The sequence below is a fragment of the Styela clava genome, chromosome 6 (genome assembly GCF_964204865.1).
Source record: "Styela clava chromosome 6, kaStyClav1.hap1.2, whole genome shotgun sequence".
Taxonomy (NCBI): Eukaryota; Metazoa; Chordata; class Ascidiacea; order Stolidobranchia; family Styelidae; genus Styela; species Styela clava.
In genome coordinates this window covers 2818041-2961908 of record NC_135255.1, presented here as the reverse complement: position 1 = coordinate 2961908, position 143868 = coordinate 2818041, and the positions used below count along the sequence as shown (strand labels likewise).

Genomic DNA, 143868 nt, shown 5'->3' with positions numbered 1-143868 from the left:
CAAAAGCTTGAAAGCAGCGATCTTGAAACGCAAAGCATCCAAAATTAATTAAAAAACCAATACATTTTTTCCCGCCTATCAGCGTTTACATACATAAAATACAATTACAGATCAAGGCTAGAGGTAGAAAAATATCTTCGAGCTGCCGTCTGCCAAATTAAACCTCGATAAGATATGTTGTGTATTATGCACAAAGCTTATAATTTGCATTCGTCATAATAAACGCTATTATTCACAATTTTATGTGCTAAGTTCCATATAATTTTGTGCAAGAAAAGTGCTAGCGTCGACAATAGTCTTAAAATCAATAACTAATTACATGTTTACCGAATGCTTGGGTCGCGAGAAGTTGAAAACAAATATTTTGGGTCGCGCTAAAAAGTAGTTGCGGACCCCTGGTCTATACTGTGACAGATTGCATACCAGTACTAATTCGTTCTCGCCTTGATATATTTGATTATCGCTCACTTGTTTACATTTATTATTGAAGAGCGATCGGTCTGCATTCCGACGCGCTGCATTACTACGTTTTTAATCATATTTTACACTACAGGGTTAGGTGACATTCCATGCCAGGGGTGGGGAATTTACGTTCCGCGGGCCGGATCCTGCCCACTGGAATGTTTCATCCCACCCACTTGTTCCTGCTGGAATTTTGACTATAGTTTTCGTGGATATAAATTTCCGTTGAAAATATCGAAAAAATAACAAATCGTATACCGTAATTCCCCTCGTATTATCAGCACCTGAATATAACCATCCGAATTATTTATGTCATCCAAAAACCCTAGGGCCTGATATATCAGCGTTTAGACCTGCCCATTTTTTTTTTATTTCCGCAACACATGTTCTTTACTTTTACCCGGTACATCAATTTCAGTACTTAAATCCAATTTTCTGCCTCCCATCACTTGCTAATCTTTCAATGTTATTACTGCACCCCCTGCTGCAAATACATACCTATTGCAGCGTGGTCCAAGGTTATCGGCCTCGAGGGCCACACTATTATTTTTGTATTATTCGCGGGCCACAATATTGCCAAGAATAGGTAAACAGTGCAATACAAAACAAACACACAGCAGATAATAATTTAGACTAGCCAAGCACATTATTCAACTACGCTAGTCTCGGATAGCCATAAAACTAGTCAATTCAGTGATGTAGCAATATGTCAAAAGATTTTTCTGGCTATTTTTATGACGAAACGACACCAAATGAGATTTTTTTGTTTACCCTGCCGGAAATGCGACGCGGAACACAGATAATGAAGCGACGGGTCTGGGTCTGGACCACCCTGACCTATTGCTTTACATCAGTGGACTTGAATTTATCAAAAAACGTCTTAATGACTCTTGTTGTTACATTGTACTGCACTCACTTTTGCTTAATGGTTAAATCGGCGCTGACTACAGCATCCTTGATTTATTTATTATACGCCTACAACTAAATAGAGTTAGTCACTGTATTAACCCAAACTGATGCTTTCAGTAAAATCGGGTATTAATGGTATTGAAGTTACGGTGAAATGCTATTTAAACGTTTTAGGACTGGCGATTTTTAACAGTATCACTGTTAAAAACGACCAGTCATTGAATATTTTAACTAGTATTTCACCGTAACTTTAAAGAGTAACAGATAAATGCCATTTAAACGTTGAACGACTGTTTTTTTCAACAGTATTACTGTTGAAAACGGCCAGTCATTAAATATTTTAACTAGTATTTCACAGTAACTTTAAAGAGTAACGGATAAATGCCATTTAAACGTTGAACGACTGTTTTTTTTAACAGTATTACTGTTAAAAACGGTCAGTCATCACTTATTTTACATAGCATTTCACCGTAACTTCAAAGAGCTACGGTGAAATGCCATTTAAACGTTGAACAGCTGGCTTTTTTTTAACAACATTACTGTTAAAAACGGTCATTGGTTTAACGATTGAATGGCATTTTTCTGTAAGTTTAATACTTGAAAAATGTCAGTTGTCAGTAATTCGGAGATTTGTTTTTTTATACATACCAGTATTCAAAATTGTAGTAGTGCACCGTTACTTCAATATTCCTAATGGCTAAATGCCTGAATACCGATTCCGGGATATCGGTACGGTAGTTGCACCACACTCAGCCACTCTAAGCAGAACAGTAGTAGCTTCTTACTAACACACCGACTGTACTTAGGTCTCTTCTATGTTCTCACGTCATAATGTTATGAACTTACTAGTATCCTGAAGCAGCGGCAATGAAGGTTCCTATAATTCAAAAGCTCAGTATAACCTGTCCAGAGCCGGATCATGCCTTTTCCAGTTTTAGAGGCCCTAAGTAGTCGAGCTGGGAAAATCGGAACAACCGGAACGCAGCTAACTTGTGAAAATGTAATATATATTTACAACATGACGCGGACGCTACCACAAATTTTTATCTGTCCTGAGATAGAGCCGAAGGACTACAATGAAATATGAAGAAATTATCTGGTATATGTCTGTTGAAAATTACAAGAATATTTATACCAATTCAATACGAATGTGTTTATTAGAAAGGTATAGAATGAAATTTCACGGGGTCAGAGGTCGGCGAAACATCCATTACACGTTATTGCTGTGCACTAAATATTTGTCTGCTGTAATGTAAAAAAAGTTATGGCGTAACAAGACGTAAGTTAATAAGTAAGTTTACAAGATGTACTAGAACTAGACTTTCTATGACATAATTTTATTTCAACAACCGGAACGCAAATGCAATTAAAGTCCAACAACCGGAACGCCGTTCCGGTGCGTTCCGGCTACAGCTCATCACTGCCTATGTGTTTACACAATAGAAGTGCTAGTTTTGTATTGCACTGTTTACCTATTCTTGATACTATTGTGGCCCGCGACCAATGCCAAAATAATTTGGTGGCCCGCGGAGCCCACAACCTTGGACCACCCTGACGTAGATGTTTGCATTGTTAATTGGTATTATCCTACTATACGTAGGTAGACAATTGTATTGTTTCGTAGCAATGCGAGGTTAGCAGTAGTCGTGTGGAATTGCTTGATAAAGACAGATGATGAGATTTGTCCATTCTAAATTAAATAGTTGGGATGCTGTTACATTTGTTATTGTAAGATATTTTTGGTTAAATTCAAAATTTAGCGGGGTTAAAAATTTTAAAGGTAGTTTTAGTCACAAATAATGTTGACAAACTGAAGAATACTCGAAAAAAGCCGCGAGCGGAAGATACAAAGGAGAAATTAAGTGAGAACAGAACACCGCATGCACCTTCAGACATTTTTGCGTCTTCAATCAGTGGGGATCAACGCCCGACAAAAGACCCATCTCCTCACCCTCATCGGATAGAAATACATCACTCAAACCATCCTTATAAGCGGAAGTACAGCGAAAAAATTATAAAACTTGGTTTCAGAAAAGGAATTGTTAGGCGAAAAGAAAACAATGACAAAGTATCTCACAATCTTAGAAAAATCTCAAAAGGCATTGTATGAAGTGGCATATTTAATCGCAAAAGATAAAAACCACACACCATCGGAGAAACACTAATCAAAACTATTGCAATTAGTCAAATTATGAATGGAGACAAGGTAACTAAGGAAATGAAAGAAATATCAATGGCTGTATTTACCATTCGCCGACGTATCAGCGAAATGGGTCAAGATATTAGGTGCCAACTGATTGATAGAGTCAAAGGAGGAAATTACGCTTTGCAACTGGATGAATCCACGGATACGTCTGGTTTAGCGCAGTTGATTGTGTTCGTTAGGTATATAAGTTACTCAATTGTGACAATATGATGCTGATCCGAAATAAGCAATAGTGCTCTGGTACGTATAAAGTATTTTTATTCAACATTTTATAGTAAAAGTGATGCCAAAGATTACGTACGAACTGCGTCCTTTGCAACTTCATTAAGTTGCAGATAAGATAAGTTCAATTTTGGGAGTATACGCTGAATTAAAGGGCAGTTGGCAACGCTACATTTCATGGCTTAAAAATAGTTTGGAAGGGATTACACTCACTGGGCGACTTATATTTTTGACTTTTCAGCCTTCTCAGCCATGCAAAAGAAATTTGTATATACATCTGTCTGAGTTGGATTAAAAAAATGCAGGATATGGCAGAACATTCGTTGAAAAAGACCAAGCGTGCCAAGACCATCGTTTTGCCTTGCACGGAAATACAGGCGACATTGAATGTGTTTATGAAAAGGAACTCAGATATGTCGATATCGAATAACCTGTTAAAATTTTGAAAACAGTGACTCCAAACCCGATGCTATCAGTAGCCTAATTAGTAGCACATTTTAAGCCACTAATTATGGTTATTGATAACCAATTGGGATTCCAGCCTACATTTACGAATGCCGTCAATCATGTTTTGTCGACGTACGATTGAATCATCTCAATGGCATTTTCCACCAGTATAACACATGGAAGTTAGTCGCAAGATGGTAAAGTTTATTTTAGCACCGTTAGGTTAGGTACTGAGTGGTATAGCGCCGTGGGTTGAAGGTGAGTAAGTTGAGGGGGGTCGGACAGTGGGTTGAGGGTGGGAAGTTTGAGGCAGATACTGCATTGGATCGAGGATAGAAAAGTTGAAGGAGATAGGGCAATGAGTCGAGGATAAAAAGGTTGAAGTGGATAGGAAGGTTGGGAGAAATAGGACAGTGAGTCGTGGATAGGAATGTTGAGGGAGATCGGACGGTGGGTCGAGGATAGGGAGGTGAAGCAGATGTGCGAGGGAGACAGACTAGCGGATCGAGAATAGGAAAGTGGAGTGAGTGGAAATCGTATTTTTAAGTTGCTCTTCCAGCACCTAGGATTATCGCAGTGTTTCGTTGTTAAAGGGAGAGTTTGCAGTTATGAAGCCAATTATATTTGATGGTTCCATTACATTTGAACCCACGTACATTTGAACCCATGACAATTGCACCTGTATGCTATTGCACCTATGGAATTTTTTTTGTTTCACGGATAGTTAAACCCATACTAACCCTAACCCATGGGTTTTAGCACCCGCATATAGATTGAACCCGTGGATATACGCATGGGTTCAAATGTACATGGGTTCAAATGTACGGTCACCATATTTGATACCTTGATATATTTGATCGAATTCAGTCTAAGCATGAATGTATCAGTGATTTCAAGATGCAGTAATGGACAAATATCGGCCGACACAGTAAAATGATCAAACTTTCATTGAAGGGTTTAGATCAGGCAGTGGGTAGAGGATTTGAATTGGGATGACTGTAGAACTTCACTGACTCTAAAGTCTAAACCAGAAGTCGGCAAACTTTTGTCGTTCGCGGGCCACAATTAAAGGTTGCAAGTTATTGGCATGCCGCATGTATTTTTAGAAAGTTTAAAACCAAAGGAATGGCCAATGAATCAAATTTTTTCACCAAGATTTCAGTTAAATTTCAAGCATTGCTTGAAGACTGATCATTTAAATATTTTCAGCGTCATTAAACCATTTGCGCTCAGCATCAACTTTTTTACGTTCTTTTGCCATTTCTCTAATTATATTCAATAATGGGCTCATTAAACGAGTGATTGTGAATTATATACTTGTTAGGGTATAATATAATTTAGTTTCTCGAAACAAATTCTGTCACGTAAAGAATATAATCGTCAATAAAGCTGTTTTGTAAATATAATTCAGTGAAGCGTCGCGGGCCGGATCCGAATATATCAAGGTATCAAATATAATTGGCTTCATAACTGCAAACTCTGCAAACAACGAAACACTGCGACAATCCTAGGTGCTGGAAGAGCAACTCAAAAATACGATTTCAATCCATTCATTGCTAGTAGACGGTTTAACAAGTATTTCATGGTTGCCGTAGTATATTAGTCAACTCAAAGACGAGCAACGATGAACACAATTGAATTGATATGAAAAGACAATTTAAATTCTCGGGTCGGCCATGGATTGAATATTTTACGCAACAGAAATCTCGTTATCCGATGAAAAAGACGTTTTTTATAAAGTGGTCTAATCGCGATGTGTTGTTCGGGAATTTTCTATTCTGAACCCTCTCCCTTTTAGAAAACCATGGCTGCTGCGCCCTTAGTTATAGATAATGTTATATTTGAAATATAGTGTGTAATATAGTGACCTTTGACCCATGTCCGTTCATGTCTGAAGGTGACTTCTAAGTACTGTACTTATCACGTGTACTGTGATACATTAGCTGTTATGAGTTGGTACTGTGTGCATTAACGGTTTTAAGTTTATCTATCTGGAATGTGTTCTGTTTCGAATGTGAATAAAGTCTACAAATGCAATATAGTTGTGCGTGTATACACACCACCTTACATTGGCGACGAGGATAAAGCAACGGTAACAGATAACGTTAACCTAAGTGGTAAAGGAAGCTAAGTGCAACCTCGAATACGGGAAAGACCTACGGAACTTGGTATGAAGTAGTGGTCAACGGAAGTCAAGAGTCAACTAAGTGTTGTACAGTTTCAAAAGCCAAGAAACATTCCAGAATTGTATATTGCATTCCTAAGTGGTCTGTGCTGTTTACAAGTTCTTAACCCACATATAGAAGATGGCAAATCTACCAGATTTCAGATCATTTGATTGTGAAGACTTATCAAATGCTGGTCCCCGGTGGAAGAAATGGTTATCGCGTTTTGAAGTTTTAATGTTAGCCATGAACCTCAAAGATACCGAAGATGACAGAGAAAAGAAGAAGAATCTTTTACTGCACTATATGGGTGATGAGTGCTATGATATATATGAAACATTAAAAGAAGAATCTGACAAATTCTCAGACGTAAAAGATAAACTGACATCGTATTTTGTTCCCAAGTCAAACAGTAAATATGAAAAATATATATTCCGAAATTCAAAACAAGAGGAAGGTGAAAGTTTAGATCAGTTTTGTACGAGATTGAAGAAGATTTCTTTAAACTGTGAATTTGGAGAAAATCGTGATTCTGAGAATAAAAGTCAAATTATACAAGGTTGCCTATCTTCAGAACTAAGAAAGAAAGCTCTCACAAAGTCAATGAATCTCACAACATTGCTTGAGACGGGAAAAGCAATGGAGTTGGCTAAAGATTAACTGTGTGCAATGGAGAGTGAGTCAAGTATCCAAGGAATATGTGGAGTTAGTTCCTACAAAAGAAAGTGGAAAAAGAACATTTCATCCAACAATTCTAGTCATTCAAGAGATCAGACAAAGAAGCATCAAAGTAATAAAGGTAAAACCTTTCATACAAAACTAAAATCATGTTTCAGTTGCGGTGGAGTGTATCCACATGCAGAAAAGAGTCCTGCATATGGTTGCAGATGTTATAACTGTTCCAAGTATGGTCATTTTGCTAGATTCTGTAAAGAAGCGAATAGTAAATTCAACAAGCCCAAGTTGAACAGTGAGCCTAAACATGATTACAGAGATCATGAACTGAGTGAAATGAGCTCTGAGAATCATGAATATATTCTCTCAGTGAATGGATCAATGTGTAATTGCTCCAATAACAATAATCCTGCAAAAGTACAGTTGAAAATTAACAATGTGCCCTGTTCTATGCTTATAGATAGTGGTGCTAGTGTCAATGTACTCGATTACAAAACTTTTCAAAATTTAAAAAGTAGATCCAGTAAACCATGCAACTTGGAAACTGCAAATATTAAGCTTTATGCTTATGGAAGTAGAAAACCCTTGTCTGTGAAGGGGAAATTTCATGCAGTTGTAACTTCTAAGTGTGGCAAATGCATCAACATTGTATTCTATGTTGTTAGATATGCAATTGGTTGTTTGCTCTCTTTCAAGACTGCTAGTGATCTTGGTATTTTGAAAATTATTAACTCTGTGTCAAATGATCGAGTGGATCTCACTGAAAATATTTTAAGGGATTATAATTCAATTTTTCAAGGGTTGGGGAAATTGAAAAACTTCCAATTGAAGTTAAATATTGATGATTCTGTAAACCCTGTTCATCAAAAGCACAGACGAGTTCCTTTTAAAATGCGTCAAAAAGTCGAAAGTGCTGTTGCTAAACTGTGTGATGAAGACATTTGTGAAAGTGTGGGAAATTGTCCTACTCCATGGGTCTCTCCTATTGTATGTGTTCCTAAACCTTGTGACCCAGAAAACATTCGACTATGTGTCGATATGCGAGCTGCGAATAAGGCAATAAAGAGGATAAAACACCCTATGCCTACTGTTGATGAACTTATACATGATTTAAATGGATATAAAGTATTTCCCAAGTTGGATTTGAACCAGGGTTATCACCAAATTGAATTACACCCTGACAGTAGACATATTACTACCTTTAGTACCCATATTGGATTAAACAGATATAAAAGATTGAATTATGGAGTTAATGCTGCTAGTGAAAAATTTCAATATTTGATTGAACAAGCATTGCACGGCTTAAGAGGTGTCAAAAACATCTCAGATGATATTTACATCAGTAGTGTAAATGAGGCTGAGCATGAGAAAGATTTAAGAGCCTGTTTGCAACGTATAAGAGTCTGTGGTCTTACTTTGAATAGGAAAAAGTGTTCATTTTTTCAATCGTCTATAAAGTTTTTTGGAAATATTTTTGGGGATAAAGGTGTGTCACCTGATCCAAATAAGGTTGAAGCTATAAACAAGGCTGATAGACCTTCTGATAAGCAACAAGTTAAATCCTTTCTTGGTATGTCGAACTATGTGTCTCGTTTTATACCTAATTACTCAACTATTGTTAAACCTATACAAGAGCTTACTAAACAAAATGTTGATTTTATATGGAGTGAAAATTGTGAAAAAGCTTTTTGTGAATTGAAAAATAGTCTCACAAGTGATACTGTTATGTCTTATTTTGATCCTAAGCTTTGTACTGAAATTATTGTAGATGCATCCCCAGTTGGACTTGGTTGTGTTTTAGTCCAGAAAGAATCAGACACTGATAATGAATATGTCCGTGTGATTGCGTATGCATCTAGATTGTTGAGTGATGTGGAAAGTCGTTATTCCCAGATAGAGAGAGAAGCTCTTGCTGTGTGCTGGGCTATAGAACATTTCCATCTCTATCTGTATGGTGTAAAATTTACTGTTGTTACTGATCACAAACCCTTAGTGAGTGTGTTTTCTAGTGTGACTGCTAAACCTTCTGCCAGGATTGAGCGTTGGTGTTTGCGTTTACAACAGTACACCTTTAATATTGTACATCGTCCAGGGAAAACTAACCCTGCTGACTACATGTCAAGGCATCCCATTGAAATGCAAAATGTACATTCTGATAAAGTCACAGAAGAATGTGTGAATTATGTATGCGAGAATACATGTCTCAAAGCTATCAAACTGTGTGAAATAAAAAGTGCTTCTGAAAATGATAGTGTGATACAGAATGTGATAAAATGTTTGCAAATTAACTTATGGTATAAGTATAAAGATTGTGAAGAAATGTCTATTTTTGCCAAAATTGCCAGTGAACTTTGTGTGACTGAGCAAGGTATTTTATTACGAAGTAATCGAATTGTTATTCCAGTATGTTTGAGACGTAAAATCGTTGACATTGCTCATGAGGGACATATGGGTATGAGTAAAACAAAATCTTTGTTGAGAGAAAAGATATGGTTTCCTGGTATGGATGCTATGGTAGAAAATGTGGTGAAAAGCTGTGCTGCTTGTGCTTCTGTTGTGAAAGATGAGAGAATGCTCCCTTTAAGCATGAGTGAGTTGCCACAAAAAGCTTGGCAAGCTGTTAGTTGTGATTTTTCTGGTCCATATCCCAGTGGAGACTATTGTCTTGTTTTTATTGATGAATACTCTCGTTTTCCTGTTGTTGAAATTGTTAAAGCTACGTCTAATTTTTATGTCATTCCTGTTCTTGATAAAATATTTTCAATGCTAGGTTTTCCCGAAGTTGTGAAAACTGATAATGGTCCTCCTTGGCAAAGTTATCAATTCAGACGTTTTATGGAACTGTGTGGCATACGTCATAGAAAGATAACTCCCTTGTGGCCTAGAGCAATGCCCAGTCCGAAAATTTTATGAAACCTTTGGGTAAGGCTATCAAGACTGCTACGGTTGAAGGCAAGTCTTGGAAGCAGGAAATGTATAAATTTTTGAGAAATTATAGAGCATGCCCCCATGTTACAACAGGTAGACCACCTGCTGAATTATTGTATGGTACTAATATCAAAGTCCTATTGCCTGAAATTATCGTTCCTACTGTCGATAATGATTTACGTGATCGTGATTGTTTTTATAAGGCTAAACAGAAAATGTATGCTGACGCAAGAAATTGTTCAAAACCGACTGAACAAATTCATGTTGGTGATTCTGTGATCCTGAGACAAACTAGAAACAATAAGCTTTCTTCAGCATATAGACCTGAGCCTATGGATGTTATAAATGTAAAAGGTTCTATGATTACTGCACAAAGTCCCAATATTGGCAGTAAAACTAGAAATGCTTCTCTATTTAAAAAAGTGAATGATTGTACCTTTTGCAAGTGTTTTACAAATATCACTGATTCTGATGTTTTACATGATAATGATATTTCTGACGATACTGTTAATTTGAATGTTGATAATGAAACAGCAGATCCTATTGCTGAAAGTCCACCTTCTGTTCCCCCTGTTCCAAGTGTTAGAGATCGTCGTAGAAGATGTCCAAGAGTGCCAAGTAGATTTAAAGATTTTCATATGGGACGAATTACAGTATTGGCTGCTTAACTGTATTTTGAAACTAATGTGTACTGTGTTTTGCATTGTATTTCATGAAGTTGATATCGATATTTATCTGTGTGAAGACGTGAACTAAAAGTTTGTAAAAAGAACCTAAAATTTTGATATCAAGTCTTCATATGGTTTGTCGTCCATCGATGTCAATTTTTTTTTTAAGGTTTGGAGGGATGTAATATAGTGACCTTTGACCCATGTCCGTTCATGTCTGAAGGTGACTTCTAAGTACTGTACTTATCACGTGTACTGTGATACATTAGCTGTTATGAGTTGGTACTGTGTGCATTAACGGTTTTAAGTTTATCTATCTGGAATTTGTTCTGTTTCGAATGTGAATAAAGTCTACAAATGCAATATAGTTGTGCGTGTATACACACCACCTTACACTACCACATTTCGACACCACCGTCGTCAAATTTTATTAGTGACGTTAATGCTTCTTCACAGATACAAAATTAACCAAGTCAGTTTTTTAAATGAACAAATAGCTCGCGGAGACCTTAGGCTCCGTACGGAGCACTTATAGCAGTGGGGATCAACGCCCGACAAAAGACTCATCTTTTCACCCTCATCGGATAGAAATACTTCACTCAAACCATACATATAAGCGGAATAACAGCGAACTAATGTATAAAGATTGGTTTCACGTTTATTCTTATAAATGATGATTCACGTCCTCAATGTGTTGTTTGTTCCAACGAACAAACGTTCCTCGTGTTCTTACCAACAAAAGCTTGAAAGCAGCGATCTTGAAACGCAAAGCATCCAAAATTAATTAAAAAACCAATACATTTTTTTCCCGCCTATCAGCGTTTACATACATAAAATACAATTACAGATCAAGGCTAGAGGTAGAAAAATATCTTCGAGCTGCCGTCTGCCAAATTAAACCTCGATAAGATATGTTGTGTATTATGCACAAAGCTTATAATTTGCATTCGTCATAATAAACGCTATTATTCACAATTTTATGTGCTAAGTTCCATATAATTTTGTGCAAGAAAAGTGCTAGCGTCGACAATAGTCTTAAAATCAATAACTAATTACATGTTTACCAAATGCTTGGGTCGCGAGAAGTTGAAAAAAAATATTTTGGGTCGCGCTAAAAAGTAGTTGCGGACCCCTGGTCTATACTGTGACAGATTGCATACCAGTACTAATTCGTTTTCGTCTTGATATATTTGATTATCGCTCACTTGTTTACATTTATTATTGAAGAGCGATCGGTCTGCATTCCGACGCGCTGCGTTACAGGGTTAGGTGACATTCCATGACAGGGGTGGACAATTTACGGTCCGCGGGCCGGATGCTGCCCACTGGAATGTTTCATCCCACCCACTTGTTCCTGCTGGAATTATGAGTATAGTTTTCGTGGATATAAATTTCCGTTGAAAATATCGAAAAAATAACAAATCGTATACCTTAATTCCCCTCGTATTATCAGCACCTGAATATAACCATCCGAATTATTTATGTCATCCAAAAACCCTAGGGCCTGATATATCAGCGTTTAGACTTGCCCATTTTTTTTTTATTTCCGCAACACATGTTCTTTACTTTTACCCGGTACATCAATTTCAGTACTTAAATCCAATTATTCTGCCTCCCATCACTTGCTAATCTTTCAATGTTATTACCGCACCCCCTGCTGCAAATACATACCTATTGCAGCGTGGTCCAAGGTTATCGGCCTCGAGGGCCACACTATTATTTTTGTATTATTCGCGGGCCACAATATTGCCAAGAATAGGTAAACAGTGCAATACAAAACAAACACACAGCAGTTAATAATTTAGATTAGCCAAGCACATTATTCAACTACGCTAGTCTCGGATAGCCATAAAACTAGTTAATTCAGTGATGTAGCAATATGTCAAAAGATTTTTCTGGCTATTTTTATGACGAAACGACACCAAATGAGATTTTTTTGTTTACCCTGCCGGAAATGCAACGCGGAACACAGATAATGAAGCGACGGGTCTGGGTCTGGACCACCCTGACCTATTGCTTTACATCAGTGGACTTGAATTTATCAAAAAACATCTTAATGACTCTTGTTGTTACATTGTACTGCACTCACTTTTGCTTAATGGTTAAATCGGCGCCGACTACAGCATCCTTGATTTATTTATTATACGCCTACAACTAAATAGAGTTAGTCACTGTATTAACCCAAACTGATGCTTTCAGTAAAATCGGGTATTAATGGTATTGAAGTTACGGTGAAATGCTATTTAAACGTTTTAGGACTGGCGATTTTTAACAGTATCACTGTTAAAAACGACCAGTCATTAAATATTTTAACTAGTATTTCACCGTAACTTTAAAGAGTAACAGATAAATGCCATTTAGACGTTGAACGACTGTTTTTTTCAAGAGTATTACTATTAAAAACGGCCAGTCATTAAATATTTTAACTAGTATTTCACAGTAACTTTAAAGAGTAACGGATAAATGCCATTTAAACGTTGAACGACTGTTTTTTTTTTACAGTATTACTGTTAAAAACGGTCAGTCATGACTTATTTTACATAGCATTTCACCGTAACTTCAATTCAGTAACGGTGAAATGCCATTTAAACGTTGAACAGCTGGCTTTTTTTAACAACATTACTGTTAAAAACGGTCAGTCGTTTAGCGATTGAATGGCATTTTTCTTTAAGTTTAATACTTGAAAAATGTCAGTTGTCAGTAATTCGGAGATTTGTTTTTTTATACATACCAGTATTTAAAATTGTAGTAGTGCACCGTTACTTCAATATTCCTAATGGCTAAATGCCTGAATACCGATTCCGGGATATCGGTACGGTAGTTGCACCACACTCAGCCACTCTAAGCAGAACAGTAGTAGCTTCTTACTAACACACCGACTGTACTTAGGTCTCTTCTATGTTCTCACGTCATAATGTTATGAACTTACTAGTATCCTGAAGCAGCGGCAATGAAGGTTCCTATAATTCAAAAGCTCAGTATAACCTGTCCAGAGCCGGATCATGCCTTTTCCAGTTTTAGAGGCCCTAAGTAGTCGAGCTGGGAAAATCGGAACAACCGGAACGCAGCTAACTTGTGAAAATGTAATATATATTTACAACATGACGCGGACGCTACCACAAATTTTTGTCTGTCCTGAGATAGAGCCGAAGGACTACAATGAAATATGAAGAAATTATCTGGTATATGTCTGTTCAAAATTACAAGAATATTTATACCAATTCAATACGAATGGGTTTATTAGAAAGGTATAGAATGAAATTTCACGGGGTCAGAGGTCGGCGAAACATCCATTACACGTTATTGCTGTGCACTAAATATTTGTCTGCTGTAATGTGAAAAAAGTTATGGCGTAACAAGACGTAAGTTAATAAGTAAGTTTACAAGATATACTAGAACTAGACTTTCTATGACATAATTTTATTTCAACAACCGGAACGCAAATGCAATTAAAGTCCAACAACCGGAACGCCGTTCCGGTGCGTTCCGGCTACAGCTCATCACTGCCTATGTGTTTACTCAATAGAAGTGCTAGTTTTGTATTGCACTGTTTACCTATTCTTGATACTATTGTGGCCCGCGACCAATGCCAAAATAATTTGGTGGCCCGCGGAGCCCACAACCTTGGACCACCCTGACGTAGATGTTTGCATTGTTAATTGGTATTATCCTACTATACGTAGGTAGACAATTGTATTGTTTCGTAGCAATGCGAGGTTAGCAGTAGTCGTGTGGAATTGCTTGATAAAGACAGATGATGAGATTTGTCCATTCTAAATTAAATAGTTGGAATGCTGTTACATTTGTTATTGTAAGATATTTTTGGTTAGATTCAAAATTTAGCGGGGTTAAAAATTTTAAAGGTAGTTTTAGTCACAAATAATGTTGACAAACTGAAGAATACTCGAAAAAAGCCGCGAGCGGAAGATACAAAGGATAAATTAAGTGAGAACAGAACACCGCATGCACCTTCAGACATCTTTGCGTCTTCGATCAGTGGGGATCAACGCCCGACAAAAGACCCATCTCCTCACCCTCATCGGATAGAAATACATCACTCAAACCATCCTTATAAGCGGAAGTACAGCGAAAAAATTATAAAACTTGGTTTCAGAAAAGGAATTGTTAGGCGAAAAGAAAACAATGACAAAGTATCTCACAATCTTAGAAAAATCTCAAAAGGCATTGTATGAAGTGGCATATTTAATCGCAAAAGATAAAAACCACACACCATCGGAGAAACACTAATCAAAACTATTGCAATTAGTCAAATTATGAATGGAGACAAGGTAACTAAGGAAATGAAAGAAATATCAATGACTGTATTTACCACTCGCCGACGTATCAGCGAAATGGGTCAAGATATTAGGTGCCAACTGATTGATAGAGTCAAAGGAGGAAATTACGCTTTGCAATTGGATGAATCCACGGATACGTCTGGTTTAGCGCAGTTGATTGTGTTCGTTAGGTTAATAAGTTACTCAATTGTGACAATATGATGCTGATCCGAAATAAGCAATAGTGCTCTGGTACGTATAAAGTATTTTTATTCAACATTTTATAGTAAAAGTGATGCCAAAGATTACGTACGAACTGCGTCCTTTGCAACTTCATTAAGTTGCAGATAAGATAAGTTCAATTTTGGGAGTATACGCTGAATTAAAGGGCAGTTGGCAACGCTACATTTCATGGCTTAAAAATAGTTTGGAAGGGATTACACTCACTGGGCGACTTATATTTTTGACTTTTCAGCCTTCTCAGCCATGCAAAAGAAATTTGTATATACACCTATCTGAGTTGGATTAAAAAAATGCAGGATATGGCAGAACATTCGTTGAAAAAGACCAAGCGTGCCAAGACCATCGTTTTGCCTTGCACGGAAATACAGGCGACATTGAATGTGTTTATGAAAAGGAACTCAGATATGTCGATATCGAATGACCTGTTAAAATTTTGAAAACAGTGACTCCAAACCCGATGCTATCAGTAGCCTAATTAGAAGCACATTTTAAGCCACTAATTATGGTTATTGATAACCAATTGAGATTCCAGCCTACATTTACGAATGCCGTCAATCATGTTTTGTCGACGTACGATTGAATCATCTCAATGGCATTCTCGACCAGTATAACACATGGAAGTTAGTCGCAAGATGGTAAAGTTTATTTTAGCGCCGTTAGGTTAGGTACTGAGTGGTATAGCGCCGTGGGTTGAAGGTGAGTAAGTTGAGGGGGGTCGGACAGTGGGTTGAGGGTGGGGAGTTTGAGGCAGATACTGCATTGGATCGAGGATAGAAAAGTTGAAGGAGATAGGGCAATGAGTCGAGGATAAAAAGGTTGAAGGGGATAGGAAGGTTGGGAGAAATAGGACAGTGAGTCGAGGATAGGAATGTTGAAGGAGATCGGACGGTGGTTCGAGGATAGGGAGGTGAAGCAGATGTGCGAGGGAGACAGACTAGCGGATCGAGTATAGGAAAGTGGAGGGAGTGGAAATCGTATTTTTGAGTTGCTCTTCCAGCACCTAGGATTATCGCAGTGTTTCGTTATTAAAGAGAGAGTTTGCAGTTATGAAGCCAATTATATTTGATGGTTCCATTACATTTGAACCCACGTACATTTGAACCCATGACAATTGCACCTGTATGCTATTGCACGTATGGAATTTTTTCTGTTTCACGGATAGTTAAACCCATACTAACCCTAACCCATGGGTTTTAGCACCCGCATATAGATTGAACCCGTGGATATACGCATGGGTTCAAATGTACATGGGTTCAAATGTACGGTCACCATATTTGATACCTTGATATATTTGATCGAATTCAGTCTAAGCATGAATGTATCAGTGATTTCTAGATGCAGTAATGGGACAAATATCGGCCGACACAGTAAAATGATCAAACTTTCATTGAAGGGTTTAGATCAGGCAGTTGGTAGAGGATTTGAATTGGGATGACTGTAGAACTTCACTGACTCTAAAGTCTAAACCAGAAGTCGGCAAACTTTTGTCGTTCGCGGGCCACAATTAAAGGTTGCAAGTTATTGGCATGCCGCATGTATTTTTAGAAAGTTTAAAACCAAAGGAATGGCCAATGAATCAAATTTTTTCACCAAGATTTCAGTTAAATTTCAAGCAGTGCGTGAAGACTGATCATTTAAATATTTTCAGCGTCATTAAACCATTTGCGCTCAGCATCAACTTTTTTACGTTCTTTTGCCATTTCTCTAATTATATTCAATTATGGGCTCATTAAACGAGTGATTGTGAATTATATACTTGTTAGGTTATAATATAATTTAGTTTCTCGAAACAAATTCTGTCACGTAAAGAATATAATCGTCAATAAAGCTGTTTTGTAAATATAATTCAGTGAAGCGTCGCGGGCCGTATCCGGCCCGCGGGTCGTAGTGTGCCGAACCCTGATCTAAACCCTTCAATGAAAGTTTGATCATTTTACTGTGTCGGCCGATATTTGTCCCATTACTGTATCTAGAAATCATTGATCCATTCATGCATAGACTGAATTCGATCAAATATATCAAGGTATCAAATATAATTGGCTTCATAACTGCAAACTCTGCAAACAACGAAACACTGCGACAATCCTAGGTGCTGGAAGAGCAACTCAAAAATACGATTTCAAACCATTCATTGCTAGTAGACGGTTTAACAAGTATTTCATGGTTGCCGTAGTATATTAGTCAACTCAAAGACGAGAAACGATGAACGCAATTGAATTGATATGAAAAGACAATTTAAATTCCCGGGTCGGCCATGGATTGAATAATTTTACGCAACAGAAATCTCGTTATCCGATGAAAAAGACGTTTTTTATAAAGTGGTCTAATCGCGATGTGTTGTTCGGGAATTTTCTATTCTGAACCCTCTCCCTTTTAGAAAACCATGGCTGCTGCGCCCTTAGTTATAGATAATGTTATATTTGAATCACTACCACATTTCGACACCACCGTCGTCAAATTTTATTAGTGACGTTAATGCTTTTTCACAGATACAAAATTAACCAAGTCAGTTTTTTAAGTGAACAAATAGCTCGCGGAGACCTTAGGCTCCGTACGGAGCACTTATAGCAGTGGGGATCAACGCCCGACAAAAGACTCACCTTTTCACCCTCATCGGATAGAAATACTTCACTCAAACCATACATATAAGCGGAATAACAGCGAACTAATGTATAAAGATTGGTTTCACGTTTATTCTTATAAATGATGATTCACGTCCTCAATGTGTTGTTTGTTCCAACGAACAAACGTTCCTCATGTTCTTACCAACAAAAGCTTGAAAGCAGCGATCTTGAAACGCAAAGCATCCAAAATTAATTAAAAAACCAATACATTTTTTCCCGCCTATCAGCGTTTACATACATAAAATACAATTACAGATCAAGGCTAGAGGTAGAAAAATATCTTCGAGCTGCCGTCTGCCAAATTAAACCTCGATAAGATATGTCGTGTATTATGCACAAAGCTTATAATTTGCATTCGTCATAATAAACGCTATTATTCACAATTTTATGTGCTAAGTTCCATATAATTTTGTGCAAGAAAAGTGCTAGCGTCGACAATAGTCTTAAAATCAATAACTAATTACATGTTTACCAAATGCTTGGGTCGCGAGAAGTTGAAAAAAAATATTTTGGGTCGCGCTAAAAAGTAGCTGCGGACCCCTGGTCTATACTGTGACAGATTGCATACCAGTACTAATTCGTTTTCGCCTTGATATATTTGATTATCGCTCACTTGTTTACATTTATTATTGAAGAGCGATCGGTCTGCATTCCGACGCGCTGCATTACTACGTTTTTAATCATATTTTACACTACAGGGTTAGGTGACATTCCATGCCAGGGGTGGACAATTTACGGTCCGCGGGCCGGATCCTGCCCACTGGAATGTTTCATCCCACCCACTTGTTCCTGCTGGAATTATGACTATAGTTTTCGTGGATATAAATTTCCGTTGAAAATATCGAAAAAATAACAAATCGTATACCGTAATTCCCCTCGTATTATCAGCACCTGAATATAACCATCCGAATTATTTATGTCATCCAAAAACCCTAGGGCCTGATATATCAGCGTTTAGACCTGCCCATTTTTTTTTATTTCCGCAACACATGTTCTTTACTTTTACCCGGTACATCAATTTCAGTACTTAAATCCAATTTTCTGCCTCCCATCACTTGCTAATCTTTCAATGTTATTACTGCACCCCCTGCTGCAAATACATACCTATTGCAGCGTGGTCCAAGGTTATCGGCCTCGAGGGCCACACTATTATTTTTGTATTATTCGCGGGCCACAATATTGCCAAGAATAGGTAAACAGTGCAATACAAAACAAACACACAGCAGTTAAAAATTTAGACTAGCCAAGCACATTATTCAACTACGCTAGTCTCGGATAGCCATAAAACTAGTCAATTCAGTGATGTAGCAATATGTCAAAAGATTTTTCTGGCTATTTTTATGACGAAACGACACCAAATGAGATTTTTTTGTTTACCCTGCCGGAAATGCGACGCGGAACACAGATAATGAAGCGACGGGTCTGGGTCTGGACCACCCTGACCTATTGCTTTACATCAGTGGACTTGAATTTATCAAAAAACGTCTTTATCCGACACAGTCATTATCTTGTTGTTACATTGTACTGCACTCACTTTTGCTTAATGGTTAAATCGACGCTGACTACAGCATCCTTGATTTATTTATTATACGCCTACAACTAAATAGAGTTTGTCACTGTATTAACCCAAACTGATGCTTTCAGTAAAATCGGGTATTAATGGTATTGAAGTTACGGTGAAATGCTATTTAAACGTTTTAGGACTGGCGATTTTTAACAGTATCACTGTTAAAAACGACCAGTAATTAAATATTTTAACTAGTATTTCACCGTAACTTTAAAGAGTAACAGATAAATGCCATTTAAACGTTGAACGACTGTTTTTTTCAACAGTATTACTGTTAAAAACGGCCAGTCATTGAATATTTTAACTAGTATTTCACAGTAACTTTAAAGAGTAACGGATAAATGCCATTTAAACGTTGAACAACTGGTTTTTTTAACAGTATTACTGTTAAAAACGGTCAGTCATCACTTATTTTACATAGCATTTCACCGTAACTTCAAAGAGCTACGGTGAAATGCCATTTAAACGTTGAACAGCTGGCTTTTTTTTAACAACATTACTGTTAAAAACGGTCATTGGTTTAACGATTGAATGGCATTTTTCTGTAAGTTTAATACTTGAAAAATGTCAATTGTCAGTAATTCGGAGATTTGTTTTTTTATACATACCAGTATTCAAAATTGTAGTAGTGCACCGTTACTTCAATATTCCTAATGGCTAAATGCCTGAATACCGATTCCGGGATATCGGTACGGTAGTTGCACCACACTCAGCCACTCTAAGCAGAACAGTAGTAGCTTCTTACTAACACACCGACTGTACTTAGGTCTCTTCTATGTTCTCACGTCATAATGTTATGAACTTACTAGTATCCTGAAGCAGCGGCAATGAAGGTTCCTATAATTCAAAAGCTCAGTATAACCTGTCCAGAGCCGGATCATGCCTTTTCCAGTTTTAGAGGCCCTAAGTAGTCGAGCTGGGAAAATCGGAACAACCGGAACGCAGCTAACTTGTGAAAATGTAATATATATTTACAACATGACGCGGACGCTACCACAAATTTTTATCTGTCCTGAGATAGAGCCGAAGGACTACAATGAAATATGAAGAAATTATCTGGTATATGTCTGTTGAAAATTACAAGAATATTTATACCAATTCAATACGAATGTGTTTATTAGAAAGGTATAGAATGAAATTTCACGGGGTCAGAGGTCGGCGAAACATCCATTACACGTTATTGCTGTGCACTAAATATTTGTCTGCTGTAATGTGAAAAAAGTTATGGCGTAACAAGACGTAAGTTAATAAGTAAGTTTACAAGATATACTAGAACTAGACTTTCTATGACATAATTTTATTTCAACAACCGGAACGCAAATACAATTAAAGTCCAACAACCGGAACGCCGTTCCGGTGCGTTCCGGCTACAGCTCATCACTGCCTATGTGTTTACACAATAGAAGTGCTAGTTTTGTATTGCACTGTTTACCTATTCTTGATACTATTGTGGCCCGCGACCAATGCCAAAATAATTTGGTGGCCCGCGGAGCCCACAACCTTGGACCACCTTGACGTAGATGTTTGCATTGTTAATTGGTATTATCCTACTATACGTAGGTAGACAATTGTATTGTTTCGTAGCAATGCGAGGTTAGCAGTAGTCGTGTGGAATTGCTTGATAAAGACAGATGATGAGATTTGTCCATTCTAAATTAAATAGTTGGGATGCTGTTACATTTGTTATTGTAAGATATTTTTGGTTAAATTCAAAATTTAGCGGGGTTAAAAATTTTAAAGGTAGTTTTAGTCACAAATAATGTTGACAAACTGAAGAATACTCGAAAAAAGCCGCGAGCGGAAGATACAAAGGAGAAATTAAGTGAGAACAGAACACCGCATGCACCTTCAGACATCTTTGCGTCTTCAATCAGTGGGGATCAACGCCCGACAAAAGACCCATCTCCTCACCCTCATCGGATAGAAATACATCACTCAAACCATCCTTATAAGCGGAAGTACAGCGAAAAAATTATAAAACTTGGTTTCAGAAGAGGAATTGTTAGGCGAAAAGAAAACAATGACAAAGTATCTCACAATCTTAGAAAAATCTCAAAAGGCATTGTATGGAGTGGCATATTTAATCGCAAAAGATAAAAACCACACACCATCGGAGAAACACTAATCAAAACTATTGCAATTAGTCAAATTATGAATGGAGACAAGGTAACTAAGGAAATGAAAGAAATATCAATGACTGTATTTACCATTCGCCGACGTATCAGCGAAATGGGTCAAGATATTAGGTGCCAACTGATTGATAGAGTCAAAGGAGGAAATTACGCTTTGCAATTGGATGAATCCACGGATACGTCTGGTTTAGCGCAGTTGATTGTGTTCGTTAGGTATATAAGTTACTCAATTGTGACAATATGATGCTGATCCGAAATAAGCAATAGTGCTCTGGTACGTATAAAGTATTTTTATTCAACATTTTATAGTAAAAGTGATGCCAAAGATTACGTACGAACTGCGTCCTTTGCAACTTCGTTAAGTTGCAGATAAGATAAGTTCAATTTTGGGAGTATACGCTGAATTAAAGGGCAGTTGGCAACGCTACATTTCATGGCTTAAAAATAGTTTGGAAGGGATTACACTCACTGGGCGACTCAGTAGCCTAATTAGTAGCACATTTTAAGCCATTAATTATGGTTATTGATAACCAATTGAGATTCCAGCCTACATTTACGAATGCCGTCAATCATGTTTTGTCGACGTACGATTGAATCATCTCAATGGCATTCTCGACCAGTATAACACATGGAAGTTAGTCGCGAGATGGTAAAGTTTATTTTAGCGCCGTTAGGTTAGGTACTGAGTGGTATAGCGCCGTGGGTTGAAGGTGAGTAAGTTGAGGGGGGTCGGACAGTGGGTTGAGGGTGGGAATTTTGAGGCAGATACTGCATTGGATCGAGGATAGAAAAGTTGAAGGAGATAGGGCAATGAGTCGAGGATAAAAAGGTTGAAGGGGATAGGAAGGTTGGGAGAAATAGGACAGTGAGTCGAGGATAGGAATGTTGAGGGAGATCGGACGGTGGGTCGAGGATAGGGAGGTGAAGCAGATGTGCGAGGGAGACAGACTAGCGGATCGAGAATAGGAAAGTGGAGGGAGTGGAAATCGTATTTTTGAGTTGCTCTTCCAGCACCTAGGATTATCGCAGTGTTTCGTTGTTAAAGAGAGAGTTTGCAGTTATGAAGCCAATTATATTTGATGGTTCCATTACATTTGAACCCACGTACATTTGAACCCATGACAATTGCACCTGTATGTTATTGCACCTATGGAATTTTTTCTGTTTCACGGATAGTTAAACCCATACTAACCCTAACCCATGGGTTTTAGCACCCGCATATAGATTGAACCCGTGGATATACGCATGGGTTCAAATGTACATGGGTTCAAATGTACGGTCACCATATTTGATACCTTGATATATTTGATCGAATTCAGTCTAAGCATGAATGTATCAGTGATTTCTAGATGCAGTAATGGGACAAATATCGGCCGACACAGTAAAATGATCAAACTTTCATTGAAGGGTTTAGATCAGGCAGTGGGTAGAGGATTTGAATTGGGATGACTGTAGAACTTCACTGACTCTAAAGTCTAAACCAGAAGTCGGCAAACTTTTGTCGTTCGCGGGCCACAATTAAAGGTTGCAAGTTATTGGCATGCCGCATGTATTTTTAGAAAGTTTAAAACCAAAGGAATGGCCAATGAATCAAATTTTTTCACCAAGATTTCAGTTAAATTTCAAGCAGTGCGTGAAGACTGATCATTTAAATATTTTCAGCGTCATTAAACCAATTGCGCTCAGCATCAACTTTTTTACGTTCTTTTGCCATTTCTCTAATTATATTCAATTATGGGCTCATTAAACGAGTGATTGTGAATTATATACTTGTTAGGTTATAATATAATTTAGTTTCTCGAAACAAATTCTGTCACGTAAAGAATATAATCGACAATAAAGCTGTTTTGTAAATATAATTCAGTGAACCGTCGCGGGCCGAATCCGGCCCGCGGGTCGTAGTGTGCCGAACCCTGATCTAAACCCTTCAATGAAAGTTTGATCATTTTACTGTAAGTTACGGTGAAATGCTATTTAAACGTTTTAGGACTGGCGATTTTTAACAGTATCACTGTTAAAAACGGCCAGTCATTAAATATTTTTCCTAGTATTTCACCGTAACTTTAAAAACTAACGGATAAATGCCATTTAAACGTTGAACGACTGTTTTCTTTAACAGTATTACTGTTAAAAACGGCCAGTCATTAAATATTTTAACTAGTATTTCACAGTAACTTTAAAGAGTAACGGATAAATGCCATTTAAACGTTGAACGATTGGTTTTTTTAATAGTATTACTGTTAAAAACGGTCAGTCATCACTTATTTTACATAGCATTTCATCGTAACTCCAAAGAGCGTTCCGGCTACAGCTCATCACTGTATACAGAGACACTTTTGTATGTTCCACTATCTCGTCACCCATACATTCTAGCATATACATATTTTATCCATGGAAATTAGTCGCACGAACATTCGTATCCACGAACTTTTGCAACCGCATACATTTGCACCCTCATTCGATTTGCAGTAATGGATGTTTGCACCCACGGCCATTTTCAGACCGGCACGGATAATTACCTCTCAAACATTCATAAGGGTTTCTATCGTTGCCAGATGTCACCCATCGGTTTTCAGTTTTGAATGAACAAAGTTTGAGAATTAAAATTTGAATCAATAGCGTGCAGGCCTGCAATGAGTTTGTATTAATTACTAGGTATAACATTGAGGTTCTTTGCTTTATCATTTCATGCTCTCAAACTAGTTTCAAGAGACCCTTTTTGTGAATTTAGAAATTTTAGACATTTTTAGAAATGTCCTATATTATACATGAAATTTGTAAGTAATGGTGGCGTGTTTTATTGTTGACAAATTTGTGTTTCGATTTAATTTAGTTTTAAAGACAAAATTTCTTTTCGATTTCGAAACACTAATGTTACAAAGATTCCCAGCTCTACTCGTGGTTGAACATTACCGTGGATGCAAATCTGCATGGGCGCAAATGTATGTGGGTGAAACTTTACGTGCACAGACTGCTGAATTTTGACAATAATTTTACTTTAATTTAATGGCTATAAAAAGGAATATATTGCTCAAATGACCATTCGCGATGAAGACCATCTATGGATGAGATTTGATAGATGGAAGAAACCTATGGATCGGTTTGTTTTCTAATATTCACGCTTTCTTTGCTCGCCCCAAGTCTAGACTCTAGTCTAGACGATAGAGCAGATTTTAGATTCGAAATATTCCGTTGAATGGTTTTTTTTACGCTTGTGTCGGTGGAAGAGAACTCAACTCTTTAGTTATTCGGTTAAGTGAAAATATTTACTTTAACTAATTTATTCTGCCAAGTATATTCTGAAACGTTCAAACTCTGTTTTTGTAATTATTATTGGCAAACAAGAGAGTAATCTACATGTAGTACAAGGGAATAATTGATGCTATTTTAAACCTAAAAGGTGGTATGTACGTAATGATCGCGATCCCAATGTTGAAAGATTGGTCAAACATTTATATTTTTTAGTTTCGAAACAATAGTAGCGTGTTCAGTTCCCATCAATTTTTATTATTATTCAAAACAAGATAAGTCAAATTTTGAGGTTCCAGTCTTTACGCAGTATTTACCAATTTGAAATATGTGGGATTGGATGCTGGTGCGCGTGTTATTTCGGCGATGTTACTTTTCTCGCTTTCAATAAAAAATGATTGACTTTACTATTTTTTTGAAGAATTATCTAATCACCACTCAATTGAAGCGGTATTTTCTTTTAATTGGTGGAGAGAAAAAAGGTATTAATTTTTAGTTTTGTCAGCATTAAGGCAACAACGCTAAGATTTAATTTTGTTTGCTGACGTCTAAATCCCCGCCGTGACGAAGTAGTGCAATAAAATGCAAAAACGTAACGACTTTTACAAATATTTCAGTACGGTATACTGAAATCGTCTTTGATAGCGAAATCCGAGGTGTTCAAATTTTACAAATGACTTTAAACTCAAGAAGGGTTCCAAGAATAACATAAATAAACTCTACATATATATTTCACCAACGACCAAAATCAGTCAAGGTTTTTTATTGAACTCGTATCATGTTGCAAAACAAGTAAGCTATACTAATATCGTTAAATTTACATATAGTCGATTCTATACCAATGCAAATACGTAGGAAAATAAATGCATTCTGACCGTTTCAAAGTAAGCTTATATATTGGTAAAACGTGATCATGAACATGAATGCTTTTTTTTCAATAAGCTTAACTTTTCCAAAGTCCTACATCCTTATTCAGGTTGAGATGGAATATGAAAACAATCAATTTATGAATCGCTGAAGACTTTGACTACGCCATAACTTGCTATCGCATTTATGAAATAAACGTTTGGACATAATTTAATACAATGTTCTAAAAGTGGACGTAAGCATGTTTTGCCTGTCACAAACCCATTTTAGTGAACAAATATTATATGTTTGAACTTGAATAAAATACAATATTCTGCCTCATGACGTGTTGAATAAACATTTTCCTATGATCGACGTCCACGAGGCCGTCTTGTTCTACGTCTTGTTGTCTGAAAAGGCAAGACAAAATGTATTTTAGCAGAGAACTTTTTATCGAAATTGATAAGTCCGAGTACTTGGTGCAGGGGTAGGCAAGGTTTTTCAACAAGGTGCCAAAAAGGTTTGCCCACCCATACTGGCAATTCGAGTGTGACGTAAGAGGGTTACGAACGAAAAAGTTGTGAAAAGCACGTCATAGAATCAAGAGAGCGAACAAACGTGGAAGCTTTGTTAACGTCCCCATAACATGGAAGTATATTGCACCCTAAAATACATCATACACAGACTACAGTCCTAACGAGCCTATTGCGGCATACCTATTTCAATAACAACAACTATGTAGTACATTAGGAAATAAAAGCAGGAATTTATTGCAGCATCAGGCGGGCCAGATTAAATCTCTTAACGGGCCGGATTTGGCACGCGGGTCGTAGTTTCCCCAATTCAGACTTGGTCTCAGAGGGGCACAAACCTTATCGGCTCAAGATGAGAAAGGGCAGAAAATTAAAAATAACGATGTACATCTCTATGACGCATACTTAATGTAATGATACGTGTTTATAAGATTTTAAACCATTTAATTTAGGAGTAATTTATGTCAAATACTTGAACGACAAGTTTCAGCGAAATAAAGAGGCAATGTCTCACCGTCGTTTCAGGAGCAGTGGTTGTTGGAGCAACAGTAACCGTTTGAGAGCATAAGATTTCCAATGCAGAATCCACGGCTCTCTTCTGTATTTGCCTTTTCTTCCTGTCGCCCTATAAAACGTATTTACGACAGGTATATTTATGACACATTCTACGTTTGTAGTCCAACAATAACCGTGTATTCTGGTGTATAATAAAATTAGGCGTATTCATATCCGATACACTCATTATCGAGATATTAATCACAATAAAAAATAATTAGAAATTTATCTCCAATAATTATTTCATCTTAAAAATCGCTTAGGCTTCTTCAAGTAATCATTCTTAAAATTTTGTTATTAATTTTATGTGGAAAAAATTACTAATGTTATATGTTTATAAATTAGCTTTCGAATAATTTTGAAGCTCAAAATATTTTTTTGCTCGTTTTTCAATCAAAATATATCATTGTAATGCTTCATAAATAAATTTTACTTACAAATTGTGTACATGGTTCCTTCACTTCAGTACAAGTACAAACTCCTTGCATTCGTCTTAGTACGTTTTCATCAATCACATCTCCTTTGAAACATCCGATAATGTATGGAAATTCGTCAGTAACATGATATCTGAATAATATTAACGTACGGAGCATGTAAAAGATACGTTACAGAAAACAATAATGAATTTTAAAAACAACACAAAAATCAAGCCACCTGTATTCTCCATTGCGTGTCTCCATTCCGCCACATTCGTCCAGTTCAGCCCTTGTCAAAAAATTGCCATCTTCGTCGAAAGGCCCATATATGGGAAAACCGTCAAAAGCCACACCTGCAAGCAAAATACCTTACTTTTCAGCAATTTAATTGATCAATAGGAATATTATTAGTTCACCAAATATATTTTTTCCGATTGAATGCAAGATGTAATGGACACTATATCGACTATAGATGAACAAATACTAGATATGAGAAATAAATATTCAGTATTATGTATTTGGTCAATACGTAATATAAATAATTATAACCATATATTGGTTTACTCTCGGCAAATACCCCAGAAAGCTTACCAAGTATAAATTTCGATATTGGAGTAAAAAAACTTTGAATTACCTAAAATTTGTGATGGATTCGCACAAATGTTTCCTAAGCATATTGGTGCAATGTGATAGTGATAAGCATTTCTTGGTGAAGGATGTCCGTGGCACTGATCAAGCAGGTCAAATTCTTCCATTCCTGAAGTAAATATTTTTGAAAACACCGGATAAAATATACATAGCTTTTCTTATTTATGATTACATTTTTGATGCGTCAAAGTTAACAATATGTCTTAACCTCATTATGGTAATTTAAAAACAAACGGGAATATGATATGACCCGATTCGCATACCCAACGCGGTGTGAATGCCATCACATATATATTAGCAGTTATTGATTGTCGTCTTTGGCAACAAGCTATTTCGAATATGCTGGTATCTATTCTATTCATATTAATAAATTGCTAATTTTACACCACTTGTACAGCAGGGAGCTAGTCAGTGGAAGTCACTTGACTTCTGAGATCTTGCTAAAACTGTGTTTGCTAAGATGTCGGGTGATGAAGAATTGATTAATGTTTCAAATCAACATGCAAATTTCTAACAGGCGATGCGATGCTGAAGCAGTTGAAGTTTCTGCTTTCAATTTTTATGAAACTGCAGTCTGTATACAATAGTAATATTATCATGGGAATACAGTGGGATGAGATAAAACAGGTAGAGATTTTCTTATGATGAGATAATGTGGGGCGGAAAATATATCCCATGGACAAGCCTTACATTTTCAGTCAAAATACAAATACAATATACATGAATAAAGTCCGCTTACGACTTTTAAAACTATGCGAATACAACGCGATACATTATATTTGTGCTAGTGACATTGTGACATGGTAAAAATATGAAGCCTGTCAACATTTTTGAGAAGGGTAATACACCAATTCATAATACCTGCATCACAGCATTCAGAAGTGTATGGATTGAATATAGCGACTCCATTAACAGCCATTCCAATTGGTCCCATCGGCGTACAACTTGAGCTTGTGGCATGAGTTGGATCTTTCTTTACTGTAAACTCATATGTCTGGGCGTCGATAGAATTAGGATTTCCATCAAATAAACCTGATAAGCACAAAATATTATTATATCCAACTCTGTAAAGTCAGATTTAGTTTCCCGTGCTTAAGTATAAGCGAACGATTAACAGGGAAAGTTAGTGAATAGCCTACTTTATTAAATAATAAATAAACTGTCCCATAGCGATAGTTTTAGCAGGAAACATAAGCATGCACATGAAAAAAAATGAAATTAATAACCTTCTCTATGAAATGAAGCGCAATTAGTATTTAAAATCTCGTAATGTTAGCAGTAACTGTCATAACACAATATGAATCGTCTATCGAAATATTCTATCATTTGGTATTTTGATTACCTCTTTGATTTTTATGCATTGAAAACAAAATACTCACCAGTGTCATGATCCGGAATGCCATTGCTTTTAAGGACGAGGGTCTCGGAAAATGTTTCAACCGACACTGTTCCCTGAAGCCCACTATTACCTTCTTCGTGAGTACGTGATTTGAAAAAAGATATTTCGTCAGCTGTCAATGCACTAGCATAATTAATTGATATCACAGAGATTAAACAAAATACCACAAATGATGCCATTATTTTACACCTTGAAAATAAAAAGGGAAGTTTAAAAATTATTGTGAAATTCGTTGGCCTCTCAAATTTGTTTCTGCGTTTTTGGTAATGAATGATATAAAAATATGCGAAAGTTGGTATCGTCGAAACAACTTAACGAGATTTTTGTGATACACCCAGTTTCAAAATCAGAAACGAACAATGAATGTGATAACTAACAAAATGCATCCATAAATATATATATATATCATAATATATATATCATAATTGTCGGATATGGCGCGGATATTGAACGCATAAATCGGATACGTTTAATCATCTGCGCGTACATAACCAAACACAAATGAGGTGATATTGCCAATACAAACGCACGTAGAAATAAGAATGCAATATGTAGGAGAGGATACAAATGAGACACGCACGCCGGATTGTTATGAAACTATTTCCAATAGGTTGAATGGGCAACAAAAATGTTGTTTTTGATTACATAATATTTATATAAATGATCTATTGTACGCAAGATCAGTAGTTGCATTTACATTATATAAGGGTTTCCGTACCAAAAAATAATTTTATTTTTGCACTGCTGTAAATATGCAACTTGATAACTGAGCTATTGCTATGTCACCATATTGTGATAAGAGCTCGTGTCAATATTAACATATTATCGCTTGAACAACTGGGTAATGCAGTCTGATTAAATTTATTCATAGTTTCACTTGTCTACTGCGACGTTGCGTCTCTGTACATTTTTTACCTCAATAGTTGCGCTCTTAGCAGTTTGATTGGCTTGAATTTTTATAACAAAACATGATACAAATCGATAAAGCTTGAGACATACGAGACTAAATTTTCTTCTTGTGAAAATTAGGCATTGCTCATCCCTATTGTAAATATATATATATAGAACTCCAAGCTTTCACGTTTGTTGATTACCAATCTTAAACGCTTCCGTCGCCACGCATATAGTTATATAGTATCACATGATAGAGAGGAATGTAAAACAGGGAAGAATCCGGTGCTGGAGAAAGTTGATGTCAGATCAGCCGACACTGTGAGAAGGTCCACACCGGGCCTGCACGGTGCAGTTATGGAAGACAGCCGTAGCAGCCGCAGCCGGTCACAACCAAATCGCAAAAGCAGTCTGAATCCAAAGAACTAACCACAAGTGCGTGGGGCTTTGCCATTTCGACATTGTCGTGGGTGATGGAGCGAAATAAAACTTTATATTTCAGTGCTTCCGACGGACCACATTCATTATGACTGTCGGTTTGCTTTCAATGAACTACGTTTGCTGGCTTGGGACAGGCGAGTCATATACTCTTTCTGCACCAAATCAGACCGCCCCTTTTACCCTCATTGTAAAATTAGAAAACTATGTTCAAACACAAATGATAAACGATACGTATATGCTCACAACTCAATACACTATCACCCAGAATATAATTGCATACACCCAATTTAAGGATATATTTTCACCAATAAAATTACTTTATATAGTCAAATCCAAGTTAAATCTTTCCAGTAACCCGTTCTACTCACGCTTGCCCTGAAAATTATACAAATACATAATATGATTGTAGTTTCATTAATATTACCAAGTATTTACTAGGTAATTTCTAAATATACCATCATTAGACTAACTATAGGTTTTTGTATAAAACGGATTATTAGAGGATCGATTCATATTGAAAATTGCCGAATTGACAGACTATCACACACGAATCCAGCAAAAATACCAAATTATTAATCATCTGTGAATAGTCAGAAATCCTTTACATTAGTTTCATTGACAGGGCATTCGTAGGGAGAGATACGAGATAACTCACAAGTTCAGTGTATGTTCCTTTTACCCCAAAATTACTTATTCCCTGTAACACCACAAAATGTACAGAAAGACCGACCTCACGTGATACCTGAAACGTTAAAAAAATGAATTGGAGAATGCTGTCATAAATAAAACAGAGTGAGGGGTAAGCAATCGAGTTTTACCTGTATTCTCTCTTACTTATATCATTTGCTTAGTAAAACTCCATTCTCATCTCTTGGGTCGTATGTAGGGAATCCGCCAACAGCGACGCCTAATATATCATGAAAATATAATACCGTCTAAGCTATTTTAACTTTTTTATCTTGAACTTTTTTGATGCACTCCGAGGATTACCTAAAATAAATGGAAGCAATTAAGTTATTTATTGCAATGTAGATTCAGATTAACCAATTAATAAAAAGGGTATCACTCAAATAAATGTAACTGACTCACCCTTCAGATACCAATATAATATGTATAAGCTTGGTATATTCAAGTGCACCCAGTAGACGTTGCTAGATAACTAACCCGGTTTATTCAGTGTCGACATATTTATGCCATGATATTGTGTCGATGATTATGAAATTATTTGTAGTTGAATTATTCTATAAATCAATGCACAATCTATAACACTTTTTTTAATTCACTACCGATAATACTGGATGGAACCATCTTGATATCAATAATAACAATTTGCTGCAATATTACAGCGATACGCACCCATCGGTGATGGATGACCAGGGAAGGAGTTCACAGTGTTCATCGAATAAGTGATATACATTTACCTTTATTACAAATGCACTTGAATGACACAATTCAAGCGTTTGAAAGCTTAGTATCTTAACAAAATATGATACGACCTGAAGAGTTATTTGTTCAATATAAACCTTTTAATCGTGTTTTCTTTGCCATACCAGCATCACATCACCAACATTTAAATGCGTTGAATAATACAACTCCGCTAATTGCCATCTTTGGTCCCATGGACACACACGTTGTTTTTGTCCTTTGTTCGTTTTTTTTTATATATCTTCCATTGTATCCATTCCATTCCATCTGGTTCCACTGTAGTCTTGTTCTTAATTAAAATCAATAAGTTATAGTTTAGGCTGACATTAGGTTATAGTTTTGTGTAAGTGATTTTGGGGATGGTGAGTCAACAATGGATGTTTCCCCGACCCTTATCACCAGAAAAAGTCTTCCTATATTTTATAATTGCATCACTTGGGGCTCATTTTGAGAGTGGTTTTGCGATTTAGCGCTTTGAACTAGTTAATATCTTCCGAACAACATTTCAATTAAAAATATTCTTCAACCCCGTTGTTTAAAAGTATTGGTGGAAGAGTTTGACTTAGTCTATCACAGCTATTTCTAGACTAATTTTTAATGACTGCGATTAAACTATATAAGAAAACAGGATAATCAGGAGTTATTTGATTCGTACTGAAGTTTCAAATCATAATAAAAAACTTACAAATAGCATACAAAAACGCAAAACGAGCTAATGTTTATCACCATGTAAGTCTGTCTGAGCGGCTGCTAAAACGTCTAGACTGATTTTTTGCCAGCCATGACGACAGTTTCGCTCACGCGCGTTACTTGCATGCAAGCGAAGCTGCAAAGTTTATGTTTGATTCCAGTACGACGACTACTTCCGAAAACTACGGTTGGCTTCACTTATTCCTCTTATTCAACCACACAGCGAAAGAGCCTCTCAAGACATTATCTTCTCTTTTCTTGCGACGATATTGATCCCCTCTTGGTTGTATTCGCTTCATTCGTAGGATCAAATTTGGATATATCAAATTACACAAGAAGAAGACCGAGCATAATGGCAAATCAAATTTGAACCCACGACAATTGTACCTGCATAATATTGAACCTATGGAATTTTTTTTGTTTTACGGATATTTGAACCCATACCAACCCTAACCCATGTGTTTTAGCACCCTCATATAGATTGAACCCGCGGATATACACATGGGTTCAAATGTACGTGGGTTCAAATGTACGGTCACCGCAAAGTACAATAAATCAAAGAGTCCTAAAAGACTGTTACGTCTCCTTGTTGCTCTGAAATATGAAAACGATTGTTGAGCATGTGGTAAAGTCCTTTTTCCAAAGCAGACGCCTACAACTAAATAAATTCCACAGTAAAGACTCCTACGAAAAATGTCTAAATTCGAAATTCATATGATTTAATATAAATTGTGATATTACCTTGTGATATTACAAAGGCATCAGAGTTAATAAAAGTATGCCAAATGGATTGTTAAAACTGTCAAGGTCAAGTTTCTGTTAATAAAGGTTGCTAATAAAATTGCAAATCTTACAATAATTGTATTCAAAGTGACGTATTTCATTATTTTTATGTAAGATAACGCCTACTTGCAGAATTGTAGTACGGTTTAAAAACAAACATTGAGATTAGGTTAAAACCATGTGCCACTAAGATGCAGCCTTTCGCTCATGAGTTTAAACTTAGGACTTTCGGAACACTAAATTTCGGAAAACAGTGAAAAACTTCCAAAAAAAGTTTTCTATTCAGTATTACATTTGCATGCACTCTTTTTCATGTTTCACTCTAATACCTTTTGTGTTCTGCCGTAGGACAATTCATTTGTGCCTGATATTTTTAAAGATTTAAATGCTTCGCTTGAATCGCAAGATGAGCTCAAGTACCCATTTGTTTGTGTAGAATCGATTTGTTTATCGAGATTTGCGCAGTCGCTCCAACAATACCGCGATCCGCCTCGGTAAATATATACTCAAAAATCGAAGAGAGATAGGAGCAAAAAAGGAGCTAGTCTTAAATGTACCATAACCAAAATCTAATTATAACAAATTTTAAATAATCCTTTTTGTAGGCCTATTCCCGATCCTAACCCAATTTGATGAGGTAAAGATGCAAACTAAAACGTCTCTTGGAGAACGCAATCGTTATGAAAAAGAGGGGAACAGTCGCGATTGTTATCTACGATCACCCAGCCCGTAATGTAAAGATGTATACATAGTGAATTCTACAATCTTCGATTTCACTGATTTTTGCGGTCCTTGGATTTGTAGCTGTGTGGTTTTATGCTGTACAATAAACCGCAATTTTTTCACAACCAAAAATAATAAATTACCAAAAGTATAAATGACGACAACTGTTTTCAGGAACTTTCCCCGCACCATCAAACCCCAATTCAATCGAGGTTCAATCGTTCAATTGGAGAATACCGAAGAATCCAACAATACAACTTGAAACATCTTGTTTACCTATGGGACCAATAGCGATGGCAACGAATGGTGTGGCAATTTACAATCCATTCACTATCGGATGTTGTGATGCAGGTAAAAAAAAATTCTAGTATTACTTTTCATTTTTTTTATTTAATTATGAAGAGATTCATTTTTTTAAGTGTTGTTTATATATATGTATCTTTTTGGCTTTTTCGCTTATTATTTGCTAGAGGTATCCAGGAGTTGGGATGGCATATTGAAAATATGTAGTCTTTAATTCTACATTATCCATAAATTAGAGATTGTCTTCTCTAAAATTAATAATGAAAATTGAAAAAGGGTCTAAAAGAAAATTCATATATCGGAATGCAGGTTTTCTAGGCTACTCTAGACTACATGCCTAAAGCAATACAATTCAGACACACAATTTAAGAATTTCTGTTTACTCGACAGGAACTGAGGAACTCGACTTATTCGACATGTGCACTGGCCACCCATCGCCATCTGGGCAATATCACTACCACATATTTCCGAAGTGCTTAAAGGACTTCGGTGATTTTAATTCGACTATTTTCGGTACGTCGTCTGTATTTTAATATTTTCAATCTAGTATTCCAGCAGATATTAATATTATGAAGTACGGCTTCAGTTTCAAGCGAATCCGCGTTAGCGATCAGTATTCAGAATATAGAATTCACAGTTTCACTACCATCGGAAACTTTATATGATGGCACAACTATAGATGGAATTTGAATCGTCTATCGAAATATTCTATCCTTTGGGATTTTGATTACCTCTTTGATTTTTATGCATTGAAAACAAAATACTCACCAGTGTCATGATCCGGAATACCATTGCTTTTAAGGACGAGGGTCTCGGAAAATGTTTCAACCGACACTGTTCCCTGAAGCCCACTATTACCTTCTTCGTGAGTACGTGATTTGAAAAAAGATATTTCGTCAGCTGTCAATGCACTAGCATAATTAATTGATATCACAGAGATTAAACAAAATACCACAAATGATGCCATTATTTTTACACCTTGAAAATAAAAAGGGAAGTTTAAAAATTATTGTGAAATTCGTTGGCCTCTCAAATTTGTTTCTGCGTTTTTGGTAATGAATGATATAAAAATATGCGAAAGTTGGTATCGTCGAAACAACTTAACGAGATTTTTTTTGTTTTACGGATATTTGAACCCATACCAACCCTAACCCATGTGTTTTAGCACCCTCATATAGATTGAACCCGCGGATATACACATGGGTTCAAATGTACGTGGGTTCAAATGTACGGTCACCGCAAAGTACAATAAATCAAAGAGTCCTAAAAGACTGTTACGTCTCCTTGTTGCTCTGAAATATGAAAACGATTGTTGAGCATGTGGTAAAGTCCTTTTTCCAAAGCAGACGCCTACAACTAAATAAATTCCACAGTAAAGACTCCTACGAAAAATGTCTAAATTCGAAATTCATATGATTTAATATAAATTGTGATATTACCTTGTGATATTACAAAGGCATCAGAGTTAATAAAAGTATGCCAAATGGATTGTTAAAACTGTCAAGGTCAAGTTTCTGTTAATAAAGGTTGCTAATAAAATTGCAAATCTTACAATAATTGTATTCAAAGTGACGTATTTCATTATTTTTATGTAAGATAACGCCTACTTGCAGAATTGTAGTACGGTTTAAAAACAAACATTGAGATTAGGTTAAAACCATGTGCCACTAAGATGCAGCCTTTCGCTCATGAGAAATATAATACCGAATATCAGAAAACAATGTTTGTTCAACAAACAGGGTAAAGGTCGATTCTATGCAATACCTGGCACTGAACAACCCCTACGAGTGCCGCGCTAAGAGTTAAGGGAATGTGTAACTTCGGGAATTGCATACTGATATTATAGGCGATCTCTCAGTAGTGAAAAATTTTCTAACTGGCATGGACCACATAGGTTTCCTTTTTTATCCATATTCTCACTAAATAAAACGGTATTTATTTATTTAGATATCATCGATTTTATATTTTACATCAGTATACCGAAATAGAAGTTAATTATGCATTTTGACATATCGCACAAAAGATCTCGATTCTCGCAAAAAAATTTGAAACACTAAAATGTATGCAAGCACCAATTCTGAATAAAGCAAAATGGACGAGCCCAATCAACCACAACATCACCATAACGTTAGCGCATTTGCAAATGTGTTTTAGTTTATTCGCTTGGAGACGTTAATCGCCTTGAAAGTTGCAAGTTACCAACATTCAATTACAACATAATTTGCTGATGTTGCTTATGCGGTCATAAGTTTTGCTACGACATCTTAAATTAATCGAATGAATAGTGAATGCAGTGATTTATTAACTTTTACACCAACGTTTTGCAAACTCCTTGCATCGAGATAAGCAATGCAAGCAAATTATCGGCAGCAAATATACATTATATATACTTGTTATCAGAGTCGCTAAACTCAAAGAAACATTAATATTATTTGGGCTTATGATATAAATAGTATTTTATGAGAAATCCAAAACAATTAAAACATGTAGGAGATCCTTTTATTACCAAGAAATTAATTTCCCTAGCCATATAATACATATTAGACTACAGAGGTTTAGATAAAAACATCAGTATTTATATTGTATCGTCATAAAAAATAGATTTTAAGCGTATTTTTTATGCGATTTACACCTTGTGATAGCGTGGGGCATAGCGTGGTTTCAGATCTCAACTGCATGATAACGGATAATGCAGAGTGGCATATTTGCTAAACATAAACAATGAACAAAAGGTATACAAATGCCTGATTAGACTCCGTTATATAAAGAAATTCTTTTGGATAAATAACATTCTCAAGCGACTGCATACCGTTAAAGCGATCTTTCGCAGAGTAAAATTCAAAATGTTCAAACTTTTGGTCCTAGCATTAGTCTTTGCAATAACACAGGGGACTTTAGGGCTAACCACTGATGAACGAAAGTATTTTAAAGCAAGACCTTACCCGGAACAAAATACCGGAATACAAGGAACAGTGAGTGTCGATGACGACCCCAGGGATGCAAAAGTATTGATCCTGCAGAGCAATGGAATTCCTGATCACGATACAGGTATGATACAGATCGCTACAGAAATTTAAACTTGTTTTCATTTTGTAGCAACCTAACCGAGTTTAAACTTAGGACTTTCGGAACACTAAATTTCGGAAAACAGTGAAAAACTTCCAAAAAAAGTTTTCTATTCAGTATTACATTTGCATGCACGCTTTTTCACTCTAATACCTTTTGTGTTCTGCCGTAGGACAATTCATTTGTGCCTGATATTTTTAAAGATTTAAATGCTTCGCTTGAATCGCAAGATAAGCTCAAGTACCCATTTGTTTGTGTAGAATCGATTTGTTTATCGAGATTTGCGCAGTCGCTCCAACAATACCGCGATCCGCCTCGGTAAATATATACTCAAAAATCGAAGAGAGATAGGAGCAAAAAAGGAGCTAGTCTTAAATGTACCATAACCAAAATCTAATTATAACAAATTTTAAATAATCCTTTTTGTAGGCCTATTCCCGATCCTAACCCAATTTGATGAGGTAAAGATGCAAACTAAAACGTCTCTTGGAGAACGCAATCGTTATGAAAAAGAGGGGAACAGTCGCGATTGTTATCTACGATCACCCAGCCCGTAATGTAAAGATGTATACATAGTGAATTCTACAATCTTCGATTTCACTGATTTTTGGATTTGTAGCTGTGTGGTTTTATGTTGTACAATAAACCGCAATTTTTTCACAACCAAAAATAATAAATTACCAAAAGTATAAATGACGACAACTGTTTTCAGGAACTTTCCCCGCACCATCAAACCCCAATTCAATCGAGGTTCAATCGTTCAATTGGAGAATACCGAAGAATCCAACAATACAACTTGAAACATCTTGTTTACCTATGGGACCAATAGCGATGGCAACGAATGGTGTGGCAATTTACAATCCATTCACTATCGGATGTTGTGATGCAGGTAAAAAAAAATTCTAGTATTACTTTTCATTTTTTTTATTTAATTATGAAGAGATTCATTTTTTTAAGTGTTGTTTATATATATGTATCTTTTTGGCTTTTTCGCTTATTATTTGCTAGAGGTATCCAGGAGTTGGGATGGCATATTGAAAATATGTAGTCTTTAATTCTACATTATCTATAAATTAGAGATTGTCTTCTCTAAAATTAATAATGAAAATTGAAAAAGGGTCTAAAAGAAAATTCATATATCGGAATGCAGGTTTTCTAGGCTATTCTAGACTACATGCCTAAAGCAATACAATTCAGACACACAATTTAAGAATTTCTGTTTACTCGACAGGAACTGAGGAACTCGACTTATTCGACATGTGCACTGGCCACCCATCGCCATCTGGGCAATATCACTACCACATATTTCCGAAGTGCTTAAAGGACTTCGGTGATTTTAATTCAACTATTTTCGGTACGTCGTCTGTATTTTAATATTTTCAATCTAGTATTCCAGCAGATATTAATATTATGAAGTACGGCTTCAGTTTCAAGCGAATCCGCGTTAGCGATCAGTATTCAGAATATAGAATTCACAGTTTCACTACCATCGGAAACTTTATATGATGGCACAACTATAGATGGAATTTGTTGAGATTTTTTGTTCGTGATAGATTTTTAATTTTTATGATATTGGTTAGAGATTTAGGTAAAGACAACTTCACAAATATTTTATCGTTAATGAACTAATTTTAATAACTATGCTTGTGACATATTGCTTTATAATCAGGTGTTGCATTCGATGGATTTCCAATTTACGGACCCGAAGATGAATTTGGTAACGAACTCACAAATGCTGACCTGGATGCTTGTAATGGTAGAACTGACACTTATGGCAATTACAGGTATGTATTTGCATTCATTTTTTGTTGTGCGTTCTATTATTTTGTATAATAATTTCAATTTTATATTTTTAATTTGTACGCGAATAAACAGATATCACATCACAAACGAATACCCATATTTCATGGGATGCTACAGTGGACGAGTGAGAAAGGACGTTGGCAATAATGTTGGATCAACAACGGATTGCCAGTGTCTCGAGCCCGTTGATGTTTGTACAGAGTTTGTAAGTAATAAATATATCACCTAACATACCAAAGCACTGAGTTTATTTAATAGAAAACAAAAGAAAACATAGTTATAAACAAACAATTGTAAAACGTCAGTATAGTTCGCTAAGTGAGACATAAACTCACGGAAACAATTGATGAAACTTTTTTCAAAATTGTTGCAAATATCAATTCGATATCGATAAACAAAAATTTAATACAAAACTTTCAATATGATAACAATCAAATTGAGTACGTAAATATGTGGAAAAAGTATTTGATATCCGTTTACTGAGTACTATTTTCATGCAGGGCGGTGGTGGAGGTGGCGGACCACCTCCTCATCCTGGACAAATAATCATAGATGATCCTGGCGATGGGGCTGGGGCAATATCTGCAAATATTGCAGTACTGGTTATGGCGGCATCTACTGCAATTTTCAGAATACTCTATGAATGAATAAAAAAAATATTGGTAACAGACAGTTTGATTAAAATGTGTGAACAATTTTTTGTGATCGCGTGTGAATAACATATATTTAAAACCGGAATTAAGCTGTATATATGGGATGATTTATAATGGTTCTATCACAGCTTTTAAATAAACTATGAAATTGAATATCATGTAACTGATAATGAGTTCTGCCCCAAGAATTTAAATATAATATTGAGATAGATTACACGTACGCTCCTAATTCATTCTTCACGAGAGATATGAGCTATAGTTAACGTTGGTCATGGGGGTTTTCTGAAACGTTTGAAGTTTCATTTGTAGAAGAAATTTTGCACACTTCCATGAAGCCACCCGTTTACCCCTGGCTTGTTTGTCCCGACGTCATTGATGAAACATCCAGAAGACGTCAATTTAATAACGAGAATATCGGTCAGAGACTGAAGACTTATCGATCGAAAGTTAGGGGATCCCCAAAAACAGCGCTCCTACTCCGTAGTGACACCTTGTGTCCCGTCACTAATTAATCAATACCTCTCTAAGTATACGACATAATTCATCCAAAATCAATAGGCTTCTGGTCCGACATATGATGAATGCACATGCAAAATCTGGAGCAGATTCAATTTTGCTTCCGTGAGATATCGCGTGCATCTAACATACAGACAGATAGACAGACAAACAGACAAATACCTATCAACATACTTAAAACACACCGACAACATACACCGAATAAAATCGATAAGTAATTAATTGGCTAGTCGTGCAAAAGCCTTGTTACCGTGGATGCGCCGAAAATAGGTATACTAAGACTAATGAAATCAATCATAAAAAGCTTGGGCCACATATTATCCCCACTACAGAATCACTAGTTTTCTAAGCCATATTCGTAAAAATCTGACCCATTTTACCACAATCAAATATCGTATCCCATTATGGAATCTACCTTCATGAAAAATCAGTTATCAAAGCAAGTTGACAATCGAATTCAAATTAGATATTTTCGTATAATTTGTCGAACCTATTAGTAATGTATTAGCAAGGTTCTGCACAATGTTCATAAACGCAGTCGACGATCTGCGGGTTGGACTCTTCAAATAATACTCTCGCATGGCGTAAACAAACTACAAGCTTTTTTTTCACAATTGATTGAACCTAATCTCAAATAGAAGAAGCGTTAAGGTATTGTATTCGCCGACGTTAATTGGTGACCATGAAACATGCTAGCAGAAGAAGTGACAAAAAATGGAAGCATTAGAAAGGACAGCTGTGCCAAACGCAAGCGACAAATTCTCCATTTGGTTTGTTAAACTAAGATTTAAAAATCCGACAAACCAACATACAATCGAATTTTATATGATGTGAAATATATATCCGAGCACTGATGTCCGGGTGTTTATTTGTGAAATTTTTGAATAGCAAACAAGTTACGAAATTATTCTTTCGTGGATCTGGTAGATGAAATATAAAATGTATATTCCTCACAATAAATCCATTATAGCTTGTGATACTGAACAGTATTTGCAAGATTTTGATATACATCATCTGTTAAGGACAAGGTACAGCCATCGACTAATTCGGTCACACGCTATTTCTGTTGTATAGGCAAATATATCCTCAACATTCGTAATCACTATTATCCAACTCGAATCATTTAACATATCATCTAGTTTTTTTGTATTGAATAGGTTAAAACTAAAACAAGAAAAATAATTGTAAAAACTAGCCGATTGCTTCTTTTTCACTATAAACTCTTCGAAACAAACAAACATCGATTACTTGCCCTTATACGCCTTCCTTGTAAAGCTGTAACGCAATGCGTCCGCACACGTGGTTGGCGGAGGAAGAAGCAACCGATAAGCCATTCCGCTAAACACCCAGTAATCCTTTAGCACATTGTCACATTCTTCCTGGAATTCGAACCAGCCTCCAACCCCTTTTCAGAAACAAAATAAAAATAGTAATGACATTTTTCTTAAGTTTTGAGGTGTACCCAATCAGAAAATAATTATTAGAATCGAGGAACAAAATGTGTGTCACAGTCTAATTTATGCAGCATATCGCGAATACGTCTGTAAACAATGTATGAAGAGACTAATTTAAGTTTTCTACGTGGTATTATATGACATTTCTGAGCATATATTGTGCAATAAATCACTTTACATTATAGAATATGGCTATTACTATTTCGTTACGCGATGTACAAGGCAAGGCGAAATTCTCTAGGATTTTCAAGAGCCGTTCATAGCACATATAGTAAGTAATACAGAATCAAGGTTTGCCGATGAGCGGCAACGAAGAAAAATGCATTAAACAGCAGATCTTATCACTCTAAAGCATTTTGTAATAAAATACTTTAACTGTTACGTCACGAAATTCTATAGATATAACAGACTTCATTTTAACAATATGCTTGTATAATTAAATATCCAAAAATAATTTTCAAATAGCCAAATAATACTATACATTTATATTTTGAACAGTAAACGAAAAAATTATTCCAATTATCGCTTTTGGAAATTTGCAAATTATCATCATATTAATTGATTCAATAACGTCACAGTATTCCCGCAATTCCTTTCATAACTTTTCAACGTAAGGAAATATTTATTAAAACTTTTTCGAATGTTTTGTTTACCCATTAGAGAGTTTAGTGCCTTTCAAAGTCAGTAAAGATAAAGGTGGTATTTATTCAAAATATTAAGATAGGCAAAATACTTTCGGTGATTTTAATCATAATAACGTAAACCACGTGATATATATTATTAGCAGGGATCCATTTCAAATCACAAGCATATCATCATGTACCGCCAAAATTAATATTGAAGCTGAATTTAGCAACAGCAACAACAACAACAACAATTTTTCCAGAACATTTTCTTTTTTACTGTTTTTGAAACTTTCTCGAAATCTTTTGATGAATTCAGAAGACTTGTTGAAGCTTGAAGTAACTGATCAAGATTTTCGTCGCGTTCCAATAATGCTTCACAGTTACTTGCCATTAAGTTTTGCACATCTTGAACCTGATCCGAAAAAAGATTTTTGCTGTTATGGGATGAGCGATTGTCAGTTGCACCATACTTTATGTTTGAATGATTTTTTACTAGCAATGAATCAGATTGCAAATGATCAGATTTTTCAAAATCATGCTTATTTTGGAGATTTTCAACAGTACGCATTGATTGATGTGGCTCAGTATTGGTTTTGAAGTCAGGTGTTGTAAAATTCAATGCGTTTTTAACTAATACAACTGGGACATCATTGACATTAAGATCCTCATTCAACCATGAGCAATTTTTTTCTACTTTCGAATAAGAAGTTTGTTCATTTTGATTTGGAAAATGAAGGTCACTTTTTGTATCACCTCTCTGAGAAGTTATATCACTATTTGACTCTAATAGTGTAGTTGAACGATTTTTAGAGTCGATCCTAAGTCTTTGATTGTTTTCCACTTTTTGTTTTGCGTTAAAGTTTGTATATTCTTTTTTCAGTTTATTTCCCTGTGACGACGATTCTCCACGAGTTGATTCAGTATTTTTGATGTCTTCACTATCATTAAGAAAACGGGGTTTACCTCCTCCTTTAGATGCATTTGGGTCGTTCTTTTTTTTCTTTTCCTTCTTTAGCCAATTAAATATTTTCCTTTTTTTCTTCGTCGTCGAACTTATATTATTTTCTGAAGGCTCATCATTCTTTTTGTTCATAGCGTTAACTGTCTAACATACTATTTGCCAACTCCGATCAACTCTTTTTATCTTATAAGTACGTTTAATGAAAACTAAAACTAAATAATTTTAGTTATAGTACAACGTTTAAATAACAAAAATAATAATACATCAGCAAATATACCACATATATTTAATTCAATAGTCTTGCTGTAAACTAGCGCAAATGTATTTCTGTAACGTTTCGTCTGACCGGAATCAGACTCTTTCAGACAAGCATAGAGCAAGAAAAGGTAAGTTAGTTTTGCGCAACCCCATCTGATAGTTAAATATAACACGCAAGCAATTCGACCAATAACCACATAGGCATCAGAGATAAATGTCAAACAGTTAAATAAGTGAGGACAAAGGCGCATGTTAAATTTATACCGAGTTTTTAAAATCACGAACACGCGAGACCGCAAGTATCATAGCAATTAGTTGCAACGAACACCCTACTTCCTCTGTTCGCTACAAATTGATTAGGCCATCGAAAACAAGACAATTCCGATAATTTGATATATTTTCTGTTACTGGACAAACCTATGAGCTGCCTAAAAAGTTTTTTTTTTCTTCTTCTAGTAATATTGCATTGGCGAACGCAATGATGTTTTCTAATTAGCCTACGTCATCCGCCTAGTCATTCATCATATATATAAATTTCTTGTTACGCCGCAGCAGATCAATACTAATAGTTGAACACCTAATTATTGATTCACAAAATAAGTATATTAATGATTTATGGCATATAATTTATATAACATTAGTCTATAACGTATCGCTACAAGAAATAATTATATCTTGACCCGTCTTGTTATCACTCGACTTATTGATATTTTGGCACGATCAACTAGGGGGAATATTTTTTTAAGAATGCTTATCCGTGTCATTAATAGGTTACTCCACCATTTTCTTTCCCCAATCCGGCTATATGGTAGAGACCTCTGGCATTGAACCGTTGTCGCTGAACAGCTGTTTGGTCGCGCGTCTGCGATTGTGGAATCTGGCTTCGGTAAGATAAAAAAAATTACGTCAAACAAAGACGGCTTCGTTTTGCGCGTTATCTCTTATTTAGGTTTTGATATGTTAATTTCAGTGTATTTTAAGGGGGTTTCAGCATTTCTAAAAACAACTTTTATTAACGTTTGTCTACTTTTTTGGATTGATCGGCTAAATATTATTCATTTGTACGTTTTCGGGATGACTGGGCCCTTTAAAATCTATGTTTTAGGTTTGAGTGGGATGATTTCCTATTTTTTCATGCCATCTGAAATTTGTGTTGTCATGGTAAACAATTACTAAATTTTGGTAAATATTACTGAAAATGTATAATGACACATCCGACGACGATCAAACCCCGTTGATAAAACGAAATGTCGTTATGTTTTCCATCAAATCCCTGCTTCTGAAAACAAATAACTGATTATCTAATTCCATACCTGACATGGGCTGGTAACCGGACGAGAGACAGTGGCTCGCCGTATGATTAAGCCTTATCACCTTTCCTCTCCTTTATTCGCTATTTGATTAAGATTCCAGCTATATCTAATTAATTTAATTACTATAAAATACTCAACATCTAAAAATGACAAGAACGAAGAAAAAATCTCAAGAACCAGCTGCTCCCAAACCAACAAGCGAGTCTATTCTATCAGACCCTGGGCTGTCACCAATCATGCCGCTGCCGCCTCAACCAGATTCCGCAACTACATCCTCCTCGAGTCATAAAGGAACGAAGCCTTCATCACCAACTGTATCTCCTCTATGCTTATCTAAGATTCAAAATACCATTCAGAAAAATATAGAAATACAACTTCCGAGCATCATTGCTCGTTGTATCTCAGAAAATTTCAATACTCTGAATAGCTCTTCGGAATACTTACCAATGAGTCCAGGACTAAAAGAGTTTATGGATAATCAATCCCAATCCATGAAGGAGATTAAAGATGAACTGTCAATCATCAAAAATTCTCAAACATTTCAATCCAAGAAGTTTGATGATCTGTTAATACACCAAAAAACAGTTGATGAGCAGCTAAAATTGCAAAACAAAAAAATTCAATATTTAGAAGATCGTGTCCTGGATCTCGAAGAAGATCTTTGGTATTTAACGGAGCATGTAGAGGATCAGGAAAGACGCTCCAGGCTTGAGAACTTAGAGTTCCACGGAGTACCACCATTACCAAATGAAGATACTGACAAGCTGGTGCTGGAGATTTCAAAGCTCATAAAAGTAAACATTCATCCGAGTGACATCTCGTTTAGTCATCGGTTCCCTACTCGCAATCGCAAAAACCATCCCCCCATCATTGTCCGATTTACTAACCGGAGAATTCGCCATAAAATTCTCGTCGGCCGCAAAAATTTGAAGTCTGCACCAAACACTATAAACATCAAAGACACTTCAAAAGTCTTCATTTCTGAAAACTTGACCAATCGCAACAAGGACTTATTTTTTAAAGCAAAAGCTCTAAAGAATAAGTGTGGTTACGCATATTTATGGACCACTAACGGCAAAGTCAGAATACGAAAGAATAAATTGACGAACACCTTAGATATTCTTGAGGAAGAAGATCTTCAAAAAATCAAATAGGTTAGACTATTTTTCATTATGCCTTCATTTTTTCTATACTTCTATAATTATCCATGACATCTGATACCTTATGTTCAGTATGTCATTCTTCATATCGTAGTGATTCATATATATGTTGCAAATCGTGTAATCTTAAATTTCACTTTACTTGCATAACTTTGCCATTCCCTAGTTCTAGCTACTTCTGCCAAATGTGCCTTGATTCAAAAGGCCTTACCTGTCCAGTCTTGCCCTCTTGGGAATCTTTCAGTTTGTCTCCAACTGTAGGCCCCATTACAAGTAAATATGTAGAGTTCGCTAACATTGGGATAGTTTCATCTCAGTATAAGTCGACCGATTTTATTCTTCTTCACCTAAATGTAAGATCACTGTCAAAGCATATTGATGATCTGATACAAATGCTGACAAACTTTCAGAAACTCCCCCATATTATTGCGATTAGCGAAACCAGATTAAGCACATCCCCTATTAGCCCTATACATATTGACTGCTACAACTTTGTTCACTCTGCCTCTCCTACTAAAGCTGGAGGAGTTGGGCTCTTTATACGCTCTGATGTGTCATTCATAGAATCCCATGAGTATAATCTAAATTTTCCTCATTGTGAAGATTTGTGGATTCAGGTCAATGAATCGCCCACCATCAACCAAAAAAAATTGATTATTGGTGCTATTTATAAACATCCCAGACCTGACCTTTCTAATTTCACAGAAACAATGGACTCGCTACTTTACAAATTAGAAAATTCGAGAAACCCATTCATAATTTTAGGTGATTTGAATATCAACCTAATAGCTCACGATAATTTGACAACTCGGTACACCGACATGCTTCTGTCTCACCTGGCTATTCCCACCATAACGCGTCCAACAAGAGTAACTTCCACTTCGCATACTTTAATTGATCACATTTACACAAATGCAATTGATCGTTGTTCATCATCTTATATTATATTGCATGACATATCAGATCACTTTCCTGTTATGTCATCTTTTTCTTTTACTAGTGCACCTAAATACAAATTCAAAACTCACATGAAACGCAAAATGTCCAATTTTGACACAGAAATATTTAGATACAGTGCTCGTAATATATTAAATGGATTTGTATTGACACAACTGTCAACTGAGAACTTCAATGAAGTTTTTGGTATTTTTTTATCTTCATTAAAGGACCTAATCAATACCCATGCCCCCATGGTCGCATGCTCGCGTAAAAAATCTAAACTGCTATCAAAGCCCTGGATTACAAAGGGTCTCCATAAATCCATCAATCGTAAGAGTAAAATGCACAAAAAATATTATTTACATGGCTCTCCAAGTGAACGTGCACTTTACAAAAAATATCATAACACTCTAGTTCACTTATTAAGAAAATCAAAGCAAATTCATTATTTATCAAAATTAGCCAATAACAGAGGTGATATTAAACATACATGGCAGACTGTCAAAGAGATTGTGAACACAAAACCAGCAAATGATTCATCAATATCTGAATTGAAACTTGAAAATGGTTTCAAAACAAAAAACAGCCACACAATCGCAAACGAACTTAACAAATTTTTTTCAAACATTGGGAAAAGTTTAATAAATGAAGTTCCACAAACGAATATAAATTTCATGAGCTTTCTCGGTGCCCCTATAAAAGATTCTTTATATTTACGGTCAACTAATGCGACTGAGATATTCAATACCATCTCAGCTTTAAAAATAGGTAAAGCTGCCGGTGCTTATGATATTTCTTCACATTTCTTGAAGAAAATTGCTGACATAATCTCGCCAGTTATTGCACATTTTTTTAATACGTCTATAAGAATAGGTATATTTCCATCTGCACTGAAACTTGCCAGAGTTATTCCATTGTACAAATCCGGCGACAAAACTAACCCATCTAATTACCGACCTATATCTGTCTTATCATGTTTGGCAATTGTCTTCGAAAAACTTTTGTACTGTAGATTAACTGAATTTTTCGAAAAAAACAAACTAATTAATAAATTCCAATTCGGATTTCAGACAAATCATTCGACAAGTCATGCAATTATTGATCTAATTGAATATATCTATGACAAATATGAAAAGGGAGAACATGTCTGCTGTGCTTTCTTAGATTTGAAAAAAGCTTTCGATACCGTAAGTCATAACATACTCTTACGCAAACTTCATCATTACGGTGTGCGAGGTTGTGCTAATTCTCTTTTAAAAGATTACCTACATGGCCGATTCCAATATGTGGAAGTCGAAAATAATCGTTCGGAGGTTCTTCCTATTGACTGCGGTGTGATCCAAGGCTCTTCACTTGGCCCTTTATTATTCCTCGTATTTATAAACGACATCTCACGATGTTCGAATTTGTTGACAAAATTGTTCGCGGATGATACTGGTCTCCTAGGTAGTTCCAAATCATCGACTGATCTTCAAAATTGCTTCAACCTAGAATTAAAAAAGGTCTATGATTGGATGCTCTGTAATAAGCTAACTATCAATATAGAAAAATCTAAAGTAGTCCATATACGTCCTGGTTGCAACGATCAGAAAACACCTCTGATAATCAAAATGAATGAAACTGAACTTGAATCTGTTCCCTCGTACAAATATCTTGGATTGAACATTGATCACCGTTTACGGTGGGATCTGCATGTCAAAGAGTTACATAAAAAACTTTCACGCTCAATAGGTATACTAAGCAAACTTCAACACTATACAGACCGGAGTACACTCAAAGTGGTATATTATTCACTTTTCCAGACTTACATCCAATATGCAATTGCTGCCTGGGGATCTGCCACTAAAGCGACCTTAAGAGCTATAAACGTTTTACAGAATAGAGCCATTAGAATCCTTTATGGACCGTCCACTCGTGTTAACATGAATACCATGTACCATAAAACTGGCGTACTCAAACTTGATGATATCTACAAACTAGAAATATTTAAATTAATGCATCAATACCATAATTGTTGCCTTCCACAGGCATTTTCTAAATACTTTGTAAAGCAGAGTAGTGTTCACGATCACAATACTAGATCATCTGCATTGTCATCCTACTTTGTACCACGCCAAACCTACTCAAAGACACAAAAATCACTCAAATACACAGGTGCGATTATGTGGAATGCTGTACCTGGTGAAATGCGAAGCATGTCTTATCCTCTGTTTAAAATGAAGATGAAAAAATTTCTTTGGTCCAAGTATCTCGAATGAGGACAGGTCTTTCCAAACCCTGAAATCAATTCAACATAATATGAGCTATTAACTCGGTCCATAATATTAGTATGTACTTCTGATGGTTCATTGTCTAACAAATTTTTAACACTATTTGTGTTTATTTATTTTTTTTTTACAACATGCCAATCTCATGCCAGATTTACCGAAATATACTCATTTCATTTGATTCCCACTCCCCTTAACTTGTATTAGATATGGGTTCTCAAGTCATTGTTGTAGTTCAGTAGCTATGAACTTAGTATTATAGGCTCTAGTTCACCTTCCAACGTAGTCCGGTTTAGTTATCACACACTTTGATCGTTTAAAGCGACGTCCTCAGAGATTGGGTTCTGACGTTCATCAAGTCTTTTGGGATAGGTCCTTCGCATAGCAACACGTTTGGATTAGGTGTTTTTATTATCAGGAACCCTGCCTTTCTAAGCGCAGCTGGCTTAACTGAAATTTCCACCCGTTTTCCTCGAACCTTGTATTTCGGTTTTCTGCTGAGATGAATATACTTTCGTCCTCGCGATTCCAACCCAATTTGCCATATAGAGTTTAGGTTTTCCACGCGCGTCACATGATATAGTGTTTCATTACCAGTATATTCATTGTATTGTGGCGTCGTTCCCCGCGTGTGCCCATAAGCTGCTGCTAGCCCATCCTTAGTTACAATAGCCCTTTCGCTATCTCGCATTACCTCTTGGATGTACATTACGTCGCAGTTAATGCCACTCTGTTCCTGTAGTACTTCCTGTAAATGCTGCCAAGAATGAAAACCTTCCTTTGCGACAGGACAATCTGTATGTCTGCAATGAGCTATCAAGACGCGTTGAATTTTTTCTTTTTTCTCTCGTGCAGCGAGCTTCTCCCCTTCTTTTTTCGTTGTCGTTTCAGGTATGGCCCACGCGCCAGTTTCTTTGGGCGTGAATGCCATCTCAAGCCAGAACGAACGAGACAAACCATCTGACGTAAATACCTCCCTTGTAGTTCGATGTATTACTTTAGTTATTTGGAACCCAGATATATGATTCAGCCAGCGTTGAATTAGCATGCGCGGGCTGGGGTTTTTTGCATTGTCTTTCATTCGCTTTAGCAAGCCAAAAACTCCCATGTTATCTGTTATAACTGTAAAGGGCATAGTGTGTAAGATCGATAGCCACTTATCCAAAGTTTGTTTTAGGGCCTTAAGTTCCTTCGTGCAGGGATCGTATGCCCTTGCCGCAGGCGTATTCCACTTCTGGCTGTAGTATGCTATTGGGTAGACTGAGGTAAAGGGCGGTTCTTCTTCTTTGTTTGTTTGAAATATAATTGCTCCAAACCCGTTTTCGGAGGCATCTGTTTCCACAAACAACGGGAGATCAGGATTTATGTGATACAAGACCTCCGCGCTATTCAGCTGCTCTCTAGCGACTTTATAATCTTCCAATAGTTCTTTAGTCCATAACACTGGTGTAACCCTTCCGCGCGTAGCCGGAACGTTTCCCGTTAGAGCATCAAATTTTGCCAGTTTTAAGCTAAGTTTCGGGATATGATCTGCAATGTAGCGTAGGGCTCCAATCCAACCCCTTAATTCGTATACATTACGCGGCGGAGTCAATTCTTTCAAGGCCCTCAATCGTTCTGGTTGTACTTCTATTTTCTTACCGCTCAATGTCGCACCAAGTAGATTAATTCGTCTTTTTCCGATAAAACATTTGTTTATGCTGAGCGTTAATTTCATTTTAGCTAATTGTTCAAAGGTTATTTGAAGCAGTATTAGATGATCCTCCACAGTTTTGGTACTCAGAAATATATCGTCAATGTATGCTTCTATAGGTGAGGCCTTTACCTCGTCAAGCCGCTTGCAATTATTCATGTGTTTTCGATATAGAGCTGTAATAGGTTCTACGACGCAAGCTTGCATATTAGCTGAGAAGAGGGCCACGGCGGTCTTAAGTCCCATCGGGAGTTTTCGCCAGCGTAGATGTTGACCTTTGACCGCTATGCCCAAAAAGGTCCTACTGTCTTCAACTACATCACAATGAAAGTATGCCTTTTTTAAATCAAGGAGTGACAAGACCTCTCTTCCTTGCGCCATTTGCTTAATATCGGGGATTAACGCTGGGGCGATTTCAATAGATTTGATGGCAGCATTCAATGGTTGGAGATTTTGCACCACCCTCCATGATTGTTGCCAGCCAGTTTCTTGCTTTTGTCGTTCGTTCATTTTTTGCGGTACCACAAATATTGCCAATTTCCATTCCGCAAATCCAGTCTCTATTACTCCGAGATCTAGAAAGTTTTTTACGGCTTCTTCGAGAGCTTCTGATTGTTCTTTTCCTCTCAGGTTGTATGGTCCTGAGACAAAGGGTTTTACAGTGGGATCTTTTAGTTCGATGTGACACGGATATTTCAGTTCTTGTTTAGACGATAAATGACCCCTCAGATCTTCCAACTCTTTGGCATAAGGTTGATACACTTGCCTCCATTCTTTTTCTGTTATTACTGTGTTTTCTGGTGAATTGAGTTCAGGCGGGACGTAAGTTTCCCCAGCAAGAGCTATCGCTTCGTCGCTGAGCTTCTGCAGTTCGCTTTTTACTTTGTGCGGTGTTCCCTTTTTCAACACGTATTCGTTCACTGGTCCTTTCATGACAACTCTTTCGTTTGATATAGGTATGACGGATGATTTTCTTGCACTTCGTGCTTCACCCCGGGGGTCCGAATCTGGCTTTCTACTAGCTCGTTCGGATTTTTGACCCCTGAAACTTCGTTCTCGGTCATTAGTGTTTCGCAAGCCAATACCACTGTTAGGCCTTGCGCGCTGTTTCCCCGCCTCGGTACATTCCAGAGGATCGTCACCCTCTGGTTCACCGGCTGTCATAACTAAATTGCTCATACATGACGATGGATTGTTCATCTCCGTGACCATCGTCGTTAAGGCTTGCACCGGTCCCAACCATTTGAACCCAATTATGTTTAATGGTATGCCCTGTCCCGTTGCAAATGGAACTTTGAGCTCTCCCATGTTTATAATCATCAAGGAATTAATTTGGCAAGTTCCTCCTATTCCCCTTACATTCACTGTAAAAGGTTGACGGTTTTTCCAACTATTGGGATAAGATTTTTCGGCGGTTTGCCTTGTCATTAAGTTAGGCAAACTACCCGTGTCTGCAAGGAACATAGTTCCAGTTTTGATATCCCTTAAATACATCAATTCACCTCCAAATACATCGGTAAGGCTTATACCGTCAGTTTTTTCCGGTTTTCCCAAAAAGGTGAATAGAGGTAAGGTTTCATTGTTTATGATTTTTTCATATTTACAAGGTACCACTTTATCCGGAAGTTGCCGCACCGGATCAGACAACTTCCGTACTAGTTTAAAGATGAGTTTAGTCCTTGTTGCATATCATGTTCAGTCCAACCATGTTGGACATAATAGCAAGGAGCTGTTTTAGTTTGGGTAAGTGGCAAGTTCCAATGCGTCCTATTCTGCCAATGAGTTTTATCTCGGCTTTTGGGTCTAAATCCAAAGTATAGCTCACACAGATTTGCCCTTTTTTCTAATGTTGGGGACCCTTGAGATATGAGGTATTTGTTTAGGTCATCAATGTCGCGCAATGGAAGTGCTAAAGGATTATTGCCGCCTAGGAAATCGGACCATTTTTCCTTGCATTCTCGTCGCAAATTGTCTGGCAGTTTTCTTGTTCGCGGCTTGATTACCCAACTTCCCTGTTCATCCTTTCCCAGGACCTTATCCGTGACCCACAATATAGCTTTAACCAGACACGAGCTTGAAATGTGACCAGGACTTTTACACAAGTAGCAGACTGATAAAGATTGACCATTTTCAGGTGAAATGTACAGTCCTAATGGTTCAAAGATGTTGGACTGACTCAAGAAATTGTATGGCTCACCTTGTGTTTCCGCTATTCTTGCGGCTTCGCCTATGCTACTTGGAGTTGTTTCTTGTTGGGTTAACTGCTGGCGTTGAGGAGAAATTTGTGGCTCTGATGTCTCTTCGCGAGGTGGCGTGTTTCGTGGATTCGCGTAACGCTCTTTTCGCTTCCACGGCTTGGCTTTTTCTTTCGCTTTTCTTGGTAGAGTGGCTCTCTCACGTAGATTAGGTGCTTCATTGCTCCTTGTCGTTTGGCCACCCGAAACACCTGGAGGGTTCATCATTCTATTACTTAATAATTGATTACTTTGGACATCAGTGGGGAACTCTTTAGTAGACCCAACGTATGCGTGCAAAAGCCTTTTGTTACCTTCTTCATAGGGTGTTTGGCGCAATGTTTTTTCCATCGCCGGCTGGATATTATATACGTTTACCGGAGGTGGTGTATATGTTTGTTGTAGTGCTGGCATCGAAGTTACTGGATACGAAGAGGTTCTGGAATACCGATCCATCTTATTTGTTACTCTTACGGTTTGGTCATCTAATAGTTCAGAGTTCCAGAATTTTTGTAGATCTGTCGCCACATTTCTCCAGGTGAAATGTTCTCGTCCTTGTAGCAAAATTCGCAATGTTTGGGGAAGTTTTGCTCTGAGATTTCTGAACAGGCGCATGCCATCTGGATCGGCCATAATTTGTTCATCGATATCAATATCCATTTCTCGTAATACCCCATGTATAGCGAGCATGGGCCTTTCTTTCCAACTATAATTTAAGGCAAAGTCATTTATCACCTTCTCGTTGTTAGCGATGCCTTGTGGATGAGTTACCGCCAACAATTCCATGACTGTTTTCCAATTAGGGCGAGGTACGTCAAACAAATCGGCTATTTGTTCTGCATCCTCTCGGCGGTTCGCTTCAATTAGCTTCTTTTGTATCGCGTTGGCCAGTATTCTGTCCCTTATTGTGTCGCCTGGACCATGTTCGATAAATGTCATCGCGTCTTCTAGCCACTTCAATAGATTTAATCTCCCAGGATTCTTCATGATGGCCATCATTTCGTCCACGTTCATGGGTTTGGAAGAAGTAGCCAAGGGTTGGTACGGTGGTTGTGTAATTTTGACGAAATTCGGCTGCGATGGTCTTTGAGCATACCGTTCTTCTTCTTCGGACGACGATGATGATGAAGGAGTCTCGGTATTACTTGATAAGTCCAAATTCGGGTCCGCTTGCAAGGATCGCTGAAACTCTGGGTCTTGTTGCAAGAACTGTCCATTGGCAAGGGATATCACGTCAAATTTTGGGCCTCCTTGCAGGGAGAATTCTTGAGAAACTGGTCTTGTTTCTGACGATGGCGAACGAGACAATTCAGTTCTCGTCAGCACTCCATTTTTTAGCTGCGCCCTTCTTTGCCTTCCTCGAGTTAAGCGTACGGTGGGATATTTTTTTGGACTTGGTCCCAACCTTATGGAGCTTAGTTCTTTAGCTTTTGTATAATCGGGAGCCGGTATTACCATTTGAGGCGTTGTCATTTCTGCCTCTTGATAGGGACCTTTCCCGTCACCTCTGGCTGTTCTTGAATTCAATCCCAACCGTCTTCTATTTATTATTGCTGACCTTTCGTCTGCTGGAGTGGAGAAAACAGGAGGCGGTATAAGCTGCGCCCTTTGTGAGTACAGCATTTTAACTCCGTAGGGATCCTCGCCTGGTGTAGTTAATAATCGTCCTTGACGTATCCTTTTATCGCTGACCACATCTACACCTTCGATTCCAATCGGGTAAGCGGCCATTTCATGTTGCAACCTGGGGTATATAGTTTCTATTTCTTGATGGTCTAGTCCCTTTTTCACAACCAACCTTGGGCCATTTGGGGTATCTGGGTGAATTGGCCAGGAATTCATCGTGGGTGTTCTGGAAACAAGTGTGGCGGGGTATGATGGTGGTTCTGAAGACGGTGGTGCCGACGGTTCAACAGCCACTGAATATGACTTCGTGACGTCTGCTTCACTGGTAGACATTTTGTATAACTTTCCAGCATTGTATTCGTTTTTGAGTACACCTTGAAGTTCTTCCATCGTGATTTTTGCGCTGGCTTTCTTTGCTGCTTTTTCAATGGCTGCTAAATCGTTCTGGGCCATTTTTACATCTTTCGTTGCCTGTTTAAGTTCTTTTTTGGCATGGGGAAGGTCTTTTTGTATTTGAGTAAATAGTTTTTGTTTATCAAGTATATCTTGCTTAAGCTTTTTTTCAGTGGCGCTAACCTCTTTATGTCTTTCTTGGGTATGCTTTATTAATTTCATTTTGTTATTAAGTTTAGTTTGTTCACGGGACGCCTCCCCTTTTTTTCGACTAAACCAATTGGGCATTGTTAGTCCTTAATTACTTTAAATATTTAACGTTATATTATTGTTATTGTATACATGCAGTGCCAAATCTTCTTGGCGTTACTCTTCTCGGACTGGTTCTCTGGACTGGTATTCTGCTTTTTCCGTTGTTATTGAGTGAAGTGGCTGGTTAACTATTCGTTATTAATATAAAAATTACTTGCAATTTTACGATTCCCTTTTTATCTTGCCGCTTGTTGTAAGGGTCGTTTGTTGCCTCGTTCTCTTTCGATTGGAGTCTACCTCTCTGCTTTTTCTTTTTTCGTTTTGGTTGTACGCAATTCTTTTGCCAGTCCCGACAGGATTTTGTTTTTGCTTATTTGGCTCGAAACGTTCCCTTCCTTGTTGTCTTCTTCGACTTGGGTCTCAGAACGACCCAAGTTTTCCTAAGCCTAGTACGTAGCCTAAATCTTAATACAACCAAATACTCCAATGTTAGTACAGTTATATAAATAAATAAAATACAATATAACCATACTAACACACATTTAACATTTTAAATACAATGAAATTATTTACTAATTTGTTTTTGCATCATAAAAATTGTTATAAACACAATACAAATTTCTTAAAATAGCATAACACACTTAAGATAAAATTCGGAATATGATATAAGATATCTTAACATCATTATACTGTTTTTCAAAACTATAACGTTGGGTCAAAAGCAGAGCGCCTATCAGGAATTAACCATAGACCGTCAGGCTCCCCGTAACCAATGTTAGTTTCCCACTGAACACCCTTATTACGGTGCCTTGATCCCAGATTATTAAATAACATGTAAACAAAACAATATAACGTGTCAGACATCCTATATCCTATTTTTTTTTTAAAGTGATGCACACATGTAATACGGTAACCTATTTCAAATTTATACTGAAAAACACTTGATCATATTTGCAAAGTATTCAAAAAAAATACAACATGCACATTTGTAGATAGTTTCAGTATAGTTCCTTAATATTCTCAACACGGGGCATGGGGTGTCTTGTTGCATAAAAAACAACACTCGAGTTCAGTGCAGGGCTCCTATCAGGAATTTCCTTTAGACCGTCAAGGCCCCTCCCAGCATTGGCTTCCGCTTTGCCCACCTAACACGGTGCGTTACTACCCGCAAACAAACATTCCCTCCCCCGGTTAAAAAATAGAAAGACCGAGACGAGCCCCCAGTATGTTATAGAGATTTTTGGGGTTTAATTAAACACACCCCACAGGGGGTGGGGTACATTCAATTTGCCCTTGATTACTCTTGGGTTCATTATCGTTGTCTAGGACAAAATAATTCCAAAAAAATATATGAGATAAACATCATACATTATTAGCAACATACAAAGACATCAATGTTCAAAAATTTCTCAACTAGTATAGTCAAATCTTATTTTAAAGTTTCGATGTCTTAACAATTTCAAAAAACCATAAGTTACACGTATCCGCCATTTTGTTTTTTCGTTGTGGCCGCCATTTTGGTTTTTCCTTTGTGGCCGCCATTTTGTTTTAGATGCGGCGATCAATAGTATTGGTTTGTATCAAGAATTTTTAGCTGTTTCTTTTATTATTTTTTATGGGTTTTAATGTACAAATTGAAACAGCACCATTAAATAGTCACATTAAGTATGTGGTTATAACTTCTACTATATAATTAATAAAAATAACTAAGGTTTACGACTCCTCATAATATAAGTACATGAGAAGGCTTCAAGTCTTTCCTTAGGAATTTCTCTGTTACGAAGGGCACCGGCTTATCGTATGAGTAAGTCAAACGTCCGGTTAGTTCATTAATTAAAGGTTCAAACTTACAATTTACATTCATATAATAATAAACAAGTTACATAAGTATATAGGGTAGTATAAAATCAAATGTTGAGTATACCAACACATTAAAAATATAAACAATAATGATAATAAACTACAATTACATTTACATTATTGTCAATGGTGAGCATAAGTCGTTACAATTATTCCTTTAAGCTTATTGTGCAATTCCACAATACATTCGTGTAGTCTATTTATTTATTATTTTATTTTTACTGACCAACCAAACTTGGGCATCCCATATTTGAATGACGTAATACCATAAATGCGTATTACTTCCGTGGTCACTATAATACACTATGTCCATACATGATCTATGTTATTTCCTATATTAAGTTCCGCCTGGCAAATATGCTCTAGCATAACTTTTAATATAAGTCCCACGATCATCCTTGATCTCATGATTACATGATAATACATTAACTATTAATCAATGAAAATATACCAATAATAATAAAACACCATACGTCAGAGCCAGTTACAAAGTTAAATGGAATAAGAAAAAATAACAAACTTCAAATATACTTGGTTATACATGAGTCATTTGCAAAGAATTTTTTAATAACTGGGAGTCATGGGAATACAAGTTACGGAAGCCATTAAACCAACGCAGCTGAATCTATTTATAAATTTCCTATCTGGGAACTTCAGCAATGCATTAGTGATTACCCATGGGAAAACATGTTTTCTTGGGCTCTTAAGGGATTATCCAGCTTTTTACGAGATAATAACTTTGCAGCGTTGATGGAAAATCTCTGCCAATTCTCACGACGTGCAAAATCTATTTTCCCATAAATTTAATAACCATTTGATAAGGCAATATCAGGTTTGCAAAATATAGCATAGCACCATGTACTTTACGATCAGCCAACAATTTCCTGAAACTCAATGTGGGAAAATTTTGACAATACGTCAACTGTTTGTGATTTCCTATGTCCCATAACAATATTAATTTTTATTATGTAAGGCAATTGGAGGATTGTGCATTCCCAGACTCTACCTAAAATTCTCATATAATTTCGAAAATTAAAACATATCTGAATTAGATAACTTTCCTTATTTCACATAAATTGTTTAATAAATCCCTACAATTCTTTATAGGTCTCAACAGTTCTACAGTTCTAGTAAAAAATTATACAATTAACTTCAAACATAATCTACGTTTTCAAAGTTTACCAAAGTCATTCTGAGTTTGTATCTATATAATCATTCAATAACCGTTCTTTTAATCGAAAGATTCTGATTAATGAATTAAAGTTCGGATGAAAACTTAATAAATTTGTAACATCACCAGTGAGTCCATTTAGTTGAAGGTTGTTCGTATGATATTCTTTTAATGCTTGAGTCTGGATAGAAGTTGCAGTTGAGTTCTCAACATCTTTCTGATATGTAGGCTGAGTTGTATAAGTTCCATTTGTTTCGGTTGCTTGTTGAATATTTCCAAGTCTTTTGCTGGTTGTACACAGTAGTTGATATTCGTTTGCCATGGATGCCCGATGTTGACTGACTTTCTCAGGCCAATATTGGTCACCTTATAACACATCTGATGGGTGTATTTTAAACTTCAATTCTCGAGGGATCAAGCATCGCTACCTTATATGGTCGCGTTGCGCAATTTTATAAAGGTCATGACGTATTCGATTTTCATCAAGTCCAGGAAGTTTTGGGCGTCACTGGGGGTTTGCAATTTATTCCGAGAGTCTTTGACAATTTACCTAGATTTATATTTATAATATTGCTATAGCAGCCGTTTCGGCACCGTCTTTTATCATTTTCTTTATTTCGTGGTGTTTTTGCCTGTTTTCAATATTTCGCCAACCTAATGGGCTTCCTGTCTGAAAGTAAGGCGGCAGCTGTGCTTTTACAGGGGCGCAATTTGGGTGATTCTGGATACAGCAGCACATTGTTATAAGAATCACAACCACGATTGCAATCGGTATTAATGCTTTTAGGAAAGGCGAGAATACCCCACCAAAAATTCCACCGAAGAAATTTCCTACCGCCTCCCCCCCGGTTTTGAAAACATTCCCGACTTCTCCGAGTCCTTTATTTACTAGGTTCATAGCTTCATCCACTATGTTAGTGAAATTTAAATCTAATGTCATATTAATGTGTTCGACCGATATATTTTCGAAGTCCCATTCTGACGTGTTTACTAATATTAGGGAATGGTTTAAGCCACTCACCCACAATTCATTGGCTTCGTTTAGTTCTCTGTCTGCGCCTTGCATACCACGTCTCATTTCCTCTGCTTGCCTTACATTGTTCTGAATCGTTTGGTTTGCCTCCTCCTCTACTGCTGTTAGAAGTCGGGCGTATTCTTTCAAATGCAGGATACCATCTTTTACCCGTATTAAATACGCCTTGGTTTTGTCAAATAATGGTTTTGCCGTTGAATTTTTCAAAACGTGTAACACTAATTGATTCACCTCTAACTCAGCTACAGACATGGCTTCGATTGTTTGGAATTCATGCAGAAACGTATCCAACTCCCGTAGTAATAATCGCTGATTCTGGTCAATTTCTCCCTGTAAGAAATTCCATTCCTGTCTTCTTAATTCGCGCTCTTTAACCATTTGAAAGATGACCTCACTTAGCCGTTGATTCTGAATAAAAGTCGATCGGGACAATTCATTTAGTCTTGACGCAACTTGTCTTAAGGCCTCTTCATTCTGGGCAAACCTCGTGTTCACCTGTCGAGTCATTTCGTCAATTCGATCGTTAATTTCGCCAATAAGGGTTCTTGTGTTTGCATAATTTATTCCTGCAAATATTAGAGCTATTGCCTCAAATATAAAGCGTTTATTTCTCCGGGCAGGAATTCCTATTCCGGGCACACTAAGCGGATCTTGCGCGTTCCGACTTGGCCATTTGCCTCCTTTTAGCATAAGAGGTGGGGCCGGGAACTGAGTTCGGTTGCGAGCAGGGTCATACTTAGTTTCGTCCCAGAACCGCATTTTTACTTCCATACTCCCGACAGGGTATTGACATTGTTCATTTCTTTCAATTCGTCGCTTACATTCACTGTCCCAGTGCAACATGGACGGATAGGTGTCATATAACACCATAGGTCCATGTTTTTGTATCACTTCCCCATCGTGAGTCCAATTAACAATATGAGTTGGCGCGATCCACCTAATTTTCTCATTCCATTCCGGGAAATCAAAATCACTTGGCCATATGTTAGTGGATACCGGCCAGAAGGTCTCATTCAGAACCCCTACGTATTTTGTAGTGTTTCGAATTGACACGCTGTTATGTTCATCATCGACTTCTTGTATTAAAAAATCGCCTTCTAGGGGTTCAAATATTAAATCGTGCCCGGTAAACTGATACCGAATTCGGTTCATGTAAGGGGACAGTCCTTGTTTGTCTACGTAGTTAGTTAAAAATGTCTGAAGTATACCTTTGTCAAAATCCATTACTTCGACGCCACCTTCTGTCCCACGATATTGAATTGCTTTTGTGACTTGAGTTGTTACATCGACTGTTGCGTAAAATTGTAGCAATCGGATCACCATAGCTTTATACGCCGTGAAGGTCGTAAGCATTAGATTGGTCATCGTTTGGACGTGTTTATTGCGCCTTTTGCTTGGTTGCGGCGCCCATTGCCATGCAAATCGGAAATGTTGGCCTATAGGTCGCCTATACGTTTGATTTTTATAAAGAAGTGAGCGTTGTAAATCAGGCTTTATCCAGGCAATTCGCCGTTTGCACAGGCACTCCCGTTCTAGCATGATAGGACTTTCCCAATATTTTCCCTGGGGATAATTACGTTGTTGATAAGTTTTCTCTTCCGCAACCACATACCCGAAATTTGAGGAATAATAGAGAGCCGGAGTTTTATATACTTTGTCGCCGTCACTTACGTTCCAGCAGTTTTTTAAATCAATTTGTTCCCATGGAGTAGATGGATCTGTCAGTTCCCAATGCGTGGCGTTTAATTGACTCGCCTTGATCAAGGTACCCTCGTTCAACGAGGCCACGCCCAAATTTAACTCTCCCATAACACAGAAGACTTTTTCCCTCGACAACAATACCATAGCACATAAACCCAATGCGACGCCAACCCAATTATTGTTAGTACGAGAATTAAAAACGTGCACCATTCTGGATTCATCGGAGGATGGGCCGGCCATATCATTTAGTTTTTTTTTTTAGTTTGTAACTTTTATTTAACAATAGTCTGTAAAACAAAATTCAAAAGTTCATGGTTATGTACAACACGGCATGCCTGTTTTATTATTACTTCATTTACAGTTCCAATTAGTTCGCTGAGAAATTGCCATTTCGAGACTGTAGGTAGATCTTTTCAGCCTCCATGCAATCTACTTTCAATAATTTTTGGATAGCAAATATAACACTCTCAGGTAATAACACATCCGTTTCGAGTTCATAGTTTATTAGTGACCATATGGGGCTGCTGCAGGATTGCATTGATTTAGGTCGAAGATAACTCAACGAATAAGGGTTGAACTTACGAGATGTATGCCGTCGGGTTCTCATTGGGCGAGGTGCCTCACTGCGCGAGAGTCGGGTCCCTCCCCATCGAGTGAACATTTCAGTACATTGTTTCAGGTATCTCAGCACGTTTTCTTGTTTCTGTTCGTCTTTGAAGAACATACGAACACAGGCGGCCTCCCACACTCGCTGCATGGCTTTATTGCTAAATCCTCTGTCGAATTGAGTTAGTCTATCTGACTCCCTCTTTCCACACCAGATGTCATGTAGGTGGCTTTCGCAATTTCCTGTGATGACGTAATCATAGACTCTTTCTCTCAATTGTTTCTGACGTTCTTCCCGACTGGTCAATAATGGTAGCGATATTTCTTCTCTTGTCACAGAGTTGGGACGATTAGACGGTCCAGCACACTCTCCCTTCCAAGCCTCAACCCCCTCAGTTGAAGTTATGGTTATAAGGTTTGCCATGGATATTGCCCCCTGACACCTGAAGTCTCCTTCTACAGTCATCTCGCCTACCTCTTGTATTTCGTTGTTCGGGGTCGTAGCGTCGGCCTCACTTTCATCCGGTAACGGTAGCGGCATTTCGACAAAGGGTTTTGTCTTTTCACATGCAAAATACGCTTCCGGATAGTCCATGGGCACTCCATCAATGTCGTCGAGATCACTTTCCTCCGATAGCGGAGGGGGACAGCTAGTAATCGAGTGCTTAAGGCTTGGCGGTGAGTAGGCAGGGCTTGGTGGCGAATACGCAAGGTTCGTCATTTCTCCATCACTTTCTTCCCCATAATCTGCCTCAAACTCTGGCACTGGATTAGTAGTTGAGGTTGCTATTTCGTATGTTGTTGTGGACGGCTCTGGCTCGAGGACTTGGTCTGTGGTTGTGGTGGTTATTTCATGGGTCGTGGTAGGATCGCTATCCAACACATACCCAATAGTAAACCTTCCTTTTTCTGCCTGCTTCTTTAATTGTTTCGTCTTCTGTTGTAAGGTCGTCACGATTTGAGTAGTTAAGAGCATTAGTTCAGCCACCTCCGTTATGTCGGCTATATTCGTATCCGGTCCAATTAGTGACGATACATGTTTTCTTTGTTGAGTAGTTCCCCAGTTAGCTGTAGTTGTTAACAAAAATACCGATGCAGCTTTTTTATTCGTGTTTTCCATAATAAGTCTCTTATAGGATTGTATTGTTAATTCTGTTAAAGTAATATGAACATTGTAACGTAGTTTTTTTTTTTTTTTTTTCTTTTCTTTCCTACTTTAGTTTTCAAGCCTGTTTACATCATACTTTGGATTATTCGCTATTGCCTCTAAAATTTTGGCAAAACGTTCGTGTGGGAGGTGTCTTCTCCTCCATTGAAATTCATCTAGGTAAGACGGGATCATTTCCCTTCTTGTCCCATGCATTTTTTTAAATTTTTCTTTCACTCCAGTCCAAAGCCCTTCTACACTATTTGTGGTTACCCCCTCATCAGTGACATACATCAAGCTATGATTCACTGTTCGATGCGTGTATCCCATTCCCAACTTTTCTATGTCTCTGTAGGACCCAAAACAATCGCTCCAAATTTCTGAATGTGGTGCAACGTTTGCCTTTATCAATTCTTCCATTGTAGCTTTAGTTCTACCAGTTTCGGGCACTAATTGCAAACATATTTCTTTGGTTTCCAAACATATAGCCCCCCACAACCAAATAGGCTTGATTTTTCGGGCCCTAAAATTTGAGCATGGCTTTCGTTTGGCTATCAGCGTTTCATCGATGCAGACTGTCATTTTTTTGCCACCGATCTTTTTAAAACTCTGAATGAGTTCTGTCGAGCATATTTCTCGTATGAAATGCAACCAATCTACAACAATACGGGGACTCACATCTATTTCATATACGATTTGTCTCTGCGGTACATCCATGGCCCAACAATATAATAATATCACCAAGTTAACCAGGTCGATTTTACTTCTCTCGAAAAACGAGTTTTTTTCTTATTGTCGTTGTATTACGGCAATTAGCTTTCCTACATCTAAACCTTGCCCCATCGAGCTTGTTTGCCTTATTGATTTCTTCTACCATGGCGTTTCGACATTTGGGGCAGTTCATGCCGCGGGCGAGTACGCGATGTTCCCGCAAGAATCCTATACAGTCTCGTACATTTGACAAAACCCCAAGGGCTGCCAGACTCCGGATTTTCATATCGCTGGTTGGTCCGGTACCTATCAATAAAATTCAGAATGTCAATTTCTCGTGTGGTTAAATTCATTTTATATTCTTCTTATCTACTCATCGTTAGTTCATGACGCATGAAATTCATCGTTAATAGCATTATTTATGTATCAGATATTGTCCGTATTCCCTAGACAATTGAATGTATTGTCCGTATTCCCTAGACAATTGAAAGTGTCGGTTAAGTTATTAGCTACGTTGTTTAGTGAACATGCGCCGTATTATATATATACAGATATATTGCAAATCTCAGCATTTGTCATGTTGAAAGTAACTTTTTTTATTACACACTTGAAACGACACTTCAACACCTAGTCACATTGTTTCTTTTTTGTTATATTGTGCAGTCCAGTGCGTCTGTACAGACGATAGAATATTATTCATCACGTTACCGGTACCGTACGGTATTTCATATTCGAGTTACCGGTACGGTACCGGTACTGTGCGGCTGGTTAACATCTGCTTCAGTAGATTTATGTCATTTATACCTGTTCTTTCTTCATTGTCTCCCGTTGTCCGTCCACTACAACTGATGATTATCATAATTTGGTTGTGATAACTGAGCCACTACAAATTCCCGAATATTTCCCCATAACACGCTTTTATTCACTGCCTGTAAGCTACGAAACGGGGAATACCCCAAATTACTATCTGATGTATTGCGTGGCTCTCAGATACACCCTAGTGTCATGACGATTTCTCGTTAAAACCGTATTAGTAAATATTTACGGCTAAACTATTCTATGCTATATTGATCTACTAAAATTATATGTTAATTAAATAGTTGAATCTTGGGTGCCGCTGCTAGATAACCTACTTTGGTTCCCCACGGCTTCCCTTCCCCAGTAAAATTATGTTCTTGAATTTTTGCTTATTTTTTGCATCATTTATTATTTTACTGGTTGGAAAAAATAAACTTGACTATGACTATGACTATCTCCCCCGGGATAAATATGCAAATTCTATCCTATTCTAACAAGCCGTGAGTAGGCGATGTGGAGTAGCGAGAATATATGGTATTTGACGTACAGGACATCGCCAGAACATGATTACCAACCTTGGCAATGATAGGGTTTAAAAAGCATTACGTCTATTCTTGTGATTTTAAAATATCTTTATCGCGGAATCCGCCGACTAGCTTTTGCAACATCTTCTTTTATATAATCAGCAGTTTTTCAATGGTAATCACCTAATGCTGTATCAAAGTATATTTAATTAGATTTGAAATTTTCGATCATCTAAAGTCCCGAACCGATGGAAGCATGTAACTTTTACAGAAATAAGAAAAGCGCACCTCTAGTTAGTTTTAGGTATTATTGTGCAAAGTATTCAGATATTCAAACCATATTTTACATTCATTCAATCCGTAGCTTTAAAAAAGTAACGAAATTATTTTGAATTGAGTCAAGATTAGCTTTGGTCGCTATTGATTCTGGCATAATGTTTACTGGGTGATATACCGTGACCTCAGCATATCCTATTAGGTTTGAGGTATCGATGACACAATTCAAACAGTTTTTGCGGCGCATTCATTCTCTGATGATGGTGTCTAGTTAAATAATTGAGTTTGATTCAAAGTATATTTAGCTATTGTGGGAAACTTGAGTTTCTACTAATATTTATTTTCTCCTCATCTATCATTCTGAAAGTAATGATATGCCAACGCCCGAAAAGCACATATTGCTCGATCAAAACAAGCTATGAATAGAAATATCTGCAAAATATCAATTATGGATATTACATAAAGTTTTTTTTTAATGAAAAGATAATTTTCGAGGATCGTGTGCTGCAAGATTGTTTAGAGTAAAAATTCAAATTCAAAAGTGCTTTGTTTTTCGGGACATTTCGTTGAGGAGAATTTTGATATATCAGCCATGTGTTCTGACCTAAATCGTCTCGACGTTTGTCACGGTTACGCAAAGTTTACACGGATGAATGGGTGACTATTTTTACACCACGAGAAAATTAGCTATATAGATAGCGTTGTCTTTTCCAAAACCATATGACACGGAGGTGCATCAGGTAGTAGAGATAAATAACTCGTAATAGCCGACAGAAATACTGGGTTAGTACATAGTATCTCTTATTAGTAACGCAAGAACATTCCACGTTGAGTCGTGTACAGAGAACCCCTCAATAAATATATCAAAATATCCTAATTAGTTTACCAGTCTCACTGTAGTGTATGTTGTATAAAAAAATTATCTAAACATGTTCAAAGTCATTGCTATTTGCTTTGGACTGCTTTTATCCATATCGTGGGTAAATCGAGGGAATGCACTGTCAGACGCCGAAATTTCTGCTTTCGTGTCAAAGACCTACATTGAGACAAACACTGGTGTGCAGGGAACCGTATCTATTACAACGCCTTCGTCCGATCCAAGTGTTTTGGAATTATCAAGCAACGGAGTGCCAGATCACGCAACAGGTATATTTAAGGATTAATTTTCTTTAAACTTCTTTCATCACGACCCACTTGGCACGGCCAAAATTTTGGCGACCCTCAAAAGCAAAAATAATAAATTAAAATTTATTTCAGAAAATATTTGAAAATATAATGAAATTGACAATACCGTTAACGAGACCGATGTGCTTGCATATCGCAAGAAAGTTAGTGTCGAAAAATATTCTACCCTATTCTACCCTAATATTTTTAGGCGACCAACCGGAGAGCCAGGACCCCCAGTTTAAAGAGTCCTGGTAGAGTTTAAAATCGTATCATTTCGGAGCTGTGTTTTGAAGTGTTTCCGTATAATATCATACTTTAGTTTAAGGCCTCAACGCTTCGGGCCGTATAGAGATCGAGATTTAATTTCGAACTGTTATTCATTTTAAGACGTTTTTTTTTAATTTTGAACGCTCGTTCAATAATTTTACCGGTTCAAAATATTTCAAACTGATATTTATTTTCTTTAATCGACTTAATGGTTCTTGTCTCAAATATCCCCCTTTTAAAAGATTATTAAATACAGGCGAATGAATGACTTTTTCCAAATTTGAAAAACTCTACCCTTTATTTACTATTTTCGATCTTTTTCTATCGTTTGATTAGAAATAAAATGAAATGCTAATTTTTATGATTGGTAGTATAATATTTGTAACTGAACTTAGAACTTAACTAACCTGAATACACAACATAAATGAAACTTACAAAAGCACGATTGCGTGGCGCTATAAATAGAAAACTCGAATAAACTAGACTAATAAATACAACAATATTCATACAGGCACTTTTCCAAGTTCCAGTAATCCGAACAGTTTAGAAGTTCAATCATACAACTGGAAAATACCCAAGAATCCAACTTATGGAACCACAACCACTTGTTTGCCACAAGGACCGATAGCGATGGCGGTCAATGGCGTTCCAATGTTTAATCCTTACAGCATTGGATGTTGCGACACAGGTGATAGATAAAAAAAATATTGGATATTCTGTGCACATTATTTGGTGAGATTGAAGAATAGTGCAGTGATTTCTCACAGGCGTGAGAAATCGAGCATAAAAAGTGAGAAATTTACGTGACGTGTCAGACTAGACGAAAAAATTCCAATATTTGTGTATCTGGATTTTTACATTTCAATCTTCAGCCTCTAAAGTATATAGTAAGAAACGATGAAAATTTAATTCATAAATAAATAATTGAGACTGGGACGGAGTGCTAGAATTATGAAATCACATACACAACTTCAAGACATGCTTGAATGAAGCTATATTTTTGATTTCCCGGTTTGTATTTCATATCAAATAGGGGTGGAAGAATTGGATTTGTTTGATGTATGTTTCGGACATCCCGCTCCTGCTCCAGCAGGTGCTTACCACTATCATCTTAATCCAACCTGCCTTTTTGAACTCAAATGCAATGAACCATCGACCATCATAGGTAAGTAATGTATATACATTTGATAGTTTTGATACAGAGCATTTCCCAATAATCATTAATTTAATGTCACGTCACTCAGCCGTGATTCTACCCGAGTTTGGCAACAGGAGTTTACGCCAGGGTCCCGAAGACAATGATGAACAAGAGAGTGAAGCTAAAATGTATAGACACGGAGGCAAAAACGATTTAATACGGTACTACCCGTCACGTTTACATGAAACGTGGAAGGCTGTCGTCGCGGTATCATAAAAACGTTCCGCCATGAACAAAACTAAAACAGCGGAATTTGAGATAAAATATCAGATCTCATAGGAAATGTAGAAACCAATATAAGCAAGATTCTTCTGGCGACAATAACAATCTTTAACCAATGGAAATTTGTAAACAATTGGTCCAGTAATTGAAGAGAATAGAATAACATAACAATCCATATGTGCATTTCGTGTACAATAAGTGAGGCATGTGGGACATTTCTGTTATAGGTAAAGTGTGTGATAAGGGGGCAAGCGTGGGATAAATAGGGAACGACATTTGTGAGATGCCGCAAATTATATACCCGACTAAGCTTGGGTAAATTGGCAAAGTCTTCAACGTACCGGTAGCTAAAAATTGTATTAATTTTACGTCATTTATGGTGATATATACAATAGTATGAGGGTATACCATTCAAAATTTAGAAGATTCAGAATATTTTTTCAAACCGGAGAGAAATGTCTATAAACATTTACAATGGTAGAAATGTCGTGGGTTGTAGTCAGCGACCGAACTGTACTGTGCGTTATCACGCTGGATGATCATTTAAACAAACTTGCTAGTAAATATAATTGCTTGAAATGGAGTAAGATATGTATACAACAGATATTCATTTATAACAGTTTTATAATATAAAAATCTATTTTTTTTTTGTTCCAGGTGTGGCTTTTGATGGATTTCCGATTTACGGTCCAAATGATGCGGATGGTACGTTGCTAACCACAGCCGACCTTGACGAATGTAATGGAAAAGTGACCAATGGAGAATATAGGTAAGGTTTTCGCTGACAGAATAAACAGGATTCTTTTTTAAAAAAGAATTTTCAAAGGCAAACTCATATACTCAAGCAAACGAGAAGCATGCTTAAAATTGTTTCCTTAAAAGTAATTTTTTTTTTATCCCTGCGAAAAAAGTTATATTCGCTGACTGCAACATTAAACCAACATAAACAGGATCGACCTTTCTTTGTTTCATTCGCTATGCTTATTTATAAATTTTATAAGTATTCCTTGAAAATTTCACGCTTCTATCTTTTTTTATTACAGTCAGGTAAAATCCACAAGGTAATATTCATATAATCACAATGATAACTACAACGATAATGACATGAACAAAGACACAAAGATTACGTGACTCAGTACTGTATCTAAGCAGACGTTGTGATCCTAATTTCATTTTCAGATATCATATAACAAATGATTTTCCATATATCATGGGATGTTACAACGGGACGGTACGAAGTGATGCCGGAATACAAATAAGTACCAACTGTCAATGCACTGAAGTCGCTAATCCTTGCACAGAATTTGTAAGAAATGTTTTCTGGAATATTCCTTTGTAACTTTATTGGTCTATAAAAACTTGGTGTATCGTTTGTAATAATTATATTAAATACAACCAACAGAAATCAGCCTTTTCCCTGAATAAATGTGACAAGAAATTACTGAAGTCAGCTTTGTCCATTTTCGTTTCATTAAATGTAAATCAATTTTGTTTAGGGTGGCAGGCGAAGAAAAAAGAGGGCAGTTACAGATATTTCGTTTCAATGTTGCCTAGATAACGTAAACTGCACAACGTCTGAAGTCACAACTGGCGATTCAAACATTGTTTCTTCAGCATCAGTTACATTGGTGTCCTCAACATCAGCATCAACAACAAGTTCTGCAATTTTATTCCGTAGTTATTTTTTCTTGATTATCTCCTTATCATTTATTTCATTTAAATTTCAGTTGTGAAAGAAACAACTCGAATTCACTGTTAGAAAGATGCAATTTTTTCTATTGACTGCGATTGTATTTCAAGTTACAATGCATGAAGAAATATTCCGTGCCGTGCATTTTTAACTCTCAGGGTTTATAAAAATTTTATTGGTGAAAAAAGGAGCATTATTTTTTCTTCATTTTTGCAGCATATCACTTATATATGCTCCCTGAATCATTTAAAATAATTCCTAACTATCACGATAAGCTATTACAATGGAAAGTAGAGTAATATGATTGAATGTGATGGAATTTGAACCACGAACAAACCTAAGATTTGGTGTTTATGATGTCATGAATAAGTTGACGGAAACTACTGACAAGTGATGAATATATATGTTCCTTCGGCAAATAAAAATTAATAATATTTTTATGCATAGATACAGGAAACAATATGAATTAAATATAATAAAGATTATTGACTTTTTTTCATCATGTGTAAATATTTACATTGTGCTAACGTAAAGTAGTAGCGTTTTAAGATTCTGATTGGATGAGGAACGAACGGGTTTAAAATCAACTGTCCGGAACTGTTACTATAACGGTTATGAAAAACTCCCGCTTATTTGGTTCGCTTATTTTTTCGTTTCGATCCTAACTTTAATTTCATTAGAATTCTGGAATTTCAGGAAGACAATTTTTGTTTTTATCAAATGCTTTTTCGCCTGTTTTGCTAAATATGCCTCCCAAACAGATTGTATACGATGCCACAATTGTTCACGTTACAGGCAGTTCTGGAGGATAGCCAAGTCATTAAAATGGTATCATCCTATTCCCTTGCTTGTTGCAGAACTTTGATTTTAAGTAACATATTCTTCAGAGTAAGGTCTAAACCAGGGGTCGGCAAACTTTTGTCGTTTGCGGGCCAAATTAAAGGTTGCAAGTCATTGACGGGCCGCACATATCTTTAGAAAGTTAAAAACCGAGGGAATTGTCAATGAATTTCAGATTTCAGTTAAATTTCAAACATCGCGCGAAGACTGATCATTTGATTATTTTCTGCGCCATTAAACAATTTGCACTCAGCATCAACGTTTTTACGTTCTGTTGCCATTTGTCGGTACTCCTGAAGTATGCGCACCAAGATGCCGCATAACCTGAACCCTATAACCTGGTACACAACCTGAGTTCAGATTGTGCGCCATCTTGATGCGCATACTTCAGGAGTTCCCATTTGTCTAATTATAATTAATTTATAGGCTCAATAAATGAGTGCTTGTGAATTATATACTTGTTAGGTTATAATATAATGTAGTGTCTCAAAACAAATTCTGTTACGTAAAGAATATAATCGCCAATACAGTTGTTTTGTTAATATAATTCAGTGAAGCGTCGAGGGCCGGATTATATTGTTACGCGGGCCGGATGTGGCCCGCGGGTCGTAGTTTGCCGACCCCCAGTCTAAACGAACAATTCTGTGTCATTGAATGGTTGCATAAGCTGTAATGTCCATTTCTGCTATAATATACTTCGTGTTCAACCTTCTTCATGCGTTTTCTTCGAAGCCTGAGATCATGTCCGATAGTAATCAAATTCTGTCCCCGCACAGATAAGAAATAACAAAGTTGTAAGTTTGAAGATTTTTGACGGAAAAAGACAGATTGACTATATCCAGGGCTGCCATAACGTCCTTATTTATAACGTTAACCAAAAAACAATTACATTATGGTATAAATTCGTCATAAATCCGAAGGCACAACTGCCGTCGCTTTCTCGTGAGAATAGAATTAATACAAAACAAAACAAAAGAGCAAAATTGCTGCATTCTACTAAATCAAATCCACGTTGTTTCTGTGGAAAATGATAGTTATGAAATTAGCACAGAGTATCGAAATAAAGTACAGGTATCATATTGGTGCAACCAAAATACGGATTAGAAAATGCTGACAATTTAAATTATATGTGACATCACAATTATCTGAATGCGATGCAATCCGTCTTGCACAACAAAGAAATCATGTAACATATCTCTGAAAAAAATTTTGTGCAATATCTAAAAGCCCGAGGATTTGTATCAGAGATACACTGTATCAAAAATCCCTGACATTTAATCACTTTCTAATATTCTCCCGGGCGCAAATTTGTCCACTAAAATCTCGGACATGTCCGGGAAAAAACTGACGTATGGCAACCCTGAATTAGTCTCAGCAACAGGATGTTTTCAAAAGATAATTATAATTTTAACGAAACTTTTTAATTATATCATCATTTTATACGACATAGCTATTCATGGAAAATACATGGTTGAGCATGATCATATTCTTGACGAGGTATTGCACAATTACAAAATTGCTTTGAATCTGAATAAATGTTTTCATTTCTTCAGAATGAAATTTAAATCATGGGCCATAAAATTACTGATGATGGAGTAAAACCGTGAATATCAAAAGGGAAGGCAATTTTAAATTTATCAATTCCTAAATTAACTAAAGAAATTGCTTCTTTTCTTGGGAGTGCAAATTTTTACTTGAAACCTGTCTAATTATGCCGATATTGAAAAGTCACCAAGAAAAATATTGAAATTAGGCGCTGATGAACTACAACGAAGATTGGTAAGCGCACCAACTTTGTCGTATTTTGATCCAGCAGCTGCAACATTTGTTTCCGTAGGTAACTCGAGCGGAGCTCTTGGAGCAATTCCATCACAAGTTATAAAGGGCCGAAAGGAACCTGTAGTCTTCGCTTCGAGGACTGAATAATAATATTCCACCGGTTAGTACAAAGCATTAGCATGTACCATTGCTGTTGATATCTATATGGTCGTAAATTTACATTGAGAACAGATCATATATATGCCAGTAACTACGCTTATGTAAACGACTTGTTCGGGACCTACAGTATTACATAGAATCATAGATGGACAGACTGCGTATACAATATTACAACTTGATGCGTATTACAACTTGAACAAATTTTACTTAACCAATAGCATTTTACTATTACATTAATAACTTTTACATTGTACCATCCTTATTGTGTAAGCTGGGGTGTGCATTGGCGGAGCCAGAAGCTCTCGATTTGAATATCGTATTGACCTTATCTCTTGCACCCGTCGACGGCAATGTCACAAAACCGACACCCACCCTAGAATATATAGAACAGCGCCATCAATACGAAAATAAAAATTAAGCGACCAGAAACTCGTCCGTGCGGCGTATTTTGCTAAGCGTTAGGATTAGACCAGGGGTGCACAACTCAAATGAGGATACGTGCCAAATTTTTCAAAATAATCTTTTCGCGTGCCAGGCACAATTGTGGTATTGTAAATAAACTCCAGTAAAACAAACAAATTGCAATAACAATACATAATAACGAATATCTATTTATTGATACAATTTAATTGTCCTGAAAAAAACTGCTGATTTTGATATAAACGTGATATTTTAATGTATATCATAAATATTTTTTTTTTTACAAAACCGTTCGCGTGCCACGTTTGAGCGTATGGCGTGCCAAATTTGACACGCGTGCCTCGTGTTGTGCACCTCTGGATTAGACTTCTGGTTAACCTGCGCGGGTTCGCTGATTCGTAGTTCGTGTAGTAATATTTTGTATGGGAGGATTGCTCATTGGAATATTTATGTGGTACCTTGTCTTGGTGGAATTGTCTACGGTGGAAATAAAATTCTCAAGACGATGCATAATATGCAACTTTATCATTTCAATCGTAAAATTTATTTATTCAAATTTGATACATCATCCTCACTTTTTTTTTCAAATTCAATTCTTTTCATATCGAAGTAGAGATATCACAATTGCATATGGCTTCTTAATTCTTTAAACGAATTTTCATTTCTGTTGTCTTCATTGAGTACAACTTTGTATCTTTCCAATAGTACCAGGATGCACCATCTTGAACTGTATGAAGACCGACTGGGTAATGTCCACCTTTGTAATATACGCCATTCAGATGAGACAGATTGCAGCCAGTGAACCACCAACCACCTTTTAGGTCTTTAGCACAGTTTCCGTCATCATCTGTATCGTTATCCCTATCCTTTGTACTGAACGCCATTCCGCTGTGATGGGAGAGGGAATCCCCGGCAGTACCGGAATATCCGGATACAGTGAGCTGATAATTACTCGATGTACCACCCATTGAAAATTTGCTAATATAAAATTAAAAAAATGAATTTCAACAATACTAATTTATCACATTATATATAATTGAAAACATTTGCTTTATATAGAATTATTAAACATATCACCTGTACAGAGCGTATGCTGAATTTCCTTCCCAGTCACTTATATCAACTCTGAACTCAAATTCACCGCTCGATAATAATGTAACCACGTCATCCAGTCCTGCAACAATATAGTACAAGATAGATAAATATTGAGGAAAAATTTAACTTTTAATTAAATTTTTTTTGCGAGAGATTCGACAGTTCAGCTGACTAATCAACAATGGCACGTACTGTGTATAGATAGACGTGTATGATCAATATGATGTTTCTCATCCACAATATGATGAAGAGGCGTTGTAAGTCAATACATCTTACCAAGCCAAAATTCACCGGATAGTGTTCCAAATCCTTTGACATATTGATCCCATTCTCTGTCAAAACTCAGTTTTCCATTGAAACGGCGTTGAATTACCTGGAAATCAATAAAAACTATGTTTCATTCGTATTTAATTGCTATTGGGAAGCTTGTTTTCAACAAAAAGTTGGTGTATTTATCAAATTCGCCATTCAAATATATTGTTTAATGCAACGTGTGGCTATTACGATATCGATACGCTCGAGATTCCTTTTCATATTTCAATCATCGGTAGTAGAAAAAATACATTTTAAATACTTACAACCCATCCTCCTCCATCAGTCTGTGTATCGCAATACACTGATAAACCTTCTGGATAAGCTATTCCGTATATCGTGTATATTCCGGATGTTCCAGATTTCGGGCATTCTGAAACATCATTTTAGTGAAGCTTCGGATTAAAAATCTTTATAGTTGTGTAATAAACAAAATTATACAGTTTCTTTAAATTTAGTATTTTGTCACTTTTGCTCGTCCAGCATGAAATTTTCTTATTTAGGTAAAGTCTCTTTTTTACTTTTAACAAGTTTATATTATTGTAAATATTGAAAACATGCAATTAGTTAATCTGGAGCATTTAACAACGTTACAGAAATACAATTGTGTAAGTGTGCAGCAAGACTCTTGAATTAAATTCAACAACAACATGCGGAAATTTGTACCTTCAAGCTTGATCTTGACACCAAGTTTGTCTTCCACAGCTCTTAGTCGTGCTGTAAAAAGTACTCGTATATTTTTTTACAATTCAAGATATATTTCCCTTTTTTCTGACAATAAGGAAAAAGATTGTCAGGTCTTTTTTACAAAAAGTTCTATAACCAGTTACCACGTATAAATCTATTCCAGAAAGTGCTCATTGCAAACAACAAATTTACGACGAGTTGTAAAGGTAACTCGCTCAGTTCAATCACTTTTGGCAATAATGGTTTAAAATAATAGCATGATGAGAATTAAATAAAAATTTGACTGGCAAGTATGAACACGAATGCGGATTAGTCTTGCGGAATACATTACCGTATAAAACACTTGAAGTATATCATTTCAAATCGAAAGATATTTGCACAATATTCATTTTTAAACTGATTGAAACTTCATTCTCTATTCAAAGAAAAAAAGAGTAGTCTCTACCTATAGTAAATTTTTGACCTTCGTTTCCATGTATTTGAGCAATGCTTTCCTGTCATAATTTGCTTTACAGAACATATCACTTATGACTATGAGTTACCTTCAATGTTCAGCATTTCTTTATTTTTCTGGTCACTTCTTGCGTCGGCCTTTTCCATATATGATTGAATTTTGCGAACATCATCTGCTACGGGATCTTTAACAATCAGAAGTTTTATTTCTTAACAAGTATTTAAATGAACGGTGGATATCTATTTTTTTATAACGTTATTACATACAGTTGCAATATTTTTTGATTGATTATTTGAGATAAAAAGGCCGAATGCACCATATTTAGGGAGAATTCAACACACACAGGAACGGTCCTTAATCTCTTTCCAGGCAACTTAAACAACGTGGTTGGACTAATTATAGGAATGCGCAAGAACAACTTCAAAGTAATTTAGGACCTAGGTGACTTATCAGTCATACAATATTTGTAATCAGTCGAGAAGTAATGTTCATCATTGTTATAAACTGCTCTCAGGGAGGTCTTACTTCACGTTCAGACGAAACGTTACAGAAAAAAATTTGTGAAAATAGGACGCTAGATTTGTGAACTACTCAATAACTCAATCGTGTGTTGTATCAAAATATATCACTGAAAGTATTAAACGACTATGATACTCAACGGTAAGTTGAGGTGCGCTGTGTTCATTCCAATATGGGAATTGAATAAAACCTAATAAATTGAACATGTTTTATATAACAGCTACATTATTTTCTATAATTCTCTGAAAGAATGCTTTTCAATAGTATCACATATACAAATATCGATTAAGTCATTTTCATTACTAGATAACCATGCCATTTGTTTACTAACCTAATGTGTACTGCATTTTCTCGGAAACAATCTTCTGAACTTTGTTTTCGAAATTTTTATGGGGTTTACATTGAAAAACTTCATCGTCGTCAACTTCTCCATTGGCAATTCTGGTAAATAGGCAAAGCACGATAACTGCAGGGAAATGCATGATTTTCACTGTCTCCTGAGCAGGTACACAAGGCGTATATTATCAAAAGAGATAAGCACAAAAATCAACAATACCTAGAACTAACACACCCGGGGCAAAAAATGCTGCAACGTGGTATGAATTTTTGTGTTTCTTTGGAAGTTAATTGCTTGAGGCCGAAAATGAACACCACATTGAAATTGAGTTATGTTGTTTAACCGGATTACTTATGCAAACATTCCTGGTTTGGCAATCATTTTGGCATGCGTAAAAATGCTCTATACAACAAGATGACAATTTATATAAGTTTATCATATTTTTTACCCATTGAACGAAGTTAATGAAATGGTCAAATAAATTCGTGTATATGCTAATGATTTCGATAAAAAATATTTCGTTTTTATGCACACTATTTACGACGCGGCAATAAATCTGCGAGTAGACTGCGTCTGTATGGAACCTTGAAGAATTCAATCCAACCCTGCCAGGGAAACAACTATACACTATAGTGTTTGATCTTCGGTCGTCCGTCACGAATACCTATTCTACTGAGAAACTATTGAAATTTCTGCACTAACATATTTTACATGTTGAAATGATTGTCAAATACTCTTGGCCTTGTTGCTAAAAGACAACATTTACGCGAGAAATTCTTAGCTAAGCTGCAACTAATACAACTAAGTATGAAATAAAAGTTAGCTACTCACTCCACATATTAGGCTACGGGATTGATTTGAAGCTGCTTGAAGAATTCAAAAAATCGCGTCAGCGAGAAATAATTTAGCGATGGCTGATTCGTCATTGATCAGACCAGATCATCTGATTTTTGAAGGAAATGTTGCTATTGAATATGATTTTTCAAAGGTGCAATACACATTGATGAAACTGACAAAGCTAAAGCTTGCATAATGCTTGATTTGATTAGGGAAGAGGGCGGAGAAAAAAAGAATATCTTACACATGAGCCTGCTGAATGTGTCGTTGATGCTGAGTCTCGTGATGATCCAGAACGCCTGAAAAGAAAATTTGCTGAAATATGCATATATATCCAAGTCAAACATAGGACTAACAGTACATCAATTTAACATGAGAACGCAGATGCCAGGAGAATCTATTCAATCATCTATTGTAGACTTGAAAAATAAAGGTCTTGTGAATTTGGTGACCCTAAAGATGAGTTGATTAATTGTTTCTCATAATTCGCGGATCTCTGCAATGAAATTACTGCTCCAAACTCAAGGAATCCCGTCAAATATATGATTAATGAAATTTATTTTATTAGGGAAATTTGAGGTAAGCGTTGCAATACCTCGTGACTGCAAAATGGATCTGCAAAAAAAAACTGGGATCGACTCGACCAATGACATTTGATGCCCATATACGTTGTCACATGACTTACATAACGCGCAAGAAGAACAAACATAATTATCAAACTGTGCACATGTGCTTTCAAGTTGTGAAAGCGTTTAAATTGCATTGCAAGGCCAAGAGTATTTGACAATCATTTCAACATGTAAAATATGTTAGTGCAGAAATTTCAATAGTTTCTCAGTAAAATAGGTATTCGTGTCGGACGACAACAGTCATATAATACGAAAGTCATATAATAACTATACATAGAGACTATTCTTTGTTTCTTTGAATAGAGAATGAAGTTTCAATCAGTTTAAAAATGAATATTGTGCAAATATCTTGCGATTTGAATTGATATACATCAAGCGTTTTATACGATAATGTATTCCGCAAGACTAATCCGCATTTCGTGTTCATACTTGCCAGTCAAATTTATTTAATTTTCATTATGCTATTATTTTTAAACCATTATTGCCAAAAGTGATTAAAATGAGCGAGTTACCTTTATGAGCACTCGTCGTAAATTTGTTGTTTGCAATGAGCACTTTCTGAAATAGATTTATACGTGGGAAATGGTTATAGAACTTCTGTAAAAAAGACATGGCAATCTTTTTCCTTAGTGTCAGAAAAAAGGTAAATAAATCATGAATTGTAGCAAATATACGAGTACTTTTTACAGCACGACTAAGAGCTGTGGAAGACAAACTTGGTGTCAAGATCAAGCTTGAAGGTACAAATTCCCGCATGTTGTTTTTGAATTTGAATCAAGAGTCTTGCTGCACACTTACACAAATATATTTCTGTAACGTTGTTAAATGCTGCAGATTAACTAGTTGCATGTTTTCAATATTTACATTCATATAAACTTGTTGGAATTAAAAAGAGACTTTACCTAAAAAAGAAAATTCCATACTGGACGAGCAAAAGTGATAAAATACTAAATTTAAAGAAAGTATATAATTTTGTTCATTACACAACTATAAAGATTTTTAATCTGCAAGCTTCACTAAAATGATGTTTCAGAATGCCCGAAATCTGGAACATCCGGAATATACACGATATACGGAATAGCTTATCCAGAAGGTTTATCAGTTTATTGCGATACGCAGACTGATGGAGGAGGATGGGTTGTAAGTATTTAAAATGTATTTTTTCTACTACGGGGGATTGAAATATAAAAAGGAATCTCGAGCGTATCGATATCGTAATAGCCAATACGTTGCATGAAACAATATTTTTGAATGACAAATTCGACAAATACACCAACTTTTGTTGGAAACAAGCCTTGCAATAGCAATTAAATTTGAATGAAACATAGTTTTTATTGATTTCCAGGTAATTCAACGTCGTTTCAATGAAAAACTGAATTTTGACAGAGAATGGGATCAATATGTCAAAGGATTTGGAACACTATCCGGTGAATTTTGGCTTGGTAAGATGTATTGACTTACAACGCCTCTTCATCATATTGTGGATGAGAAACATTATATTACATACGTCTATACACAGTACGTACCATTGTTGATTTTGAACTGTCGAATCTCACAAAAAGAATTTAAATAAAAGTTAAATTTTTTCTCCATTATTTATCTATCTTGTACTATATTGTTGCAGGACTGGATGACGTGGTTACATTATTATCGAGCGGTGAGTTCAGAGTTCAGAGTTGATATAAGTGACTGGGAAGGAAATTTAGCATACGCTCTGTACAGGTGATATGTTTAATAATTCTATATAAAGCAAATGTTTTCAATTATATATAATGTAATAAATTAGTATTGTTGTTCATTTTTTTTTATTTTATATTAGCAAATTTTTAATGGGTGGTACATCGAGTAATTATCAGCTTACTGCATCCGGATATTCCGGTACTACCGGGGATTCCCTCTCCCATCACAGCGGAATGGCGTTCAGTACAAAGGATATGGATAACGATACAGATGATGACGGAAACTGTGATAAAGACCTAAAAGGTGGTTGGTGTTTCACTGGCTGCAATCTCTCTCATCTGAATGGCGTATATTACAAAGGTGGACATTACCCAGTCGGTCTTCATACAGTTCAAGATGGCGCATCTTGGTACTATTGGAAAGATACAAAGTTGTACTCAATGAAGACAACAGAAATGAAAATTCGTTTGAAGAATTAGGAAGCTATATGCAATCACGATACCTCTATTTCGATATGATAAGAATTGAATTAAAAAAAAAGTGTGATGATGTATTAAATTTGAATAAATAAATTTTACGACTGAAATGATGAAGTTGCATATATATTATGTATCGCCTTGAGAAGCGAAATTCGCTTATTTCCACCGTAGACAATTTCTTATCTAGTTAAATCTAAAACACATATTCATTGTTCACAATGTGTCCATTTAGATCGTTTTTCTATATATATTGTCTTCGTTGTTCGTCTTGTTGTAGGGGCGACTCTTTGTTGACTTTTTACTCATATTTCCTTCAAATTGAATAAATTGCTTCCTAATATCTCACGGAAATCAAAAAAGTCGTCATTTCTTGACTAAAATGAGGCGTGTTTTACTTATTTCTGTAAGAAATTCAAAACTGATAGGTACCACATACATATTTCATTGAGCAATCCTCCCATACATAATTATTGCTACACGAACTACGAATCAGCGAACTCGCGTAGGTTAACCAGAAATCTAATCCTAACGCTTAGCACGATACGTCGCACGGACGAGTTTCTGGTCGCTTGATTTTTATTTTCGTATTGGTGGCGCTGTTCTATATATTCTAGGGTGGGTGTCGGTTTGATAACATTGCCGCCCACGGGTGCGAGCGATAAGGTCAATACGATATACAATTCGAGAGCTTCTGGCTCCGCCAATGCGCACCCCAGATTACACAATTAAGGTGGTCCAATGTAAAAGTTATTTAATGTAATAGTGAAATGCTGTTGGTAAGTAAGATTTGTTCAAATTGACAATCAGAAGACTATTCGTAAGACGTCAAGTTCATTTTCATCGATCGGCTAATGCTAATGTTTCGTGCTAACCTGAGGAGTATTTTTATTTAGTACTCGAAGCGAAGACTACAGGTTCCTCTCGGCCCTTTATAACTTGTGATGGAATTGCTCCAAGAGCTACGCTTGAGGCACCTACGGAAACGAATGTTGCAGCTGCTGGATCAAAATACGACAAAGTTGATGCGCTAACCAATCTTCGTTTTAGTTCATCAAAACTCTTCTATTCGCTGAAAGTACATTTAAATTCAGCGTTTGATCTCAATTTTTTTCTTGGTGACTTTCCAATATTGACATAGTTAGACACAAATTTCAAGTAAAAATTTGCACTCCCAAGAAAAGAAGCAACTTCTTTAGTAAATTCAGGAATTGATAAATTCAAAATTGCCTTCACTTTGGATATTAACGGTTTTACTCCATCATCACTAATTCTATGGCTCATGAATTCAATTCCATTCTGAAGAAATGATCATGCTCAATCATGTATTTTCAATGAATAGCTATGTCGTATAAAATAATGATATAATTGGAAATTTTTGTTATAATTGAAATTACCTCTTGAAAGCATCCTGATGCTGGGGCTAATTTAGGGTTGCCATACGTCAGTTTTTTCCCGGACATGCCCGGGATTTTAGTGGACAAATTTGCGCCCGGGAGAAATGTTAGAAAATGATTAAATGTCAAGAATTTTCAGATATTGCATCCACAATTTTTTTTTTTCAGGATATGTTAAATGAAGTTTTCGTTGCGCAACGCGGATGGCATCGCATTCAGATAATTGTGATGTCACATATGATCTGAATTGTCTTTTTGTAATCCGTATTTTAGCTGCACCGATATAATACCTGTACTTTATTTCGATACTCTGTACTCATTTAATAACTATCATTTTTCACAGAAACAACCTGCATTCGATTTAGTAAAATGCAACAATTTTGCTCTTTCGTTTTGTTCTATTTTATTCTATTCTCACGAGAAAGCGACGGCAGCTTGTGCCCTTGGATTTATAGCAAATTTATACCATAATATAGAATAGATGTTTTGGTTGCAGAATTGGTCAACGTGTCATATTAAATCTTTGTCAGGAAAAACTTTTAAGATACGGTAACCGTAGGCTAAGTCATATGAAATTTTTCAAAACTAAATTAAACCTTTATGCTTCCTGCTAACCTTCAAAGCAGCTGTATGTCTGCTACCTTCTTTCAGTGGTATTTGCAAGTAACATATGCGAAGATCCAACTTCGAGAAAATCGTGGTTCCATTTAATTTAGCACGTTGGTCTTTTAATCGTTGATGTCGGGTAACGCTCTAGAATGATCGCTTTGCTAAGACCTCCATGGTCAACTCACAAGCGTATTTGTCCAGTTTCAAGTCTAGCTACAACAATAATAAAAAACCCTTCTTTTTTATAATTACGTCACACTTATAGCGCTTCGTAGGTTTATGTATATGATGCTTAATTTTCGCAAATTCTTCATTATTACCCCCTCTATTTCTAGTTACTATACACACTTGAATTCCATTCGGATTAAGCTTGTCACAATTAAAACATTTCATTCCAATCTCTTTACATCGTTTGTCATTGGAAAAATGATCTGTTGAATTGTAATTAAAGCACCTCTGTGTACGAGACTCAATTTGTTTGTTTACCCTCTTACGATTATTTACGTTTAGCACTTCTTTTGGGTCTGATTTAGTCGATCTACGTCGATGAAAATCATGGTTAAAATGATGAAAGCCACTTCTTTGTATTTCTTTGGCTTCTCCAACGACTTTTTTCATTTGCTTGGCTAGCTCTAAAGCATCATCGCTTGTGAGCGTGTGTGGCTTCATTAACAACTTTTTTTGTATTATTCTATTGTTTTCGTTTTCTATCGAGTTGTCACCTACCAATTCGTTTATAAAATCACCGGGTTCACGTGACAACTGGTCGGTTGCGGCTTCATCAACCATCAAGTCCATGCATTTGAAACAAAATAACCACTGATACATAGCCTACACGTCGGTGCGGCGCATTGTGCTAAGCGTTAGGAATACGAGGTGTGGCTAAAAAGAAACGGTACTGACGTCACAGATTGCGCAACACGATTAACCATCGGTAATCAACAGTTTTACAGTGTGGCGTAATATGTGTTCTTTGTTTAACAGCTGTTTTGACACAATATCGCAATTATTTTCCCTTTTTAGCAGCCATAGGTGAATGTGATTAACTGCTTGTTGAAAAAAATTGCTGTGCGAGATCTGATTGAGTTTTTTGGCGATAGGGATTTCAATTGCAGAATGACGATTGAGCAATGAATTAACATTAAATTTTGTGTAAACTACTACTATAAACTTTACTATTTTTTTTTTAATTTTTTCACTTTTAAAATTTATAAACCATCAATTTTATTAAAAAATTATCTAACCCCCTGCCGCTCACAGGTGGACCATTGATATCTAATTCAGTAATTTTAGCGTAGTTAATCACATCGTTACTGCAATTGCAGAATTAAACTAAAGCTGAAAGCTCACATAAACCATATCAGGCATAATGGAAAAAGAGTTATACAACTATTTTTTGGAAACAGAACGTAAACTGACAAATATCACGCAAAACTATAAAAACGAGGCAATGTTTACAACCCTGCTTGAAAATCTGTCTGAGCAGCTGCAGAAACTGCACTTATTTCTTATTGGGTATGGGTAAGAGTTAATGTAACAAACAAGGAAATCGATGCTCCATGAAATCCTAATGTTAAGTAGCTAAGTACAGGTAATAATAAGGCTAATAGGCTATTTTTCAGTTGTTACACACTAAATATTGTATATGATTTTAATAATAGACACCAGAATGGACCTTTCCCCGACCTTTGACCCCCGGAAAATTCTTCCTATACTTGACCATTGCAAAATTTTCAAGGCTATTTTAGGAGTGCTTTTGCGAGTTGGTGCCTGTAAAATGGGGTATGTGTTTCAAACCATCATTATGATTCATCGCACACAACAATCTGTTTTTTGAAAGTACCGGTAAAGAGTTTCAGGCTAGTCTATCACAGCTATTTCTCCACTCATTTTTATTACTGCAATTAAATTAAAACTCCCAGGAAGACAGAGTGATCATTAAATTATCTGATTTTTATTTAAGTTTCCGATACACAACTGAAAACTAACGAATAGAATTCAAAAACGCGAAAACGAAGTAATGTTTACAACCACGCTTGAAAATCTGTCTGAGTGAGAAAAGTGTCTGAGTGGATGCCAAAAGGGGGCATTGTTACGTCACTTTTTGCATCTTGCTGATTGGCCAATGTCACAAAGTAAACAAGGAAGTCGATGCTCGGGGAAAGGTCCATAGACTTGAAAAAAGCCAAAAAAACGCCAAAAAGCCAAACGGAAATTCTGACGCCAAACGCGTTTGAAAAATGCCAAAAATGGCAAATTTGGCGTTAAAAAAGCCAATATGGCAACCCTGCACAGTACAGTTTTTCTCCCCCGTGTAGTGACTAGTGGGTGGTCGGAGTCCAGATCCGACAAAACAGCATTCAAAAAGGGTCAACATAACTATTTATAAACATAAATATATATATATATATACACACATAATATGAACAGGGACACTTTGATCCGCGACATACGCTCGCCACCGCACCGCATTACTTTTGCGTGGGTTCGCAAGTTCGAATTCCATACGGGGATAGTTATGTGCTAGAGCAGGGCTACTCAACTATTTTTATCGAAGGTCCGCAAACAAAACTTCAAAATTATTTGAGTCCGGGTCTTTCCAGAAATGATATTTCGGCATCCTTAAACGAGCTCTTCCTCGACCCACTAATGATTAGTAGGAAATTGAAATTGTTTATTATGGTGTAATAGTTCTTTTCGTATATATTCAAAACTATGAAAGTCATTTTACAATAGGAAATTCAAAAAGTGGGGCTAATGATCCAAAATAAATAATTAGGTGCGGTCCAAATCCAATACTCGAAAGGTCCGCATTCGGACCGCGGTTCGCCAGTTGAGTAGCCCTGTGCTAGAGGATTGCTGGACTTTTCGCTGTCGTAGGGTGGTCCACGTAACCACTGGTCGGTTACGGCTCCCACTACCGTCAAGTCCATGCTTCCAAAAACAAATAACTGGTTAACTGATCCCATACCCGACATTTCTTTTTAAAACCTTTCTCTTTTGACTTGCTCTCTCGATTCGATTTACGTTTTCCAAAGCTAACTTAATTCTAGATTAATCATTTCTTCCCCGACTCTGTTGATTCCATTCATACTTTTTATTTAAACTTTTCTCATTTGGCTTACTCTCTAGATTCGATTTACGTTTTCCAAATTTTTGCCCTGATCATATATAACTCAACCTTAATCATTTGACGTTTTTTTGACGTCATTCAGCTTTAATGGTGTCGCTGACACGATGACTTGATAGTCTTTCGCGGCTCCTCGTTAATTGCAGTCGAAACATTATGTGTCTGTTGTTTTCTTTTGCCTTGATTTACTATGCTTGTGTTGTTCATAATGTTTCTTGCACGACGAAAATAAAAATTATCTGAATCTGGACTTGTAACCGAAAAGGAGGTCGTGGTTTGCCAGATGATTAAGCCGTCTTTTCGACCTCACTCTTCCCCGGAATAAATATGTAAATCCTATCCTATTCTAAATATGTGAATCCTATCCAACCCGACATGGACTGGTAACCGGACGGGAAGCCAAGGCACGCCACATGATTAAGCTGTCTTATCGACTTTCCCTTTCCCCGGCATAAAAAGGTAAATCCTATTCTACAGTCCGTAAAATTAGGTTGCGATGCTTCGAAATTTCAACTTCGTCCGCGATATGACTATTCGTGAAATCAGGGGTAAAATAGTTCGTTTCGGCTTTATTTTTCATGAAGGAAGCAGATGGTGTCGCTAAAGTTTTTTCCCGTGCAGGAAATTATTTTGTAAACATTCAGGCGTCTGTCGCCATTGGAAACACTCTTCAGGGAGGAAAGTGCGCAAAGCGATTGGATTTACATATTTATCCTGGGTGAAAGAAAAGCCGATAAGACAGAGGTCTTAATCATAATTATGGCGAACCACGGGCTCTCGTCCTGTTACCAGTTCATGTCGGGTATGAGGGTTAGTTGGCTAGTTATTTGTTTCAGATGCATGAACTTCATTTTCAGATTTTACCTTTCTAATTCTATGTCGTTTCTTCCATTGTTACGTAGAAATATAGGAAGAAACTGCAATTTTGCTAGCTGTTGTTTCTTATTTTGCTGAATCGAGTTTAGCCCACATGAGTGATTTTTCAGTACCTTCAAAGCAAAATCAGGCAGAGACGAGGGAGAGAATTTTTTAGACCTGCTATTCTTTAGTCTGTTAGTCCTGCATGTTTTCAATTCTTAAAAGGCATAAAGTATACATTACCGATCACACAATTAAGTTTATTTAAAGCCACCATTTTTTTTTGTTCAAGTGCGCAAGGCGTTTTTTCCATGATAATTTGACGCCGCTCGAATAAAAAGTTTGGAAACCGCTGCTCTAGCCTGCGAGCACATGCAAGGTAATCAAAGTTGCGGTCAATCAGAATGAAAATTAAATCCTCAAATCATGGCAAACAATACGGTGAATTATTTATTTGAATGGTCTGTAATGTCAGGGAAACATACATACTTGTTTTCATTTTAAATTGCATGAGAAGTAGGAATTGGAATGTGAAAATTATATTAGGAGTTGAAATGTAAGAATGAGTGATTTTTACAAAATGCCTGTAACGTTTGATCACTGGCTGACACTTGTGATATATAGGCCTATAAATGATAAAACAATTTTTTTGAGGTATATCATAAATGTATTGACATTTACTCACTTATCTATTTATTTGATTTGAAATTCAATTCATCAAATTTAATTTGAAAAATATTAATATAATGACCTTTTCCGATTTTGTAATGGATCACAATATTCACTGGAATTTGAGCATGTAACCATGTATTGATACAAAACAGATGAGTGATGTATAATATTTATTTATCTTATGATAGAACAGCACTTCAACCGCGCAAACTGTTTCATTACAGGCAGCAGAGTCAGGTTCGGATATTGCTACCAGCTTCAAATTGTGAAATTTACAGTGCAATTACATTGCATGATGTACATATCTATAAATACCAATTTAATTAGATTCTGCTTAGAATATTCTCGAGGTGGCCTGTCATTGTTGCCACTTTTATTGGGCTACAAGTCTGCGTGCTGTTTTTATGTTTTGTGATATAATGAAAAAATTTATTTGGCTGTGCCATTGAATTGAAATAATGCATTATTACAGATATATATAAATTGTCCAGTGAAATTAGCTTATAACTTGATGATAACAAATCAGATTTGTTTTTAAATATGTCTACATAACAATTCAGGGATTCCATCATTTTGATTCAAATAAAACACAACTCGTTTGAATTCTTCATCAATGAAACAAACGAAGCATACACTGACTGATTACTGATCTGTAACTCACTTTTAGCCCAGATCTACTCATATTTCAACTGCATTGGGGTTTCATTCTTTGTGTGCTAAAACAGTACAGCATTTTTGAGACAGTCTTTTATTTTGAGGCAGTCATGATTTAGTCAGAATTATTTTAGTGTGTGGATAACATTTTCCTTCAGTATCTACACCATAACCCTTTGTTCAGAATGTACTCAATACAGTGTTTTGGATGAATAAGAGTGATAATGAAGATTGAGGTAATAGAAAGTTCTGAGACTTGCTCACTCTCGAAATTTCAGTTGATATATTCTAATATGACGAATGAATGATGGTTGGGTTGACCTTACTATACTCCCATATATTGAAAATGATATCTTAACAAAATAAAACATTAACATTAATATGTTTATTGTTATCAGTAAGCAAAATAAAATCGAACGAGATGGTGAAGTTAAGGACTGGACCAGGCACATGTCATATAAAATCAAGCCAAGGACCTGATGTGAATAGGCTGCATTTTTACTGCTCTCGATATTCGACTGAATTTGGTCAAGAAAACTTCAAACCAAGAGTCGGTCGTCATGTTGGAACAGGATATTCATCTAATTTCAGACCTCAACTATATTATTCTAGATCACAGGACAATTTTGATAATCCAGTGATGGGGTGAGAACATTAGCTAAAGTAAATAATATTTGTATAAATTATTTATTTGATCTCTATCAAGAATTTCAGTCTAAAATGCACAAAATAGAGATCAGATTAAGCGTTTTTTTTTTAATTTTCATAGGTCATCCTGAATTTTTGTCACCATGGTATGCTCTATCGATATATCACAGCAATGATCAAAATACTGTATATCTTTTATCTGTGTATTTTTTTTTAGGTTTTTGCTGAGTGATAATTATGAAACAATCACAAAACGACATTATCGCTCTGCCAAAGGTTCAGATGGGCGTGATCCATTACCAACAATAAAGATAGGATCATCAGATAGTGGATTTGTTAGAGAACGACCTCTAACAGTTCCAATGTCATTTGAGGTAAAATATTAATTGAAAAATCACACAATAGTTAAGTATGGAAAAGAATGTTTGAATATAGGCATAATATGTTTGAATTTTCAGACATAAAAATGTATACCTTCAGGGTATTTTTTAAGAATGTTAGGCTATATATTTGTATGATCTTCAGTCAAACACACTGAACATACTAACAAAATGTAATTAAGATAATGAGGTTATTTATTTGTTCCTGTTGAAGAGGTAGGGTAGTAAAAAACTCAAGTTATTATTATGAGGCAGTAGCAAGGCAGAGGGAAAATGAGCAGTTTTAAAAAGTGATTTATACTATTATGAATAAAGTGATATATGATAACTATAAAATATCACTTCTATGTCAACTGTGTTTTTCGCAGTTAAAATATGGAAATTGTATGTTTTTTTCTATGTCAAAATGAATATAAAATTACAGTAAGGGTTCCTATGACTGACGAATGCTAGCAAAAATTAGTGCCAAGAACTACTTTCGTAATCAGTAAAGCTAAAAGTCTATTTTCATTTAAGAGTTCTAATATTATATATATCATAAATTTATATACTAATGCCTATTAGATTGACCAATGGCTTTTATTCGTAAAATATACATTATATTCAGTTGATTTTATAGTTCTACTTATTATCAACAGCATTGAAAAGCTTGAAGAAGAATGTGTTTACAAAGTTCAAAACAGCATGAAAAGATTTTTTGAGTTTTCAGATGGTAAATTAAGTTAGATGGTAAATTAGGGTAGTTGTTCAGAAAATTTATAGAGTCAATGACTTCAGGTCTCTGAGAGGCTCTTATCTTTTTAAAAAAGACTAAAGAATGAAAATTGATTGGGATAGGGTTTCAAGACCAATGTAAAATATCATAGGCAACTTTATTTCTATCATGTGGAATAGAATGGAAAAAGGATAGATTTTATCAGATTTTTTTGATATTAAAATAAATTATCTAGGCTATCTATCTATCATCAACAAGTAACCTAGATTGTAGGACCTACACCTGGATAACGTGGTCCCAAGCAGTCAATACTTTAAATCACACGATCATTTTTCAGATGTGACACCCTCAATTTAATATTCAGCTAGTATTTAGAATTGAGCTCACTTATACTCCATTTTTTTCCAGGTTTCTCGAGTTTTGTATGATACAAGAAAATATGGAGGAAGGTCTCTGCCTGGTATTCCTCCCAGACACAAACCCATTTTACATACAATGAAGCGGCATGATCCAACAGAAGAGGAAAACTATTTCCAGGTATGTTCCACATTGACTATCATTGACCAAGAAGCCCTTTCTGTAGTGTATCCAAATCAGCTTGCAACAATGTTTATGAGCTAAGAATTTTGAAAAATTTCACTCTGCTGAACGTTGATTGAAAATACTTCTAATTAACTTTTCAGGGGCCGAAATATATGTCAACTGAAATTCAAGCTAAATTCAGAGGAGTACAAACAGCTCCATGTAAGTTGGGACTTCATATATTGATGTCATTTTTATATAATATTATTGACAGTGCACAGTAATGAGCAGTGATATAGTACATACAGCTTTACCAGCCCATAATACACTACTGGTTCAATAACAGTCAAGCCAATTGGGATACTAATAATTAATTCATTCAGATAGTCACTTCTGATCAATGTTGAACTACTGTAGGTTGTAATCGGGCTATTTCGTGATGAGATTTCGATAATGCTAGTGTGAATAAACTCACTACCCTACTTGCTTGGAATATGGTCAATATCATTCTTGGTTTAAAGGGACCTTGGTGTAATATTTCACTGTAATGATTGTATCGCTGTATTTTACTTGTTAAATATCTCAGCTGTTCATTGTTTTCCCTTCACGAATGTAACCTGTATTGTTTTCATTTAATATTACACTCTTTGTGTCTTACTTTGATCCACGAGTCTCTGCCTCTAGGTCTAGCAGATATTTATATCCACTGATTTTTATTTCATGCACATGAATTGAATCTTTGGCCAATATTGATATTTAAGATTAAAAATAAGCTACGCTTGTTGTGATTACATCATTTAAATGCATCATTAGAGAGATATTTTACAAAATTCATACAATGGAACATGTTCAAACATTTGTTCAGCAGTATATTTTTACAAAATTTTTTTTTGTTGTGTTATATTATGTGTTTATGTTATCTTTTATTTTATTTTCATCTTAGTAAATATTCATCACAAAGATGTTGGTCCACTTGAAGAAACCGGATTTACAGATAATAAGCAGATTGAACCAGTTACATTCACCAATGATGAATATTATGATGGCGATATGCCGGTTTGTTTGATTACATTCCAGTATAAACTAAACTAAATGGTTTCCTTTTAGACAGTGCACAATTTTCGGACCTCCAGAAGTATGCGCACCAAGATGGCACACAAGATTCGTTTTTATGCCCAGCTACTGAAAAGGCTATTTTCTGACTTTAATTGCCTAAATTATGATACACTTATAGCTGTCTTCAAGATATTTTGATTTATATTGTAAAATCTGGCCATCAATCCCTAAAATCATTAGTTACTTGATGCTTCATACATGGTCATGGACTCATATTTACATTGGTTCATCTTTTGTCACAATAAGGTTGTATATCACACATGCCCAACGGAAAAAAGTGTTACGAAAGTGTCCTTCAGAGATTGGCATGATAGTAATGGAAGAGATCCCTTACCTGTTATTGCTGATAGATCTAACAAGGACACAGGATTTATAAGAGAAAAGTCAAGGCACTTGTATACTCACAGGTCAGTTTTACCGTTGTACGAAAGAGTAGTCTTGCTTCACTATCAGACATAATTGGTTGTAATCAGCAATTTTGAATTAGGTTAATAAAAAGAAAAGGAGACAAATTAATCAGAAGTGATATTGCATGCTACTTGTTGAATATGAAATCAGCAGTTACATCCTGAGCAGAAAACAATTTATCTTTGTATAATATGTTGCGAGTTTTTGCTTGCTCTATTTCCTTCATTGTTATTCCAGAATACCTTCTGAAGCTTATTTGAGCCAGAAGAAAGCACCGAGGTTGGTGAATGATAGAATAAAGAAAAACGATCATTCAGAATATTTGAATATGAAGCATCCCCATAACAAGAAATCTGTTACCATTGCCACTTATGAAGTAAGCATTCATCCTACATATTTTTGATGAAACATTGCAAATCTCATATATTCTTTATATTTTGTAATATACTTTTTTTTTATTTCCATTTTTAATATTATTGAATATCTGTAATCATTATAGTACTTTTTGTTATTTGAAAAGGTATGTTTATGTGATTTCTTCGGTTTAAGATACAACTTTCGCCTACCACCAAAATACCTACAGGTTTTACCAAATTCAGAATAAATTCGGTACTTTGTAATGTACTGTAATAAAACAAATTATGACTGTCTGGCAGTTATTTTGGGCATAATTTTCCAGGTGTGATTTTCATACTCTTGATTACGATATTTGATCGCAGTCAGTGAGATGTATGCAGTTTTTCGCATGTCTTCATGCCTGACCAAAATTGAAAGATTACTTATCATAGCTCAAGAATCTATAACTTTCAAATTTTAAAAGTAATTTATTTTTTTCTTTAATGAAAAAATTCATCTGATTTTCCTATTAGGGTAAGCAAAAACCAGACTTGACTGAGACAAAGTTGTTGAACCGTGAAGATCTAGGAGATCAAGAACCCTCTGGACATTCTTTGAATAATTATCGGTATATTGAGTCAAAGAATAATGATACTACAAGATATTTGACCGACTATAATATGAGGTGAGATTGTCTTTATAATGTGAAATAAATCAAACTCCATCACTGCCACTTTTGTAATTAATCAACATAATACAATTAGGGTCTTAGAAGTTGAAAGTATTAGGTTGTATGATTATTCTAGTTTGCAGAGACTCATGAAAGAGGTACAAAATGTGGGCCCAAAGCAAACTTTTGTTTCATCTTAATGTGACATATATCACATCTTTTTAATGTAGGTTTCATAACAAAGAACTCCAAGGTGTAGACAGAGAAGGTTGGGTGATGGGAGGATTGCAACACCCTGAAGATGATGGATATAGACGTGACTTCAAAGTACATACTTTTGGAAAATCTTTAGATGCCAGCGAGAGGATCAGAAGACTGGAACCATATGTTGCAAAGTATATATCAAATTTATTTTTAAGTTCAATATCTTTGATAAACAATTTTTGTGAGTTATCGTCTTCATATTCGACTTACAAAAGATTACATATAATGATTTTTTGTTGAATTTTCATACAATTTTTCGTATTCAAACTTGTGCAAGTGTCTTTGTGACAGTAGTCACATGCTAACCAAAATTGTCAACTAACATAGAACAAGAGAGCTACGCACAAATATATGGACACGTTAGACCAGAGCGAATCAGTCTTTACCGGTACCTATGACGCTACCGGTACCCTCAAAAAAGTTCTGAATTTCCAGTAGCAAGAATTTTGCAGAATCAAAACGTACAGCCAGTCATGACACTGACTAAAATCCGTGTTCCCATGGATAAAAAAATAATACAGCAAAATTTTAGACGAAATATCAAATTTCTTAGAATTCACGCAAAATTTTGAAATAAATAAAAGTAATAGCCTTCTAGCGAAGAAACTAATCTTTAACCACTGAAAATTTCAAAGCAATTGGTCCAGTATTCGAAAAGAAAAGCGATTTTTTAAAAACGTGTCAAAGAACAAGAACAACAACAACAACAACATAATATTGAAACGATCGTTATGGCCACTAAACGTGTCCAAAAATTGAGCTATGTGTCGTCTGTGTCAAATATTTTATGATTCGACTATTTGTGGGAAAACAATTTTATAAAATTCATAAAATTCAACTCAAAATCATTTTCTTCACAGGACGATTCGGTGCAAAGATAAATTTTTCGTTGACTACACACATGAACGTAAAATCCACACTGCAACTGGAAACAATTACCAGAATGCTTTGAGTACAGGGACACTCAAAGTTGCTTAGACTTATACTAAATAGAACTTTCATTATCATACAAACCTACTTGTAAATATTTTGTCCATCACATTTGGGCAATATACTTTACCTGTTACTCTGTATGATTCAACATTTAACTCCATATGCATAGACAAACATTGCCATACAACTTAGTTTTAGAAAATAGACGTAATGCATAATTTTGTAGATGATTTATTGGTTATTTTGCGCATGGATACTTGAATAAAATGCTTCTTTATCTAAATTTCAAAACACAAGAAATCGTTCATATGTGGTACATGGTGAATTATACAATATAACATGATTCTGAATCTTCTCAATAGACATATATAGACTGTTTTCTGATAATCATTGATTAAGTGGGCCTACAGGCATGTTCCACCAATTACCCAGGCGCATAGTTTTTCTTGAAAGTGCAAAATATCATATTAAATCCTGATTTAGCGGAACATGGAAGTGTGATATCCCAGCCATTTGCATTTTCTAACAGGTGGTCGTAAATCTCTCAAATCTGGAACAGTTTCTGGGTGAATTCCGTGATATCTTTTCATTGCAACTGTCTTGTATCGAACTCCAAGTCTATCTGCAATCCTATGATTTTTAGATTGATTAAAATATTAACTTTTTCAAACTTGGCCCTGACAAGGTCATATAACGCAATTTTCACTTTTGACCTATGTGGTGGGATCACATACCCCTTGTGACAAATTTTGGTTGAAGACTAAATATATTGATAAATTTGATGAAGCGAGTGGTTCTAATGTTAAGACTTAAAATATTCATTACCCGTATTTGGGAACACAATTTCACGGGATAACACTGCTATTATGCTGTTGTGCTCTTTCATATATGTAGAAATCAGCCAGTCAGTCTTTTTTAATTTATCTTCATTTTTAAAACATTGAATCGTGTTTGGCCATATATATGATATATAGGCTACTACATCATGCATAATTGATAAAATGGTTTAATCTGTTAAGAATCGATTTGGCAGCAATTTCCTTTTTGGAGACGTTAATAGATTGATAGACTTTTTAGATATTGAAGATGGAGTTGTTTTTATTTTACTGTCATTTTGTCATCATTTAACTAAATTTTATGACGGTTGTTGATTATAAAATAGCTTATTTTCTTGTAAATGTTTTTTCTTATATATTCGGCTATGATGTCTAATCATGAACGAACAATATCGCCCTAAACATAGCTCCTTAAGCTAGCCTACAAATTTTGTTAGTGTCCACAAGGATGTATCAATCAGTTTGATAACACAATTATTCATGAAAGAATCTGCTGTACAAGGATATGCATGTGCGATGTTTATAGGGTAGACTAAATCAACTATGAGCGGAAAGCTTGATTATAATCCGCTTATTACTTGAAGCTTATGACTATGGGCATTATGAAAAGCTGACTAACCTGTCTCCGGAGTAAGACAGCGTTTTGTACAGTGGATCTGGAGGCAATAAAACAGGATGTTCTCTTCTTTCCATGTCATACAAATGTGCATGAATTCCAGGAGGCGCCATCTAAAACAAATACCTCAATACACTGCAATTTTCGAAAGTATAATAATTCAAAAATGGTGTGGTGTGGCTCAACGGGCTAAGCGTTAGGAATACGCTCGCCACCGCACCTCTAATTACTATGCGTGGGTTCGCAGGTTCGAATCCCATGCAGGGATGGTTATGTGCGAGAGGATCGCTGGACCCCTTGCCGTCGTTGGGTGGTTGACGTAACCGCGGGTCGGTTACGGCTTCCTCCACCACCAAGTCCATGCTTCCGAAAACAAACAATATAACCAATCCCATACCCGACTTGGAATGGTAACCGGACGAGAGGCCGTGGTTCGCCATATAGATAAGCCGTCTTATCGGCTTTCCTCTCCCCGGGATAAATATGTAAATCCCATCCTATAATCAATACCCTGTTTGATCTTTCTTCCTCTGCGCCATTTGTCAAGGATTTCAGAAGAAGATATAAAGTTTCTTCAGCTCTGTTTGCCTCCAACATTGCCGCTGTCATTCCACGATTGTTGATTTCCTGCATGTAAAAGAGCTACAACGTCAAAGATCAAATTAACAGTAAATAAGAAATGTTCGCGACTGCCTATCGAAATTGTGGAAATGAATATACATAATGAAATCCGGCAACGGTTTTAGGCAAATAACTTGCACTAATAAAAATAAGTAGTTAAAAGTATTGAAATACACAGTAACTTATGCAATCGCTACAGTACCAAGACAGTGTGCTCACTCCTTAATATATAGAAATAGCCCAAAATTAGTTCAACTAGCTTTTTAAAACTTGGAAACGATATCTGTGTGGTTAGATGGGGCATTTAGTAGCAAACAATAGTGGAACTGCAATATGACACTCCAACTGTGTGTAAAAGGCGCTCATATATTTCTCCCGAATTCATCAGGCTCTGCGATGCCGACATAAGAATCCTCTATAGATTTAAAGGTCTTCTTACATAATATGTTACGCCGTATCGCATTGTAAATATTTTGTGGGAATTTTCCACATTTAGCAAGTTTGACTTCTCTAACACGACTAGGCGCTAAGTCACAATATTGTTGACTTTTGAAGATATCAAAATTACGCTGTATATTTGTAACCACATAGAAAATTCATTTAAAAAACAATCACACTCGTGCACGAAAAAAGCTTTTTTTCATACCAACCTGCTTCCTAGTGTATGCAGGCAGTTTGGGTAGTGTATACAGCGGTGCCGGCGATTTTTCGTAATCTCTATTCCATTTCTTAGCTGTTCGAAGATATCTTGTCTGCAATTCGTTGTGCTTATCTTCAACTAAATTTTTCTTGACCAAGTTCTGAAATTAATTGAATAAATATTAGCAAGCTATATATATATATATACGCAATTTTCACTTTGCTCAAATATTACTTCTATATTCAGTCTAACTATATGTGTACTCCTGCATTTAATTGAATTAGGTTGAACAGGTATAAATTGACCCAAACAAGCCGTAACAATCCGAACAATCTGTAATAGGAAAACCAATAACTACCATAATATTTCATATTCAAAGGTTTTACAGATAACATTGCCGCCACTACTACAATATGTATGTATAAAAAGAAAATATTTCATTATATATGAAAGTGCGTGACAAGAAGATCTAATTTGTTATATTAAAAAATATAATCTTAGATTTGGGGACAGTAAAGAATTGTTTGTGTCGACTCATTTATTCGCAGACGAAAGTTATGGGTATTGCAACACTGTTCGACAACAACGTGTTCCAGCGCCAATGATTATTTCACCCTTTATAAAAACAACTTACTTCGGCAGGATCAGTTTCCGACACTTTTTCCGTTAATTCTTCAACGTTGTCGTTCCTTGCCAAATCTTCATCGAATTCAGTCTCATTTCTTTCTTGCGATATTCTTTAGTAGTAATAGTAATAAAAAAAAACGCAGGCCGAATATATACTTTGGGTTTTCAGTCTTGATTTTCACTTGTGTTACATTATGTCAAATGTTCATTTTTCATAACAACTCTACCATGTTCAAATATTTGTTATAATTAGCAAAAGCGTGTTTTATTGCTGAATACCTATGGGTCAATGGCTGTTACAAATTTAACTAAATATCGGTCTGAATATGTCCGAATGAATTATCTTTGAGTATATTTAGAAGACAATAATGTTAAATTGCTTATTAGGTATTTCTTACTTGTTAGTCTTTTTTTCCTCTAGTTCTTCACTTTCCAGGCACTTTTTACGCAGGAGGCGAAAATCTCGTAAATCATCCAGCGATAAAATGTCACGTTTTTCAACGATCTGTCCAGTAACTGTACTAATGATGTAACGATTTCCTGCTGGCCAGCATGGCCACGACCCTGCGATGACGACATAAAAAGTCCGATTACCTCGCCTTTACTCAGGGATTCCCTTTCGGTTCAGTAATAGTGATTTTGCATTTTGATAAGTTCACGGTTAACCAATGGTAAATACCAAAATTGATTTCGTAAGGTTCTGTATAACGTGGTTTACCTTTCAGCAAAATTTTTCATGCGTTTCAACATACACTTATAAGTATTAACCTTAAGTGATAAACTATTGCGTTTGACATTTATAGACCGTCAGCAATCTTCAATTTTTTTCGGCATATTTACCTAACCCTAAAACCTTTTTCGCAAGAGCTTTCAATGTCTTCGGTATTCGACATGGCTGAGTCAATGGTGGTTCTGAATTCACTTTTTCAATTTGCTCTGGTTTCTCTGTCTTGTTGTAACCTGGAGTAAGTCAGCAGGGATTATAAGCTACCTAACGTTTCCTTGGTAATACGGAATCCGCATAAAACCGCTAGGGGAGATAGAAATGTCATTAAAATGGATACAATTAACAACAAATGATACAATCCTTCTGAACAGCGTTTCACAAGGTGTCTTGATGAAGTTAAACATATAGGCTACGACGGTATGTTTTCAGACCATCCATATTGCAAGCACCAAATAAGTTTTCCCATCGGATAGAAAGCAGTAGTATATAATATGTTATAATATAGTATTTTGAATTCGATTAATCTTTTTTTTGTTGTACTTCGATGATTGAAAAATTTAATGTATTCAGTTTATAAGCTGTAACCTGTTTTATGCGGACTTTCATAGTCTTTCTCATACGATGTCAATTTATATCTATTGCGTATTACTTTTGATACTTCTCGCGATGTGTTTTCACACAATGGTGGTCTCGGAGATAACGTTGATTCATTCATCTGAAATACTAAAATAGAACTCAATTTACGAAATGAATTAAAGACATCACTACATTGATGTGAATATGTAGTTGACCTGTGAGAAACATTTAAAAAATGCATGGGACAACTGACGAATCAAGCTTGTCCGCGTATTTGTCCGTGGCGTCTTTTCACGCCAGTATATATTAACTGTTTCATAGGTTAGTTTGAATTAGATAGTCGTTTTAAGAGTGCTTTAATTTATATCGAACTTAAGAGAATATTATATGCACTTTGCAAATAACAGAAAAGGTAATCCCACAAGGATGATCTATCCTTTGTTAACCTCTAGAACCCGGCAAGCCGGTTTACCGGCTTGTTTGAGTACGCTCTGTGCCCCGGCAAGCCGGTTTACCGGCTTGTTTTTCGTGTCGGAAGGAATCAACTTTATGATCTCGTATCTCAAGAACCACAATGAGTATTTGAATAAATTTTATATTGCATGAAAGCTTGTTATTGGGACTAATCATACTGTAAATATCGGTGCTCTAATATACGATGTTTCAGTAAAATTGGCAATTTGAAAGTGCGTATGAAATTATTGTATGATAACAAATATTTAATATAAAGAATTTCGACCTCTTGCCTATATAGTCACATATGCAATCGACAATATATATGGAGAATTTGAATGTCTTTCTATTGACACTTCCGCAACGTATGTATGACAAACCATTCAAATTTTGTTGCCAAATATGTTTGATATTCTGTAGCTTTGACTGCGTCGCTATACGTCAACCTGACGTTTTTATCGACGTAATGTTTCGTCACGTCACACACGACTTTGCGTAAGTTACGCAAATGCAACTGGGCGTAACGATACACGCAATCACGTAACGGCGAGATGTTATTATTTAAATGTGCGCGGAAAACAATTGATTAACCCGATGTCACTCATTCAAAGTTCGCCTTAGGCTTTGAAATTGACTTCCCGCTCCAGCCCCGATAAACACATACAAAATATGAACCAGATTGTGATTTTATTAAAAAAAATGCGGAACACTCAGGAACATGCAAAAGAAGAAAATGTATAAGTATAAGAAAATATTATGTGGATAAAAGACTGCTATACACTCTAAACCCAATATTGCACTTTGTTATGCCAATCATACCAATGATTATTGGTTTCTTTCCCTATGCATAAGTATTCATCGCAGTATCTGCATTTGAACGTCGTCTTGCATTGTTTGGGCAACTCTTTGTCATTAGCGGCAGGATTGGCCTTTCTTGCAATTTTATAAATTTTGCGGCATACGACGCATCTGTTATTAGTGCTGGCATTTTTCGGTTTATACACATCGTGGCGTACGTTTACTTGAAGTCTTTTCATATCTGTCAATTCCTCATGCTGTTTAACAATCTTGTATTGTTTTTGTCGTTAACATTTTGCTCCCTCCAGCGAGCTCTTCAAACAATTGTTCGAGAAAATTGTGAAAAGTGAATACTCTTTTTCCTCTTATGCTATGAGGCTTCACAAAATTCATTAACACGTACGAGTTGTATGTCGCCCACACAAAAAACTTCATAACCAGTCTTCTCGGCCATTTGTAGTGCCGTCTGCATTTTTGCAGACGAGTCATTTGGTCATTTTTGTCTGTCCCTCCCATGAAGGAATTGTACGCTTTAACCGCTGCTGGACATGTAATATCGACTCTTTTTCGTTGAGCTGGCTCGTATCTTTGGACTTGCGTGTTCGGCGAATCTAAAAATGCCGTTGTAATAAAATATATTGTTTTTTTGTCTTGCCATGCAATGGCACCGACACTTCCGTTGTACAATATGTCCGATTCTCCTTTGCCCATTTCGTTCTTTCGTTTTATAATCATTTTGGGGAAGTGTTTCCTATTGGTCATGGTTGTACCGCATATTCTAGTAACTTTCTGACGCAACAAGTAGTCTGCGAGTCTAACGGATGTGTAAAAACGGTCCATATATATGATGTGATTCTGACCATAAAACGGTTAACGATTTCTTTGTAGCACATAAACCGCGTGGTTATTTGTATTGGTTACCAATGTGTTCCATAGATTTTCGTCTCAGACCAAAGAAAGATATTCGGAAGGTGTCGAATCATAATTTATAAATGCTGGTAAGTTCATAGGTCCCGGAGTTCTTGTCGGTGAAAACATTTCTTCAGTAAATCCTGAAGTATCCCTGATCCAATCCATGGAGTCAAGATCAGTAGCAGAAGGTGGGGTATCTAGTTCTGGCGACGCGTTCGATCTTGATGCATATGATCTTGCTGGAATAAGAGTTGCTCTTTCTGCATTATGAGTTCTCTCAAATATTGATCCATCCAAATCATTCATTATGAGATCATCCTCAAATTCTGACTCAAAATCGTCACTGTCAGGATAGCTACTCTCGTTTAAACCTTCTTCGTCCGAAAAATAGAGATTGGCTAATATATCTTCTGGATAAAATTTCCTTTCAGAAGACATACTGTATAGCTATATATAAAGTAGTACTAAGATTGCAACGTGTTGATAGAGTTCGAAAATCGAATGATACCGAAACAGGTGTAACATGTGTCAGGTGAGTTTCTGGTCCCAGCATGACGTCGTCGCGTTCATCCAAATTTAAAGGATTCCGACAGTGAACGATGAACTTCATAAGTTCGACTTGCTTCGCCTAACATTCGTACAATCTGATATTTTGATCCGAAGAGCAGGCAAGTACCTATTTTGGTTGATATTTAAACAAATACTGATGGACGAATAAAACATTTTCCACGGAACTTTATATGACGATATAAACTTCCCTTCACTTCACCATTACTGCATGCGTTACTCGGTGCGACGTCGGTGCTTAAATCATATCGGGTTAATATCATATCGAAACTCGGCGACCGATGCCCCGCTGAGAACGTCGTCGTGAGAGTTATCTTGCGCATTTTGCCACGCAATACGTTTCGAACGTACGTAATAACATCTTCATGACTTTAGTCACGTGATCGGCTTTTGCGTAGCCACGTAATCAGTGCGTCATGGCCGCTTATCGAAGTTGTTCACCCGACACAATGATACACAATTGAATATTTAAATATAAAATTGGTTATATGGCAGCCACAATAGTAATTCGAATATCAACAAAAAGCTTATAAAAAACTCTTTATGAACATCAATTATTGGCAGTATATTTTGTACCAAAATAACAAAATTTCAAGCCAAAACTCACATACATGCAGAAAAATCACTGTTAGATTAGGGTCAATTTTATTAATTTTGACAAAATGTATTTCAAATTGGAAAATACATTCTGAATGCACGATAAAATTTCCTTTCGATTGAAATGTCACACAACGTGCTACCTAAATTTGATAAAAAGTTATAAGCGTGCCAAATAGCCAATATTTAGAATTATTTTATTGTTCTACCAATACGGCACCGCGAACCCTCAGGGTGAGCGAGTAACTTCGCTCAGAGACGTCAGAGTTCAAGGAGTTAAATTAACTTCAAACAAGCCAAGGTTTGGCTCGAAATTCTTTAAATGGAACTGCTACACAAGTAGTATTCCACAATAATCCTGTGCCGTCACAATTGGTGCGTTTGTTTTTGATATATTTCCTTCAAATAAGGTATTTATATCTTTGTTCTACTATTTTAAAATGAACGTTTGCTTTTCGTATATTACGAACGTATGACACCGTATCTACAACCGACAATTCATATTTCGAGAGTTTCTCCAACTATGGCAAAGAGAGATTAGCCTACTTTTTCAATTACTAGTACTCGAAAATAAATTTAATGTAAATCGACATACTTTTATATTGAGTGATTTAGGTGTAGAAATTTGTATAAAATGCCATAGCTTGAAACAGTCCTAGCTATTTTAAAACAATACCAACCTAATATAAAATGTTTTTCGAGTGCTAAAATCTGCTAAATTATTGACTATTATATCATAAATAACGCTTTTTAACTTGTCTTACGATCATAGACAACCTGGACCTTTACCGGTATCGAGTAGCTAAACAAGCAATTGTATAAACGTAAAGAACCATGTCTATTTTTACGTCATATAAGTGAAACCCTTGATAGCCTCACTGATGCAATACGACATTGCAAATATCCCTTTTATATTCACACCGTAGTTTTGATGATTCTATTTTCTCCGTCAGCGAGGTTCAGACTTTGTATTGTATCACCTGTCGCCCACACGCCCTGCGGGATATCCAGATATCGGCCCTGCCCTAAGCTGAAACTCACATCCTGGTATTCAACCATACTGCGAGTAAAATTCGTAAATAGGGGAAAACATGTTGGGATGATTGTTGGACGTACGTGGGACTCGATTGCGGTGGTATCCAGATATCGGCCCTGCCCTAAGCTGAAACTCACATCCTGGTATCCAACCATACCGTGAGTAAAATTCGTAAATAGGGGAAAACATGTTGGGATGATTGCTGGACGTACGTGGGACTCGATTGCTTGCCCAAAGCGTACAGTATTATTTTACAAGCAGGATACAAAAAAGATACACAGCGAGTGCAAATAAATTTTGTGCGCGCTTTCGATATACACGTACAATGAGAAAATCACGTTATTACTTTTCGGAATTTGTCATTGCAGCGGATAACGCTACAATTACAAGCTAAGGGCGTAGGGTAAGCCAAAGCGAGCATAGTGGGACGTCTAAACAATTTCTGGTAAAACAGATAAGAACATTTGATAGAGCAGAATCAGTGATAATAATAATTGTCAAATAAACGAAGCGAGGCAAGGTTTGGTCGGTCGGATCTTGCACCCCACAGAATTACCCCAGCCTTGGTGATTTGAAAAAAAAAAATATATTAACAAACATTTTCCCAGTCACACCGGAATTATTTGAGCTTCGTCGCATTTGAGTTTAATTACCCGAGATAAAAGTTACAATAAAATTGATTTAGGCAATGTTTCATAGCTTTATTTGCATAACAACACGCGAAAGCATCGGAATGTATGTAGAATATACCATTCTACACAGTCCAATGAACATGATCTACATTGATCCGCGAATCCCGGACATTTGATTGGTTGCTGTATTTCTGAATACGTCAATTTTAATGATAAAATTTCGGTCTTTTTCAAAAGCAACCAACAAAAAGCACTATTTCCAATACTCCTCCTTTGTGTGCCAATCACGGAAGCATTGCTTGCTTTCGCGCACACAAAGGTGAACATTACATTCCATGCATTTCACGGTACTCCTCGAAACCGAGATATCCTTATCCACCAACTGCTTCTTTTTATAGCAAACTGGGCAACGTTTTTGTTGGCTGGTGGATATTGGAAAGTGAGATCCCGCATTGTGCATTCTCGTTACTGATGCTGGTGTCTGACCTGCATGTGCTCGAGGAGCTCTATGGCTCCCAACAAGGGAGGTAACAATATTCATTCTAAACTCCAATTCGGTACATCTATCCCCTGAAAGGTTTTCATAAACTACCTTGGCATTATGTACAGCTACTTCCAGTATGTACGAAAATATTTTGCGATACCATGCCTTTGATCGCCGGGTTAAATTATAGTACTTTCTCATGTGATCCGACAAATCAACACCACCCATATACTTATTGTAGTCTTTGAGCAGAGGCGGACATGGTATTTTTACAAAACCTGATGCACGATGTCTTCCGCCTTTTCTTTTTACAGTCCTCTCAGCATCACCCAAATCGTATTCCGGCTTATGAATAGTGGACAAAAAATAAACCACTTTATTATCTAACCATGATTGTGCAAGCAATTGTCCAGACATCCGCCAGTCGCTTGCACCCCTACGTATCGCTCTTGTCTGCTTCACAACAAGCTCTCTTGGAAAGCTCACAGCACTACTTCTAAAAGTTCCACAAGCATAAATACCTTTTGAAAGTAGGTATTCAAAAAGTTCCGGGCAGGTATAGAAATCATCGACATACAGATGGTGGTGCAAGCCCTCATAGGGATTGATCAAATACTTTACCACTCGTGAGGCCAATCCGGTCTCTGGGCCTGCTGTCGGATCCTTACCGGTATAACTTTGAAGCCTTGACACATATCCTGTGGAGGATTCAACCAACGACCAAATCTTTATTCCGAAACGTGCCTTTTTCGATTTTGAGACTTCCCGAAAACTAATTCGGCCTTTAAAAGGAATCAAAGTTTCGTCAATTGCAATGTCTCTGCTCGGCGTGTAGCAGCTTTCAAACGAGGGCAATATAAGCGACAATAATCCACGAATTTTGAACAACTTGTCTTTTTTCTGATCATCTGATCTACGAGCCAAGGCCTCGTCACAAAAATGAAGATATTTATATATATCACAAAATCGTTTTCTTGGCATTATTTTGTTGAAGCTAGATACATCAAATATCCAATTTTTCTTCTGCCAGTACAGTCTGAGATTTGGAAGACGGATTATTCCCATCGCAATAATCAGACCAATGAAAGCTTTCATTTCTTCCACATTGACAGCTTTCCACTCTTTTTCTTCAGCTTTTTTTTTAACGGACATCACTATAAGAAAAAAGCAAAGCATTTATGTATAAAATATCTAAATGCCTATACAGATTTAAAATAGTCAAGTTTTATTACAAGAATTTATAATTCATCTACCGATTGATATACTGGTATATAATTCGTTCAACAGAATATAAACATTTATTCACAATGATAGCTAGATGAGATGCTCACCATGTATTTTGCAAACAGCGTTGAGATTTGTCATGTCAGCAATGAATTGAAGTACTGTGGAATTGAAAAATTGGAAAAAACAGTCAATAGGAGTAGACGTGTGATTTAGTTGGCAGGCTTTTACTCCTTGTTGGCCGCCAAATTGCTTGATTGATCTTTTCTCAAAAGATTTTGTCCAGTTGTACATCGAACTCTTGTTATAAGAAACCACGAAGCGACGCCTCTTGGCACTGGGGGATGTATTCCATGCTTCATGCGCTTGATGGTTTTGAATCCGTGAAGATCCTGATGGTATGCTTGATGCTTCTGTAGAAATTAAGTAGTGTATTTTCTTAAAGGATGGCTTCGATTAAATAAAAAGTACAACATCAGGTTAGCTTTAAAATCACAACATAAAGTGCCCATCTTACCAAATTAGACTTTGATATGTGAAAAGTATCATACAGCTAAGCACATAAAATGTTGATTAATATTTTTTAATATTTTCATACAACAATACAATAGTATGCATCCAGTGTACACAGAGAAATAGTTTTCAACGGGAGCAATCCAGCATGGTGTGTTCGTGTAAAATCAAATAAACTATAAGAGAAAAAAATTAGACATATCAAGTAGACTATTTTTTCATTGCAATAACATCATTAAGGATGTTGTATGTCTGTATGTGTTCAAACAGATTGAAAAATTAAGCGATTAATAAGCCTATCTTTGCTGCCATTGAATCTGTCAATTATAGGCTAGAGCCCAATAGCACTATCAGAAGAACACAGCTGCACAAAGGGTATTGAATGGATAATGTCATACCGATTTGCAATTAATTTTTGCTAGATTGGCTTTTGAAAACTCACATCTATTGAACTAATCGGACTTTTTTATGCGAACACTGAGCGCACAAACACCAAATTTTCCAAAAAATGATTCTAGAATTACATTTAAAAAAGTTTCCGGCGATATAGGTACCGGTACCATACCATGACTCAGTAACTCCTGAACTCACATTTGAGCAATAGGAATAATAGAATCAATTGTGGAAATAATTGCACAAAATTTGAATAAATACAAACCTTCTTCATCTTCATCATACTCCAGATCTTCTGACTCCTCTTCCTGTTCAGATAGATCTGACTCTGCTAAGTCGTCATTATCGGAATCACTATCAGGAACAAATTCCTCTTTCTGTATATGCCAAAGAACATCTTCCCTTTCGGCTACCTGCAGTTCTGCTACCTCGTAAGCGTAAGGCATGTAAGGTGCTGACATGGCAGTTGACTGGATGTCACAATCTAGTCTTCAAAGCAACTCTATTAATACGAGATATGTCGACGCTGAAAGGACTCTCTCCCTTCTACGCACTACCAGTACCAGTACCGGCACAAATAAAATCAATATCAACCATCGACTGGTAGCTTCTCCTTCGAAGTTAAAAGAAGCGTACAGAATACACCGAAGCGTTCATTCACAATTTCGCGGAAATGGGTGCGATGAAAAAGGGAATTTTGACTTTTCTGTTTTTTTTCTTAATTAATGGAGTAGGTTTTTTGTTGTTGATAAATTTATTTGAGCCATTCATACAATCTCTTTCGAAGACATATGTATATATAATATCTATCGGTTTCATATCCAGTGCGAAAATATTGGCCTAAAATCTTGAATTTCATTAGTTTTCATGCAATTACTATATGGCACCAAACATATTTGAATGCGATTTCATTAGGATATAAAAACGAACATTCTCTATTTCCACTGCTGTCACTATACCCACTATCAAAACATTCAGTCATATCACTCTTTACAATAAATGGACCGTAATTGATCGACCTCAGTTTTTGTCCGAAAGTGGAGCCATGATGTATGACCGTTCTCCGTTTTTATGCGACAAGACGTTTTCACCGCTTGTTGGAATATTAGTTAAGCAGACCATATTTTTAACAGTCAGGAAAAAAGTAATATCTTTTAAGATAACAAGCATCCTATACTCTCATTCTTAAAGGGACGTTGTCAATCCGACAATTGCTCAAATTGTACGAATGATCTACAAATAACACTTTATTATATTAATATGTCATTAGTTACCGCTCTATTCCACGAAGCCACAATTAAGCATGTAGTGATGTATCTGACACTTTTTTGGTTACAACTAATTTTGTCGTTAGTAGCAAAATATTTACCTCCCACCCTTACGTAAATTAAAAAACCTTTCCTATAAAATCTGGGGGCATTCTGAATGCATATTATAACATTTCAATAGCTGCTAACGCAACATGTAGGCTATATTCGTTATATTGGTTCGTTGATAAGTAGCATAGCCCATCTACCTTCGTATTCCTCAAGAGTGCTCAGTGGAAACATTGCAGTGCGGCAAATATGGGATGAATAACTTGGCTCTTGTACAAAATCACTATCTTCTTTCATTTTTCTGTAATCAACGTATAGTAATTAGGAAGATGAAATTGTAGAAGGTGGTTTCAATTCTAATACAATCAAATTCACATTTCATGAACGTTTCTTTCAATGGTAGACATTGTGGCTTAACACAATATATTCAAAGCAAAGTCAAGTAGCCGATATAAATGGTATTATACAAACGTTGTTTTAAGGAACCATAACAATTATTTCATTTTAAAAGTTATTGTACTGTTTCAAAAAAAGCGAGCGAACGTACTCACCCTATTTCTTTCATCGACACCGGTGGATCAATAAATTGATCGTTTTGACGACAATTACTTCTCAGCAAAGTAGTGATGGAATGAGGTTGAACCACACTGTGGCTACAAGGGAGAAGACCGTTGGAAAGAAATAATGTCAATGTAATGGCAATAGCATCTTTTAGTTATATAATACCGTACCGTAATTATTAATTACATCACACACCAACAATCTTTTATAGTAATACCGCACAGACTGGATTGGAAACGATTGGAGTTCATTCATGGGTTAAATGTCATAATATGAAAGAAGGCACGTAAAGTTATTTTATGCACAATGAAGATAAGACATCCGAATCTTCAATTTTTTGAGATTTAATTTACTGGAAAATAAAATTGTATTCAGCAATATTACGGCAATAGTACTTGAATAAACCAAAAATACCGCTCGATTTTAAATTTATTTCAGGTAAAAAATAGTTTTGGAGATTTTAATACATTGAAAAAAAATGACTGTAGCTTGTTATCTTATTTCGAGGGGAAAATTGAAGGTATTCAAAAGTATGGATTTTTGTTTATTATGTGAGGTCAATATAGCATAATGAGTAAGACCGTGTTGGATACAATGGCTTCAGGAAATATGCACATCTAAGAAATGTATCTTTCTTCACGTGCTGGAGTTTAGTGTGTTGACTATGAAATGCCAAAACTAATGAATATTTTGGTTTCACTGCGATGTATACGTAGTTTTCTGCATATATATATATATATTTAAAAAGGAAGCGCCTCGTACTTTTAATTTTCTTGCCGTATACATAACTTACATAACTTTGCTCAATCCTGAAATATAATGTCGGTGACTTCTGGGAAAGTCAAGTTTTTTCGGTGGCATCGGAACATATTTGCATACAGTATGTTGTCCTATTCCTCCATAATCCCCCGCATACGCACCCCAATCTTCCCGTACACGGTTGCTACACGTTCCGCCGAATATGATACTGAAACGAAAAGACAAAACATTTTACAGTTACGCAAAAAAAAACTGAACAAAACAGAACGTGCCCAAAGAATAATTTGATTTATCATTTAAAGCTAAAATATCCGAATTAATATGTATGAAGTTATTTTACTTGGTAGCCCTGGCTCTGATGACATGGCTTATTTGATATGCGGTTGGCGCCAAAAGTGCATGAAATGAATTATTCGAATAATATTCAGAACAGCTAGATGATTGGTATTCCTTTTACAATTCCTATTTTATTTGGTTGTTGCTTCAAGGTAGAATGGTAGATTGAATTCTTACTTACTTCGTCATTGGCACCGTTTCTCTGTAAGGTGAGCGCAAAGGCGACAATAGATTTGTACTAAGATATGTTGGAGAAAACTGGAATCCTACCGAGCGTGAGTTCATCCCTTCTGCCATCTTTAGATCAAATTTGAAGTTGCTATCCTATTCTTTCCACTAGCCCTACTTCCTATCCCTACTTGACTAACCAATAAACTAACGATTTAAACAAAATAGCCATTCGAATATTCCGGGGGAATTGTTGAAGAAAACCGCAGCCTTATGACGTCATAAATCGTTTCATTAAATCGAATACGGTTGCTGGTATACAAACAAGTTTCACAAAAGATTTCTAATGAGAGAGAGAGAGAGATTTATTATTTCGTCAACCAGAAAACAAGCAATGGTACAATCAAATATATACACAATATGCAAGTCAATTCGGTACAGACTGGAGGGAACGATACGACCATAAGATCATCAAAGTCAGCTCCTCCTAAATCCACTATTAAGATTCACAGTTATTGTATATAAACCATGTATCATCAGATCAGTTTGACACACAAAACATTTAGTTTTAATATATACGTTGATAATAAGACACAAATTCAAAGAGTTTTGGGCGTTGATTCTTGAGAAAGAAAAGTATATATACGAAAATTGTTGAATTCGGGCGTTGAAGCCTAAAAAATAAAATACATGAGCGCGAATTCGGGCTTTAAAATTAAGTTCTGATCCAGAATAGATACCTATATCCGTGTCAAAACTATGTCAATTGACACACCGCTCGAGACTGAATGTTAGCTAGATTCTCCAAAAGCTGCGTTTTTCACTGACTTGTTTACCGACAAGTTGATTTCCCTTTTTGACTGAAAAGAGCAGGCAAACTACACCGGAATGTAGAGTGCCATAGCAAAACAGAAGCTACCGGCACCAATTCCATCCCACTTCTCAAGCGTTTTTGTCTCATCTTCCAAGCTGACCAACATGAGAACGAATATTCCATATTATACAAAAATGATGTCTGTGGTCCAGATGTATTCATTGTCTCCGAGATTGTGTTGTAAAGCAAAATGTAGAATAGTTACCACTAGTAGTGGGATCCAGCCGGTTCGCACCTGTTCTATAGAACCGTCTCACGGAATTTTATGAGATCAGCGAACCGGTTAGCATTACTGAAAATAGCACGACTTTTTGTAACAGAACCAGGTGAAAAATATGACATTTGTGCGATGGAAAAGGCTGACATAAAATTTGAATCCCACCACTTGTTACGCACCAAATTCGTTTCACCAGTGCCATATTTCCGCTTTCATTTCACATGCGTTATTTCCAGCCTTGATTAAATTTATTGCATCCCATCACTATGAACGCTAAAATTATGAGATTCGGGTGCTTAATACAACCAATAACTTCGATGGACATGTGATAGTAGGCTGTGGTAAGCATATATATATACGACCAAAGTTGGTCAGTATCATGTAAAATAGCCCCCACGCCTGAGATTATTGGAAACAAAATGTACAAATGGATCGTTTTGTTATTATGTTGTTGAAAGAATTTTTATCTCATTCTCTCGCAACATCGCTTTTCTCATTATCTACTCTGCCAGCTGCTTTTTTCCAATACGCTTTTCGCGCGAAGGTTAATAATCCTATTTATTTCGAAAATTTCTGTGGGCGTGTGATGACGTCATAAAAATTGCACACTTTGTGAAAATTTTACTATCGCGATATGTAGTCAGGCGATGTCGCAAACACAACGATACTGGTAGTCTGCTGCGACAGATTGCATACCCGTACCTACTTGACTAGCTACTTTTTGATTCACTGTAGGCCTATAGCTAAAAAAAATACAGGATAACTAAAACAAACTTGACATGACAAACTTGAAGGGTTTCCCCAACTTTTTTGGTCAGGAAACATTTAGACTTTTTGATCTCGCCTCGCGGAACACCAAAATTTGAAAGTGAAAAATTGATATAGAAAAATGGTGTAATGCAGCGGTTCCCAAAGAGTGTGCCACGGCGCACTAGTGTAGCCAAATGCGCCGCGAAAACTAACAGAATTGTTAAACAGAACTAAAATATGATTGAATATGTAACATATTGCATTTACCATGAATGTTTTATTGTTTTCTTCTTTTAAATACTGTATATATATATCTGAATCAGTAAATTGATTTTACCTTCCTATGTTGTTTACTTACGAACTGTTTGCCTCCGATGTTACGTAACAATGGAGATAAGTGTACTTGCTGCAATTTCACGAGCTGCAGTTTATTTATCTACTGAATCGAGTTTAATAACGAATATTAGTCAATTTGAAGCAAGCAGTTATTAAACATGAGCATTTTAAAGTAAAACCAGAGGAATGGACATAAAGAGACTTTTTGCTGTAAACTTGATGTTGTTAACACTCTTCGTCTTTCTGTGATTGAAGACAGGAACACAGCAGCTTCGATCGGCTTTTCCCACATGTCCTTCATAGTTAAGTGTGTTGGTTTGGCTGGACAGATAAATAGATGTGGGACGTCATGCGGGCCGGTTCCGCATTCAGATATCCCTTATTGCTGGATCAATGCGTGTCATGTAGTAGTATGTTTGGCAACTTCACACAGAGTGTAGCTGAGAGAGTGCAGCGAGTAAATATGGGCAGGGAGCTTTCGGATTTGCTGATTGGTGGTGGATAGCCTCCCAGGACCAAGTTTTGTTATTGGTGGCAAAGGTAGTCTGACACGAATTTAGTATGAATTTCTTGTTGGAGTGGAATCTTTCTCGCCATGTTGAAAAAGACTTCAGCCAAGTAGCCAAACGTCTCAACCAATCCCTTCTTGACTTTTCGATGTGGCGGTTCTCTGGTGCTTGTTATGTGGCAGGGGTGGTATTGGTCTTCACTGGCAGCAACTTTGTTTCTTGGTGGAGATGATTTTTGCTTGCCATGAGGTGACATCCTGTGATAGTTCTATGAGCCGCATTTTGCCTTCGTTGTAGGGAGTTTCAGTGCGTAGCGCTGAGCTGTCCACGTCAGTGAAGCATAATTTATGACGGATCGACTGATGGCTTTCTAGGTGGTAAGGATTGTATTCTTGTCTTTACCCCATGTAGTGCCCTCGAGTGACTTTAGAACATTGTTGCGGCTTCGAACTCGGTCGTTCTCACTACTGGCGTGTGCTGCAAAGGTGTAGTTGCTATCGAAAACCACGCCCGAAATACAAATTAAACAGTGCTGGTGAAAGAACTCAGCCTTGGGGCACTCCCTGTTTCATGTGCCGGTGTTTGGACTTGGAGAAATTCAACCAAGGTTTGCCGGCCGTGTAAGTAGTTGCTGATCCATCTTTTGACAGTTGATGGTAAATTGGCGGATGCTACGACCTGCAAGAGAATGTTGTGGCTTATAATATCAAAAGCTTTGGAGAGATCCAGTGCAACAAGAACGGTTCGGCTTTGGTTTGTTTAGACCGGTGGTAATGATATCGTTGACCATTTGTAGGGCCGTTGTTGTCGAATGCCCTTTTCCTGAAGCCATGCTGGCCTCACTACAGGTGAGATTGGGCGGTACGACTTTGCTTCGTTCACCGGTCTGGATGGTTTTGGCAACGGTATTATTCTGGCCGTCTTCCAGACGTGCTTGTAAACTCTGGAAAATCTCCTTCATCGTCGATTTCGCGGCGTTGTCGTGCCACTCTACGACCTTATTAGGTTTTTCATTTGGATGTGGTGTAAATTGTCGACTGAAAAGTGTGGTTTGAATTTCTTACTGCTGCTGATGGGTTTATTGTTAAAGCTAATTTTGACGTTATTATTGCATTTTGTTGGGCAAGTGAGGCTTTTTACTGTTGACCAAAGGTCCTTTACTCCTGTTCCGAGGTCACATTTTTTCAGATGCTCCAGCCATTTTGCCCGTTTGTGCTCACTGACTATAGGGTTTCAACCTAGTGGGATAGATCTTGAATTCATGGATTTGACGGGTCGGTGGTTCTGAGGGAATCACGTTCATCATCAAGTTTCGCAGATTCGGTTGGGAAATTTGGTCGCGGTCCTTTGATCGTGCCAACCGGAATACAGTTTTTCTATAGCGCGTCTTTAAGAATTTTTTGTAGGTATTTTTCGCCTGATCGCATCTTTGGGCTCGCCTAGGTACTCCACTCGTTCTTCAACGTAATCACCGAAGCCTTCCCAGTCTGCTTTCTTGAAGTTGATGTAGGAGCGGTTCGGTGCGGTGATTCTGGTCACTTCGCATAGTAATTTGATAACGATCGGCAGGTGGTCAGAGTTGAGGCTTTTCTTTGCTTCCCATTTGCAGTAACAGATTAGGGATCTGCTGCAGAGGAAATATCGGGGGAGCTACGGCAGTTGGCTTTCTCTCTTGTAAGCGAGTCTTCGTTCAAAATTCCAATGGCTGATGAATCGATTTCCTCAGACAGTTCACGTCCCCGACAGTTTTCAGGGCATTCTGAAAACTATGACCCATGATGTGCATTAAAATCGCCTAGAGTGAGAGAATTGGTCAGTGAAAGTAGGTGGTTAAGACTTGCTTGGCTTAACCCCCACCCTTCACGTTCTGTAAACTTGATAACGAACTTGACAGTTAAAAAGTTAGGCCGACGGCGGGCCGCACTTTGCCCATGTTTGCTCTGAAGTCTAGACGTCAATTTTGATAAAAAAAAATCCGAACCAGAGTATGCTCCCTGTGTGTGGTGAACACGCCTTAAATTTGAAAGACCACACGTCCGTACCAATATGATAAGCCGCAAATAACGATATTTGGAAATGCCGATATCACAGATATTTCAATAAAATGAGGATCGCAATGTTCTCGAGACTTGCTGGCGAACGGTATTTCCTTGGAAATTACTTCAACTAAAAAAACTTATATATCAAAAACACGATAACGCGCGACTTCGAGTTCGTATTAGAAAACCTATAAAAATTCGTCAAACTCGCGAACTCATACCACCCAGCAATCAAGTTCACATTTGAACATTCCCAAACCAAATTACCGTTCTTGTACACAATGGTTCACTTAATTGACAATAGACTAGAAACCGAACTTTACTCCAAACCAACAGACATCCACCAATATCTTTTACCGCCATCCTGCCACCCAAGACCTGTACACTGGAACATACCCCATGTACTAGCAATAAGAATTAGACGAATATGTTCAACTACCGAATTTTATAACACAGTGACATCCTCAAGCAGCATCTAAAAAGAGGAATTACCCCGAAAATCTGTTAAACAAAGCCATTGAACAAGCAAGAAATACGGATAGAACCACGATGCTGACACCAAAAAATCGGACAAAACGAAGAGCCGACGTACCACCCACCAATCAGAAAAATATTTCAAAAATACCAATATATTCTACACCGCGACGCCCGACTGCAGAAAATATTACCCAACCCCCCTATTATGGGCTACAGAAAATGTCCAACTCTAAGGGATTTATTAGTACGAGCGAAATTAAAAGTGTAGCGAAAACAAACCGACCAAAGAGAATTTGAAAAATGCCACGGAAAAGGGTGCACGAACTGCAAACTTCATCCAAAACCACAATATTCAAAAACACATTGACCGGAAAACAATTCCAATCCTTCACACGAATCAGCTGCAACACGAAAAATGTAATATACCTAATAACCTGCAAAAAAAGACAAGCACAGTACATAGGAGAAACCGGTAGAAAATTGAAGTCTCCTACCTCAGACCACCTTAGGGATAGCATAGCATTATTGGATTAACAAAATGAAAATTCGGCAACCACATCGAATTAATAGAAAAAATTAAAAATCAAACGGAGAGGGGCCTTAATGCAAATACAAAACCAAAATACAAACAGTACTATCAAAAAACAACAACAATACAAACAAGGTTCAAAAACAAACAAAGGAAACTGCACTAATAGACGAATCCAACTCAACCACATCAGTTACACCGGCAGTTCCAAGATTATACGGACAAAATTGTCCCATCCCCATATAGCAGGGATGGCGAACCACTGACCCGCGATCACTTTGTGACCCACCGCGTTTTATTCGTGACCCGCCAAGGCACGAATAAAATAAAATGTGATATCAGTAATAAAAATTGATAAAACCGGTCCTAAATTAATCTAACAATAATTAAACTAATATATATAATGTACCGTCAGTTGGGCAGTCAAGGCTGCCATCGCTCATATTCAAATTGTTAATTTCCGGGCCGGTGTGGTAATTTTCAATACCCCCAATCTTGAACGCATGTCCGCACCGCTGTGTACCGTTATTCAGCTATTGGCCCTGACCTCGTTTATGAAATAACAATGCAAATGGTCTGTTCATTTCTCGTAACGCCTTGTCTCCTTCGGACGTGCATCTGCAGACTGTTTTAGGGCTTATACGAAAACTAGATGCTACTCTGAATTTTATTGTTTCTCGCCTACAATGCCGTTGAGAAAACAAAATCTTTCAGACTTGAAATAAAAACCTAGAAATCTGAAATAACAATGGGGCAGTGTAAAAGTGCTTTAATGTGGTTGAAAGCTGATCGAACAATTTAACTAAATCAGATTGGGATTTCATCCAAACTCTTTGGAACCGTAAAATAATTTGCCGTATCATCCTAAACATTTTTGGTAATTCATATGCGTGTTTTCGTACTCTAATTTCAAAAAATCGAGTGATATAAAAAGTAAAGTAAAGCCAAAACCACACCAACACCAGCTTATGAGATTTGTTTCAGAAGTTTCTGATACAGATACAGACATGGATTTAATATCTGTGACCCACGCTCTTCTGTTCCACGATAAAAATATAATTTTTGACCCATTGATTGAAAAAGGTTCGCCATCCCTGCCATATAGCATCTAAAGTCAGTTAAAGGAAACTCAATCATAGACTGAATTCTTATGATCTTTATATTTACAGTTATATCTTTTATTGATTGAAGAAGTTAGACCAGCCCAGGATCTAACTAAAGCTCACAAACAGGGTTGTCCAAAACGAATCGAATATTCGAATACCTGTTCGGCTGATTTTCGAATAATTACGAATAGTAGCCACTTTTCGCCGTAAACGTGGTGTTTCGTTTTACGGGAATCTTCAAACGACTCTTTACGCTGTCTCACGTATTGTAATGACGATGAATTAGAATCGGCACTTTGATTGTTTATATTCTGTGCGACCGTACGTCGCATAGTGTTGCGACACATTTGCACGTTTGCGTGGGTGGACATTGCCGACATTCGTCAACAAGCCTTTTAATTTACAAATTCATTTCCATTACGTCGAAAAATTGACAAATACCGCTTTTCTATGCCCAATATTTCGACCTCTAATTGAGAAAGTATGTTTATTTTATTTCTATGTGGCCTGCTTATTAGTCTTCTCAAGCATGATTTGTGTAACCTTATATTTGGGTCTTAGGGTCTTCCAATCATGATATTTAATCGCAGGCCGGTTATCGTTACTTTAAAGAGAAACATGGCCACCGAGTGAAAGTGATTTGTGACCCTTTCGTTTTGCCGATTCAGCAGAACACGACAGGGACAGGAAAACACAACTGTGAAATAACCCGTGGACGTACAGTGTAGTACTTATCACATTCCAAAATTATTTCAACATTCGGGTTAATAGGTTGTCCAAAATGATTGCCGCTTTACAATTTAAATTTACCGCTCAATTGTTAAAAATAGTTAATTCTGTGAGTATGATTCTACCAAACTAATATGATCTGGTTCTAAACATATAAAATTATTAGCGCATATCACAGGGACACAATTTTTCTACCAGTCTTATTGGAGGCCTATATGGAAAAACCCCTTTTTTGAGTGCTAAAAATAGACATCGTCCTATTTGCCATGTGGACTTATTAGCTGGGAAATACGGTATTTATAGCCTTCATTGTTACGATATCCAATAAATTACAAGTCGATTTATTAGAAAATAATTTCTGGCAAATAATTTTGATAACGATAGTTAAAAGTATCGATCCTTTACCAGGATGATTTTTTGTTGCGTAAAATAATCCAATCCATGACTGGTACCAGCATTTAAAATGTCATGTCGTATTAATTTAATTCCGTTCAACGTAACTCGTGGTTGTATGAACAATCTGTGGACATAAAATGTGTGGTAAACTGACCGATATTATTGAATATTGATTCCTATTTTCATATTGATAAAATAATGAAAATATTAATACCAAATACCACGGGTATTTGTGGACATGAAATACGTGGTAAACTGCGCAATTATATTTAATTTCGGATTCGTATTTACAAAATAATAAAACTATTATAATTCTAAAATGCAACGGCGATCTGTGGCCTTAAAATGTGTGGTAAACTGCCCGATTTACCAACATTTGAGTTATGATAATAGAATTAAATTAACATGGTAAGGCATTTTAAATAGTGGTATCAGTCATGGATTCGAATATTTTACGCAGCACAAAATCATCCTAGTAAAAAGTCCATACTTTTAAATGCAAACCAATGGCAACCATTATCCAAATTAGTTCCCAAAAAGCGGGATAAAGTATAAATTTTTTTTCCGACTTAAGACAATTTTTCGTGAGTACGAAAATAAGAATCAAAAACTAATTATATTCGGCACAATATCACGGCAATCTGTGGACATAAATTGTGTGGCAAACTCGCGATTAATATTAATTTTTGATTCCTATTTTCGTATTTACAAAATACAACGGCGATCTGTGGACTTAGAATGTGTGGTAAACTACCTGATTATAAATAGTTATTGATTCCTATTTTCATATTTATAAAATAATAAAAGTATTATTACTCAAACATACAACGGCGATCTGCGGACTTAAAATGTGTGGTGAAGTTTCCGAATATAATTAATTTTTGTACTCACGAAAAAATTGTCACAAGTCGGAAAAATAACTAATACTTTATCCCGCTTTTTGGCAAATAATTTGGATAATGGTTGGTATTTAAAAGTATGGGCGTTTTACTAGGATGATTTTGTGTTGCGCAAATATTCAAATCCATCACCGATACTACTTTTGCCGTATTAATTTAATTCTGTTAAACATCACTCAAGGTATATAAAATATATACTGCAATAATCTGCAAATATGAAATGCCTGGTAATATAATCAGGTTGTAACTTGTAGATATCGGTTATTCCATTGCTTATTGTATGGATATGTATTTAGATAAGCTTCAATTAGTGAATTTTAATTTCGAAGTATTCGAAATTTCATATTCGAAAAAAATAATTTCGAATGTATTCGAAATAGTGAACTATTCGGTATTGGCCATCGAGTCACAAATATACGTATTATTTCGTTGAAAGAGATCATGCTATTTTTACTCATCACTTTATTACTAACTCGTTCAAGCATCTTTGTGGCAAGTACCACATATACGGGTCCGAAGTAGAAAGTAAACAAGGAGAAAGGACCTGCAGTTCAATACACAATATCCAAGTTCCCCTAGTTTATTAAACGTTTCGTTGTACACAGGCACTGGGAGTCGAATTGCTAGAACAGAAAACTCGATAGGCTACTACAAATAGATATTTACGTTCATTCTCCTTCATTTGAGGGCAATATTAGAAAACTCATGGTATACTGGTTTACAATACATGGCGTAATACGTAAACGCAAATAGCTAGGTCAATACTCATTATATAACTATGTTAAGTAGGCAGTAAAATCTGTTTATATGTTCCGCGTATACTAGTCTAACTTACAGTACAAATCATTTTAAATGAAATTCGAAATCTGAATATAATATGGTCAATTTTCAGTCGACCTTGACTGAATGGCAGACATTGACATATGTAGTGCATACCAGCGCAGATGGCCAGTCACACATTTTCTAAGTTGCTAATAATTCCATCGCAATTAGCAAATATCCACCACCTTAACGAAGAAACTCCCATTTTAAATGAAATATGGAGGAATGTTGGCTGCATTGCAACCCGAATTGGTTGACAAACATTTTTGATTTTTGAAGAGCTTCACTGCGTCACTTGATCAATTCTTCTCAAAATTGTCGTCCCCACACCCAAATAGCCCCTAGTCAGCACTCGCGGATTTTATAAAGATTTTTCATAATTCTTCTCAAAATTGTCGTCCCCACACCCAAATAGCCACTAGTCAGCACTCGCGGATTTTATAAAGATTTTTCATAATTCTTCTCAAAATTGTCGTCCCCACACCCAAATAGCCACTAGTCAGCACTCGCGGATGTTATAAAGATTTTTCATAATTCTTCTCAAAATTGTCGTCCCCACACCCAAATAGCCACTAGTCAGCACTCGCGGATTTTATAAAGATTTTTCATAATTCTTCTCAAAATTGTCGTCCCCACACCCAAATAGCCCCTAGTCAGCACTCGCGGATTTTATAAAGATTTTTCATAATTCTTCTCAAAATTGTCGTCCCCACACCCAAATAGCCCCTAGTCAGCACTCGCGGATTTTAGAAAGATTTTTCATAATTCTTCTCAAAATTGTCGTCCCCACACCCAAATAGCCACTAGTCAGCACTCGCGGATTTTATAAAGATTTTTCATAATTCTTCTCAAAATTGTCGTCCCCACACCCAAATAGCCACTAGTCAGCACTCGCGGATTTTATAAAGATTTTTCATAATTTGATAGCGACAATGATACTTTTCAAACTATTTCACTAGTAGATCAACTCGTACAGCATACAACGGTTACCATATTACAATAGTAGTTATAAATTTACTGGTCAACTTGTATATGTGCTCAACTTGTGGTTGTCAACGCTTCGATATTTGTCCCCATTTTTTTTAGGATTTCAAATAGTGCTTCACTTTTTCCAAAGCACCGCACGCTTATACCCGACACGGGAGTGAATAAAAGCACCAATTTTATTTTCATTAGACAATTGTTCATCGCGGATCGAAAAGACGAACATCGTGTAAGAACTTCTCCATATATGCCCTCACCCGTGTGCTTCGCAGTAGGCTTGCACGTAATTGACAAAAATCAATTCCGTAATTACGGCAAAATCAATTACGTAATGACCCCGTAATTGCGATATTTTTCCACGCATTCAAACCTATCATAACAACCAATGGAATCCACTTCTTTTCCGAATGGGACATTGAAGTTGGGTTTTCATATTCTTGGCAGTACTACACGCCATCGGCAGATGTTAAAGACAAATATCAAGGAGTGAATTCAAATTAATTTTATTCTGATTTTTATCTTTTGTGTTAGCTTTGGTTTTCCTTTATCACCTTCGCAAATTAACCGTCCCATTTTTATGCGATCAATTTTATTTTATCATTACCGACACTGGTATACGGTTATTTATGGAAACGATAGTTTTTTAAAACCACCTTAGTACTGAATAAAAATTAAGGGTTTCTAATTTATTAACCAACGACGAGCGTATTCACTCATTTGATTATACTTGCGATTTCCTCGCGACGAAGACTTGTTTTGCAGATTCTTCTGCATTATCCGACATTACTGCCTTGTTAGCATTTTATAATAATAATTATTGATGTGGACTTATTGACGATATTCCGATTACCATGCTTCATTTTACATTTAATCATTTCGCGGACTGAATGTTTAAAACATTATTTGCGATAAATTTAGATTAAATATTATTTATTTGAGTATAATTTAAATATCGAACTTATATGATATGCCTTCTCCGAAAATACAAAAGTTATATCGCAAAACAATGCATTTTGTGACATTTATTTCACACCCACGACATTTATTTGCTAACTCAAGTCGGCGATCCTATCGGCCAAGATTGACACAAGTTTGGTGTCGAGTGCCTGTGGTATTCAAGTAGACGATAAATCAAAATAAGTTGCCGCATTTGGTAAGACAGTTAATCATATATGGCCGAAATATTGAGAGGAATTGTGAAAAACATCATGCGCAAGACCAAGTCCGGACTGATATATAACGATAAAACCGTTAACAGAACATCAAGATTTTGTAATAGCAAATGGATCTCGCACAGAATAAACACACTGGCTCATATTTGATTATATATGATAGCAGTTAAATTTTTTTGCGGTCCGCGAGGAATCCGTCGTTTTGCTGTTTCTCTGCCGTCTCAATCGCTTTACCGATACCGATGCCGTTGGTTCATTACGCAATCTCTCTTTTGTCGTCATATTGCGATTTGATAAGCGCGACATTAATTATCACGGCGAGGTATTGGCGCGAGTGATCAATCGCTCTTTTGGCTTATTTGGTTCCAATTCGTCGCGAAAGCTCTTCGTTAAATTTCACAAAATCGTCGTGTTGAACGGTTATGGATATTTTCTTGTTTATACCCCAAGTCTGAAATAAAACAGCCAAAAACAGTATGATATTCCATGTTCATATATCAAGTGTTGATATTAACATTAAAGAATGGTTAAGCATTGCTAATCCACACTTGGTGGGGAATTCCCACTATTTAAACGCGTGACTATAAAATAAAATGAAATAGAAACGGAACATATATACCATAAGTAACGGAAAACTGGAACAAGTAAATAATAAATAAAAGTAAAATGGATACAAATGTTTGATAGACCATGTTTGAAAGATTGATCTCCTGCGTTCATTAGTCATTTCACCCGAAGAAGTTGAAACCGGGCGTGTTAGCGTCCATCGGTCTTAACACAATTCTTCCCCCTATCTACGGTTATTATGTACATTGGCCATGGCCATGCTAGATAAGATGCGAGAGAAGTTGAAACCAGGTGTGTTGGCGTCAATCGGTCTTAACGCAATTCTATCCCTTATCTACGGTTAAGTTACGGGAGAAGTTAAAACCAGGTGTGTTGGCGTCAAACGTTCTCAACGCAATTCTATCCCTTATTTACGGTTAAGTTACGGGAGAAGTTAAAACCAGGAGTGTTGGCGTCAAACGGCCCTACTCAGTTCTTCCCCCTTAACTACGTTAATAATTTACATTGGCCATGCCAGAGAAGTTGATAATAGGTTAGTGAATGGCAACGCGTCATGCCCTCCTTCACCTACGTAACAAGAGAGAGAAAAACGGCTGCGAATACCGGAACTCTAACTTCTACTTGTTGAGCTTTCATTTTTCGCAATCGACGAAATTGACTGCTTTGAAGAAAGCTCGTTTCAATGCAATAATTACGACTTTACGGAATTCGTAACTTCCCTTCCGTAACTCAAAATAATTACGTAATTCCGTAATTCCGTAAATTACGTGCAAGCCTACTTCGCAGTAATGAATACTTGATAGAAAAAAAGAAAATCTCATCTCCAATACTCAACCTTTGTGTGCCAATCACGGAAGCAGGACCTGTTTTCGCGAACACAAAGATGAACGTCACAATAGCTGCATTTCACGGAGCTTCTTGAAATGGTGCTTTTTCCAGTGGTAGCCGATACCCGACTTTTTTTTGAGCAAACTCGGCAAGTCTTTAGTCGACCGCCGGGTATCGGAAAGTGAGATCCCGCATTGTGCAGTCTCGTTATTGATGCAGGTGTCAGAACTCCAGGCCTTCGTCCAGCTCTAAGACTTCCAATAAGAGCGACAACTAGCTCCATTCTAAACCCCACTCCCTCACATCTCTGTCCTGTAAGGTTTTCAAAAACAACCCTGGCATTATGTACAGCTACTTCCAGTATATACGAAAATACTCTGCGATACCAAACCTTCGATCGCCTTGTTAAATTATAGTACTTCCGCATTTGATCTGACAAATCCACACCGATCATGTACTTATTGTAGTCTTTGAGCAGAGGCGGACATGGTATTTTAACAAAACTTGATGTACGACCACGTTTGCCTCTCCTTATCACAGTATTTTCCCCGTCATCGTTCGAATCATATTCCGGCTTATGGATCATGGACAAAAAATAGACCATTCTATTATCGACCCATGATTGTGCAAGTAATTGTCCGCACATTCGCCAGTCGCTTGTGCCTCTGGGTATTTCTCTCGCCTGCGTCACAATGAGCTCCTTTGGAAAGCTCGCAGCATTACATTTGGAAGTTCCACAAGCGTAAACACCTTTTGAAAGAAGGTATTCAAAAAGTTCCGCGCTAGTATAAAAATTATCGACATACAGATGATGATGCAATCCCTCATACGGATTGATCAAATACTTTACCACCCGCGTGGCCAGTCCTGTTTCTTTGCCTGCTGTCGGATCCCTGCCGGTATAAATTTGAAGCCTTGACACATATCCTGTTAAAGATTCGGCCAACACCCAAACCTTGATTCCAGTCCGCGCCCTTTTCGTTTTTATGGTTTGACGAAAACTAATCTTGCCCTTGAATGGAATTAAAGTTTCGTCAATTGCAATGTCTCTGCCCGGCGTGTAGCAGCTTTGAAACAAGGGCAATACAAGCGACAACAATCCACGAATTTTGAACAACTTGTCTTTTTTCTGATCATCGGATCTATGCGCCAACGCTTCGTCACAAAAATGAAGATATGTATACAAATCAATGAATCGGTCTCTTGGCATAATTTTGTTGAAACTAGGCACATCGAATACCCAATTCTTCTTTTGCCAGTACATATGAAGATTTGGAAGACGAATTATGCCCATTGCAATAAGCAAGCCAATGAAAGCTTTCATTTCCTCGACATCGACAGCTCTCCATGCTTTTTCTTGAGAATTCTTGTCAACAGACCGCCCTATGGTAAAAAAAAAACAAAGTGTGAACGAATAGAATATTTAAATGCCTATTCGGTATAAAACAGTAGTACTCAAGCTTATTAAGCCGCACCCCTTTTTATTAGAATTTGTCAAGTCCCGCGCCCCACCTCAAAAATAACTAGCTAACAATAAGATACGAATAACAGATAAGGCATGTTTTATTCAACAAACACGTGGATGGGACGTAAATAATGAAATACCGTAAACAAAAAGTTTTAAAGCAAGCATAATTTGTTGCTATTTTATTAGTGCAGTCTTTTCGGCAGACATGAGACAAGATATCAAAATCAAGGTTTTGTGGTTTTTAATTCGCATTGTAAATTGTTTTCGCAGGTAAGCTGCTGGTTCTCGGCTTTTGCCCGCGTTTACAAGTGTGGAAAACCGATATCGCATGAATACGTTAATGAAAATGGCATTGACATTCGCAGAGCAATATTACCCACATTTTTGTACACTTGCGCATATTTACCCCAGAATTCGATGACTGACATTGTCCAAAAGGCGTCATTAGCATTGGAATTTTGTCACTAAGAATTTATCTTGACAGTTTTCAGGCAGAATAGCCTTGATGATAAGGAATGGATTTATTTTAAGTTTCCAGGCGAGTTCATTATTATCAAGGTCAGGGAAATAGAAGTAAATTTCAAATCCACTTCTCAGTTACTGAAGATGAGTTTGGATATCAGAAATGTAAATATGCAAAATAGGTGGACTAGATCGAATCTAACATATATTTCTATTTTAATTAGCTTCATGCCCCTCAAAAACGTGTCTACGCTAACCTTGTGGCGAGCGCCCACCATTTGAGAACCACACTATCCAGGGACGGTCGCTGCGCTACCCGCGAGGGGAAATGTAAGGGAGATATTTGAGTATAAACGAGCGTATGTTTCATTATGAGTTTGTTGGATGCACCAGGGTCGTTGCGCCGGACGAATGGCGGAAATTCGTCCGGCGCGTAGCCCCCAGCCACTTTAGTTCATTCAGTAGTTTGAATAACACGTCATTAACTTATCACTCTTGATGGATGTCGATTTTTATCAATTTTAAGGTCCGTGATCACTCGACCGTGACGAAATTTCATAGGCATAAACTTTACTCCAACTACCTTGTATAACCCAAATATGAGACCCCTGTCTATTACCGTTCTCGAGATATGGCAGAAAATCACTGGACCGTTACTGAAAGCTACTAGAAAAAAAATTTTGCTGATACGTGATTGGAATGATTTTTCTGATCATGCCCATGCCTTTAGATTCTTGATAAGACCTCTCTGAAGCCGGCAAAAGGCGAAAATCACTAGACCGTGACGGAGGCACGGGAGCAAAAAAATTTCTTGAAAAAAGTATTAAGCTAAACTTTCTCAACCTACCTATGTATTTTTTTTTCTCAATATCTCAATTCTTGAGCGCAACATTCCGAACTCACTGGACCGTTACGGGGACGGGGAATCCCCAAAGTTCGGGTGGTGATATATTCTATTAATTAGTCCCTTCGATATTTGTGCATCGCTTTGCCCGAAAACCGATTCCAAGTGCTCCTATTCGCCCAAAAACCATATTACCTAAGTGGGCGTGGCTTTCTACACGTTTTTTCGCCACTGGGGGGGCGGGGGCACATCCCCCACCCCCAAACATGTCTGGATAAATTCCCAATGCTCTGGCAAACCCTTTCCCGGTCCGGAAACGCAGCCAAAGGGCTTCTAAACCCCAAAATCATACTAGCGTGACTTGATTGGCAGCTTATTGACCAATAACAAGCCCCGTGCCACTAAAAACCCGTTTTGGCCCACTTCCTTTGGCCCGATCGCTCCCAAAAATTTTCTGTGTCCGTTTGGTAACTGTCCCCCGCTACATGCCAAATTTTGTCTCGATCCGCCCGCCAGTTGTCTGGGAAATGGTAACTCGAGTGGTCTGCCCTACATATCTTCGACTAGCCCTTTCCGACTTACGCGCAAAGATTTCTGACCATTACTGTGCATACGCACTTTCAGTGCTCTCAGGTTGCCTGACCATCCAGGGGAAGGTCGCTGCGCTACCCGCGAGGGGAAATGTATGGAAATATTTTTAGTAAATTAAGAAGCATATGTTTGTTTGAAGTTTGTTGGAGGACCCGGGTCGTTGCGCCGGACGAATGACGGAAATTCGTCCGGCGCTGTGCCCCCGACTACTCTAGTCCATTAAGAAGTTCAAATACCCTGTAATAAACTGATCACCCCTAACCGGAGTCGCATTTTTCCAATTTTAAGGTCCGTGATCACTCAACCGTGACGAAATTTTTTTGACATAAACTAGACCTTAACTACCTTGTATGACCCAAATATGACATCTCTACCTTTTACCATTCTCGAGATACAACGTAAAATCACTGGAGCGTGACTGAGGTACTGGAGAAAAAAAATTTCTTCTAAAATGGCTTCAAATAATTTTTCTAAACATGCCCATGCCTTTACTTTCTTAATAAGTCCCTTCAGAAGCCTGCAATAAGCCAAAATCACTAAAGCGTGACTGGGGAGTAGGAGAAAAAAAATTTCTTGAAAAAAGCGTTAAACTAAATTTTCCCAACATACCTATCTATTTTATTTCTCGATAGCTTCATTTTTAGGTGCGCAACCTTCTTACGCCACTGGAGGGCGATTGGGAGGGGGAATTCCCAAAATTCAGGTGGTGAAATATTCTATATATTAGTCCCTTTGAGATTTAAGCATCACTTTGCCCAAAAACCAATTCCAAGTGCTCCTAATAGCCCAAAAACCATATTACCTAAGTGGGCGTGGCTTTCCACACGTTTTCTCATCACTGGGGGGGTGGTGGCACTGCCCCCACCCCCAATTATACTTGGAAAAATTCCCAATACTCGGGCAAACGCTTCTTGGCCCCGGAAACGGAGCTAAACGGCCGCTAAACCCCAAAATCACATAGCGTGACTTGATTGACAGCTCGATGTCTTGCAACCTCTGAAGGTGCCACTAAAACCCCCGTTTTGGCCCACTTCTTTTGGCCCGTTCCTTCTGAAAAATTTTCTGGGTTCATTTGGCAATAGTCCCCACGTACATGCCAAGTTTCGTCCCGATTGGCCCAACAGTTTCCCGGGAAAGCCAGAATGTTGGGGTCTACTCGAAGTAACTTTGTCCTGGCTACTGGCTTACGCGCAAAGGCTTCTGATCTATACTGTGCATACGCACTTTCAGTGCTCTCAGGTTGCCTAACCATCCAGAAGAGGTCGCTGCGCTACCCGCGAGGGAAAAGGGGATGTCTGTTTGAAATTGTTGTCAACGAAGTAGTGCTGTCGAGGTGGTTATTTCGTGTGGCACGTCGTCACGCCGGACGAATGGCGGAGATTCGTCCGGCGTAGGGCCCCCCGTCCATGTGCGCCAACTCACATAATTTGGAGGTACCCACTTCCGAGCTGCTCAATAGCGACATTGTTTCTTTTGGTACATATACTAGCGATTTCTTCTAACCTAACGTTTGTGGTGTGTGACTTGATTGACGGCTTGATTACCTTGCAACCCTCTCAGTCCCACAAAACCCCAGTTATGACCCCCTTCCTGCGATACGATCGCTCTTAAAAATTTTCTCGGTCGCTTTGCTAACATCCTCCGCACTCGTGCAAAGTTTCGGCCTTATCGGCCCGTCAGTTGTTTGGGAAATGCTCGTTCTACGCCAGACTCACAGTATACTTCAGAATTGTACCACTAACGCTCGACGAGCAAAAGTTCACGAAATAAAAAATATTATGAACGAAATGATCACCGTTGCCTGAGAACCTGCCTCCGTCATCTCGGTTGACGCTCTTCAGAGGTACCCATCTCCGACCTCTTCACTATGAGTATATTTCTTTTTCGTTTATATAATAGCAATATACTTTTATCCCACCGTTTGTGGTGTGTGACTTGATTGACGGCCTGATTAACTTGCAACCTCTCTCCGTCCCACAAAACCCCCGTTTTGACCTCTTTCTGCGATCGGATCGATCTGAAAAATTTTCTCGGTCGTTTTGGTAAAGGTCTCTGCACCCGTGCAAAGTTTCGGCCCGATCGGCCCGGCAGTTGTCTGGGAAATGCTCGTTCTACGCCCGACTCACAGTATATACTTTCATCTACCATAGCCGAATGGGCGAGGCTTCAAACACGCCTTGACTGACAGCTCGATTGGCCAATAACCGATTCGGGCCACTAAAAGCCCGTTTTGACCCCTTTCCACAAACGCGATCGCCCTGAAAAATTTTCTGGGTCGTTTTGGTAAAGATCCCCGCACCCGTGCAAATTTTCGGCCCGATCGGCCCGGCAGTTGTCTGGGAAATGCTCGTTCTACGCCCGACTCACATATATACTTTCATCTCCCATCGCCGAATGGGCGAGGCTTCGAACACGCCTTGACTGACAGCTCGATTGGCCAATAACCGATTCGGGCCAGTAAAAGCCCGTTTTGACCCCTTTCCACAAACGCGATCGCTCTGAAAAATTTTCTGGGTCGTTTTGGTAAAGATCCCCGCACCCGTGCGAATTTTCAGCCCGATCGGCCACGCAGTTGTCTGGGAAATGCTCGTTCTACGCCCGACTCACATATATACTTTCATCTCCCATCGCCGAATGGGCGAGGCTTCGAACACGCCTTGACTGACAGCTCGATTGGCCAATAACCGATTCGGGCCACTAAAAGCCCGTTTTGACCCCTTTCCCAAAACGCGATCGCTCTGTAAAATTTTCTGGGTCGTTTTGGTAACGGTCCCCGCACTCGTGCAAATTTTCGGCCCGATCGGCCCGGCAGTTGTCTGGGAAATGCTCGTTTTACGCCCGACTCACAGTATACTTCCAAACTCGCAAAGTGACAAAAAATAAAAATGATTGCGCGCAAAGCGCTTTTCGTTTATATACCCATCGATCTATTCTATCCTAACGTTTGTGGTGTTTTCGTATGCAAAACTTTCGAAGACTCTGGCGTGCGACCGAGAGGGGTAATTCCCTGTTCGACGGCGACAATACTTTCGTTTCATTATCCTCTCCGAGAAATAAGTGACACTTCGATCGAAAACCCGTTCAAAAGCCTGCGAACGGCCGAAAACAAACGAAACTCGAGTGGGCGGGGTCTAGCACACGTTTAACCACCGCAGAGGGCGGGGGGGGGCCAGCCCCCGCCGCCCAAAGTACCCGAAAAAATTGCCAGGGCTCGGACCGTCGCTCCCCCGTCCCGGAAACGCCGCGAAACGGTCTCGAATTCAAACTGAGCGACTTGATTGATCGACATATTGACAGGTGACCGCGCCCCGATTTTCAACCCCCGTTTTGACCCCCTTCCTCCGACCCGATCGGTCTGTAAAATTTTCTGGGTCGTTTTGGTAACGATCCCCGCACACGTGCAAAGTTTCGGCCCGATCGGCCCGGCAGTTGTCTGGGAAATGCTCGTTCTACCCCCGAGCTGTAGATATACTCGAAACTACCAATACTCACGCTAAAAGCGCAACGTTTTCCGACAATAAAATGCTGACGCACCTTCAGTGCTCGCCTTGCCGGACCATCCAGGGGAAGGTCGCTGCGCTACCCGCGAGGGGAAATGTATGGAAATATTTTTAGTAAATTAAGAAGCATATGTTTGTTTGAAGTTTGTTGGAGGACCCGGGTCGTTGCGCCGGACGAATGACGGAAATTCGTCCGGCGCTGGGCCCCCGACTACTCTAGTCCAGTAAGAAGTTCAAATACCCTGTAATAAACTGATCACCCCTAACCGGAGTCGCATTTTTCCAATTTTAAAATCCGTGATCACTCAACCGTGACGAATTTTTTTTGACATAAACTAGACCTTAACTACCTTGTATGACCCAAATATGACATCTCTACCTTTTACCATTCTCGAGATACAACGTAAAATCACTGGAGCGTGACTGAGGTACTGGAGAAAAAAAATTTCTTCTAAAATGGCTTCAAATAATTTTTCTAAACATGCCCATGCCTTTACTTTCTTAATAAGTCCCTTCAGAAGCCTGCAATAAGCCAAAATCACTAAAGCGTGACTGGGGAGTAGGAGAAAAAAAATTTCTTGAAAAAAGCGTTAAACTAAATTTTCCCAACATACCTATCTATTTTATTTCTCGATAGCTTCATTTTTAGGTGCGCAACCTTCTTACGCCACTGGAGGGCGATTGGGAGGGGGAATTCCCAAAATTCAGGTGGTGAAATATTCTATACATTAGTCCCTTTGAGATTTAAGCATCACTTTGCCCAAAAACCAAATCCAAGTGCTCCTAATAGCCCAAAAACCATATTACCTAAGTGGGCGTGGCTTTCCACACGTTTTCTCACCACTGGGGGGTGGTGGCACTGCCCCCACCCCCAATTATACTTGGAAAAATTCCCAATACTCGGGCAAACGCTTCTTGGCCCCGGAAACGGAGCTAAACGGCCTCTAAACCCCAAAATCACATAGCGTGACTTGATTGACAGCTCGATGTCTTGCAACCTCTGAAGGTGCCACTAAAACCCCCGTTTTGGCCCACTTCTTTTGGCCCGTTCCTTCTGAAAAATTTTCTGGGTTCATTTGGCAATAGTCCCCACGTACATGCCAAGTTTCGTCCCGATTGGCCTAACAGTTTCCCGGGAAAGCCAGAATGTTGGGGTCTACTCTAAGTAACTTTGTCCTGGCTACTGGCTTACGCGCAAAGGCTTCTGATCTATACTGTGCATACGCACTTTCAGTGCTCTCAGGTTGCCTAACCATCCAGAAAAAAACGTCTGCCTGCGGCACACGACGAGGGGGGCCGCGGGCGCACAAACGGTCGGTTTGGACCATGCCGGTTGTGTCTACGACGCTCGTGCCGCCATCCGTTGCGTCGGACGGATCGCGGCTTGATCCGACCGACGCCATTGACCCCCCCTAACATAAACAGCTTTATTCGTATGGATGGGAGTCTATTTTTATCAATTTTAAGGTCCGTGATCACTCGACCGTGACGAAATTTTATAGGCATAAACTACACCCCAACTACCTTCTATAACCCAAATACGAGACCCCTATCTATTACCGTTCTCGAGATATGGCCTAAAATCACTGGACCGTGACTGAAGCATACTAGAAAAAAAATTTTGCTGATACGTGATTGGAATAATTTTTCTGATCATGCCCATGCCTTTAGATTCTCGATAAAACCTTTCATAAGCCGGCAAAAGGCCAAAATCACTAGACCGTGACGTAGGCACGGGAGCGAAAAAAATCCTTGAAAAAAGGATTAAACTAAACTTTCTCAACCTACCTATGTATTTTTTTTCCTCAATATCTCAATTCTCAAGCGCAACGTTCCGAAGTCACTGGACCGTTACGGGGTAGGGGAATCCCCAAAGTTGGGGTGGTAATATATTCTATTAATTAGTCCCTTCGATAAATATGCATCACTTTGCCCAAAAACCGATTCCAAGTGCTCCTAATCGCCCAAAAACCATATTACCTAAGTGGGCGTGGCTTTCTACACGTTTTCTCGTCACTGGGGGGGTGGGGGCACTTCCCCCACCCCCAAACATGTTTGGAAAAATTCCCAATACCCGGGCAAACCGTTTGCCGGCCTGGAAACGCAGCTAAACGGCTTCTAAACCCCAAAATCACTCTTGCGTGACCTGATTGACAGCCTAGAAGTGGCAATGTCGCACATCCTTACTTTTGGGCCACTAAAATCTCGATTTGGCCCACTTCCTCTGGCCCGATTTTTCTGAAAAATTTTCTTTGGTATATTGGGACCCTCAGCTATCTTTTGACACCACCCGCTTGTCTCTAGGACTTGCGGTTCTCCGTAACATACCCTGATGAAACGCTTCGTGTAATAGACCTTCCATTAATATCTCTGGCCGCTGGCTTTTGTTTTTTGTTGTGGCTATCGCCACCATATCACGGGACGTGGGCGGGAGAACATCCAGGGTAGACGTCTGCCTGCCGCACACGACGAGGGGGGCCGCGGGCGCACAAATGGTTAGTTTGGACAATTCCGGTTTTGTCTACGACGCTCGGGCCGCCATCCTTTGCGTCGGACGGATCGCGGCATGATCCGACCGACGCCATTGACCCCCCTAACATAAACAGTACTATCTGTATATACGCGAGTTTTTTTTTTCAATTTCAAGGTCCTTGATCACTCGACCGTGACGAAATTTCATAGGCATGAACTTTACTCCAACTATCTTATATAACTCAAATATGAGACCCCTATCTATTACCGTTCTCGAGATATGGCCCAAAATTACTGGACCATGACTGAAGCATACTAGAAAAAAAATTCCGCTGATAAGTGATTGGATTAATTTTTCTGATCATGTCCATGCCTTTAGATTCTCGATATGACCTCTCAGAGGCCGGCAAAAGGCCAAAATCACTAGACCGTGACGGAGCCATCAGAGGATAAAAATTTTCTTAAAAAAGGATTAAACTAAATTTTCTCAACCTACCTACGTATTTTTTTCCTCAATATCTCAATTCTTAAGCGCAACGTTCCGAACTCACTGGACCGTTACGGGGAAGGGGAATCCCCAAAGTTCAGGTGGTAATATATTCTATTAATTAGCCCCTTCCATATTTATGCATCACTTTGCCCGAAAACCGATTCCAAGTGCTCCTAATCGCCCCAAAACCATATTACCCAAGTGGGCGTGGCTTTCTGCACGTTTTCTCGCCACTGGGGGGGCGGGGGCACTTCCCCCACCCCCAAACACGTTTGGAAAAATTCCCAATGCCCGGGCAAACCGATTCCCGGCCCGGAAACGCTGCTAAACGGCTTCTAAAGCCCAAAATCACTCGAGCGTGACTTGACTGACAGCCTATCGACCAATCAGAAGCCTCGGGCCACTAAAATGCCGTTTTGGCCCACTTGCTCTGGCCCGATCGTTCTGAAAAATTTTCTTTGTCAGTTTGCCCCCGTCCCCCATCTTTTGACACCACCCGCTTGTCTCTAGGACTTGCGGTTCTCTCTAACATACCTTTTGAATATGCGTTACCTATTAACAACCCAATCTTCCTGGCCGCCGGCACCTGGTTCCTGTGGCAGCTATCGCTGCATATGTAAAAGACGGGGCGGGGTAGCATCCAGAAAAAAACGTCTGCCTGCGGCACACGACGAGGGGGGCCGCGGGCGCACAAACGGTCGGTTTGGACCATGCCGGTTGTGTCTACGACGCTCGTGCCGCCATCCGTTGCGTCGGACGGATCGCGGCTTGATCCGACCGACGCCATTGACCCCCCCTAACATAAACAGCTTTATTCGTATGGATGGGAGTCTATTTTTATCAATTTTAAGGTCCGTGATCACTCGACCGTGACGAAATTTTATAGGCATAAACTACACCCCAACTACCTTCTATAACCCAAATACGAGACCCCTATCTATTACCGTTCTCGAGATATGGCCTAAAATCACTGGACCGTGACTGAAGCATACTAGAAAAAAAATTTTGCTGATACGTGATTGGAATAATTTTTCTGATCATGCCCATGCCTTTAGATTCTCGATAAAACCTTTCATAAGCCGGCAAAAGGCCAAAATCACTAGACCGTGACGTAGGCACGGGAGCGAAAAAAATCCTTGAAAAAAGGATTAAACTAAACTTTCTCAACCTACCTATGTATTTTTTTTCCTCAATATCTCAATTCTCAAGCGCAACGTTCCGAAGTCACTGGACCGTTACGGGGTAGGGGAATCCCCAAAGTTGGGGTGGTAATATATTCTATTAATTAGTCCCTTCGATAAATATGCATCACTTTGCCCAAAAACCGATTCCAAGTGCTCCTAATCGCCCAAAAACCATATTACCTAAGTGGGCGTGGCTTTCTACACGTTTTCTCGTCACTGGGGGGGTGGGGGCACTTCCCCCACCCCCAAACATGTTTGGAAAAATTCCCAATACCCGGGCAAACCGTTTGCCGGCCCGGAAACGCAGCTAAACGGCTTCTAAACCCCAAAATCACTCTTGCGTGACCTGATTGACAGCCTAGAAGTGGCAATGTCGCACATCCTTACTTTTGGGCCACTAAAATCTCGATTTGGCCCACTTCCTCTGGCCCGATTTTTCTGAAAAATTTTCTTTGGTATATTGGGACCCTCAGCTATCTTTTGACACCACCCGCTTGTCTCTAGGACTTGCGGTTCTCCGTAACATACCCTGATGAAACGCTTCGTGTAATAGACCTTCCATTAATATCTCTGGCCGCTGGCTTTTGTTTTTTGTTGTGGCTATCGCCACCATATCACGGGACGTGGGCGGGAGAACATCCAGAAGAAAACGTCTGCCTGCGGCACACGACGAGGAGGGCCGCGGGCGCGCAAATTGTCGGTTCGGACCATGCCGGTTGTGTCTACGACGCTCGTGCCGCCATCCGTTGCGTCGGACGGATCGCGGCTTGATCCGACCGACGCCATTGACCCCCCCTAACATAAACAGCTTTATCCCTATGGACGGGAATCTATTTTTATCAATCCTAAGGTCCGTGATCACTCGACCGTGACGAAATTTTATAGGCATAAACTTTACTCCAACTACCTGGTATAACCCAAATATGAGACCCCTGTCTATTATCGTTCTCGATATATGGCCTAAAATCACTGGACCGTGACTGAAGCATACTAGAAAAAAAATTTTGCTGATACGTGATTGGAATAATTTTTCTGATCATGCCCATGCCTTTAGATTCTCTATAAAACCTTTCATAAGCCGGCAAAAGGCCAAAATCACTAGACCGTGACGTAGGCACGGGAGCAAAAAAATTCCTTGAAAAAAGTATTAAACTAAACTTTCTCAACCTGCCTATGTATTTTTTTTTCTCAATATCTCAAATCTTAAGCGCAACATTCTGAGCTCACTGGACCGTTACGGGGAAGGGGAATCCCCAAAGTTCGGGTGGTAATATATTCTATTAATTAGTCCCTTCCATATTTATAAATCACTTTGCCCAAAAACCGATTCCAAGTGCTCCTAATCGCCCAAAAACCATATTACCTAAGTGGGCGTGGCTTTCTACACGTTTTCTCGTCACTGGGGGGGTGGGGGCACTTCCCCCACCCCCAAACATGTTTGGAAAAATTCCCAATACCCGGGCAAACCGTTTCCCGGCCCGGAAACGCAGCTAAACAGCTTCTAAACCCCAAAATCACTGTTGCGTGACCTGATTGACAGCCTAGAAATGGCAATGTCGCACATCCTTACTTTTGGGCCACTAAAATCTCGATTTGGCCCACTTCCTCTGGCCCGATTTTTCTGAAAAATTTTCTTTGGTATATTGGGACCCTCAGCTATCTTTTGACACCACCCGCTTGTCTCTAGGACTTGCGGTTCTCCGTAACATACCCTGATGAAACGCTCCCTGTAATAGACCTTCCATTAATATCTCTGGCCGCTGGCTTTTGTTTTTTGTTGTGGCTATCGCCACCATATCACGGGACGTGGGCGGGAGAACATCCAGGGACGGTCGCTGCGCTACCCGCGAGGGGAAATGTAAGGGAGATATTTGAGTATAAACGAGCGTATGTTTCATTATAAGTTTGTTGGATGCACCAGGGTCGTTGCGCCGGACGAATGGCGGAAATTCGTCCGGCGCGTAGCCCCCAGCCACTTTAGTTCATTCAATAGTTTAAATAACACGTCATAAACTGATCACACTTGATGGATGTCGATTTTTATCAATTTTAAGGTCCGTGATCACTCGACCGTGACGAAATTTTATAGGCAGAAACTTTACTCCAACTACCTTGTATAACCCAAATATGAGACCCCTGTCTATTACCGTTCTCGAGATATGGCAGAAAATCACTGGACCGTTACTGGAGGCTACTAGAAAAAAATTTTTGCTGATACGTGATTGGAATGATTTTTCTGATCATGCCCATGCCTTTAGATTCTTGATAAGACCTCTCTGAAGCCGGCAAAAGGCCAAAATCACTAGACCGTGACGGAGGCACGGGAGCAAAAAAATTTCTTGAAAAAAGTATTAAACTAAACTTTCTCAACCTACCTATGTATTTTTTTTTCTCAATATCTCAATTCTTAAGCGCAACATTCCGAACTCACTGGACCGTTACGGGGACGGGGAATCCCCAAAGTTCGGGTGGTGATATATTCTATTAATTAGTCCCTTCGATATTTATGCATCGCTTTGCCCGAAAACCGATTCCAAGTGCTCCTATTCGCCCAAAAACCATATTACCTAAGTGGGCGTGGCTTTCCACACGTTTTCTCACCATTGAGGGGGCGGTGGCGGTGCCCCCACCCCCAATTATACTTGGATAAATTCCTAATACTCGGGCAAACGCTTTCTGGCCCCGGAAACGGAGCTAAACGGCCTCTAAACCCCAAACCCACTCTTGCGTGACTTGATGGACAGCCGATTGACCAATCAGCAGCTCCGGGCCACTAAATTACCGTTTTGGCCCACTTCCTTTGGCCCGATCGCTCCCAAAAATTTTCTGTGTTCATTTGGTAAATGTCCCCTGCTACATGCCAAGTTTCGTCCTGATCGGCCCTTCGGTTCTTCAGATAATAGTGATTTACGAGTGCTCCCAGAGAGTACTTCCAGCTTTTTGTCTTCTGTGCAAAGACTTTTGATCTATACTGTGCATACGCACTAAAGTGCTACCGGGTTGCCATACCATCCAGTGGTGTCAAAGGTGCGGCCTTTGGCCTCCCAACGAGAGGAAAATGCGCTCTCGCGCACATTTGTAAAGCTCGACGCTTCTTTAAAAACGTAGCACTCGCGTCTCTATCACCGCCGTGAGTCGCGCCGATCGAATCGCGGAAATTCGATCGGCGCACGCCCCCCAAATTTGAATTGTTTACCACGTTTAATCGATATATGGGCGTTTTACCACTAGGGGGCGTGTTGGGGACTCTAGTTCATGAAATAAAGAATTAGTGTCGTTAGTACAACGTGTCGGCCAGGTTTACAAGTTCTACTAACTACAGAACTCGAGATACAGATTTTTGCGATTTGACCACTAGTGGGAGAACGTGTGGGGTAGAGACTTCAAACTAAGAAAGAGTACCACCAAAGCTTTCCACTGACCGAGTTTGAAGACTCTATCTATCGCAGAACTCGAGATATAGATTTTTGCGATTTGACCACTAGTGGGAGCACGGGTGCGGTAGAGTCTCCAAACTGAGAAAGAGTAACACAAAAGCTTTCCACTGACCGACTTTGAAGACTCCATCTGTCGCAGAAGCCGAAATTTAGCGATTTCAATATTTGACCACAAGGTGGCCGGATCGGTCCCAGATTTTTTTTGAGTGGGTAATTAGTTTAGTTATACACGTTTTCCGAGTATGAGCCCTCTGCCTACACGGGAACCCTTATTTCCGATAACGACACAGACCAGACTGCCGAAACGGTGTTGCCAGGTTTTAAAAAACTAAGAAATCCCGTTTTCGTTATCTGGGGCGGGGAGGGGAAACCCCCCCGCCTCGAAAAAATTCGAAATAATTTTAGCGAGGTCCCTGTCGCCTCGCGCGGCCCGGTAACCCCGGGAAACGGCAAGAAATCAAAGGATTACCTTATATGGAACGTCATGTGACCAACGTAGTGAAGGAGAAATGCACTTTCGGTCTTTCGGGCCGTTTTTCGGGCCCTTCCCGTGGCGGGATCGTTCTGAAAAATTTCTCTGCTCATGGGGGGACCGTCAGCTCTCTTCAGACACCTCGGGCGTGTCTCTAGGACTTGCGGTTTTCTCCAGAATACTCGCTGACCCCGACTTTCGAAAGTCACTTCCCAACCACATAGCACGTTACACGTGCACCGAAATCTATCACCTATTCGCGCCTCACGGCGCGTCTGTTTGACAACAGGGTGCGGCAACATCCAGTGGTGTCAAAGGTGCGGCCTTTGGCCTCCCAACGAGAGGAAAATGCGCTAAAGCGCACATTTGTAAAGCTCGACGCTTCTTTAAAAACGTAGCACTCGCGTCTCTATCACCGCCGTGAGTCGCGCCGATCGAATCGCGGAAATTCGATCGGCGCACGCCCCCCAAATTTGAATTGTTTACCACGTTTAATCGATCTATGGGCGTTTTACCACTAGGGGGCGTGTTGGGGACTCTAGTTCATGAAATAAAGAATTAGTGTCGTTAGTACAACGTGTCGGCCAGGTTTACAAGTTCTACTAACTACAGAACTCAAGATACAGATTTTTGCGATTTGACCACTAGTGGGAGAACGTGTGGGGTAGAGACTTCAAACTAAGAAAGAGTACCACCAAAGCTTTCCACTGACCGAGTTTGAAGACTCTATCTATCGCAGAACTCGAGATATAGATTTTTGCGATTTGACCACTAGTGGGAGCACGGGTGCGGTAGAGTCTCCAAACTGAGAAAGAGTAACACAAAAGCTTTCCACTGACCGACTTTGAAGACTCCATCTGTCGCAGAAGCCGAAATTTAGCGATTTCAATATTTGACCACAAGGTGGCCGGATCGGTCCCAGATTTTTTTTGAGTGGGTAATTAGTTTAGTTATACACGTTTTCCGAGTATGAGCCCTCTGCCTACACGGGAACCCTTATTTCCGATAACGACACAGACCAGACTGCCGAAACGGTGTTGCCAGGTTTTAAAAAACTAAGAAATCCCGTTTTCGTTATCTGGGGCGAGGAGGGGAAACCCCCCCGCCTCGAAAAAATTCGAAATAATTTTAGCGAGGTCCCTGTCGCCTCGCGCGGCCCGGTAACCCCGGGAAACGGCAAGAAATCAAAGGATTACCTTATATGGAACGTCATGTGACCAACGTAGTGAAGGAGAAATGCACTTTCGGTCTTTCGGGCCGTTTTTCGGGCCCTTCCCGTGGCGGGATCGTTCTGAAAAATTTCTCTGCTCATGGGGGGACCGTCAGCTCTCTTCAGACACCTCGGGCGTGTCTCTAGGACTTGCGGTTTTCTCCAGAATACTCGCTGACCCCGACTTTCGAAAGTCACTTCCCAACCACATAGCACGTTACACGTGCACCGAAATCTATCACCTATTCGCGCCTCACGGCGCGTCTGTTTGACAACAGGGTGCGGCAACATCCAGGGGAAGGTCGCTGCGCTACCCGCGAGGGGAAATGTATGGAAATATTTTTAGTAAATTAAGAAGCATATGTTTGTTTGAAGTTTGTTGGAGGACCCGGGTCGTTGCGCCGGACGAATGACGGAAATTCGTCCGGCGCTGGGCCCCCGACTACTCTAGTCCAGTAAGAAGTTCAAATACCCTGTAATAAACTGATCACCCCTAACCGGAGTCGCATTTTTCCAATTTTAAGGTCCGTGATCACTCAACCGTGACGAATTTTTTTTGACATAAACTAGACCTTAACTACCTTGTATGACCCAAATATGACATCTCTACCTTTTACCATTCTCGAGATACAACGTAAAATCACTGGAGCGTGACTGAGGTACTGGAGAAAAAAAATTTCTTCTAAAATGGCTTCAAATAATTTTTCTAAACATGCCCATGCCTTTACTTTCTTAATAAGTCCCTTCAGAAGCCTGCAATAAGCCAAAATCACTAAAGCGTGACTGGGGAGTAGGAGAAAAAAAATTTCTTGAAAAAAGCGTTAAACTAAATTTTCCCAACATACCTATCTATTTTATTTCTCGATAGCTTCATTTTTAGGTGCGCAACCTTCTTACGCCACTGGAGGGCGATTGGGAGGGGGAATTCCCAAAATTCAGGTGGTGAAATATTCTATATATTAGTCCCTTTCAGATTTAAGCATCACTTTGCCCAAAAACCAATTCCAAGTGCTCCTAATAGCCCAAAAACCATATTACCTAAGTGGGCGTGGCTTTCCACACGTTTTCTCACCACTGGGGGGTGGTGGCACTGCCCCCACCCCCAATTATACTTGGAAAAATTCCCAATACTCGGGCAAACGCTTCTTGGCCCCGGAAACGGAGCTAAACGGCCTCTAAACCCCAAAATCACATAGCGTGACTTGATTGACAGCTCGATGTCTTGCAACCTCTGAAGGTGCCACTAAAACCCCCGTTTTGGCCCACTTCTTTTGGCCCGTTCCTTCTGAAAAATTTTCTGGGTTCATTTGGCAATAGTCCCCACGTACATGCCAAGTTTCGTCCCGATTGGCCTAACAGTTTCCCGGGAAAGCCAGAATGTTGGGGTCTACTCTAAGTAACTTTGTCCTGGCTACTGGCTTACGCGCAAAGGCTTCTGATCTATACTGTGCATACGCACTTTCAGTGCTCTCAGGTTGCCTAACCATCCAGGGGAAGGTCGCTACGCTACCCGCGAGGGGAAATGTATAGAAATATTTTTAGTAAATTAAGAAGCAGATGTTTGTTTGCAGTTTGTTGAAGGACCCGGGTCGTTGCGCCGGACGAATGACGGAAATTCGTCCGGCGCTCTGCCCCCGACACCTCTAGTCCATTGAGAAGTACAAATACCCTGTAATAAACTGATCACCCCTAACCGGAGTCGAATTTTTCCAATTTTAAGGTCCGTGTTCACTCAACCGTGACGAAATTTTTTTGACACAAACTAGACCTCAACTACCTTGTATGACCCAAATATGACATCTCTACCTTTTACCATTCTCGAGATATAACGTAAAATCACTGGAGCGTGACTGAGGTACTGGAGAAAAAAAATTTCTTCTAAAATGGCTTCAAATAATTTTTCTAAACATGCCCATGCCTTTACTTTCTTAATAAGTCCCTTCAGAAGCCTGCAATAAGCCAAAATCACTAAAGCGTGACTGGGGAGTAGGAGAAAAAAAATTTCTTGAAAAAAGCGTTAAACTAAATTTTCCCGACATACCTATCTATTTTATTTCTCGATAGCTTCATTTTTAGGTGCGCAACCTTCTTACGCCACTGGAGGGCGATTGGGAGGGGAAATTCCCAAAATTCAGGTGGTGAAATATTCTATATACTAGTCCCTTTGAGATTTAAGCATCACTTTGCCCAAAAACCAATTCCAAGTGCTCCTAATAGCCCAAAAACCATATTACCTAAGTGGGCGTGGCTTTCCACACGTTTTCTCACCACTGGGGGGGTGGTGGCACTGCCCCCACCCCCAATTATACTTGGAAAAATTCCCAATACTCGGGCAAACGCTTCTTGGCCCCGGAAACGGAGCTAAACGGCCTCTAAACCCCAAAATCACATAGCGTGACTTGATTGACAGCTCGATGTCTTGCAACCTCTGAAGGTGCCACTAAAACCCCCGTTTTGGCCCACTTCTTTTGGCCCGTTCCTTCTGAAAAATTTTCTGGGTTCATTTGGCAATAGTCCCCACGTACATGCCGAGTTTCGTCCCGATTGGCCCAACAGTTTCCCGGGAAAGCCAGAATGTTGGGGTCTACTCGAAGTAACTTTGTCCTGGCTACTGGCTTACGCGCAAAGGCTTCTGATCTATACTGTGCATACGCACTTTCAGTGCTCTCGGGTTGCCTAACCATCCAGTGGTGTCAAAGGTGCGGCCTTTGGCCTCCCAACGAGAGGGAAAAGCGCTCTCGCGCACATTTGTAAAGCTCGACGCTTCTTTAAAAACGTAGCACTCGCGTCTCTATCACCGCCGTGAGTGGCGCCGATCGAATCGCGGAAATTCGATCGGCGCACGCCCCCCAAATTTGAATTGTTCACCACGTTTAATCGATCTATAGGCGTTTTACCACTAGGGGGCGTTGAGGACTCTAGTTCATGAAATAAAGAATAAGTGTCGTTAGTACAACGTGTCGTCCAGGTTTACAGGTTCTACTAACTACAGAACTCGAGATACAGATTTTTGCGATTTGACCACTAGTGGGAGCACGTGTGCGGTAGAGACTTCAAACTAAGAAAGAGTACCACCATAGCTTTCAACTGACCGAGATTGAACACTCTATCTATCGCAGAACTCGAGATATATACTTTCGCGATTTGACCACTAGTGGGAGCTCTGGTGCGGTAGAGTCTCCAAACTAACAAAGAGTAACATAAAAGCTTTCCACTGACCGACTTTGAAGACTCCATCTATCGCAGAAGCCGGAATTTAGCGATTTCAATATTTGACCACAAGGTGGCCGGATCCGTCCCAGATTTTTTTTGAGTGGGTAATTAGTTTAGTTATACACGTTTTCCAAGTATGAGCCCTCTGCCTACACGGGAACCCTTATTTCCGATAACGACACAGACCAGACTGCCGAAATGGTGTTGCCAGGTTTTAAAACTTAAGAAATCCCTTTCTCGTTATCTGGGGCGGGGAGGGGAAACCCCCCCGCCTCGAAAATATTCGAAATAATTTTAGCAAGGTCCCTGTCGCCTCGCGCGGCCCGGTAACCCCGGGAAACGGCAAGAAATCAAAGGATTACCTTATATGGAACGTCATGTGAACAACGTAGTGAAAGAGAAAGGCACTTTCGGTCTTTCGGGCCGTTTTTCGGGCCCTTCCCGTGGCGGGATCGTTCTGAAAAATTTCTCTGCTCATGGGGGGACCGTCAGCTCTCTTCAGACACCTCGGGCGTGTCTCTAGGACTTGCGGTTTTCTCCAGAATACTCGCTGACCCCGACTTTCGAAAGTCACTTCCCAACCACATAGCACGTTACACGTGCACCGAAATCTATCACCTATTCGCGCCTCACGGCGCGTCTGTTTGACAACAGGGTGCGGCAACATCCAGTGGTGTCAAAGGTGCGGCCTTTGGCCTCCCAACGAGAGGAAAATGCGCTCTCGCGCACATTTGTAAAGCTCGACGCTTCTTTAAAAACGTAGCACTCGCGTCTCTATCACCGCCGTGAGTCGCGCCGATCGAATCGCGGAAATTCGATCGGCGCACGCCCCCCAAATTTGAATTGTTTACCACGTTTAATCGATCTATGGGCGTTTTACCACTAGGGGGCGTGTTGGGGACTATAGTTCATGAAATAAAGAATTAGTGTCGTTAGTACAACGTGTCGGCCAGGTTTACAAGTTCTACTAACTACAGAACTCGAGATACAGATTTTTGCGATTTGACCACTAGTGGGAGAACGTGTGGGGTAGAGACTTCAAACTAAGAAAGAGTACCACCAAAGCTTTCCACTGACCGAGTTTGAAGACTCTATCTATCGCAGAACTCGAGATATAGATTTTTGCGATTTGACCACTAGTGGGAGCACGGGTGCGGTAGAGTCTCCAAACTGAGAAAGAGTAACACAAAAGCTTTCCACTGACCGACTTTGAAGACTCCATCTGTCGCAGAAGCCGAAATTTAGCGATTTCAATATTTGACCACAAGGTGGCCGGATCGGTCCCAGATTTTTTTTGAGTGGGTAATTAGTTTAGTTATACACGTTTTCCGAGTATGAGCCCTCTGCCTACACGGGAACCCTTATTTCCGATAACGACACAGACCAGACTGCCGAAACGGTGTTGCCAGGTTTTAAAAAACTAAGAAATCCCGTTTTCGTTATCTGGGGCGGGGAGGGGAAACCCCCCCGCCTCGAAAAAATTCGAAATAATTTTAGCGAGGTCCCTGTCGCCTCGCGCGGCCCGGTAACCCCGGGAAACGGCAAGAAATCAAAGGATTACCTTATATGGAACGTCATGTGACCAACGTAGTGAAGGAGAAATGCACTTTCGGTCTTTCGGGCCGTTTTTCGGGCCCTTCCCGTGGCGGGATCGTTCTGAAAAATTTCTCTGCTCATGGGGGGACCGTCAGCTCTCTTCAGACACCTCGGGCGTGTCTCTAGGACTTGCGGTTTTCTCCAGAATACTCGCTGACCCCGACTTTCGAAAGTCACTTCCCAACCACATAGCACGTTACACGTGCACCGAAATCTATCACCTATTCGCGCCTCACGGCGCGTCTGTTTGACAACAGGGTGCGGCAACATCCAGTGGTGGTCAAAGGTGCGGCCTTCGGCCTCCCAACGAGAGGGAAAAGCGCTAAAGCGCACATTTATAACGCTCGACGCTTTTTTAAAAACGTAGCACTCGCGTGTCTGTCACCGCCGTAAGTCGCGCCGATCGAATAGCGGAAATTCGATCGGCGCACGCCCCCCAAATTTGAATTGTTTACCAAGTTTAATCGATCTGTAGGCGTTTCACCACTAGGGGGCGTGTGGAGGACTCTAATTCATGAAATAAAGAATTAGGGTCGTTAGTACAACGTGTCGGCCAGGTTTACAGGTTCTACTAACTACAGAACTCGAGATAAAGATTTTTGCGATTTGACCACTAGTGGGAGCACGTGTGCGGTAGAGACTTCAAACTAAGAAAGAGTACCACCTAAGCTTTCCACTGACCGAGTTTGAACACCCTATCTATCGCAGAACTCGAGATATAGATTTTTGCGATTTGACCACTAGTGGGAGCTCGG

The 143868-nt window shown here is 38.0% G+C and overlaps 7 protein-coding genes and 1 long non-coding RNA gene across 14 annotated transcripts; 3 read left to right on the top strand and 5 right to left on the bottom strand.

The window, feature by feature from the left end:
- Window positions 1–25502: 25502 nt before the first annotated feature.
- On the bottom strand, window positions 25503–35422 carry LOC120331156 (uncharacterized). Of its 2 annotated transcripts, none has more exons than XM_078114018.1 (7): window positions 35196–35422; window positions 28634–28804; window positions 27759–27881; window positions 27363–27477; window positions 27146–27275; window positions 26668–26778; window positions 25503–26030 (listed from the first exon to the last, which is right to left on the bottom strand). In XM_078114018.1, the coding sequence occupies exons 1-7, from the start codon at window positions 35392–35394 to the stop codon at window positions 25986–25988; spliced, it is 894 nt and encodes a 297-aa protein (XP_077970144.1). In that variant the 5' UTR covers window positions 35395–35422; the 3' UTR covers window positions 25503–25985. The 2 variants fall into 2 exon arrangements, with proteins under 2 accessions (XP_077970144.1, XP_077970143.1); XM_078114017.1 differs by lacking the exon at window positions 35196–35422 and adding an exon at window positions 29152–29380.
- Window positions 35423–36461: 1039 nt separating this feature from the next.
- On the top strand, window positions 36462–39966 carry LOC120331089 (uncharacterized). Its single transcript, XM_039398117.2, has 6 exons — window positions 36462–37475; window positions 38206–38382; window positions 38725–38847; window positions 39163–39277; window positions 39369–39501; window positions 39797–39966. Exons 1-6 carry the CDS (start codon window positions 37271–37273, stop codon window positions 39941–39943), a joined length of 900 nt encoding a protein of 299 aa, XP_039254051.1. The 5' UTR covers window positions 36462–37270; the 3' UTR covers window positions 39944–39966.
- Window positions 39967–40110: 144 nt separating this feature from the next.
- LOC120331020 (vesicle-associated membrane protein 8-like) lies at window positions 40111–43826 on the bottom strand. 3 transcript variants are annotated; one of them, XM_078114019.1, is made up of 2 exons: window positions 43509–43826; window positions 40111–41870 (listed from the first exon to the last, which is right to left on the bottom strand). In XM_078114019.1, the coding sequence occupies exons 1-2, from the start codon at window positions 43636–43638 to the stop codon at window positions 41710–41712; spliced, it is 291 nt and encodes a 96-aa protein (XP_077970145.1). In that variant the 5' UTR covers window positions 43639–43826; the 3' UTR covers window positions 40111–41709. The 3 variants fall into 3 exon arrangements, with proteins under 3 accessions (XP_077970145.1, XP_077970147.1, XP_039253970.2); XM_078114021.1 differs by lacking the exon at window positions 40111–41870 and adding an exon at window positions 41886–42957 and having other exon boundaries at window positions 43509–43809; XM_039398036.2 differs by lacking the exon at window positions 40111–41870 and adding an exon at window positions 41886–42957 and having other exon boundaries at window positions 43299–43805.
- Window positions 43827–45155: 1329 nt separating this feature from the next.
- Window positions 45156–65115, bottom strand: LOC144424394 (uncharacterized). Of its 4 annotated transcripts, none has more exons than XR_013476688.1 (7): window positions 64675–65115; window positions 49355–49453; window positions 48442–48663; window positions 47074–47242; window positions 46449–46584; window positions 45522–45640; window positions 45156–45410 (listed from the first exon to the last, which is right to left on the bottom strand). It is a non-coding gene; the product is annotated as an uncharacterized LOC144424394 (long non-coding RNA). The 4 variants fall into 4 exon arrangements; XR_013476687.1 differs by having other exon boundaries at window positions 48446–48663; XR_013476690.1 differs by lacking the exon at window positions 49355–49453 and having other exon boundaries at window positions 48446–48663.
- A 1073-nt stretch (window positions 65116–66188) lies between these two features.
- LOC120331432 (uncharacterized) lies at window positions 66189–70511 on the top strand. Its single transcript, XM_039398512.2, has 6 exons — window positions 66189–66614; window positions 67414–67590; window positions 67936–68067; window positions 68980–69091; window positions 69502–69628; window positions 69819–70511. Exons 1-6 carry the CDS (start codon window positions 66398–66400, stop codon window positions 70053–70055), a joined length of 1002 nt encoding a protein of 333 aa, XP_039254446.2. The 5' UTR covers window positions 66189–66397; the 3' UTR covers window positions 70056–70511.
- A 3298-nt stretch (window positions 70512–73809) lies between these two features.
- Window positions 73810–76822, bottom strand: LOC120331534 (fibrinogen C domain-containing protein 1-like). Its single transcript, XM_039398620.1, has 7 exons — window positions 76609–76822; window positions 75847–75942; window positions 75284–75334; window positions 74884–74990; window positions 74582–74678; window positions 74288–74384; window positions 73810–74188 (listed from the first exon to the last, which is right to left on the bottom strand). The coding sequence occupies exons 1-7, from the start codon at window positions 76757–76759 to the stop codon at window positions 73849–73851; spliced, it is 939 nt and encodes a 312-aa protein (XP_039254554.1). The 5' UTR covers window positions 76760–76822; the 3' UTR covers window positions 73810–73848.
- Window positions 76823–87650: 10828 nt separating this feature from the next.
- Window positions 87651–94726, top strand: LOC120330823 (stabilizer of axonemal microtubules 4-like). The gene is made up of 11 exons (XM_039397768.2): window positions 87651–87792; window positions 87955–88201; window positions 88422–88578; window positions 89708–89836; window positions 89983–90043; window positions 90765–90877; window positions 91184–91344; window positions 91583–91721; window positions 92215–92366; window positions 92582–92746; window positions 93476–94726. Exons 2-11 carry the CDS (start codon window positions 87978–87980, stop codon window positions 93591–93593), a joined length of 1419 nt encoding a protein of 472 aa, XP_039253702.1. The 5' UTR covers window positions 87651–87792; window positions 87955–87977; the 3' UTR covers window positions 93594–94726.
- On the bottom strand, window positions 93764–109164 carry LOC120330821 (uncharacterized). The gene is made up of 12 exons (XM_039397766.2): window positions 108954–109164; window positions 108471–108644; window positions 107668–107769; window positions 107317–107417; window positions 98201–98338; window positions 97729–97848; window positions 97287–97452; window positions 96896–96998; window positions 96272–96421; window positions 95511–95627; window positions 95004–95113; window positions 93764–94178 (listed from the first exon to the last, which is right to left on the bottom strand). The coding sequence occupies exons 1-12, from the start codon at window positions 109067–109069 to the stop codon at window positions 94028–94030; spliced, it is 1548 nt and encodes a 515-aa protein (XP_039253700.1). The 5' UTR covers window positions 109070–109164; the 3' UTR covers window positions 93764–94027.
- Between the last annotated feature and the right edge of the window lie 34704 nt (window positions 109165–143868).

Bases quoted from the DNA above. Each gene is read 5' to 3' on its own strand.
- LOC120331534 (XM_039398620.1), bottom strand. From the start codon at position 76,759: ATGCATTTCCCTGCAGTTATCGTGCTTTGCCTATTTACCAGAATTGCC. The intron at 75,335-75,846 runs GTAACTCATAGT...TACTTTTTACAG, and splicing joins AGAAATGCTGAACATTGAAG to CACGACTAAGAGCTGTGGAA. The intron at 74,679-74,883 runs GTAAGTATTTAA...ATTGATTTCCAG, and splicing joins CTGATGGAGGAGGATGGGTT to GTAATTCAACGCCGTTTCAA.
- LOC120331156 (XM_078114018.1), bottom strand. From the start codon at position 35,394: ATGGCATCATTTGTGGTATTTTGTTTAATCTCTGTGATATCAATTAAT. The intron at 27,478-27,758 runs GTAATTCAAAGT...TTTTGCTTGCAG, and splicing joins GAATCCATCACAAATTTTAG to GTGTGGCTTTTGACGGTTTT. The intron at 27,276-27,362 runs GTGGCTTGATTT...AATATTATTCAG, and splicing joins ACACGCAATGGAGAATACAG to ATATCATGTTACTGACGAAT.
- LOC120331432 (XM_039398512.2), top strand. From the start codon at position 66,398: ATGTTCAAAGTCATTGCTATTTGCTTTGGACTGCTTTTATCCATATCG. The intron at 69,092-69,501 runs GTAAGGTTTTCG...TTTCATTTTCAG, and splicing joins GTGACCAATGGAGAATATAG to ATATCATATAACAAATGATT. The intron at 69,629-69,818 runs GTAAGAAATGTT...AATTTTGTTTAG, and splicing joins CTAATCCTTGCACAGAATTT to GGTGGCAGGCGAAGAAAAAA.
- LOC120331089 (XM_039398117.2), top strand. From the start codon at position 37,271: ATGTTCAAACTTTTGGTCCTAGCATTAGTCTTTGCAATAACACAGGGG. The intron at 39,278-39,368 runs GTATGTATTTGC...GCGAATAAACAG, and splicing joins GACACTTATGGCAATTACAG to ATATCACATCACAAACGAAT. The intron at 39,502-39,796 runs GTAAGTAATAAA...ATTTTCATGCAG, and splicing joins TTGATGTTTGTACAGAGTTT to GGCGGTGGTGGAGGTGGCGG.
- LOC120330823 (XM_039397768.2), top strand. From the start codon at position 87,978: ATGGTGAAGTTAAGGACTGGACCAGGCACATGTCATATAAAATCAAGC. The intron at 88,202-88,421 runs GTGAGAACATTA...ATTTTTTTTTAG, and splicing joins TTTGATAATCCAGTGATGGG to GTTTTTGCTGAGTGATAATT. The intron at 90,044-90,764 runs GTAAGTTGGGAC...TTTTCATCTTAG, and splicing joins AGGAGTACAAACAGCTCCAT to TAAATATTCATCACAAAGAT.
- LOC120330821 (XM_039397766.2), bottom strand. From the start codon at position 109,069: ATGGCAGAAGGGATGAACTCACGCTCGGTAGGATTCCAGTTTTCTCCA. The intron at 96,999-97,286 runs GTAAGAAATACC...TTACTACTAAAG, and splicing joins GAGGAAAAAAAGACTAACAA to AATATCGCAAGAAAGAAATG. The intron at 94,179-95,003 runs GTTAGTCAGCTT...TAAAAATCATAG, and splicing joins CTGTCTTACTCCGGAGACAG to GATTGCAGATAGACTTGGAG.
- LOC120331020 (XM_039398036.2), bottom strand. From the start codon at position 43,638: ATGAACAAAAAGAATGATGAGCCTTCAGAAAATAATATAAGTTCGACG. The intron at 42,958-43,298 runs GTGATACAAAAA...TTTTCGGATCAG, and splicing joins TGATATAACTTCTCAGAGAG to GTTCAAGATGTGCAAAACTT.